Source organism: Garra rufa, chromosome 18 (assembly GCF_049309525.1).
Source record: "Garra rufa chromosome 18, GarRuf1.0, whole genome shotgun sequence".
Taxonomy (NCBI): Eukaryota; Metazoa; Chordata; class Actinopteri; order Cypriniformes; family Cyprinidae; genus Garra; species Garra rufa.
In genome coordinates, this window is record NC_133378.1 from 26,045,510 (window position 1) to 26,189,688 (window position 144,179).

General features: G+C 35.8%; 5 protein-coding genes across 10 annotated transcripts; 2 read left to right on the plus strand and 3 right to left on the minus strand.

Annotated features, from left to right (window-relative positions):
* Window positions 1–3,691: 3,691 nt before the first annotated feature.
* On the minus strand, window positions 3,692–12,358 carry dtx3 (deltex E3 ubiquitin ligase 3). 4 transcript variants are annotated; one of them, XM_073823583.1, is made up of 5 exons: window positions 11,985–12,358; window positions 11,697–11,744; window positions 9,123–9,925; window positions 8,779–8,996; window positions 3,692–5,703 (listed from the first exon to the last, which is right to left on the minus strand). In XM_073823583.1, the coding sequence occupies exons 2-5, from the start codon at window positions 11,707–11,709 to the stop codon at window positions 5,628–5,630; spliced, it is 1,110 nt and encodes a 369-aa protein (XP_073679684.1). In that variant the 5' UTR covers window positions 11,710–11,744; window positions 11,985–12,358; the 3' UTR covers window positions 3,692–5,627. The 4 variants fall into 4 exon arrangements, with proteins under 4 accessions (XP_073679684.1, XP_073679683.1, XP_073679682.1 ...); XM_073823582.1 differs by having other exon boundaries at window positions 11,938–12,358; XM_073823581.1 differs by lacking the exon at window positions 11,697–11,744.
* Window positions 12,359–15,083: 2,725 nt separating this feature from the next.
* On the plus strand, window positions 15,084–21,125 carry ptges3a (prostaglandin E synthase 3a (cytosolic)). Its single transcript, XM_073823041.1, has 8 exons — window positions 15,084–15,340; window positions 17,441–17,554; window positions 17,754–17,823; window positions 17,926–18,024; window positions 18,664–18,753; window positions 18,846–18,902; window positions 19,018–19,045; window positions 20,073–21,125. Coding segments are annotated over exons 1-8 (480 nt in total). The 5' UTR covers window positions 15,084–15,338; the 3' UTR covers window positions 20,093–21,125.
* Window positions 21,126–27,241: 6,116 nt separating this feature from the next.
* Window positions 27,242–31,540, plus strand: mipa (major intrinsic protein of lens fiber a). Its single transcript, XM_073823036.1, has 4 exons — window positions 27,242–27,971; window positions 28,172–28,336; window positions 30,578–30,658; window positions 30,746–31,540. The coding sequence occupies exons 1-4, from the start codon at window positions 27,612–27,614 to the stop codon at window positions 30,929–30,931; spliced, it is 792 nt and encodes a 263-aa protein (XP_073679137.1). The 5' UTR covers window positions 27,242–27,611; the 3' UTR covers window positions 30,932–31,540.
* Window positions 31,541–39,818: 8,278 nt separating this feature from the next.
* Window positions 39,819–72,968, minus strand: stat6 (signal transducer and activator of transcription 6, interleukin-4 induced). 3 transcript variants are annotated; one of them, XM_073823066.1, is made up of 21 exons: window positions 72,841–72,968; window positions 61,852–61,994; window positions 57,737–57,881; window positions 57,427–57,504; window positions 57,083–57,290; window positions 51,230–51,321; window positions 50,991–51,139; window positions 49,669–49,803; window positions 49,341–49,517; window positions 47,918–48,005; window positions 47,661–47,783; window positions 45,458–45,550; window positions 45,146–45,349; window positions 44,953–45,047; window positions 44,710–44,843; window positions 44,274–44,423; window positions 44,046–44,106; window positions 43,710–43,802; window positions 43,599–43,619; window positions 41,445–41,516; window positions 39,819–41,311 (listed from the first exon to the last, which is right to left on the minus strand). In XM_073823066.1, the coding sequence occupies exons 2-21, from the start codon at window positions 61,980–61,982 to the stop codon at window positions 41,218–41,220; spliced, it is 2,343 nt and encodes a 780-aa protein (XP_073679167.1). In that variant the 5' UTR covers window positions 61,983–61,994; window positions 72,841–72,968; the 3' UTR covers window positions 39,819–41,217. The 3 variants fall into 3 exon arrangements, with proteins under 3 accessions (XP_073679167.1, XP_073679169.1, XP_073679168.1); XM_073823068.1 differs by having other exon boundaries at window positions 41,429–41,516; XM_073823067.1 differs by having other exon boundaries at window positions 41,406–41,516.
* A 9,510-nt stretch (window positions 72,969–82,478) lies between these two features.
* On the minus strand, window positions 82,479–100,241 carry fignl2 (fidgetin like 2). The gene is made up of 3 exons (XM_073823250.1): window positions 100,113–100,241; window positions 98,115–98,257; window positions 82,479–86,899 (listed from the first exon to the last, which is right to left on the minus strand). The coding sequence occupies exons 2-3, from the start codon at window positions 98,137–98,139 to the stop codon at window positions 84,840–84,842; spliced, it is 2,085 nt and encodes a 694-aa protein (XP_073679351.1). The 5' UTR covers window positions 98,140–98,257; window positions 100,113–100,241; the 3' UTR covers window positions 82,479–84,839.
* Window positions 100,242–144,179: the final 43,938 nt, after the last annotated feature.

Here is a 144,179-nt window from a genome sequence, read left to right on the forward strand (position 1 = left end):
TTCATTTCATATATAACATTTATTTATTTAGTGACATAAAAGGCCATAGATGGAGAGAACAGAAAGAGTAAGGCAGACAAAGAGTGCTCCTGGCATGAGAAGCAACAATTTTTGGTGGAGAGGAAAGCCTGGCTGAGCCAGATGGGCCGGGCCGTGATATGGAAGAGCAGCAGATGTCCAAAAAAGCTTCGGCATGGCGCTCATACCACTGCAAAGCCTCATGGTCCAGCCGGCACATGGGCATCACACACCTGAGCCACTCCAGATCTCTCCCATAATGACATTAATGGGAATACAAAGCTCTCGTTCGGTTTGAGTATTACTGTTAGAGATTATAAACTAAGCCAAGATTATTAAAGGTCCGGAAAAGTATGATACTATTTCTTTATAGGCATTCCTGACATTAAAATATAGATGGTTAACATTATAAGGCAAGAGGGACAAATACCTTATCCATTCATATGTCACATATGTTAATGGAAAATATTAAAACTAGTATTTTCCTCTAAATTTAACAGTGTATATTTCATTCTTTGTGGATTTATTCATATATAATTCATATATCATTTTGTATTGAAATTTGAAAATGCTGGGGATATATAAATAACCAATTATATTACATTTCAACAGTTCAAAACTTAAAAAAATACAATAAATCACCTCCCTTAGCAGAAACAGGAGTACTTGGTTACCCGTGCCAAGTGTTATTTCCATACTCTTATCTAAGACGCAGATGCAGAGAGGGGTCATGGCACTATTGTACTGTTGTAGACCCTTGAGCAGATGGGAATTCAGTGCATTGCTCAAGGGCTCACTGGCATAATCAGAGGAAATGCCCTGAGTCACATTTCAACACAGGTTTTCCAATTTACAGCACTGTGCTTTTCTCATTGCACCACCCGTCACTGCATTCCTGCCAAAATCCCCCTCGAGTATTACAAATATTGGATGCCAGAAGATTTAATGTGTTAATCTTAAAACTGATAGCCTACAATAAATAAAATAGCTTATTGTAGAATGGAAAATACTTGCCATGTCTTTTTTGTTGTCTTTTGACGTCAAAGACTGTGTCCAATTAATCTGCATACTGGCATACATTCATAGAAGGGTAGCCAAATTAGAGAGATTCCAACATGGACAGGTTGCATGACATCCCCTCTTTCTCAGAAAGCATGAACAAAACAATGCAAGGTGAAAGATAATATGACCTAGACTGCATACATGTTCACCAAAGTTTTGTTTGTTTGTGGGTCTGGCCTCATCCGTGACCAGTTATTTTTATCTGTACAAAACAGCTAGTTTTACCTCTTAATATTGCAAATTGGTTTTCCTTACCATATTATTTTAATGTATTATGTTAACTATGAACACTACAGTTTTACCGTTTACTGCACGTTGTTATTCTTCTCGTGAACCGGAAGTTTCACGCTTAGGCTTCCGCGATAAAGAAAAAGGTGGATAGTGTGATGTGGTGTGGTGTGGTATGTTTACAACATACTTTTTGCCGTTCTGAGTGTCATTTCAGATGATAGAAGCACACATGTCTGTCCCTGATGCCTGCGACGGAAATGGACCTTTGTTTGAAATCTGGCTACGCTTGCTGGTAGGAAGGCAGAACTGCTGCTCCTGTTGAATATTGAATAGCTTTACCAGAGTTGAGGTTAATATGCTATCATAATAATGATATTAAAATATTAATTTTCAGAATGAGAAGTCATGATAAAATACACAACGCGTTTACACTTTAATGTATCAAGAACAATTGTTTGAGTTTATAAAGGTGGCGAATTAGCGCCCTCTGTTGAGCACCTCAGAGCGGCGCACCAAACAGTTTTTAGATGCAGTACCGTTTCTGCTCAAGATTTCTATTCATAAATGTACATTAAAAGAATCTGTTCATGAACATACCTAATAAATTTAACTTTTACACCATTATTACCCAGGGAAACATTTTGACCTTGTAATAATATGCAACAACAATATTGGGGCATGTTGTCACAAAGCTATCAGAAGGGCTTTGCAGACAAATTTAATGAAGAAAAAATATGAAACAGAATATACAAAGATATCAACCCTTGCAAAATAAATTGTACTGAATAAACCACTAAAATTTGTATTGATCTTCTGATTTATCAGAGATAGTATATGCTTGGTGACAAGATGTGCTACTAATGTTAAAGATACTGAAGAAATTGTACAAAAACAACACATTGAATTAAACCTGAATTTTTTTTTTCTAATAACACTGAAATTGTATTTTGTTGTAAAACATGTTCAAATCATAATTTTACAGTGTACTACCAGTCAAACGTTTTTACGTTTTTTTTTATAGAAGTCTCTTTTACTCACCAATCCTGCATTTATTTGATTCAAAGTACAGCAACAAAAAACAACAACAAAAAAAACACAGTTAAATATTGAAATATTGTTACTCTTTAAAAACTGTTTTCTTTTTAAATATGTTTTTAAATGTAATTTATTCCTGTGATTTCACAGCTGAATTTTTAGCATTTTTACTCAGTCACGTGATCCTTCAGAAATCATTTTATTATTCTGATTTGCTGCTCAAAAACATTGATTATTATGTTGAAAACTGCTGAGTAGAATTTTTTCAGCTTTCTCAGAAATTAAAATCTCTTGTAACATTATGAATGTCTTTATCATCACTTTTGATCAATTTAAAGCATCCTTACTTCCTAACATCCTTGGTTTTAAAGGTTGTATCAGCGATTTCTAGCCTAAAACATAAAGTGTCAATTTCAGCTGACCTTTCTTCACGATCCGCTCGCTGCTTGCCCCATAAATTGTCTGTGAAAAAAGCGCGTCTCTCTGGTCTGCCTAGGGTCCGAGATATGCCAAAAAAACAATTGGCACTACCAACCTTTCCACACATAAACAAACAGTGTTCCAACCAATCAGCGTCAGGGGTTTGGTGTTGTGGACTTTCCTACTGGTGCAGGGATGTGAGGGAGGCGGAGCGAAAGTCCACAACACCAAACCCCTGACGCTGATTGGTTGGAACACTGTTTGTTTATCTGTGGAAAGGTTGGTAGTGCCGATTGTTTTTTTTGGCATATCTCGGACCCTAGGCTGACCAGAGAGACGCGGTTTTTTCACAGACAATTTATGGGGCAGGCAGCGAGCGGATCGTGAAGAAAGCTCAGCTGAATTTGACACTTTATGTTTCAGGCTAGAAATCGCTGATACAACCTTTAAATGGCATAGTGTATAATGTTACAAAAGTTTTTTATTTCAGATAAATGCTGATATTTGGATCTTTCTATTCATCAAAGAATCTTAAACAAAATTACTCAACTGTTTTAAATATTGATAATAATAATACTAAAAAAATGTTTTTGAACAGCAAATCAGCATATTAGAATAATATCTGAAGAATCATGTGACACTGAAGACTGGAGTAATGAAGCTGAAAATGTAGCTTTGATCACAGGAATACATTACATTTTAAAATATATTCAAATAGAAAGCAGTTATTTTAAATGGTACAAATATTTCACAATAGAACTCCTTTTGCTGTATTTCAGATCAGAGCAGAAGAGAATTCTTTAAAAAAAACATTAAAAATCTTACTGTTCAAAAACTTTTGACTGGTAGTGTATCTCATTCTGAGAAAAACCGACAGCTTAATATATCAGCCATTTACACATAAACCTGATAAAAAACAGCATAGTTTAACAGAACAGAATCCTTTTATTCAAGTATGAAAATGTAAAGCACATTTTAATTGTAGCATACAATTCAATCATGTAATACAAATCAACACAACTACAAAGGCAAATTATTTAATTTGAACAATCAGTCATCTGAAGAGGTCTATTTTATAAATCTGATTTTGAAGTGCATAGAGTTTTGCATGACAGTAACACTTAAGTCCTACAAATCCTGACTGAATTGGTCCTTCATAACACAAAGGTGAGAGTAAGAGAATATGGTATCAAAACAAAACTCAAATCTGACACTGTCTTCTGTTTAGTGATACTGTAAAACATAAGCAACCTCTAACAACACAAAAAAACCTTAACACAAAGTAAATGTTTTGGTTTGCAAAACAATTCAAGACCTTTCTAAATTATGATGCATTTCGCTTAAAGCCGAAAGACCGCTAAAAGGTTAATGCTTCATATTTATCAGAACACATTTGAACCAATACAAACAAGTAATGAGTACCATTAGCTAAAACAGGCTGTGACCTTTAGCAGAAGGCACAATAACATTTCAATGAGAGAAATACAAAACAAATTTGATAAATCTGCTTCAACAGCAGTCTAGTATATTTTTAAGATATTTGGATGACTCTCACAAAACCTGGATCACATCTCACATTGGAATCAAAAGATTGTGTGTTTTGCATGGTGTTAATTATTATAAATGCAATTTAAAAATTCAATTTTAGCTATTTAAAATAAAATTAAACTTTGTGCTAAAAAATAAAAGTGCATTACTGTTTTACTGTAGCAATGTGTTGATCAGAAAATAATGATATATTTAAAAAAAATCTTAATGGTGCTCAAATAATGTAAATGCAAAATATAATATTTGTTTCTTTTGATTTCAGGGTTAAATGTGACCTGGATGTATTTTTGTGAGAGTCACTCACTGTGTTACAGAATTATTTTCTACTTCAGCAAATTTGCTGATTCTTCAAAATAAACTGAGTGCTAGGCTTTGCTCCAAGTCTGAGGCATAAACACAATGGTTACAGCAAAGTTGAACTATTATGTTTTAGTTTGGTTTAAGTGGTTTAAACGCCCTTTCGTTTTGACATCATTTTATATATATACGTGACAGACTTAAACATCCAAAACGGATGAACTCAAAAATCCGTAAACAGCCTAAAAATACAAACTAGGGAAAACTGAACCTAACAAACATAAGCAAAAAATATTGAAATGAAACACAAACGGATGTTACGAATGTTCTAAACTTGCATCTCTTTTACTAGGACCTTATAATTAGAAAGGCCCACAAATAACCTCTCTAGATCCTGCACTCTGGAAGATCAGGCAGAATCCACTTTAAATTCTCATAATAAAAAGATTACCTCCATTGCAAAGTGCCTCTTAGTGCTGATTACGAGAAAAAAAAAAAGGTTGTGTGGGATTGTCCCAGCTGTACCCATTTAACTGTGCTATGCCATTTGTCCCTCATTTCTCTTTTTCATCCAGATGTTACCATCAGCTGAAAGTGTGGATGGAAGAAACTGAGTTATAAGAGGAAGGCCGGCAGCCTAGAGATTCTAACCTGAAAGAGGGAAGAGGAAGTACTCTAGATGAGGAGTCGTGTACACCTTCGTGACATTCACATTTTAGCAGTCCAGTGGGTCTCTTAAACTCAGCTGAGTATATTGAACAATCTGTCTCAGTAAAGTGCACCCCAGGTTTGTACCAAAGAAAATAGTGTATGTGAAACACGCTGCCTTCACTCAGGTAAACTAAAGAACGAAGCTAAACATAAAGACTGAAATGAAACCTTGTTGAAACAGCGTCCTGACCAAATCAATGCTGCAGCAGATGACTGTGGCTTCCGCACAGTGTGTTTGTGAAGAGACTGTGGTCAAGCGCACACGTTTGCCATCCTTTTGAAACTTCTCAAGTGCTTGACATAAATCAATCAGCTGTTATTCCTTTCTCCCGCAGTTCCTCTGTCACCCGCACAAGGTATGTAGGATCTGGATAACCAAAGCTGAAAAAAAGCAATATTACGTTAAATTCTGTCATTAATTGCTCACCCTCATGTCTTTCCAAACCTGGAAGATCTTTGTTCATCTTCAGAACACAAATTAAGATATTTCTGATGAAATCCGAGAGTATTCTGACACTACAATGTGTTCGAGGCTCAGAAAAAGTAGTAAGGACATTGTTAAAATAGTCCATGTGACATCAGTAGTTCAACTTTAATTTTATGAAGCTACAAGAATACTTTTTGTACACAAAGAACACAAAAATAAAACTTTAAAAATCATTTCTTCTCTTCAGTGTTAGTCACAAGAGTACCACGACACATGGAGCTGCTGTTCTGACGTAGAATTTGTTTGCGCTTCACCTTGTTGCGCTTCACCAAGCGCCAGGATCGTCTCCTAAAGAGGATTCAGCTGCGGGATCGGAGTGCCACCAGTGCAGAGCTTGCTCAGGAATGGCAGCAGGCAGGTGTGAGCGCATCTGCACGCACAGTGAGGCCAAGACTTTTGGAAGATGGCCTGGTGTCAAGAAGGGCAGCAAAGAAGCCACTTCTCTCCAAAAAAAAAAAAAAAAAAAACATCAGGGACAGATTAATCTTCTGCAAAAAGTATGGCGAATGGACTGCTGAGGACTGGGGCAAAGTCATATTCTCCGATGAAGCCTCTTTGCGATTGTTTGGGACATCTGGAAAAAGGCTTGTCCGGAGAAGAAAAGGTGAGCGCTACCATCAGTCCTGTGTCATGCCAACAGTAAAGCATCCTGAGACCATTCATGTGTGGGGTTGCTTCTCATCCAAGAGAGTGGGCTCACTCACAATTTTGCCCAAAAACACAGCCATGAATAAAGAATTGGTACCAAAACACCCTCCAACAGCAACTTCTTCCAACAATCCAACAACAGTTTGGTGAAGAACAATGCATTTTCCAGCACGATGGAGCACCTTGCCATAAGGCAAAAGTGATAACTAAGTGGCTCGGGGACCAAAACGTTGAAATTTTGGGTCCATGGCCTGGAAACTCCCCAGATCTTAATCCAATTGAGAACTTGTGGTCAATCCTCAAGAGGCGGGTGGACAAACAAAAACCCACTAATTCTGACAAACTCCAAGAAGTGATTATGAAAGAATGGGTTGCTATCAGTCAGGATTTGGCCCAGAAGTTGATTGAGAGCATGCCCAGTCGAATTGCAGAGGTCCTGAAAAAGAAGGGCCAACACTGCAAATACTGACTCTTTGCATAAATGTTATGTAATTGTCGATAAAAGCCTTTGAAACGTATGAAGTGCTTGTAATTATATTTCAGGACTTCACAGAAACAACTGAAACAAAGATCTAAAAGCAGTTTAGCAGCAAACTTTGTGAAAACTAATATTTGTGTCATTCTCAAAACTTTTGGCCACGACTGTACATAAAACAGTCTTTGTAAACGTGTCTGAAGATTTCGCCAGAGAGGAGGAATTTTTATGCCCAGCCTTACTTTAAAACAGAATATATGGAGAATGAACTACGAGAGATTAAAAGAAGAAAAGAAACTGTTAAATAAAGTTATTTTTATTTTCTTTATGTACAAATACGTAAGTATTTTCTTAATTTTAATTATAAAATTAAGGTTAAACCACTGATGTCCCATGCTGTCTATGCAGGGTCAGAAAGCTCTTGGATTTATATATAAAAAAAAAATCTTAATTTGTGTTCTGAAGATGAACGGAGGTCTCACGGGTTTGGAGCGACATGAGGATGAGAATTTCCCCTCTATCCCTTTAAATTGATCAAAAGTGACCATAAAGACATTCTTTTTTCAAGAGATTTCTATTTCATATAAATGCTGTTCTTTTTAACTTTTTATTCAGCAATAATTTCAATAGATTCCACAAAAATGTTAAACAAGACAATCATTTTAATTTCTTGAGCAGCAAAACAGCATATTAGAATGATTTCTGGAGGATCATGTGACATATTTTCTTTCGCAGTAATAAATTACATGTTAGAATATACAGTGGTGGCCAAAATTGTTAGAACACTAGTATTTTCACTATCTGAAAAGCTTTTGCTGTAGTGTGACAGTAGGAAATATCAGTTTACGTTTCTAAATATTCATTTTGCCATTAATTGTGACCCTGGACCACAAAACCAGTCATAAGGGTCAATTTACTTAAATTGACAATCATACATCATGAATGTCAATTTCAAAAAATTGACCCTCATGACTGGTTTTGTGGTCTCGGGTCACAATTGTAATAATCCAGTGAGATTTTTGTTTGCACAACAACCAGTGCTCCACACAGAGATCTGATCTCATCAACATCCAGTCTGTCTGGAATGACATAAAGAAACAGAACAAACTGAGACAGACTAAATCCAGAAGAACTGTGGCAACGTCTCCAAGAGGCTTCAAGAAACCTACCTGCAAAGCTACCTGAAAAACTAGGTGCAAGTGCACCTAGGGTAAAAGCTGCTTTAAATGCAAAGGATGGTCACACCAAATGCTGATTTAATTTAGTTAATAGAAGTTAATTGATAAAGAAAATCTATTTATGACGTGACATTTATGACATTTTACAGCATTTTTACACAAGTGCCTAACGCTTTTAACAGTACTGTAGCTTTGCAGGTAGGTTTCTTGAAGCATCTTAGAAACGTTGCCACAGTTCTTCTGGATTTAGTCTGTCTCAGTTTGTTCTGTTTCTTCCAAATGGACTGGATGATGATGAGATCTGTGTGGAGCACTGGCAAAAATTAATGGCAAAATAATTGTTTGGAAATGCAAACTGATATTTCCTACTGACACAATACAGCAAAAGATAGAAATAACTTACTTAAAACCATTTTTAGCTGGTGAAAATACTAGCGTTTTAATCATTTTGGCCACCATGATTGTAATAATATTTCACAATATTACTGTTTTTACTCTATTTTTGATCAATTAAACACAATGTAATTTTAAAAATGTAATGGGATAACTTAGACTCCAAATTTTGACTCTCAGTTTTATGTTCAAGTCAAAAAGCAACTCCAAAGAAAACATTCCTGTGGTATCACTGATTCCCCAGATATAATTTAGCAAGCAACTAAACTGCATACCATCGTGGGCCACCCCATATGGAGGTCTTGTGGTGGATATCATTCCAGGTAATGACATTATGCATGCCGGTGGTCATGGAGGTGCCTATGGTGAAGATGAGGCGCTGCTCGAAGGCACGCCGCAGCATGCGTAGGACACGGTTTCCCTCAGGGCTGTCTGGCAGGTATGCTACCCGGTCTGTGCCTGGATACCTCACTCCAGGGTTTGGATGCTCTTGCTGAAAGAATTTTAAAACATAACTGTGTCTGATTACAGTTTCCGTGTGGAATTAATGAAATCTGTTCTGTGGTTATCTTAATGCAAAACACGTTGCTGTTATAATCTGCCTGTAAGCAGTACTTACCGCTTGCAAACCAGGAGGGAAACTGTAAATAATGCATATGCAGCCGCAACCTTCATGTCCAGGCAATTCCAGGTCCGGGTCTCTTTCAACCATCATGGTCCCATTGGCCGGTTGGTTCCCGATAAGTTGTCCATACACCAGCCTGCACACAGGACAAGCCTTTTTGACTTGAAAAGCCTGTTCTAAGCAGGACCGACAGAACGAGTGGCCGCACTTGTCTAGAGTTGTCTTTTCCACTATTTCACCCATGCAGATAGAGCAAACGGTGCTCTCTTCTTCATGAGTGATGGTTAATTCGGCGCCGGTCCTTGCTGCAGGCTCATGTTGCATGGGTAAAACCACACAGGTGTCCATATCTGCATTTTTCCTGTATTTCTGCTGTTGCCTCTGTGAGCGTCGTGGTTGAGGGGGAGGCGGAGGTAACAAGCTCCCTTCCCCGTCGGGTTCCATTGCCGTCACGCATGGTAACAGAGAACGTTTTCTTTTAGGAGCCGCTTCTTGTTTAGTCATCTCTTTCCGGGCACAGCGGCATAGGTCTATGAAAGCTTTTCGTGTAACAGGAGAAACCGGCCCCTCCATCATGCCAGATCTGGCCCTGCTGCTGCCTTCCACCGGGGAGAGCCGCACGGCACAGCAGCCGCCACGCTCCCCACGCCGGATGATGTCTGCGCTCAGTCCCTGCTTGTCCTCGAAGTCGACCAACCAGGGACGTCCAGCGGCTGCAAGGTAATCCCACACCGCCTGCGACACTAGCACCTCGTCACTGCCCTGCCCCGCTCGCACGCTCATCTCATCAGATGAAACTGTGAGGAAAAGAGATCGGTTTGCAAGAGTCAACATGAAGCCACTAAAATGTATTCAGACACCTTCAACATTTTGCACATTATCACAGCTATTCGCTATAGTTTAGAAAATGGTAATAAAGTATGACAAGAACTCAGAGTTAAACTGTCAGAACAAAGTCAACTGCATGAAGAATTTTGGGGGTATAATATGTCCCAGTTTATTTTATTTTAATATTTTTTCCCTCGCTTACATAAATGAACTATAGTGTCCTGCACCCACTAGCAAAAAAATATTAAAAAAAAGTGATATTTGGTGTCTGAATAATTTTCTATTTTGACTCTATCTATCTAAAAGAAAAGTGTATAATTTCCTTTTCCTTTTTATTTAATTAAATTTTTAAAAAATGTTTTAAATAGTTTTATGTAATCTTAAAAACAACATAATTATATGAAGAATATAATTCAGAAGAAGAATTATCTATATTATATATAGCTAAATATATCATTAAAATAATAATCATATATATTATAAATATTGTAAAAAAATATAAACAACTTTAACTTAAAAATTAAATATCTATTTATCTAGCATTTTAAAGAAAAGGTGACTCTTTGTACAGATTTTCTTTATTTTAAATAACCATAAAAAAATTTAACTTTTAAAATAGTTTTATTTATTCTTAAGAACAGCTTTATAATTATACAAAGACAATTATGATAATTATATATTATAGCTAAATATATCATTATATCAGCTTTCAAAAAATAGTTTTATGTAATCTTAAGAACATCAATCATATATAATTACAAATATAGTATAAAAATACAAACATCTTTTGTTTAAAAAAAATCTATCTATTATTTATATAAAAAAGTGTATATTTTTAGAGTGTCTATTTCCTTAGATTTTTTTTAATTTTAAATAACCATTTAGCTGTTTTTAATAGCTTTATGTAGTCTTAAGAACAACGTAATTCTACAACGAAAATTATGAGAAGTATAATAAAAAAATAATCATATATAATTATAAATATAGTTAAAAAAACTACTTTTTTATTTTAAAAGTAAAATGTTTGTCGTATCTGTCTATTTGTTTTATTTCCATTTATTCAATAATTCCATCAATGTAAGGTCTTAAGAACAGGGTAATAATACAAAATATAATTTAAAATGCGAATTAAACTAGTTTTACATGACAAATAGCATGTCACACTACAGAATACTGATGTGACGTATTGATTTCATATCAACTAACTAATTACAGTAATAATCCACCTTTTACCCTTTTTACAATTTTTGAAGTTAAATATTAGCTTGCGCTTGTTATCAGTTCACCCTTTTCTTGTCAGGAGAAACATATGATGAATAATATACGTGTAATGAGTCAACCCTGCATAAATTCACAATACTTCACACCTGACAAGAGCTGCAGGGTAGCATGCAAATTCATCTCAGCCAGATCTTACAAGCTCCTTGTGCTTAATCTCTTATAAAAAGGATTACATTACTAGGTTTAATCATCATAATATCATTTACCCTTTTACAGTCCTATCGATTTGTGGCTGTGCAGCAGAAGGGTGGAATATTCTAGACAATGAAGTTTCTTGCATGAATAGGCTGTGCTGAGTATTGCTCATTGAACACCAACAGGCAGCTGTGCAGAATCACATCAGCTGCTCTGAAATGTGTTCACTGTATAAACAAAGGACCGTTCTGTGTTGCTCTACCTGCTCCTGCTCATGAATGTCACTTGATGCTTGCAGTGGTTACATTATTGAAACTAAATTACCTTGTGATCCCATAAATTCTCGTTAATTGCAGTAACAGGCCTATTTCCCTGTTTTAGAGAAAATAAATATACAAGTTAGATCAAGACATTGTTTATTTTGCGGCTTGTCCAGCAACCTGACAGATGAAGAAGAAAAAGGATGGCAGTTGCCTTAACCTAAGCATTTCCTAAATAATAATGACAATAATGTAAAAACACATTGGGATAAAGCCTATTGTGTTCATGTAATAGATGAATTCACCTTCTGTAGTGACTTTGCCGGAAGAGATGAATGTAAAGGGAACCTACTGCAACTGGAGAATGCCTGCTTCCACTCGACGAAGAAGTCAACAGACGACCGCTGCATTGAACGTGCCGTTAAACTATGACAATCCTGGCGAATTAATGCTTGGGATATCCTATTCAAGTTCGGATGACACTTCGCTCGATCAACACACCAGCTCAGTCTCTTTGTGGTTTTCCAATTCCCCGTCCTTGGCCACAGGAAGACAACATGCATACAAAGAGCATCGTTGACTGTCACGACGAAACTGTTTAGCCTTTAGCTCGTTCGCGACACTAACTCTCTATGTCATATTTCGTAATCGCGTACTTCCCTCTTAGTAATTACATTGAAAATCCCCTGAATACAAGATAATGTAGGCAGGAAGTTCGTCACTCTCTAGTCCGTTGGCTGAGCCGGATTAGACATTATGGGATGTGGCCACTGTGTGGCGCTCTTTAAGACCACACCATCAATCGTCTTGTTACTTTACTGTCTGACCTTTACGTTTTTATTGTTAACCCTTTCTGTATATATTAACGGGACTGATAGATATTTTATATTAATAATACTTTGCAGTTATCACTTTATTAACATTATTATTGCTTTTGTTATGTGATATTATTAGTATTATTATTGAATTATTTGTATTTATTTAGTTTAATGACACTTGTTTGAGTATTGATGCTTTGTATGCAAATCATGATTTGACTATTTTTATAAATATATATGATTATTATTGTTATATATGTAGGTATGTCTAATATATAGTTCTTCTTATATAGTTGTCTTTGTATAATTATTATGCTGTTCTTAAGATTACATGAAACTCTTTAAAAAGTAAAAAAAAACTAAATGGTTATTTAAAATAAAAATAGGAAAAATAGGAAATAGTCATCTAAAATGTAGACTTTCTTGAAAAAATATAGATAGATAGATAGTAAAAAAATAGTAAAAATCATTTATATTAATTTTCTAACAATATGAATAATTATATAAATATATTTAGCTATATATATAAAATATAATTATCATTATTTTCTTTATATAATTATTATGCTGGTCTAAAGAATACATAAAACTATTTTGAAGGTATAAAAAGCTAAATGGTTATTTAAAATAATAAAAATATGAGGAAATAGTCACTCAGATAGATAGATAGATAGATAGATAGATAGATAGATAGATAGATTTTTTAAAGTAAAAGTTGTTTATATTTACTTTTTAACAATATTAATAATTATATAAATATAAATAAATATATTTAGCTATATATAAAATATAATTCGAATTATTTTCTTTATATAATTATGCTGTTCTTAAAAATACATTTATTTACAAGAATACTTTTTGGAAAGTTTTTTTTTAATCTGAGGAAATAGTCACTCACCTAAAATATACACTTTTTAAAAAATGATAGATAGATAGATAGATAGATAGATAGATAGATAGATAGATAGATAGATAGATAGATAGATAGATAGATAGATAGATAGATAGATAGATAGATAGATAGATAGATAGATTATTAAATTGAATTAACAAAATTAAATTAACATTGCTGCTATTTATTTATTTATTTACTTTGCTGACACTGTTGCTTTGTTTGCTTTTGCAATATTGTATGTAAATCATCATCATAAAGTAGATAGATAGATACATTTGCAATTATCACTTTATTAGAATTACTTCTATTTATTTTTTTCCTTTTGTCTTCAATTATTCGTTTATTTATTCGCGTTTTCCTTATTTATTTTCAGTACTACGCTTTGCCTGTATTGTAATTGTTGAGAATCTTGACCATACATTTTAGTTCTGACTCTAGATAAAAGAAAAGTAACGAAAAGAAAAGATAATAAAAAAAATGTTGCTACATATCACATTATTATAAATACGTATGATTTATGGTCTTGCATCAGCTGACCAGAGCCATATAAAAAGAGAGTTGCGACACGCTTTGATCTCGCCGCCGCACGGTCACGTGGTTCATGGAGCTCTCAATAGTTCCAAACAGCTCCGCGCTGTCAATGTGTTTGAATGGAGTTAAATAGGATAGACAGCAGTTTTACTATATTTGCAGCAATTTCGAGTAATTATTAACACATAATGTGCAATGATTGTGTATTGATAACTTCTCTGAATACGCTTTACAATCGCATTTTATTCTGGGGAGTGATAAAGAGACATAATTAATATGTTCTCATACTCTTTGGCACTCAAATGTGACCAAACACCTTAAGTGTAACTTTTATTCAATTAAATAACTGTAATATATATAGTTAAGTTCTATTTAGTAAATATTTTGAGGAGATTTTTTTGTTCTTAATATGTGCAATAATGATCCTGACCATTTAAAAGACAACATTTTCTAATATAGTATTTAGATTACAGTTAGTGTAATATTTAAGGTTAAATACATCTGCATGTGTATTTGGACATGATCAAACACTCTTTTTTTATACAGTATGTTTCGATTTAACGATTTAATGTTAAATAAAAAAAAGTAATTTACTCTTGTTTTATGATATTCAAATATACAACATAAGTGAATATTATAAAAGGCAAGCAAAAATGGCATTTAACATAATAGAAAAGATGAAAATAATGTTTAAAAAAACACAAGGCAACGAATTGCATTCAGCATACATTTTTATCGTGTTTCTTGAATGCAGTCTTTACTGAAACTCATTCAACCTCCTACAGTGAGAGAAAGATTGCAGAAAGATTAAAAACATAAAAATATGACAACTAGTATCTGGTTATGGTCGCTATTACGGTGTTTCTCACGTTATCCAGCTGCATTTACAGTTTAACTGTTTATTTTTTAACGATAAACATTAACTATAACACGCTTCATAAAATACCACTATTGGCCAGTTTTTCGAGAGGTCAACTGATGCGTTAAAATGTAAAGAAATGCAGTAATTTCTTCAATATACTTGCGACTGTGCTTGAGAAGCGCTGAAATGAATGGGCTTCAATGGAGGAGCTATTGGTCCATGACACGCTTTACTTCCGCATTCCTCAGTTCCTATGGAAGCCTATGGGAGTGTCGCAACTCTCTTTTTATATGGCTCTGGTCGCAGTGTGAGGCGGAGCGAAGTCTGCGTTACTATGGAGACGCATTTGCTCAGGGTGCGCGCCTGGCGCGGGGCGCGCAGCAGAAGTCGCTAGAAACGTTGAGATGATGCGTCACTGCGCGCCAGTGAGTAGACACGCGCGGATCTTGTGCAGTTTGACAGAGCGGCGCATAAACAGCTAGCTTCCGTCTTTATGCATTCGCTTTGAATTGACAGCAGAAATTCAAAACACTACCACAGGCGAGAGCACGCGAGTGACCACGCAGATTTTGGAAAGAAGTACTGAAAGAAGATATCGACATGTGAGTTTTACCGGCAGTGTTAAGGATGCACTAACTTATTAGCTAGTTAGCAAGTGTGTTCATAACCTCTGTCAGGGAAACATGACATTTTCTCACAGACGGCTGTTAGTAGATATAGACATTTAAGGGAATACTAGTAATTCTCGGGAAGACTGCATAGAAAAACGTCTATTCGTAATCGGTGGTGAAAATAGCGCACATTGTTCCCACATCAGAGCTTAGCTAGCTCTTTAGCAGCTAGATAGTTTAGGCCTGTAGTTAACATACTGCACAGCTAACATAAGAGCTGCTGATCAGATTACCATTACATTATTCCTTTTCATTTAAGATTTCATCTGCATTACTGTAGAACGTACTAGCAATATTTACGACCTTATGCAGATCAAGGCTTGCAGGGTGTTCCCTGCAGGAAAAAAAAGATCATGCTTAATCCAGCCTAAATTGGTTTGCTGGTTTAAGGTGGTTTTAAAACCTAGCTAGTACGCTAGCTGATACTCAGTTGGGTGGCAAGTAGGTCAGCTAAAGGGTATGTTGGATGGTTTTAAAAGGGTTTCGATTACTGTTCATTATAATGGGTGACCACACAGCCTTCAAGCTAAAACACCTGAGCATCATGTTGGCTAGGAAGAGAGACCGCCTTAGTCCAACCAGACCCTGGACCACAAAACCAACCATAAGGGTCATTTTAAAAAATATATAATATATATATTAATACAATAATAATAATAATAATTGATGTATGGTTTGTTAGTACAGGACAATATTTGGCGAAGATACAACTATTTGAAAATCTGGAATCAGAGGGTGCAAAAAAATTAAAATATTGCCTTTAAAGTTTTCCAAATGACAAATGAAAGTTCTTAGCAATGCATATTACTAATCAAAAATTAAGTTTTTATATATTTACAGTAGGACATTTACAAAATATCATAACATTTACTTAATATCCTAATGATTTTTTGGCATAAAAGAGAAATCGATAATTTTACAATGGATTGTTTGCTATTGCTACAAATATACCTGTGCTACTTATGACTGGTTTTGTGGTCCAGGCTCACAAATTTGCTGATCTAACTTGGTTTAAGTTTCCAGCAGGAATTAATCATGTTTAGAATTTTTAAAATTGTTAGTAATACAGCAAGTAAAGTGCATTGCGACATTAACCACCATTTAACCCTGAGTACAATAAATAAATAAAGTCTCTTTATTCAGCAAGAGTCACTGATGGAGTATATAGATCAGTGGCAAGAATGCATTAAATATTTTTTTCAATATTTATTTCAAATAATTTGAAATTTGTATTCATTAAAGAATCCTGCATAAAAATGCAGCTCAACAGCAGTTTTCAACATTGACAATAATGTTTCTTAAGCACCAAATCAGAATATTAGGATGATTTATGAAGGATCATGTGACACTGAAGACTGGAATAATGATGCTGAAAATTCAGTGTTGCATCACAGCAATAAGTTACATTTTAAAATCCATTCAAAAACTAGTAATAATATTTCACAATATTACTATATTTTTGATTAAATAAGTAATAGCGTTGGTGAGCGTAAGATCTAAAGTTTTGAAAGGTAGAGTATGTCTAAGGTGTGACAAGTATTAGTAGTCAACTATGTACAGTAAGGGCATGTGACTATTGCTAGGCTATCGCTGCAATCCTTAGCCAGCAGTCATGCATTTAAAATACAGTACAAGATTAAATATTAATTATTAGAATTATTCAATCACTTCCTTATTGCTAGTGCTCGGTTCTGCCATTGTGTTTATTATAGTGGTGAAGCCCAAAGTCGATTGCTAAGAGGCCATGCATGAACCTGCCAATCGATACAAACTGGTTGCCATGGAAACGTCATTGTTGCTCCACCTCCGCCAAGGCCTCCTGTTCGCACATCTTAATTTAGAGCTGTGCTTTTAGTGTGGACTTCTGGAGTTTGCCTTTTAACAAATGCACTTAGCTAGTTGCTCAGTTCACCATGTACCCCCATTAGAACTAAATGTCTTTATTTAATGTTTGTAGCGTAGTATGACCTTTGAAGTTCTGCGTTTCAATTCCAGATATTTTCTAATATCTTAATTCCATTCACTTTACAGGCAGCCAGCAACTGCCAAGTGGTATGACAGACGGGAGGCCGTCTTCATTGAATTTTGTATAGAAGACAGCAAAGATGTCCAAGTTAAATTTGACAAATCAAAACTTGATTTCAGGTACATTTTTATACCGGTCATTGTTAAAAGTGTTTATACTGTGCTGAAATATTCTGTTATAACATTGTCATTACAAAATATGATAATTCAGAGTACTGCCATGAACCGTTTAATATGTTTGTTAATGTGCCTCTTAAAATGCAATGTAGTACTATAGTAGTTCATTGTGAATTGTAATATGCTATATTTTTTGCTTTAGTTGTCTTGGAGGAACAGATAACATGAAACACCATAATGAAGTAGAACTATTTGAGTCCATTGACCCAAATGTGAGTACACCACCTGATGGTTTCTGTTCTAATTCAGGTTGTACAAGGTCAATCTGCATGGCTCATGTGTTATTGCGTGTTACATGAAACTTTTTTTTGCAGGATTCTAAACACAAACGCACAGACAGGTCTGTGTTTTGCTGTCTACGAAAAGCAGAACCTGGCAAGTCTTGGCCAAGGTTAACAAAAGAAAAAACGAAGGTCAGAATTTGGTCTATTTGAACTGTTAAAGGATTAATTCAGTTCCAGAATGAAAATTTCCTGAAAATATACTAACCCCCATGTCATCTAAGATGTTCATGTCTTTCTTTCTTCAGTCGAAAAGAAATTACAATTTTTCTCCATATAGTGGTTAACGGGTTGAAGGTCCTAACTGCAGTTTCAATGCGGATTCAAATGGCTCTACACGATCCCAGCTGATCAGTCATTTTGTAAGAAAAATACAGATTTATGAACTTTTTACCACTAGCTCGACCTCACGTATTGCGTAGTCATGCACGAGTGATGTAGGCGAAAGTACCGACCCAGTGTTTACAAAGCGAACGTGCAAAGAAAGCTAGTGCAAGATGAGCATTTGTGGTTAAAAGTATATAAATTTGCATTTTTTAAAAGAAAATGACAATGTTTTGCTAGATAAGACCCTTATTCCTTGACTGGGATCGTGTAGAGCCCTTTGAAGCTGCATTGACACTACAGTTTGGACCTTCAACCCATTGGCCACCATTGACCATTCTTTGCGACTGAAGAAAGAAAGACATGAACATCTTGGATGACATGGGGGTGGGTAAGTTATCATAGTAATAAGATCACATATGTTAATTAATGTTTCTTATTGTGCAGCTTAATTGGCTTAGTGTTGACTTCAATAACTGGAAGGACTGGGAGGATGACTCAGATGAAGAATTGTCCAGTTTTGACCGTTTTTCAGAGGTTTGTGTCTGTATATGTTACTATTAGTGATATAAATATTCTTTGAATTATATAAAGGGAAAATTAATAATACTTTTTTTTTTTTTTTTAAGATGATGAACAACATGGGTGGGGAAGATGACCTACCAGATGTGGATGGTGCAGATGATGTAAGAGAATTATTCAGGCCATAAATTTGTTAAATTGGCCAGAAGAAAAAAAAATGTTTCCTATAGTATTATCATTTAAATTATTTTTGACTGTTTTCTTTTTTTTTAATTCCAGGAAGAGTCTGCAGATAGTGATGACGAAAGTAAGTTTTCTTAGTTTATCTGTTCTCCTGTATTTGACTTTTGTGTGTTCATTGTATTATTTTGAAAATCAATACATACAGTTGCAGTCAAAACACATACACCTTGCAGAATCCGCAAAATGTTATTGATTTATTATTTTTTCCAAAATAAGAGGCATTATACAAAATGCATGTTATTTATTTAGTACAGACCTGAAAAAGATATTTCACATAAAAGATGTTTACATATAGTCCACAAGAGAAAATAATGAAATTGAAAAAAATTACCCTCGTTTATCTGTTGTTATCTGAATGATCACCAGCTGTGTTTTTTTGTTTAGTGATAGTCGTTCATGAGTCCCTTGTTTTGTCCTGAACAGTTAAACTGCCTGCTGTCCTTCAGAAAAATCATTCAGGTCCCACAAATTCTTTGGTTTGTCAGCATTTTTGTGGATTTGAACCCTTTCCAACAATGATTGTATGATTTTGAGATCCATCTTTTCACACTGCAACTATTACAGAAGGTTCAAATGTTTACTGATCTTCCGTCATTGTGGAAAGGGTTCAAATTCAAATTTTTGGGACCTGTAGGTTTTTTCTGAAGAATAGCGGGCAGTTTAACTGTTCAAGACAAACAAGGGACTCATGAACGACTATCACTAAACAAAAAAAAAAACACAGTTGTGGATGATTCATGTAACAACACCGTATTAAGAATCAGTTGTGTGTAAACTTTTGAATGGGGTCATTTTTTATAAATTCAACTATTCAGCCTTTCATGTAAAATATCTTATTCAGGTCGGTACTAAATAAAAAATAACATGTATTTCGTATGGTTGCTCTTATTTTGGTAAAATAGTTACCATTTTGCAGATTCTGTAAACTTTTGACCTCAACTGTATGAGCAGTATAGATAGCTGTTATAACTTTATATAGTATTAATGAACGGTATTCTTAAAATAACAGACAACCCTTGACCTGTTTATTGTTTAAAAATAAATATTTAAAATATAAAAACTTTTTTTTTTCTTTAACTTTTTTTTCCCAGAAATGCCAGACCTTGAGTAAAGGAAAAGCGTCCTGCAGAAGAAAGCAAGAATTTTCACTTAACAAATGAAGAGAGAGACTAAGTTTGAGTTGGTAGCCATTAAAAAAAAACTGCATCGTTTTTGAAACTGTTTTTCCAAGGTCTTTCTGCAGAAAGTCACAAGGGATGAATTTTTACTGTTGTGTTGATGGCAACGTCAGCCCCTCAACAATACACTCTTTACTTTTCTGTTCTGCATGGACAATTACGAGCTCTCGATGATGTATTGTGGACACCATTTATGGTCAGTTTACTCAATGGCTTTTACAGTCTTGGGCTTTTTCCCTCAATGTGAGTGGGGTTATTGCATCATGTAACGTATACATTGTAATTTGTAGTAATGGAAAAAGGACATGAATGACTTTATGAACATATTCTGCCTTCTCCCGCTCATTCAAACTGTAAATTTTATTTAATTCTTATTTTTTTGTTTGTATGTGTTGAGGCTCTGATTTCCTCGCGTGTGAGCAAAGCAAGCATTGTCTTTGGGCACTTCTTCGTTGCAAATGCCAGCCAAGACACTTGATTTTTGCTGCATTTCAAATCAGAATGGCATATTCAAAGCCCGTGCACTGATTCACTGATAAACCCCCTGTTTTATGTGTTTTAGCTGCAGTTTCGCCCCTCCGATAGGTTTACGTGTTAATCCAACATGTTCAAAGTACATAGTCCTGTCTGTACACGCTGCTTTTTGAAATCATTTCAGGTTGGCAGTTAGTATTTGTTGTTTTGTATCACACTTAGACGTGTAGCAGGCAATTGTACACTGGTTTCTTCCATATATGTAAAGAGAAGTGATTAAAAAAAGCATATGCCTCACCGCTGTACAGAACAAAGGGTAATTTATCAATAGATGACCAATTTGTGTTTGCACTCTTAATATCAATGCAGGTGTGACTAAAAGATGAAAACAATGTTGTGACCTGTCAATTCAGGTTTATAAATTTCAGTTTGTTAAACGCAGTGAGGTTTTTGTCTACATATTTCTAATAAACTGTCTCTAAACTATTTAAATTCTTTGTCCTGTGTTTGTACATCAAGGATCATTCGCAGTGGCGCGGTATTTCAAACAATATTTATGTAATATTTATTAATTTTGTAAGCAGATTTTTTTTTTATCTTTTTTTTGTATTTTTTTAATGTAAGCCATTTCAATTGGTTAAAATTAAATTATAATTAGAATATTTTGATGCCTGATTTCAAATAAAGTATGTACAATTAAATTCTAGATATGAGATTTATCGTGAACACTGTTAAAGCTGATTTTACAGTATGAAATGTATTTTTTTTTTTTATCAAATCGATGACAGGACAACACGTTGGTGCATCCCTAAAAAACAGGCTGCAGAAGATCCGGAACATTGTGTCCTTGCTCATGTAAAAAGAATAATTGTGTTGTCGCCACAAGATGACGCTACAGTTCCATTTCTGCTAAACAAGCCTGGCGGGAATGAATTTGCACATGTGTTTAAAAGCTAACAGTCAGTTAAACGCCTCCTTGGAAACTACAGAATAATTATTGAGCTAAGTACCAACTTTAGCACTATACATCATATGCAAAATAAAGGTTTGTGATATCTGAAGATGACTAGATTTCTGAAATGAAGATCAGGGACCTTTCCTAGTTCAGCGATCAAAATATCATTGAAATCTCACTTGTTTATCCACAAATTTTAAAAGGAGACAATATATTTGTGTATAGTTTTGTTTTTATTCATTGTGGTTTCCATATATTAATATAATTAATCATTACAATGATGTTTGAGGAAACGTCGTCTTACTTGATAGGCCTAACAATTCACCAAAAACCACACTATCAAAAGTAAATACTATTGCGCATAGCAGACATATCAAAGTAGGATTATAAGAAAATTAAAGGATTTGTTCACTTCCAGAACAAAAATGTACAGATAATTTGCTTACCGCCATGTCATCCAAGATGTTCTTGTCTTTCTTTCTTCAGTCATAAAGAAATTGTTTGTTTGTTTTTTGAGGAAAACATTTCAAATTTCTCTCCATATAGTGGACTTCAATGGTGCCCATGAGTTTGAACTTCCAAAATGCAGTTTCAGTGCAGCTTTAAAGGACTCTAAACGATCCCAGCCCAGAAAGAAGGGTCTTATTTAGCGAAACGATCAGTCATTTTCTAAAAGAAATGACAATTTATATACTTTTTAACCTCAAATGCTTGTCTTGTCTAGCTCTGTGTCAACTCTGTGTATTCCGGTTCAAGACAGTTAGGGTAGGTCGAAAAACTCCCATCTCATTTTCTCCTACATAGCTGTTTTACCTTTACCTGCTTTGTAAACACTGGGTCTGTACTTCTACAGCGATGTAGGAGGATTTTTAAGTTGGAGGAGAAAATGAGATGGGAGTTTTCCGACCTAATCTAACTGTATTGAACCCCGATACTAAACGGCACAAAAATTTGTTAAGTCACATTTCACCCCATAGAGTTCTTTGAGGTTTTGCTCACACATTGAAAACATTCACTATTAAACTTTCACCACAAATTCAATATTCATCTCAGAATGAAAGAACTTACTTTTTCATAACCAAATATACGCTTTTGTTCTTTCACATAGGTGTAAAGAGTCCAGGGATTCCAGCACCAATCTCCTGATCATCCTGATGGTTTGAGGTCAGGGGTTTGATTGACAGGTGATCTGACCAATCATAATGCCAAGTCTGCCATTTTTGTCAGATAGGAGGATAGTCAATTAACGGTGGAATTGAACTTGAAAATGGTGTGTATTGATGTCTTTCTACGACTGAAACAATCTGATGTTCATTCATGCTTATTTCATGCTATAACTAGTAAGAAGAGATGATTGGTTCACATGTTCCTGGAACTGAGGTGCTACAGCGATCTGTCACGACACATTAAAGAGCCACAAAACGGTATTTATTGCTTGAATTTCTTTAAAAAATGTTAAATTTAGAAGTTGTCTTGTCTTGTTTTGTGTTTGTGTTGTCAGAACTTTCCTTCTTTGCTCCGCAATGTTTTTTCACAGAGAGCGCCATGGCTTGTTGGACATAGTGACAGTAACAAAGAGGGGTGGGTCTTTGTGAATTGTCAATTGTAATGCAGAAAGGTATAGGGTTCCACTGAGTACTTAGTTTTCAGCTCTGAGGTTCTGGAGTTTAGAAAAAATGGGCTCCTCAATAAGCTTTACAAGTTCCTCAGATAACTGCCCTTTTTGAAATCAGTTTTTTTGGTTTTCCAGAGGTGTCTATATATATTTTTTTTAATGTATATTCACCTTATTTTTCCCATAAGAGCAGGTCTGGCTTCTGGTCTCATCCACGTCCAGGTATTCTTAGCTGTACGAAACAGCTTGTTTTGCTGCTTGATATGGCAAATTGGTGTGTCTTACCATATTATTTTAATGTATTATCCTAATTATTAACACACTGGTTTGTAGTGCAGACAGTTTTACCATTTACTGCACTTCATTATTCTTCTCAGTATTTCTCTTCTGTGGCTAACGAAACTGTAGTCTTGCTCATGACCCGAAAACAGGTTACTTCCGCATTGAAAAATAAGGTGGATAGTTTTGTTTATATATCTCTGTAAAACAGGTTCTGCTTAGTACAGCAGGTGGAGTTGTAAGGATGAATGAATAGCATCTGGAGACACTGTATGTTTCGATCAACAGTTGATCTGTAAGGCCTGGAATATTTTAGGGGGGTTGAGTTTCCTGAGCTAGCATTCTGTTTAAGACAGTGGTGGTATGGGAGATCAGGGAGGGTTGTGTTGGAGTCAGCAGTCTGTGCTAGAGGTAATAGAAAAATCCTTACGCAAGCAGTTTTAAGCTGTCTCTCCTGTGCGACAAAAGGCGGCTTATGGACACATGAGCAGGCAGTGGTGTGGAGTAATCCTGCACACAATGGATGTACACAAAGTTGGTTACTCTGAGCCGGCCTTGCAGAACTACCATGACTCGTAGCTCAACTAGAAACACCTGCTTCCAAAACCAATGCATCTGGCCTGGTTGGTTATCTTGCCAAAAATGATACCGAAGTGAGCCGATGACAGATATTTGATACCTAGTTTACTTAGGAGGTGCTTCACCTTAAATGACCTTAAGGCAAAGTATAATTTTATAAAAGATTATTACCTACTTGCAATTCGATGTTGTTATTATCTGGGATTGTTTTTATGTCTAGAATTAGTATAGAAATTCTTGACTAAACAAAGTTCAAGTGCGTTTCACAGGGTTTATCTTTCAGACTAGTTATCAATCTGCTGTTTTGCAAAGGAGCACTTATGCTGTAGTGCTATTTGCATATAAAAGCTCCTATCATTTGAGACAACGGCCCAACCGCACCATAAAAATTTTAATCAAAGAAGGCAACAGAAACTGTTGCTGCCAGCACTTTGGTTCATCCCAAATGAAAGAGCAAAAAACACTAGCGAAGCAGTATCCTTTCATTGGTCTATAGCTCACCGTGATTGCCCAGAGAAGAGGCTCAGTGTTGCCCCCACCCCACTATCACCTCCTGCCTCCAAACATGGATTTTCCAGAGCTTTATTGGGCCTCAGGCCAGAAGTCCTGCCAGCACACACAATGTAAAACTCTGCCTAATCAGTTCTGTGCAGAACCAACTGGCTCTGGCCTGACAAGGGTATGGGGTGCTATGGCAAAACCCTCATTGTGTGCTGTGGAAAAATCACTCTTTCATGCAAATACAGTGAAAATGGTTTTATAAGCATGTGGTTTGTGTGGGATGCTAGATGTGTTGACAAGACAAATATTACAGATCACAAGCAAAGTGATATAGCTGCACAATGTGTACACAATAATGTATCTAACCTATCTAACATATCTAAATCCAAACAACTGACAACACTGTAAATATTAGATAACACCAATTATATTATATTTACATTTATACATTTGACAGATGTTTTTTACCAAAGCAGTTTCCGTTGCATTCTGTATATTAAATGGATTGGATGGAATCATCTGCCATATTGTATATTATATTATAGCCAATATATTATAAATATATAAATATATTTATATTATATTATAAATGTATGCATTCTGCATGTGTATGTGTATATTTAATGGATTAAATATTATTTATATATATATATATATATATATATATATATATATATATATTTATATAACTTATATAAGCATTTATATAAAAATGTATATAATTATAAAAATATAATTATTTATCTGTATTAAATTTAATGTATTTTGCTTTGGATAAAGTATCTGCCTACTATTATATTAATAATTCTTATAATTATAATTATATAATAATAATAATAATAAGCACTTTACATTGCATTCTATGTTTTCAATTTAATGTATTTTGCTTTGGAAAAAAGCATCTGCCTGCTATTATATAATATCATATTATATCATATTGTATTATAATTATTTGCATTGTGTGTGTGTGTGTGTGTGTGTGTGTGTGTGTGTGTGTGTGTGTGTGTGTGTGTGTGTGTGTGTGTGTGTGTGTAATAAATTAAATATTATTTATATATTTAGTCATTTTAAGTTATAAATATGTAGTATTTATGTAAAAAATATTATTATTATTATTAGAAGCACTTTACATTGCATTCTATTTTTTAAATATAATGAATTTTGCTTTGGATTAAAGCATCTGCCTTCTATTATTATATTATATTATATTATATTTGCATTGTGCGTATGTGTATAATAAATTTAATATTATTTATATATTTAGTAATTTTTAATTTATAAATATGTTGTATTGATATAAAAATTAAATTATATAATTATAAAAATATAATAATTATAATAATAATAATTATTATTATTATAAGCACTTTACATTGCATTCTTTGTTTTAAATGTATTTTGCTTTGGATAAAAGCATCTGCCTACTATTATATTATATTAAATACAAATATATAAAAAAAATTGCATCTGCTTACTATTCTATTCTATTATGCATTGTGCATGTGTATATGTGTATGTATAAATAATAGATTAAATATTATTTATATATTTAGTAATAATAAATTATAAATATGTAGTATTTATATAAAATATATAAAAAATTATATAATTATAAAATATAATAGTAACAATAAAACTTAAAAATTACATTGCATTCTATGTTTTAAATTTAATGTATTTTGCTTCATATAAAAACACTTGCTACTATTATTATATAATAGTATATTATATTATATATTAGGCTATATTATGCACGCGTATATGTGTGTTTATATAAAATAGGTTAAATATTATCTATTTATATATATATATATTTATATATATATATATATATATATATATATATATAGTAATAATAAATTATAAATATGTGTTATTAATATAAAAACAAAAAGGATAGCATACATTTTTTTTACATTGCATTCTGTTTGAAATTTACAGTAGATTGCTATGGATAAAAGCATCTCCCTATTATTATAATATATTATATTTTATTTGATTACAAGTAATTCATGGATTGTTCATGAACACACATATATCATGTATTTATTTTATTCTATTTTTTATGTTGTTACTAAATACCAAAATACTTTCCTGTCCTGTGCATGTAGAGTGTCAATTATGATATGTTACATCCGTGTGAGGCCTCCTTCTGTTGTATGAGAGGTATTGTTCCTTTGTGTCAGCACTTAATCCACACTGTGAAGGGTACTAGACCCTTTTAGGGGCCCTGGTGTTGTAGCCAGGGCCAGAAAAGAGGCAGTTCCTAAACACTTTTCCCTAATGTGAGCTGGGATAGGACAGTTGTCTTCAGGGGCTGTTCTTAAAATGTCGTCATGTTCCCACATCTGATTAATACACTATTTCCCTTTTGCCTTTCTATAACCATTCCCCTCCAGTTTGAGACAACATATTTTTGTTTTTAGTTTCATAATTCTAAAAACTAGATATGTTTAACATTTCAACATTACTCAAATGCACATTTGCGGCCAGTGTTTTAAGCTTCAGAGTGATGACCATAAGCTAAAAGGAAAAGCAGGACAGAAAAGGGTTAAGATTTTTTTTCTTTAATTTGATTTGTTGTATTGTTCGCAGCCCCCTCCCACAATTCTGCCAAAGGATTATAGTGTCACTGAGGGTCACAGTCATTATAAATACCCCTCTGGCCCCTCGCTGTCCCATCAGAGAGGTTGAATGTCTGCAGGACATGCTCATCATTTGTCTATCCGTGTTCTTTAATTAACATCATCTAGAACTTTCACATCGATGCAGAGCTCACCTGTCACTTTCACACTTGAGGTTTTATGACAAAAACCACAGGTTAGAAATCAACGGGACAGATGATTTCAGACTTGTGAAGAAGTGCTGCTCTTCACAAACTCTGCAGGTTGTAGAAGCATTTATGCTTCATTTTCCATAGTTTCTACGCCTTTGTTTTTTGTGTCTATCCACAAAAAAATCAAAGGGAACACATCCAGAAGCTATTTTTGGTTCCTTCCCTCCCTCTTATCCCTCCATTTTTTGGCGTCGCCTCTGAGTTATCGCAACCATGTGGGAGTTCCGGTCCATGTCTTTTTGGCGGGCTGTGTTTGCCGAGTTCTATGGCACCATGTTCTTTGTGTTTTTCGGGCTGGGATCAGCTCTGCGTTGGACCACCGGACCACACAATGTGCTCCAAGTTGCCTTCTGCTTCGGTCTGGCAGCTGCCACACTCATCCAGTCCATCGGCCACATCAGCGGTGGCCACATCAACCCGGCTGTCACGTTCGCCTACCTGATCGGCTCCCAGATGTCACTGTTTCGTGCTTTCTTCTACATCTGTGCTCAATGCTTGGGAGCGGTAGCTGGAGCCGGTGTGCTGTATGGGGTCACGCCAAGCAATATAAGAGGCAATCTTGGCCTGAACACGGTAAGAGGGTGTATTTGATTTAGTGAGCTGATTTGTTGAAATAATGGCTTGGTTACAATCTGAATCATCAGTGTTTGAAACCATCGAGATGTCAAAACATCTTTAGGGACCTGTTAATGGAAGACATTTTCAGATAAATCAATTTTTTAATGTCAGTGTTGATAGTTCTTTGTAAAGTGTATGTGTATGTGTGCTTTCAGCTTCAGCCAGGCATCAGTTTGGGAATGGCTACCACCATCGAGATATTCCTGACTCTGCAACTTGTGGTTGTGGTCTTTGCTGTGACCGATGAGAGGCGAAATGGACGACTGGGATCTGCTGCTCTGTCCATTGGCTTCTCTGTGCTTGTGGGACACCTGCTGGGGGTAAGCTAACTGAGGTTTAGTCTTAAAATCAGTGGTTCCCTATTGGTTTTGCCCTGGTGGTCAAATAGTCTTCTAGTAATTAGCTGTTTTAAAGAGATAAAAGAAAATCTCTCATGATTTATTCACCATTATGGTGTTGACTTACTTAATTCTGTGTAACAAAGAGGAGATATTTAGAAAAAATTGTTTTTTTGTTTTTAACAATGAAATGGACAAAAAAAAGTGAAAATTAGTGGGGTATGGTGTTTTTTTGTTATTTCATTGTATGGACAAAAATTACTAAACACTCTAAAACAACACATTTACAACATTCATTGGTCACTTGAAGAGATAATTCACCCAAAAATGTAATTCTGTCATCATATATTCACCAACATGTCATTCCAAACCTGTATGACTTAACATATTAAACTTAAAATATAGACAAACCCAACCGTTGGGTTAAAAATGTGATGTAAAATTTAACCCAATGGCTGGGTTTGTCCATATTTAACCCAAGTTTGGGTTAAAACAATCCAGGATATTTAAGAGTGAAAATTCTTCAAAATATTTCCTTTTGTGTTATACGGAAGAAAGAAAGTCATACAGGTTTAGAATGAAATGTTGGTGAATATATGATGACAGAATTACATTTTTGGGTGAATTATCTCTTCAAGTGACCAATGAATGTTGTAAATTTGTTGAATGAATCTTTGAAGATTTTCACCCTTGTAAAAGTCAATAAGCCTATTTAATTGAGCATAATTTTATCAGTCTGATTTTTGGATCAAAACCCATCAGTTAAAGATCACTGACACTACCGGATATGAAAATCCTTACATATATTAAAAAATGTATTTAGTGATTGTTTATTGCAAAATATTATTTCATGGTTCTTTACATAAATTTGGATATATTTGTATGTCCAACTTTATCTGTATATATACATATTTTTCAACATGGAAGTAAGCCGTTTTCTGGTTCATTGGCTGCTGTAGGGAAATAATGAGAAGAACAACAAAGTGCAGTAAATGGTAAAACTGTTTGCATTACAAACCAGTGTGTTCATAATTAAGATACTGTATTAAAATAATATAGTAAGACACACCAATTTGCAATATCAAGCATCAAAACTAGCTGTTTTGATGTTATAAAAACATCTAAAAACAGCTGGAAGCGAACAACCGGAAGCCAGTCCCATTCAATTTTCAAATGACCACTTGTATCTTGCATCTACCACTATTTTATCACAGGCAGAATGCAAAATGTTCAATAAAAGCATTTCAGTCAAATGTAATTTATGCAATATTTCAAACCTTTAACCCACGGGAGAAAATCAACCCACCGCAACAGTTTAAAATCAGCCCAATTCTGTGTAAAAAATGCAGATTTGGCGAACACGAAGTGCAAAGCGATTTAAATACTCCACGACTTGATAGCGACCCCCTAATGCGCGAAAATTAAATTCAGTATTACAAGGTGTGCGCGAGCGGGATTAAGAAAACAGTCCGGTGCAAGGCTTTAATTCAAAAACGCACACAATGAATTGCGACTGTAGAAAGCAAAAGCCAAATTCCGGACATTTTGGGCGATTTAGAAACCCTGGCTGGACACACTTTTTAGGTCAAAAAAGAGGGTATGTCCGGGGAAAAGAGGACGTATGGTCACCCTTTGTAAACATTGAAATAATGATTATCTGTAAAGCTACTTTACATTACATTGAAACAATGTGTATTGTAAAGTGTTATCCAACTTATTCTTCAGTGTGTAAGTAATATAGGGAAATAACGAGAAGAATAGCAACCTGCAGTAAACACTACTAAACTGTTTGCACTACAAACCAGTGTTCATGATTAAGATAATACAATAAAATATGGTAAGACACACCAATTTGCTAGCCTGGGTGTCCCCATGCTGCCTTCCGCACAGCGCGATTTTATTCACGCTGGAAGGCAGCATGGAAACCATAGACCAAATTTTCACCTCAGATTCGTAAACCACGCCTCAAATACGAGAAAATGAACATGTGGTTCCCAGACCACGAATCATGACGAAGTCATAACGTGGTCTGGCGTTAGCCAGGCTACCAATTTGCAATATCAAGCAGCAAAACAAGCTGCTTGGTATAGATTAAAAAAAGCTGGAGTGGATGATACCGGAAGCCAGACACATGAAATGTACAAATGGCAGTGTCCGCTCTTACAGGATAAATAAGGTGGATACAAATACATTTGACTTGACCTGACATGAATCTCATTGCAGATGTATTACACTGGAGCTGGAATGAACCCTGCCAGGTCTTTTGCCCCTGCTGTGCTTTTTAGGAACTTTATTAACCATTGGGTAAGGCATATTTCCATTGTATTCAGATGAAGGAACATTTTTGCTAACTAATTCATGAGTGTAATAACTTTCTATCTGTTCTGGTAGGTGTACTGGGTGGGCCCTATGATCGGCGGTGCTATGGGTGCTCTGCTCTACGACTTTATGCTCTTTCCCCGGATGCGCGGTCTGTCCGAACGGCTGGCTGTGCTCAAGGGTAACCGACCTCCTGAGGCCGAAGCCCAGCAGGAGACCCGAGGAGAGCCAATTGAGCTCAAAACGCAAGCCTTATAAACACTGCCAGGAAACTTTGGATCCCTGACGCGACACAATCATTTCACACACCTCATCCTCACACACCTCCTACATACCAACCGAGACACCCCTTTCCAAAGACTATGAATGAGGGTAAGAAGAGGACTTCCTGTTGAGGACTGCGCTCTGTACCGCCAGGTACAGGGAGCGAGATCAGGTGGCTAACGCCGCTCAGGGGCACCTCTGTCGTTTTTAGTCTACTAAGAGTGAACTACGCTAGAAGTGGACTTCTGCATGCTTTCCAGTTTCACAGGGTTTAAATCTCACACATTCATTTCAGTTTATTTTTCTTTGATTTTTTCAGAGATGTGACACGTGTATTATATTATTAGCATTTTGCAACCGATTTCTTTACATTCTGCTTACAGTCGACATTATTCAGTTGTGCGTGGTGTGTGTGCGTGTGTGTTTTCCGAGAGTTTACAGTTTGGCTCATTCATTTCCACCATTCGCCATGTGTTTGTATTAATGCAATGTTCTTTTTTTCTATCTCCCAAAATGAAGGAAGCATTTCTTTGAACCTTGCTTTATCTGGATGTTTATTCACGACTAAAAGCTTTATAAATCCTTCGGGAATTTGGATCCCTCTTTGAGTCTGCTTCAAACTGTTGTATTGTTTATCTGTGTTTAACATGTGTTTCTTTAAAAGAAACAGTCACACCATCATTCATATAAAATAAACACACAAAACACAACTAGTCTGTTATACCCTAACTTTTAGCTTTTACCTGACAGAAGAACTTCATTGATAGCACACATACATCACTGAGACGTCTATTTGATGTCTGCATTTACATCTGCAAGACGCCTATAGAACTTTTCCTATTGGATATCAAATAGACGTATATTAGATGTCTTTAAGATGTTTATGATTTAGAATGTATGTAAAACTGATATCTGAAAGACATCTGTCAGACATTTGTACATAGCAGATGCTTTCCAGATCAAGATATCTTTAACAGACATCTTGCAGACGTTCATGTGCTATCTGGGTTTATTTTCTTCCAGTCGTGTCATTTTAGTATTTTCAAAGTACTACATTCTTATTGAGTCATACCGCTCTTGCCATTTTCATTGATCTTTTTCTGCCATAAATCTGCATTCATAGATGTCCTGTTTAGAGTAGTGGGTTTGGCATTATTTTGTGTGTAAATAGCTAAACTAGACAAAAAGCACTGATATTTTGTCTCAGGCAAGAGAATATTTCTGTAATTCATTGTAAAAATAAATTTAAACCTCACTAATGTGAGCAGAACTGGTTTCAAACATCATGGATGCATTATGATACATAGAATGATTTGTGGAGGTAATTCAGTCAGCTTTAGAGCAACTGAGATTTAAATGCACATTTATGTTCATGTAGCATTTGGATTGAAAGTAATGAAAAGCTATCGCTACATCCAGGTGTTCTGTCACTCTTTGCCTTTCTGCACTCTTTCCACTAGTGTCTTGTTATCCAAGATCTGACTGAAGAGAGACCAGAGGTGCCTGAAAGATCTTCAAACCTCACCATAGGTGTAAGCACGATCTTTATACATATATACGTCAATGTTTACATGAAAAGTGCTCAAAGTCCTGTGTAAAGATTTATTTATTTTTTTTTCAAATGGCTGTTAAAGTTTATCTGAGTATAATCGTTACAAGTAAACGTCTCTTCTTTGGTAGTTCGATGAGCACTCTAGAGTCTGAAATAATGCCAGAGTTCTTGAATCTTACTAACAATTGACCGGTGTTCTGAAATATTTGGTGTCTGAGATTTTCTGTGACACTGGGCGGAGCTAACATGAATATTCATGAGTTTCCTGTTTATGAGTTTCGTCTTAAAGTTGCACTCAAATATTAGTGCTCCTGATAAAAAAATACAGCTTTCTGTAACGTAATTTAATTTTAGTTTCGAGCTAATATATATACATATTTATTGTGCACAGACATTTATTAATTACATAAGAAATCCAGTTTATTGTTAGAATATGAGATTTTCTGTGACACTGGGCGGAGCTAACATGAATATTCATGAGTTTCCCGTTTATGAGTTTCGTCTTAAAGTTGCACTCAAATATTAGTGCTCCTGATAAAAAAATACAGCTTTCTGTAACGTAATTTAATTTCAGTTTCGAGCTAATATATATACATATTTATTGTGCACAGACATTTATTAATTACATAAGAAATCCAGTTTATTGTTAGAATATGCATCATATAGGCTAATCAAGCCAACAACTCTCGTCTTTTTGTCATTTACCCTACTTCGGTTTTACATTTGAGTGCGTTTTAAATGGCTTTATTTGATTTGAGTTGTACAGAATATACTTATGCATTTGATTTGGCATAATAAAGTTTGATTTGTGATCATGTACAACATTCCTTATTATTGCTGGTTCAGCTGTTAAATAAATTAAGATATTTTACTTGCTGATTTTTACTTTATTCACAGAGGAAAATTAACTAAAATGTTGCATGGGCTATATTAATTTGCACTTTAAAAAGTTGGCATTTAATACAATCAAGAAAGCAAATGATTATCATCCTCCATATATATATATATATATATATATATATATATATATATATATATATATATGTGTGTGTGTGTGTGTGTGTGTGTGTGTGTGAAGTTACTTTGAAGTAACGTAAGCTTTTACTGTAGAATAGGACTAAAACAATGTGAAATAAAAGCATGGATTCTGACTTCACCATTAATCAATTCATGAAAAAGAGAAACATAGAACCATTAATTTAATATTAAAGTCTGGTTGAAGTTATGTATGCTACCAACTAAGCCAAAAATAAGGAACGACAGAAATATCACAGCAGAAACTTTATTTTGCCATCAAAGATGCATTTTCCAGTTATCAACAGTTTTACAGACTCTCAAAGTAAAACATCAGCACAAAACAAAATGACTTAAATATACCACAGCGTTTTTTACGATGGCGTTTTAGTGCCACGTAAAAAAAAAAAAATTAATTTAATTAATATGTCGATAATATAGTCGAAATATTATGAGAATAAAGACGAAATATCACGATAATAATGTCAAAATATTACAAGAATAAAGTCAAAATATTATTTAATTTAAAAATTGTGGGGAATAAAAGATTGGACGCCACGGACATTTTTGCAGAGCAGGTGGAGGAATTTTCACAAAGAATTTTGATAAGAATTTTCAAGGATTTTGAAAGATGAGACTTTATATTAGAAATGTTTTATATTACAAACAACGAATGCGATCGAAGACATTAAATATTATGTCCCAGCATACTGTCCCCGTGAGTATGACACAAGGTATTATTTCTTTTAATAAGCCCACTTACACTGCAAAAAAATGTTTTTCTTACTTTTTTTGTGTCTTATTTATTTGCTTACCCCAATGGCAGATTATTTTGCTTTTTCTAAGCAAAAACTCACTTAATTTCGACTTGTTCTTACTAAAAACAAGACAATTTTTTTACTAGAATATCCTTCTTGATTTAAAAATTGTTAGAGATTTTGGCTGAAAACAAGACAAAAAGTCTAAGTAAGAAAAGCATTTTTTGTATTGTATATATTTGTAGTGTATTAAAAATAGTCAAATAAGAGAGCTAGCGCCCCCCCAAAGGAATGTCCATTGGGTGTATGAGCTGAATAAAAAGTTGGTCCTGTTCAGTCTGTTAATAAATATCATATATTTTTGATATTAAGCTGTTTTCGCAAGTCAGTAAAACTGGCTCTTCCTCATCCCAGTAAAACGATGCGGCCGCTCAGAGGCATCGATCCGGGCCTTTTGCATGCGCAAAATAGGCTTTACTCTCAATTTATTATAACTTTAATTTCTACGATTTAATTTCTCGAAACATTTCAACTTTGTTCTCGTAATATTCCGGCTTTATTATCGTAATATTTTGACTTTATTTTTGTAGTATTTAGACTTTATTCTCGTAGTATTTGGACTTTATTCTCGTAGTACTTTGTCTTTATTCTCGAAATATTATGACTTCATTATCTTAGATTTTTTTTACATGGCACAAAAACGCTGTCCTATACATAGATATATATACGTATATATATCTATGGTCCTATAGACGTTTTTTCTGAACACGGAAGTAAGTCCGACTCTTAACTGAAAGAATGCTTTGCATAATGCTTTTGCATAAACTAATGTTAAACCCAGAGCCATATAAAAAGAGAGTTGCGACACTCCCATAGGCTTCCATAGGAACTGAGGAATGCGGAAGTAAAGCGTGTCTTGGAGCGGTCAATAGGCTTTATGCCGAACGTCACATGACCAACCCCGGAAAACAGGTCTCATTGCTTCCGCTTGTCGAAGAACGTGTTAATAGCCGTAATAAATAATGGCGATATCGACGGACTTTTAAGGTAATCAGTTAAACAAGCCAGCTGTTTATTGTGGACGTTTAATTCGATATTTATATATAAATGTTAGTGAAAAGAATAAAAATTTAAAACTTTTATATATCAATCCACATATGTGATGGACATTGGTTATGATCATTTTTAGTGTCTACTTTGAATGAATCTTGAGTAAATCATGTTCATATTTAAAGAGGGATATGCAAAACGCGTGAACCGGAAGCAACGAGACCTGTTTAGCAGAAAACGGAAGCCTGTTGGGCATAACCCCTATAGTTCCAAACAACCAATAGCTCCTCCATTGAAGCCCATTCATTTCAGCGCTTCTCAAGCACAGTCGCAAGTATATTGAAGAAATTACTGCATTTCTTTACATTTTAACGCATCAGTTGACCTCTCGAAAAACTGGCCAATAGTGGTGTTTTATGAAGCGTGTTATAGTTAATGTTTATCGTTAAAAAATAAACAGTTAAACTGTAAATGCAGCTGGATAACGTGAGAAACACCGTAATAGCGAACATAACCAGATACTAGTTGTCATATTTTTATGTTTTTAGTCTTTCTGCAATCTTTCTCTCACTGTAGGAGGTTGAATGAGTTTCAGTAAAGACTGCATTCAAGAAACACGATAAAAATGTATGCTGAATGCAATTCGTTGCCTTGTGTTTTTTTAAACATTATTTTCATCTTTTCTATTATGTTAAATGCCATTTTTGCTTGCCTTTTATAATATTCACTTATGTTGTATATTTGAATATCATAAAACAAGAGTAAATTACTTTTTTTTAAATTTAACATTAAATCGTTAAATCGAAACATACTGTATAAAAAAGAGTGTTTGATCATGTCCAAATACACATGCAGATGTATTTAACCTTACACTAACTGTAATCTAAATACTATATTAGAAAATGTTATCTTTTAAATGGTCAGGATCATTATTGCACATATTAAGTACAAAAAAACCTCCTCAAAATATTTACTAAATAGAACTTAACTATATATATTACAGTTATTTAATTGAATAAAAGTTACACTTGTTGGTGTTTGGTCACATTTGACTGCCAAAGAGTATGAGAACATATTAATTATGTCTCTTTATCACTCCCCAGAATAAAATGCGATTGTAAAGCGTATTCAGAGAAGTTATCAATACACAATCAATGCACATTATGTGTTAATAATTACTCGAAATTGCTGCAAATATAGTAAAACTGCTGTCTACTCTATTTAACTCCATTCAAACACATTGACAGCGCAGAGCTGTTTGGAACTATTGAGAGCTCCATGAACCACGTGACCGTGCGGCGGCGGCGAGATCAAAGCGTGTCGCAACCAGTGGTCGCAACTCTCTTTTTATATGGCTCTGGTTAAACCTATTAAAATGTTTTTAAAAAGCACAGGACCAATCGTTGATTAGTAAAGTCAGCGCGTCACTGCAGCTGCCGTTAGAAGTCCCGGTTGCTATAGAAACGATCGGCGCTCTAAGACGTGCGCTCAGTACTGCGCATGCGCACTGGCTCATTTAGCCGGAAAAATAAGCGTATTTTAACGCTATTGGAGCACAAGGAACCATATTTGTGAGGTAGTTCTTGTTGGATTTCTTTGTAGATTTAAAATATGAAATTTAATCCTAAACTTGGTGAACAGTTTTGGAGAATTTGATGTTTCCCCATTCAAAGAGATAGGAGCTGCACTTGCCTGCCCGAGTAGCGTTTCAAAGATGGCCGCCGAGTGACATGACTTGACATGAAGGGACTTTGGTTTGGCACGGGTTTCGAACACGCACTAAAAATAGTCACTCTATGAAGCGACAGTAACGAACTCACTGCGCTACAGAGCTGCTTTAATTCAGCCGCGGATTTTTGGATACAAATCAGGATTTTACTCTCCCGTCATATGCAGCTGGCTGAATCGAAGAAATGTGCCCGTGTTAACTTGTGACCTGTGTTTACCTGTTATGAAAATGAATATTATATTAAAAGTATATTACAATTTATGGTTTGTGATGTTAAAGTACATTTCATGGAGTCCCAGATAACTGTAAATTTGAGGCTACTGTGGTTCAATTACAAACGCTATCGTTAAACTATTTACTATAGTAAAAACATGGTACATTTTCTTCAGAGACTAGCTAATGTCTCGTTTGATAAATTAATAAAAAATGACGTTTTTTACACGTTTTTTACGTTTTTCTTGTATAAATACTTTGGAAAGTGACTTAAATAGACATGATTTTGTTATAATCAAATGAGATTTTCTAGTGACAAGTAATATTTGTAAGCAGCTTTTTAACTGGAAATAACTTCAATTTATTGCAACAGTAAAATTATGCTGCCTTCATGTGCTATCGTAATTATGGTAAATACCAAAATCCGACATCGAAATTTCACATGAACACCCACTCAGTTGTAATTTCCACTGGAAAGCTCGAAATTTTTTATGAAACCCGAGCTGCCGAGATGTGATAAACTTTGACCTTTCAACATGGCGGACAGCAACGAAACTATACTGAATGGTAAGCATTGCATGATGTTAAAAGTTCTCTGCTGTTTAGTTGGTTAGTTAGTTGGTTAGTTTGTAGCCCCCATAGGGGAGAGTGGGATGATTCGTGCCAGTGGGGAAGTTGTGCCACCCCTTGTTTCTAGGAAACCATAGAAGAAATTGGTCATGTGACCACATACTTTTGAAGAGCCATCCAATTTACCTATCCCTCAAAGTAGAGAGACACATGACATGAGGGCTAAGCACATTTTTGCCTTTCAAAGTAAAATTTATATGATCACGGTTTTTTGATTGTTGCGTCTGAACAATTATAGACACGTTTGAAAATATTTCACACATGTTTTAGTGCTTTAGTAGGCTACACAGTGAGTCTATACAGTTAGCATAATGTTAGCTCTAAACTGCGGGATCATGCTAGTCTTTCAAAATTGTTGGTCTGGGGTAATTTGTGCCAAAGGGGGAGAGTTAAGTTGTGCCAGTGGGATGTTAAGTAATAGTCCGGATCTAGACCATCTAGACCAGGGCTGACCAACCCTGTTCCTGGAGATCTACCTACATGCAGACTTTATGCCGCGTTCCAGGCAACCCGTAACTCGTGTTTTTCCGACCTTCTACCAGTGAAAGTGCACTGGAACGGCAGTCAAACCCGTGACTTCCCACTCATGAACTCAGTACAGTTGTCCGGGACTCCATGAAATGTACTTTATCATCATACACCATAAATTGTAATATACTTTTACTACATTCATTTTCATAACAGTAAACACAGGTCACAAGTTAACACGGGCACATTTCTTCGATTCAGCCAGCTGCATATCACGCCGAGAATAAAATTCTGACTTGAATCCAAAAATCCGTGATTGAATTAAAACAGCTCTGTAGCGTAGTGCGTTCATTGCTGTCACTTCACAACGCGACTATTTTTAGCGCGTGTTCGAAACCGTGCCAAACAGATATATTTGTTTATTTTTTGTATTTCAGCCGCTACGGGCAATCATGCCAATAATTTGTCATCTTTACTAGAATATCAAAAACATGTAATGAGCAAGTGTGTGTTTATTAGACAGTTTAACATCACGTCAGTTTGTGCTTTCAAAATCGGCGAATCTGCAGCGTTCGGTCCATCACATCTGGCGCGGAGTACCTGAATCATGAAGTTGGTCACCAGATAACACGGTAACACCGGCACTGAACGTAAACAATGCCACTGAACCAAACAAAACTCGGATGTTTGGCTGATTATTGCTGCTGAAAATGGTTTATTATTGTCATGTTTTGGACTGTTCTAATCTGGAAAAACATTTGGAGTACTATAGACTGCCAGAAGTTATAACAAATCAATGAGAAGAGTGCAAAACTGTCTGAGGACCAAAAGATGTTTGCGGTTTACCAATAAAGCTGGATTTCCAGAGCAAGAATCTTGACAACTTTTGTGTACGTTCTTATCATTTCCAGTCAGGTAGGAGAAATATTAGGCTAATATCTTAATTAATACTGCATGTATGTAACTTTAGTTGGTCAAAATATTGTGCCCTTTCCTGCTTACTAAGTTTTCCTCTATATGATTTAGTGGCTTTCACACGTTTTTTACATGGTTTAGACAAAATAAATTAGCAGAACAATGTATTCAGTAGTACATTAACCGTCAATCCATGTTGTTGTTGACATCCGAGTATCGCCAATATAGCTGCACATCCGGGTAACTGACCAAAACGTGACGTTAATGCAGCTCTGTCCACCTTTTTCCAGAAGATATCTTATTTTATCCGTGGAAAGACGTCAATACACACAATTTAGCAAGTTCAAGCCCACCAACCTTAATTCACTCCTGTCTGGCAGATTCTGCGTTATAATTGGTCAGATCGCCTGTCGATCAAACTCCTGGCGAAGGGACATATAAATTAACACTAAGATTCGTTCATTTTCAAATGACATTTTTTTAATCTTATGAAATGTGAGAAACATTTATTCTGGACAAATCCTTTAATATTTAGTACTCAGACAAGAGACATTGTCTCATATGGATTTTGGCTTTATTTATCAGATTTGGAACATGGAAATATGAACATTTCTTAAAAAAAATCTTATATACCAGCTTTACAAATTTGGTCATATGTATTAAAAAAGAAGATGGCAACTTAAACTTTTTTCGTTGACAAATGCGTAAGTGCTTTAAGCTCCTCTCCAGACGGTAACAGGAATATGACAAGATCTTCGGGTATCAATCAGGCAGGTGCACATCTAGCACATTTATCAGTTAGTGCTACAGAATAACATCTGAATAGACAACAGAAACAAAAATGTGTGGTACTCTTCTACTAGACTAAACACATACAGACAGTTACTGACGGCACCTTTGAAATACATCCCACTTGATATTTCATATTCAAAGCACTATATTTTACAAGATATAGAACAGTATTGTTGGACAGCAAAAATCACAGTTCATGGAAGAGAAACTATGTATATTACATTTCAATTAGAGTGGTGCACACTGAACACTGTAGATTACGCAGAGACAGAATTATGTCTACATCTGACATAAAACCTTACTGTTATTTTGTGCACATGATATATATTTTACATGATATATTCCCATCAATAATGCAAAGAGAGGTTTGCAGGGCTGAAACGATCAAATTGAGCTATAGATCATTTTGTGAAACTGGAGGAACAAATAATACATGACAGAGTAAAGCTATTTCATAAACTTTAAATTTACTGGCCAAACCTGACTGTAGACTCATGCGAATACTGAATATTGAATACTCGGTCACACACAAGTCATGCAAATGAAACAACCACATAAAAAAAACTGTCTATATGGCACAAAACTAATATTTGCATAGAGTTTAATAAAAACCTATCACTATTAGAAGGTCTAAAAGAATCTACTCTGGTCACATATCAACACGGGAATGTTTTTCTGCATCAAATTTAGGAAGAAAAAAAAATCTACTGGCAGACATAAATGTGTATTATGTTAATCTGTTTGGTCTCTTTTGATAAAACCACCTGATAGCAAAACATTTCCTGTTTCACTTGTCAGTTTTAATGCTACTTTCAAAAGTAGTCATAAGACCGAAACAGGGAACGACTTGTGAGTTCAGGAACTACACGCTAATAAGACCTGCTACCAATAGAAATTTATAAAAAGTTGCTATACTGATTAAGTGAGGACACACTATTCCTTTAAACTGCACATTTAGTGTGTTTATGCAAGCGAGTGTGACGCTGAGTTGTATAAAATCCATGTGATTAAGATCCACCTTCAATGATTCATGTATATGGATTTAAGAATACAGATACACTTGTTTTAGGTACAAATGGGTAATGTGTCCTTTGGGATGTCCTTAGATCACCAAGCCATCCGATAGCCTTTGTCCAACAAGAACAGAGGGCTTATACCTCTAATTCATATCTTTATTATTATTTTGACAAATTGATGACAAAATTCCCTCCAGTGCTTCCATATCTATTTCTTCACTTGAGGAAGCTGCTGGCCTGTTGAAAAATAAACAAAGATGAAAATGTTAAATGTTAAAGAACGGACATGTGAGTGAGTCAGCAGAAGGTGAAGCTGAAACATTAAATTTACTTGGGATTCTCAGGAAACCTTACTGTGGCCGTGACTCACATGGGTGATGGGTAGAGTGGTCCCTGAACAGGTATTTGCTCTGGCATATATGGGGGTGTAGCTTGAGGAAGTCTGGGATAGGGCAACAGAATCACAACAGTCAATGGTTAAACAGTCATTACAGCCAAATTTACTTGACAGCATCTTTTTGGCACTTATAAGATAGCTAACTTCAACTGTTATCACATGTGCCTTCAGTGGTTAAGCCACTTCCAGGATGCACTGCATAAGCTCAGTGAAAATCATCATTCAAGGTGGCAGACAGAGCCAAGAAAAATGTTAATTATAAGACACAACAAGGTTTTGGGTCAGTAAGATTATTTAAAAAGAAATTAATACTTTTATTTAGCAAGGATGCATTAAATTGATCAAAAGTAGCAGTAAAGACAATAATTTTACTATTTTTTATTGTATTTAATACTGAAGCCCAATTCAGCCAATTAACAAAAAAAAAAAATAAGAAAGGTAATTGTGACTTTATCTCACAATTCTGGCTTTTTTTGACTTGTTAACTTGACTTGTGAAGTTAACTTGAATTGTGTGATGATAAACTAACAATTACAAGTTATAAAGTCAGAATTGTGAGATAAAAAGTCGCAATTGTGAGAAATTAAGTCAGAAATGAGATATAAACTTTTTTCTCGCAATTGCAAGTTTATATCTCAATTCTAACTTCTCTCAGAATTGTAAGATATAAACTTGCAATTCCAAGTTATAAAGTCAAATTCTGTGGAGAAAAATAGACTGATATGTGACCCTGGACCAGAAAACCAGTCACAAGTCGCACGGGTATATTTATTTATGGGTATATATAGCAATAGTCAAAAATACATTGTATGGGGCAAAATTATCGCTTTTCTTTTATTACAAAAGACATTAGGATATTAAGTAAAAAATTATGTTCCATGAAGATATTTTGTAAATTTCCTACCATAAATGTGTAAAAACTTAATTTTTGATTAGTAATATACATTGCTAAGAACTTCATTTGGACAAATTTAAAGGTGATTTTCTCAATATTTTGATTTTTTTTTACACCCTCAGAATTCAGATTTTCAAGAATTGTTGTATCTCGGCCAAATATTGTCCAATCCTAACAAACCATACATCAATGGAAAGCTTATTTATAAATCTCAAATTTATCCTTATTACTGGTTTTGTGGTCCAGGGTCACATATGTTACCAGTTTATATATAAACTTAGATATAAACTCAGTTTATATCTCACAGTTCTGATTTAATAACTTGCAAAAGATAAAAAGTGGCAATTACCTTCTCTTTTTTTGTATTCAGCGGCAAAAATGTGCTACCATATTGTATTAATCAAATAATGAAAAAAAATGTATCATGGTTTCTACAAAATCATTCAGCAGTTTTCAAAAATGTTAGCAAATCAGCATTAGAATGATTTCTGGATAAACATGTGACACTAAAGACTGGAGCAATGATTGTTAATATTCAGCTTTGCCATAGCAGGAATAAATTCTATTTGAAAACATATCAAAAGTAATTGTAATTTTAATAATTAATAAGCTCTTTTAAATTGTAATAACATTTCATGATATTACTGATTTAAAGGATTTAAAGTCCACTTCAAGAATGAAAATTTTCTGATAATTTACTCACCCACATGTCATCCAAGATGCTCTTGTCTTTCTTTCTTCAGTCAAAAAGAAATTACATTTTTGGTTACAAAAATTACAAATTTTTTGGTTTATTAAGCTGAATTGAAAATGCAGTTTGGACCTTTAACCCGTTGGCCACCATTGAAGTCCAATATATGGAGAAAAATCCTGGAATGTTTTCCTCAAAAACCTTAATTTCTTTTTGACTGAAGAAGGAAAGACATGAACATCTTGAATGACATGGGGATGAGTAAATGATCAGGGAAGTTTATTCTTGATGTGAACTCCTTTGAGTGTATTTGTGATTGTAAAGGATTGTCTTGTGCACTTGATGTGCCAGTTAACAGTGTTTCAAGACATTTTGGTTAGGGCGCTGTCTCAAAAGCTGTCGATAGCTCAGTTTACAATAAAGCCTTTAGATTAAGAAATATAATCAGCATAGTGCCTCTCCTGTCATACTTGTTCCATATGAGCAAGACAGATGTGAACGTGAATGAACTTTACCAAAACCAGAGTATAATTATACTTACGGGGAGAACATGCCTGGATTCCTGTGGGGGGAAAAGAGGTATTTTATACATCACAAAATAAAGACTACAACAGTGTGGTTTTAACAACTATTTGATTAATCCAATACGCACATGTTTGGCCCATAGACATTGTTCATAGGTGGCCCGTACATATCCATAGGGGTATCGGCTGGAATGCTAGGGGTGGAGGTACATGGGTCTCCTCTGAACATGAACAAAAAAATACAGTGCATTACAATACCAGTTAAATGACATGAATTAATTTAACTGTCATACTTCATACAGAAACAGTTCTTTTTCTATACCCAGAGTTGTTTTAACATGAAAACGGCTCTGTGTCCATAAAATTATGCTTCAGTTTTTAATATTTTCAAAGCTTCTTTATTAATACCCAAGGGTAAAATCTTGAAATGTGATATTAATTTACAGCAAAATAATTGTACTTACGGGTTGACTACTGTTGTTAGTTTGAATGGTAGGTATCCATCAGGATTAGGGGGAGAAGGCACTGTTTCAGGACACAAAAGATCAGACGCATGATTTTGTATATCTTTCCCTTATATTTAACACAAAACATAGCATTTTTTAAATAAATAATAAAATATAAAACATTTTTAAAACCCTCAGTGAAACCTCAGTATACAGGCATTGTCTTGGAAAGATCTGGTTACACACCTGTGAAGAATTTCTTAAATACTTCATTCTTTGGTAAGTCTGGATACACATAAGTGATGCAGTTAATGTCTCGTATGCGGTCGCCAAGACCAGCTGAGTCCAGATCCTTCTTGGTGAAGGGTTGGATATTCTGGACTTTTCTGCCTCCATCTGAGCAGAAGAAAACAGTGACAAAGAGCACAAGTTACACAAAGTAACTTGTTGCACTCAAAAATGGAGGAAGATAAACATAAAATGATCCTAAAATCTGCCATTTTCACCGGAAAGACTGGGAAGTACAAGTAGACGAATTATCATTTCAAGCCAAATTTAAACTGTAATAATGTTTCACACTATAACTTCACTACAGACTTTATACAAAAACATAAAACTTGCCAATTCCAAACTTTTGAACAACAGTGCATCATATACAGTAGTATAAATATTTGAGACTTACTATCGCTGGGACCCACATAGGCGATGGTGATGCCACCCATCTCTGAGTCGCTAAAGCGCAAAAGAAAGGTGCCATTGGGTTGGTTTTGCAGGATGACATGGAGATGCTGTTTTCCAATAAAGCCAAAGATCAATCTGCAGGGGCAATGAGAGGCAGACATCTAGTTCTCTTCATTTCTTTAGTTAACTAGTCTTATGCAGTTCTCTGTAAGGTGAAAAACAAACTGTGGAACTGTAACTGTACCCTTCACTCCAATAGTCTCTCAGGCATTTCTTTGTGAGATCCATCACGCCTTCAAACCACTGCCAAAAGGTGAAGTTTCGACCAGGCAGAACTTCCTGTGTTAAAACAGTCACAGAAATAACCATTTACACCAATTCGCCAGTCTGTTAATGTTACCTATTAATGCACATAAACAAATGCATGTTAGTGGCACCTTGTTGAACTGAGCCCAAGACACTGGCATATTGCTGAAATCTTCATTGATGTCTGGTTGGTCAAAGATCTTCTGGGCGAGAAAGTGAAGGTTGTATCTGTCGAAGCACCGCTGCGTCTGCACTTCAGACATGAACTTACTGCTAAGAGCTTCACACATCTGCTTCCAGGGCACACGCTCCGGCACGACGAACGGTATCCTGTTCTGAAATCGTCACAGCACAGAGAACATATTGTCAATTTGCTTACAAAACACTGAAAATGTTCGACAACAGGGAAAAGATGTGTGATGGGATTGTTCCATGTTACTCACAGGCTCAGAGAAGGCACAGTCCCATATGATGGTGGCCATAGCGTTGATTTCCTGACTACCATGTACAATTACAACCACAGGAAGAGAGATTGCCTGTAAGATGAATAAGGAAGTAAGTTACTGTAGTTACCTCACTTATGCACACTAACATGCATCATCTTTCATGCACCAGTCTCTTCAGGATTTTGCAATTGAAGAATTTAGCGCAAACTCTGCATTATTTGTGGCGTGAACAATATGTTACTTTAGACGGAGTTAGCTCATCAAAATCCATAATTTAGAGCCCAATAATTCAGAGCCGAATAAATCAATACGTTAATTGCAATTAATTACATCTAAAATAAGTTTGTGTTTACATAATGCATGTGTGTGTGTACACAAATACTAAGTAAAATCAATTAATCATGATTAATCAAATCCAAAATAAAAGCTTGTGTTACATATTAAATAATCATGAGTTAATATGTTACATAATTAATTACATCTAAAATAAGTCTGTTTACGTCTTGAATTTGTGTGTACACACATACAAAGTCAAATTGATTAATCATGATTAATCACATCCAAAATAAAAGCTTGTTACATAATATGTGTGTACACACAAACTAAGTTAAATGGTTAAATCGCGATGAATCGCATCCAAAATAAATGTTTGTGTTTACGTAATATATGTGCACACACACTAAGTCAAATCGATTAATCGCATTTTAAATATAAGTTTGTTTACATAATGTATGTGTGCACACATACTATGTCAAATCGATTAATCGCATCCAAAACAACTTTGTTTACATCATGTACGTATGTGTACTTACTCTAATCGATTAATCGTGATTAATCACATCCAAAATAAGTTTGTTTACATAATATGTGTGTGTACACACATACTAAGTCAAATTGAATAACTGCGATTAATCACATCCTAAATAAAAGTTTGTTTACATAATGTATGTGTACGCGCACACACACACACACACACACACACACACACACACACACACACACACACACACACACACACACACACACACACTAAATCATATCGATTAATCGTGATTAATCGCATCCAAAATAAAAGCTTGTGTTACATAATGTGTACACACATACTAAGTCAAATGGTTTAATTGCAATTAATCGCATCCAAAATAAAAGTCTGTGTTTATATAATGTATGTGCACACATACTAAGTCAAATCGATTAATCGCATCCTAAATAAAACTTTATTTACACAAGGTATGTGTACACACATACTAAGTCAAATCGATTAATCATGATTAATCACATCCCAAATAAGTTTTTTATATAATATATGTGTGTACACACATACTAATACAAATTGATTAACTGCAATTAATCACACCCTAATTAAAAGTTTGTTTACATAATGTATGTGTGTGCACACATTAATTCAAATTGATTAATCGTGATTAACCGCATCCAAAATAAAAGTTTGTTTACATGATGTGTGTACACACATACTAATCCAAATCAATTAATCGCTTTCAAAATAAAAGTTTGTTTATATAATAGATACATAATATTTTAGATGTGATTAATCGTGATTAATTGATTTGACACACAGTACACACACATATATTATGTAAACACAAACTTTTATTTTGGATGAAATGTATCGCAATTAATCGATTTGACAGCCCTAGTTACAATATATATTTAAGTGATTTCTTTTTTAATCATTCATTGCATCATCAGGTTTTTATAAACAAATATTTAAAAAGAAATAAAGTTCCAAAATAAGTGACAGAGATGGTAATATTACATATTTTCCAGTGAATTCTCTAAATGATTGATTTATGCCCTTGTTTATTGTCTTTCCAACCTGTTCACTTTCTTGTTTATATTTATGTTTTAAATGTGTAAAATGTCTAGAGATTTACAGTGGGCTTATATCAAAAAATAGAATTTTAATAATTAATATAATGTATATCAGCATTCATAATGCTTGATTTTACAAGCTACTGTGTCTAAAACAATTCTATATTTTAACACAAATTTTGACAGCAACAAATACTACTTTAGGGGGCAAAAATCTTAAAAAGTCCTCTAAAAACCCAGTGGGATTGATAAATGAATCTAATATTTTCAATATAAAAACATTTAATTAGTTTCCTGATGACTAAATTATGAACTGAAACAAACCCTTGCATTGCCACAAATTAGTAAAAGAAGAGGGGCAACCAACCTGAATGCTATAAGGGCTCTCACAGCCCGTAATGGTTATATCTGTGGTAAACAACAAAGCAAACTTTTCTTCCGTCACTGATTCAGAGCCTTTCCTGTCAGCTCGTTTGATCTTCCTTATGGACTGAAGAGGAACAAAACATAACTTATTAAAGTGGTAGTATTTGGACACCAATAAGTTAAAATGACAATATTACTATTACACTGAGATGAATTAAAAATCAACCCTTTCAAAGAACTGTTTGTGACAAGACCCACCATGTTTCTAAAGGTAGCACATGTGCTCTTGCTTGAAGTGTTGTGCTCTAAGATGGCCGTGCTGTTGATAAGTTCTCCAACATTTTCACTAAGTGCAGAAAAAGAGAGAGAACGATCATTAAAAAACATTTGCATATTTTATAAGTGTTGGATGTCTAAAACTGTTTGGTATCAGCTCAACTGAAACCCTGATTCTGTTTGCTTATCTTGTTGTGCCTCCACTTCCTCTTTATGTCTGAGAACAGCAACAAAGGCTGTCAAATGTATGACATGTACAACAGCTTGTACAAGCAGATTTCAACATATGACAAAGGCACAAAGGTGACATTACAACATAACGACACTTAAGTCATAGATCAGAGATGATATTGCACACATGCAAAAATCTTCAGCATTTCATCTTCTGCTCACCTCAAAATACAAAAATTCAATTTTTCATCACCTTTAAAAAGTTAATAAGAAGTGAAAAATAATTTGCAGTTGTTTAGCATCTGTGAATGATAGGCTATAAAACTGTCTATATATACGATCTTGTTATATAATAATATGCTAGCACTTTACAATAAGTTGCAATTCTTTAACATTATTTTATGCATAAGGCATCATGAAATAATGAATTATACTTTTACCTCATTTATTCATTTATATTAATTTTAATTTACAAATACACTATTGTTTATTTTAAATGTGCGTTTGCTCACAATACATTCATTTCTATTTATATCTTGAAATTTAAAAAATGTATTAGTATACACTACCGTTTAATAGTTTGATTAAAAATACAGAATTATTGTGAAATATTATAACACTTTTAAACCACTCTTTATTATTTTAATTCATTGTACAAAGTAATTTATTCCTGTGATGCAAAGCTGAATTTTAGCAGGTCTTCAGTGTCACGTGTTGAAAACAATAGCACTGCTAAATATATAATAGTGGAAAATGTGATATATTTTTTCAGGATTAGTTCATGAATAGAAAGTTCTAAAGAACAGCATTAATTTAAAATAGATCTTTTGTAACATTCTAAATGTCTTTATTTTGATCAATTTAATGCCTCCTTGTTGAATGCAGTAGTGTATGTAAAAATTAGCATGTATTATAATTTATTTCTATTAATAAATACAGTAAAAGTACTGCTCATGAATTAAAGATACTTAATGCATTTTGCAAAACATTTTTTTTACCGTTTTAAACCTTATTATCAATGTTATTTATTTATTTTTTTACAAAAATATTTTATAATAAATGATAAAATAATCAAAATTAATTAAAAAATAAATAAATAAAAATACAGTAAAACAATAATTTATCAATTTAAACTAGATAAATAAATAACACACATATAAAATTTAAATAAAATAAATTTAAAAATATTCTCTGTAAACATGCTTGTGTGTATTTAAAAAGACAGCATGCTTACTTGGGTATAGCACCTTGTTGGCCCAGGTTTCTTGCTTGAGCCTCAGTAATAATCTGAGCCTTCAACATGACGGGTTTTCCCGGGGCCATCTTCTCTCCCAGCAGATAGCGTACAGTGGTGGAAAACTTAGATTGGGTTTTGATGACCTGGGGAGGCTGCTTATCTATTACCAATAAACTGAGTTGCAAAGACAAAGAAGTACAATATCAAAAGCTAGAAGAAAAAGCACTGACATTTTTCACGATTGCATAATCATCGGTTGTGATTGCATGATGACGAAGTAATGTTGCAATCTTATCTTTCTCAGATCTGAAAGAGGCCCGTATACCTTTGTATGAGAGTCTTGAGCAGATGTGCCAGGTTTTCCTCCAACGTGAGAAACTGCTCAGCCCCTCCGTGGTCTCTCTTCACCAACATGAGCTCCTGCCTCAGTTTATCATTTACTCCAAGCACCTGCTCACACCTGCTGGTGAAAAAAAAAGAAAAGAGAAGACATTTAGGCCAAATAAGGCAGATTCCAAAAGGTTGCGTGACATGCGTGACATCAAATATGTGAATAAAACCAGACAAAGAAGAAGAAAATATGATCCAGTGTACATTAAGTACAAGTACACTTGCTAGTGCCATAATGTACACAATGTGTATTGTGTGCTGAATTACTGTCTGTCGATCTGCTGAAATTCAAGAGGTACAAACCAAACAATGAAACCATGACAAGCTGGTTGAGTTGAGAAAAAAAAGCAACAGGATCTGATCACAACATATTTTAACTTTTGCGACTTTTGTGCTAGGGGCCCACATTGGTTTCTATGCAATTAGCCAAGAGTCTTAGCCCAGCTCTTAATGTGTTTGAACCTTCTGTAATAGTTGCATATGAGTCCCCCAGTTGTCCTCAGTGTGAAAACATTGATCTCAAAATCATAAAGTCATTGTTGGAAAGAGTTCAAATTCACAAAAATGCTGAAAAAGCCTGTGAGACCTGAAGATTTTTTTCTGAAGAACAGCCGGCAGTTTAACTATTCAGGACCAACAAGTATCACTAAAAAAATACAGGTACAGGTAACAACACAGTATTAAGAATCAAGTGTATGTAAACTTTTGAATGGGGTCATTTTTATAAATTATATATTTTCTCTTGTGGACTGTATGTAAACATCTTTTATGTAAAATATATCTTACTGGGTTAAGTACTAAATACAAAAATAACTTGCGGTTTGTATGATCCCTCCTATTTTGATAAAATAATTAACAATTAGCAGATTAGCAGAAAACATTTGTGTTTACTTTTGTATGATAAACCGTTTTGGCAATGTCTTGGCTTAAGCACTGGTCTTTAGGTTTTCTATTAGATAAAATTCTTTTCATGTTTCACATTTCAAAAATAATTTCATAATAATAATTAAAAAAAAAAAGGTTTAATAAAACATAAGTAGAAAGTGGTTCAATTGGTAGATAACATTCAAGAAGAGACATCAAAAGAAGCAGTAACATAAATACTGTTGCCATAAAGAAACTGTTTTGCACTGAGCCCACTGTTTCAAAAAGGCAGAAGAGACAAAAGCAAATAAACAACTGAAGGGAAATCAAGTTAAGAGGAATGATGCAGCTGATAACATGCATGCAGTAATACAACTGAAACAAAAACATCACCATGTCTGAAGAGGCCCAAGGTTGTCATCGAATTGCACGCCAATGGTTGCTCGGTGCTGTTCCCACCTCCAGGTTTTAATTCTGAGAATAAGACAAGACTGGCACTGCTCCAGAGCACACACAGCATCACGAATGAGCTGTACACGCTTCTATAAACACACACAGACATACACAAACCATGAAAAACAGCTCCACTGCAACTGCTTCTTCTTCAGTTCTTTTCCATGTGATGAGTTTACCTCTGCACAGACTGAATAATTATACTCAATTTGCTGTATGCGAGCTTGTTTAGCAACTTGATCTGAATTTGGTGGATCCAACTCATTTTGGCCTGTAGAGACAAGAAAAGGTGTCATTAGATATACTGATATGTGTTTGTCTGTGTGCTTTAGGAAAACTGTATCCTTTACAAAGTTAGTGTCCTTTACATAACACCCTGATTATAATAACTCAGTTCAGTGGTTACGAACAGTTCACTTGTGTTGTGGTTCTTTCATGATGTTCTTTTTATGTTCACAAATTTATGTAAATCAATCATCTATGGTTATAACTTACTACAGAGTAGTTTAAAACAAGTGCTGTTTGCTGCTCACTATATGTGACCCTAGGCCACAAAACCAGTCTTAAGTAGGACGGGTATATTTGTAGCAATAGCCAAAAATACATTGTATGGGGCAAAATTATCGATTGTTCTTTTATGCCAAAAATTAGGATATTAAGTAAAGATCATTGTCACGATTCAGGCAGGAATACACAAACAACGACGTAGTAAAAATAAAGTATTTAATAAATCCAATGGGAGACAGGTAGACACAGGAACACGGAGTGGTAACATTACCTCCCCCTCCCGGAAGCCGCGTCCTCACGCCGACAGACAGAAAAAAAAACAGTACAAAGTCTTAGGAGGGGGCTTTGGTGGAGGACGGACTCCCAGGAGGAGGGCACAAGATGGAGTCCAGGGTGGTGATGAAATAGTCCATGGAGGTGATGACGGAGGGAGGAGCCAAGGAGGTGACAGGAGGGGGCTGGAGCAGGAGAAGCCAGGTGGGACCCAGAACTCAGCCATGATAGAATCCCACGGTGGAGCCGATGGAGGGAGGAGCCATGGTGGAGGAAGGGCTGACGACTCCATGGGGCCGACCGACGGAGGCAGAGCAGGTGGTGGGAGAGCCCGAGGCGGAGACGGAAAGCCGATGATCTTGGGCGACACTGCAGATCCGGAGGGCCAAGGCAGAACCCAAGGCTCTGGCGACCAAGGCGGAGATGGAGATCCGGAGGTCCGTGGCGGAGCCGGAGCGACAGAGGGCCGAGGCTGTGCCCGCGGGAGGGAGGAGGTCCACAGAGCCGGTGGGACGGAGCAACGAGGCACAGCCGGAGGAGTAGAGTCCAGAGGCGAAGGTGGGGCGACGACTGACCGGGGCGGAGCCGGAGGGACGATGGAGCCCGGTGGAGCTGGTGGACCGACGGGCGACAGCGGAGACGAGGGAGCAGAGAGCCGGGGTGGAGCCGCAGGGTCGGAGGGCTGAGGCGGAGTCCAGGACTCTGAGGCTGGAGGCGATGGTGAGGGATCCTCCAGCCATGACACCGATGGAGACTGGCAGACCCGCGGCGAACCCACCGCACAGATGGTGGGCTGAGGGTGAGCAAGGGGACAGACAGAAGACAGCGGGGATTCTGGAAGGCTGGGCGGAACCAGCGGAGATTCAGGCATCGACAGAAGAGGGAGGGTGGGTGGGAAATCCAGGCAGACAGGTATATCCGTGACAAAGTCTATTAAGTCCCCAGAGTTGTGCTCATGCTCACCCCCAGTGGTGGTGCAGTGGGCAGAGCTCTCTACCGCCCTCTCTTGCTCCACGAAGCACTCCACCGTCGCAGATGTAGTGGCCGGCTCTCGCACCTGGTTGGAAGTTATGACCCCGTCGGCGCTCCATACAACTGTCGCTCCGGGCTTGGGCTTCCCGTCAACAAAGGGCTCGTAATCCGCGGGTCGGGGTGGCTGGTTGGGCTCTGGGTCTGGAGTGGCACTGTTTGGGTCTCTGTTTCTCGCCAGTGTCCACTCCACAAACGCGGCAAAATCTGCTCGAGGGCTGTCCTCGGACGACGACGCTCTGCATGACGCGTTGAGACTTATGTCATAGAACGCACAGAGCGCGTCGTCCGGATAGCTGGTGGTTTGAGCTACAAGTTGAAACATTAACGTGTATCCCTCGAGCGGTAATTCCCCCTGCTTCAGCCGTAGCAGGAAGAACTCTGGACGTAGAAAGGAATCCATGGGGAAACACAACAGAAACAAAAAGGACTGGAAAAAACGAACGGGAAACAAAACGTAGGTGAACACGCAAAACAACTGTATCGGTCGGTCTTTCTGTCAGGATTCAGGCAGGAATACACGAACAACGACGTAGTAAAAATAAAGTATTTAATAAATCCAATGGGAGACAGGTAGACACAGGAACACGGAGTGGTAACAATCATGAAGTAAAGATCCATGAAGCTAGTTTGTGAATTTCCTACCATAAATATATCAAAACTTAATTTTTGATTAGTAACATGCATCGCTAAGAACTTCATTTGGACAACTTTAAAGGCAATTTTCATGCACCCACATATTTCAGACTTTCAAATAGTTGTATCTCGGCCAAATATTGCCCTATCCTAACAAAAAGTTTATTTATTCAGCACTATTTATAAATCTCAATAAAAAAACCTCTTATGACTGGTTTTGAACAATTTGTATGAATTTGCAAGGTATATGAAAAAGAATCAACAGATTGCATTTGGGTCTGTCAGTACAGGTCATCAGGATGCCTGAATCATGTCTGAAACTGTCTAGATTTACAGTGTTTGAAAGACAGTGAATTATCCTTTCATCCTTTCATTAGTTTGATGACTACTGGATTAAGTCTAAGGGATATTCTGAACATCTGGAGGTGTTTAAGCGATGTTAAAAAGAGACACTAAATTAGACATGGCCACTGTTTTCACTGTTACACCGCGGCTTTGGTGTAACCATGGAATTTTGTCTGTATTAAGATCGGCATCTGTGCTTGAAGACATGAAGTCCTCTGAAACTCCCAGTGCACCCCAATTTGCTTTTTGCTTCCTTTTCCTTTTATGATGATTGACAGGCAGAAAGTGCAAAAAGCCGTCTGACTGTCCAATCAAAAAGCCACTTCTCATTTTACTGTTTGCAGAAACTTTTGAAATATGAAATTCAGAAATATGTTGTGATATCTCAGGACAGATTTTTCAGTAATATCTCTTAATGATTATGATTATTTTCTTCATACAATTTAGTAAAAAGTGCTCACTAAAATGTTAATAGTGGACAAGTATAAGTTTCAAATGTAATAAAATATAAATTAAATCAGTAATTGAGTACTCAAATATCTCCATTGTATCAATTCACATTAATAAACAATAAACAACTAAATTTCATGACACAAATTCTAACAGTGAGCTTTAACACAACGTGCTCATGTCAAAAGCAGACATTACACAAAATCTGGAGCACTAGCATGTTGTATGGATAGCAAAATTCTCTTTCTTTCATCCATTGCCCATATGAATGATGAATGTTACATTTTTGGTACCTATAGGCACATTATGAGGAAAAGCACACACACACAAATTAACAATTTACATAAATATTTTAAGGGTGGGTGATACCGGTAGACACGGTTAACCACTAAAAATGTCTCAGCCGGTAGAGATTTTGGCCCGTCTCTAGCACGTTGATGTGCTACATGATCATGAAAGCTTATCGTTTGCACACATTTTTAAGCATTGCAGTTTAAACACAACTGATTTTAAGCCATTGAAACACAATCAGCAGCAAAATATAACTCATTTCACTATAAGATGGTGCTCATAGAGCCCAGGAGTATTGAACCAAGATATTTTTGCTGTTCATATTCATAGACCTTTAACGGTTAAATACACACACTTGTATGTGTCAAAATACCTGTCTTTGCAAGTATCCTTGTAAACGCAGTAATTTAGGTCTTGAGTGAAACAAACAGCTGAGAAAGAAAACACATGTGTAACAGTATATTGGATCAGTATATTGTGGTTTATATTGTTACCGTGATATAAATTTACTCATATCGCTCACCTCTGTTACATATAATAGTATTTTACTACAGACTTTCAGTTTTGGCATGTCACAATCTTGATCATTTAATAAGCATAGACAAACATTGGCTATTGTGAATCATTATTAATAAATATTAAATGAATGAATAAATGAATGGATGAATACTCAGGTTAATCTAAAAATATGTATGACATTTTTAAGAGTTGCAAGAGCTGTATAATGGACTGTAAATATTTGCAAATACTGCTGGCTTTCAAAAGAATTGCAGTTTTTCCAGTACAGAGAATTTCACATATATGCACATTCAATGCGTTTTATACAAAGACTACTACACAAAGACAGAAAAGTTAAACTGACCATTCATATAAATTAAAATTTAACTAAGTTTTAGGGGTGTAACAGTACACATATTTGGTACAGGTCTTTCTGTTCGGTACACATTCGGTACACATTTATCTCAGGCAAGTCATCAGTGTCCACAGCTTGTTACAGAAGAGCATTTTGTAAAATATTAGACTACCCTTATGAAAATTAGCCATGGTTTTACTACAAATCAAAAAAAAAAAAACATGGTTAAAATAGTTAAACCATGGGTACCACAATCTAACTATAGTTTTGCTACACTAACCAAAGTTTAACTATGGTATTTGCAGTTTAACCATGATATTTGTAGTAAAACTGTGGTTATACAAATGGTAGTCGATATGCCAAAAAAAAAAAAAAAACATTGTTACTACAATTTTACTTTAATGAAACCATGGTTAATTTTCATAAGGGTATATTCTCTTTATATGTCACTTTACCTGTTAGTGATCTCTTAATTATTTATTGTATATTTAAATTAATCAGTTATGAAACAAGTTATGACACCCACTGTGTAACTGAATATATTTCAACAATAAATAAAAAATTGGATTAAACTGCTAATTTAATTACATTTATCTGTTAATTTCTCCATGCAATTTACATGTTTGCATGCCATTTTTTTAAAGTTAAGTGTTGATTATTATATCTAAAAATACATGGTAATTAAATTTAAGTTTGGGCTTTTCAGTAAACCACTGTTTAATTAGAAAAATAAAAATTTCCCCCTGCTGTACCGAAATCATACCGAACCGTGACAAAACCAAGATACAGCATCAAACCATCATGTTTGTGCACCGTTGCACACCTACTAAGTTTTGAGCCTATGCTTTATAATGTATTTTGCATTAATGTGCTGTGACGTCAAATACTCTTCCAAACTTCAAATCAAGGCTAGACTTATTGGAGCCCACATGACGGAAACAACTATTTACACATCTGCTGCTCTAGGGCTTGTCTTATTGCATTTCTCCCTCTGGCATTATTGCATAGCTTAAAGTTAAGCATGCCAAAGCAGCTAAGAAGACAGAACCATTGCATGGACTGTGCCAAGTGTGCAACAGCACAGAGCCTTATGTCTGGCACAGGGCCTTGCATCCCCACAACAGACCTGCATGCAATGTGCACGTGCATGTGCAGGAGTTCTTGCCTAAGATTGTCAGAGAAAACATGTTCCACAAGACTACATGTTTACACTAGTTTACATTCTGCCCCAAAACTTTGCAGATAGTTTACATTCTCCCCTAGAATCCTTCTCTAGTGTCATCAATATGAAACTTGCTAAGTGAGAGCATTAACTTTTCTTTTTAAAAGTGCTTTGGAATAATATGCATTGTCAAAAGCACAATACAAAATGAATACTGCTTGAATGTAATACGCTTTGGCAGAAGGAACCAATGATACAGGAAAACATTCAAACAACATGTTAAAAACTCAATAGAGTTTTATACATACGTAATTAATGACCGAGCAGAACTTCCTCCTCTGTTTTCTTTTAAACAAAAACTTTTTTTAGCTGTGTGGGTTTGAAAATGTTTTTGACAAATGTCAAGACTTGTTTGACAAAGACAGTTAATTCAGTCCAATGTGAACCACCAGTCTGATTGATATTAAAAAAATGTAGATCTCTTACTTTGAATCGGCTCCATTTCCTGTTTTTCCCAGTTCAAATCCTCTTGAAACTGATGGAGTGTTTGGCGGCAGTTCTGAATTTCCAAAACTTTGAGCACAAGATTGTCCACATCAGCCTTACCATCCTCCCTTGCAGGTTGTGGGGTGCCATTGGTAGCTGGAGGCCCCTGAGGCATTTGCTGGAAGGGTGGGAAGTTAGGGTGCATACCCTACATACAAGCACACAAACACCAAAAGCAGTGACATACTGGATATTACATTATGCATAACTTTTTTAAAATTAAGATTGCTGTTCCATTTTCCCACCAAATTCAAAATAATCCAGAAAAGGGGTTTTGTGCTTACCGCCTGTGCTAATAAGAGTCTTTCTTTCCTTAGAATGTCTCGAACTGTCCTCACAAGTTGCATGGGCTGGTACACACTCTGAGAAGCAGTTACATGAGGTTGCATAGTAAATAGCATAGAAATACAAACAGTGTGCTTTGTCACAACATGAGTCAACATGGCAAACTGCCAAGAGTGAGAAATTGAGAAATCTAAAAGTAAGAAAGAATGATAGCATATATGTTTACAATGTAAAAGAAAAGTAACTCAAGATGTTACAAGAGGTTACATAAAATGAATCTTAATTGAAAGGAATATTTGTTGTGCACACCAAGTTCCTGCTAAAATGTTGTAGTTTGACCCTCTCCACCACGTTAGGGTTGTGTTGCGCCACCTCCTGCAGTAAAACCACCATCTGTTCCAACAGCCTTCGGGCCTGAGGCTCCTGCTCTATGCTGTCCACATCAAAGTTCTCCCTAAATCAAAACACAGACATTTTATTTTTACAGCACTGTTGCATAGAGTCATCTCTGGTAACTGTGCTGTTTTTCAATCATCATCCCAATTCTCATTATAAAAATGATTCACCTCCCTGCCACATAAAGGAAATTCCTAAGCAGTGACACTAAATAGCATGCAACAGACTATTTACATTTGGGCTTAAAGAGAAACCTCTACGCCTTCTCTGTGGATCTCACCTTCTCACATGCAACGATTGGTCGATGATATACAATGCCTGCATGCTATTGGTCAAACTACTTTCCAGTCATTACTTTCAGCAAGTACACTTAATGCTTCTCACTTCTCTAATTTTAGACACTTGCTTTATGGAATAAATTAATGATGGCTAGCTGTGAATAAAGCTTTTTTACACTGCCATGTGTGATTTTGTATTCACACTACTATTGTAGGTGTCAGTTCAGCAGAACATACAGCAGAAATACTGTTAACCTTAAAGGGGTCATATGTGGCAATTTCATGTTTTCCTTTGTCTTTGGAGAGTTACAAGCTGTTTGTGCATATATAAGATCTGTAAAGTCGCAAACCCAAAAGATAGCAAAACTGTCTTGATATTATCATGGTCACGTGACGGTATAAAACGATATAGTTTTTCAAGGCAAAAAGTGTAGATTTTTTAAATATTCTAACATAAAAAGTTTTTAAAGTTGTGTTTTGGGAATAGAATATAAAGTCGGCAACACCTAAGCTCCAAAAGTATCAAAAATATTTATTATTAAAACGACTTTCGCATAGCGTGTGTTACGTTTCGAGCACGCAGGCTCTTCATCAGACAAATTGACTACTCATGTGCATCCCTTTATATCTCCAGGTGATCATAATTACGTCAAAACTCCATGTGACTAACAAATAAATCGACTACAATAAATTTACATGCAAAGATATATAAAGCTATGCAAAATACAACAATTAATGTACACTTCAATAAACACTTTTCTTAATTTTATACCTGCAAGTATACATCCGAATAATGACATTAATCACACCAAAACCTTTTGATATATTCAATACATAAAAAAACCATCTGTATTACCATAACACTTCAGAGAAATGGGCGAATATCAAAATCTTCATTAAGTCCTCTAGGAGACAACGTATCTAATGTGAAAATCCAAAAAGCCTCACGTTGTAAAAGCAATTTGTTAATATCACCTCCACGACGTGGATACTTAACTACCTCGATGCCTATATATTGAAGAGTGGAAACTGAATGTCTAAAAACTGCAAAATGCTGAGCAACTGGACTTTTAGGATCGTGATGTCTAATTGCACATCGATGTTCAGAAATACGATTTTTCAAAGGTCTACTAGTCTTATGCTTCGTTGCCCTTGTGGCTTATGCTACATTGGTAAGACTAGTAGACCTTTGAAAAATCGTATTTCTGAACATCGATGTGCAATTAGACATCACGATCCTAAAAGTCCAGTTGCTCAGCATTTTGCAGTTTTTAGACATATGGTAGTTACATAGCCCCTAGACCTCAGTTATCATGAAAAAAGCCAGGAAATTTCGATTTTGACAATATGGGACCTTTAACTGTTCAGAACAAACAAGGGATTCGTGAACAACCATCACAAAGCAAGATCGTAGATCATCCAGGTAACCACACACAGTATTAAGAACCAAGGGTTGCCAAACGTTTGAAAGGGGTTACTTTAATAATTTCAGCATTTTTTTTTTGCTTGTGGAATCTTTTATGTAAAATATCTGACTCAGGACTGTACTAAATAAAAGTACCATGCATTTTGTATTATCTCTCTTATTTTGTTAAAATGATTTACATTTTCACAGATTCTACAAGGGGTTCCCAAACTTTTGCATGTCACTGTACTAGACTGGAGTGGGGCAACAGAATGACATCAAAGGAAGAAATGAAAAATAACTTTATTTAACTATATTTATGCTAAAGTCTTTCACTTCACCCAGTGTTTTTAAAATAATTTATTAATAGATTGTGTACCCTCCCAGATATTTTCCCTAATAAATGCTCAACTGTCATGCTTTGTTCATCAGTTTGTGCCTTTAACTCTGCCCTGTATCAGTTATATGTGACCCTGGACCACAAAACCAGTCATAAGGTTAAATTTTACAAAACTGAGATGTATACATCATATGAATACTCAATAAATAAGCTTTATATTGACGTATGGTTTGTTATGATAGGACAATATTTGGTCGAGATACATCTATTTGAAAATCAGGAATCTGAGGGTGCAAAAAAATCAAAATACTGAGAAAATCACCTTTAAAGTTGTCCAAATTAGGTTCTTAACAATGCATATTACTAATCAAAAATTACATTTTGATATATTTACAGTAGGAATTTTACAAAGAATCATCATGGAACATGATCTTTACTTAATTTCCTAATGATTTTTGGCATAAAATAAAAATAAAAAATTTTGACCCATGCAATGTATTTTTGGCTATTGCTACAAATATACCCCAGCGACTTAAGACTGGTTTTGTGGTCCAGGGTCACATATCCCAATATTCCTGCCACATTTTGAGTGAGTGCTCCTTTATGATGGTTTTGACCTCTGTTCTACTTAATGGTATTTGTATTTCTACTATTTCATGCTTTATAGAGTTTATAGTGAAAAAAGAGATGACCATCTCCCAATTATGGAGTGTGAGAAGTAGATGCAATATTTGATAACTGACATCTTATCTACATGACGTTTTCCCAGACTGAATGCTTGATAACGCTGATAAACTGTCTGAAGCTATAACAATACTTTGGTTCTGATTATTTTATTCCACCCACTGTAATGCCATTAAGACTGCTACTAATTCCACAGTGAATACTGACAGGTAGTCTGTTTTTTTGACTACTACTTCATAACGAGGAATGAAAAAAGCTGCACCAGTGCGGCCTGTTTCCAGCTGTTTTGATCCATCTGTAAGTATGAATAATTCACCTTGATACTGCAACATAGTTTTGAACTATTACCCACCGTGGCATAATTTTTTAATTTTCTTTTAATATTTGTCGTAAGCTTGTTTTTACAGATGGCTTTGTAAATTTCCAGGGTGGTATTATTGATACTGCGACAGTGGAAATTATTAGCAAATGATTGAGACCTGCAATTTGGGCCTTTGCATTCCTCACCCATCTGAAGATCTTAAACATCATAATACGCAACAGCATCTCTCCTGCCTCTACCTGTGATGCAGTTATTAGAGCTGTTTTAAATGCCTCTGGTACAAATCTGGAGTGCCTGGGCCTGTTCGACATCAAGCTTTTAAGGTTAGATTCTGACGCTTACATATGTATCCCTGGACCACAAAACCAGTCATAAGTGGTTTACCTTAAAGCTAAATAAATAAGCTTTCCACTCATGCATGGTTTGACTGAGATACAACTATTTTAAAATCTGGAATCCGAGGGTGCAAAAAAATATAAATATTGAGAAACATCACCTGCTCCAGATACAAGAGGTACTACTTTATGGTGCTTAGAAAAGTGTTTAAGTTTTTGAGATTGAAAATTTAGATCTCCATTCACACGGCCATTGTTTAACTTTTTCTACTGCAATCTGCATCTTCTTTCTTAAATATTCTACATTTCGACCCCTAACCCAGAGTGTCCTATCATCTGCATAAAGTGACTTACCTATATTTTAAATAGACAACAGTTATTTTAAATAGTAAAATATTTTACATTTTTATTGTTTTTGCTGTACATTGTATCAAATAAATGCAGGCTTGTTGTGTAGAGAAGACTTCTTTAAAAAAAACAGAAATGTTACTGTCCAAAAACATTTCACTGGAAGTGTATGTGGAAAATAATGTGTTTTTTGAACCTTAAAACGCATAAACATTGCATTACACCAAATACACAAAATAATGTTCTTTTTAGCAACAACATATGACCCTTTTAAAACAACAAAGCATGAATTTACTTTGTGACTGTGATGTCATACCATCTCTGTTCCTCTATCCAGCTGGCCAGATAGTGCCTGACATCCAGAGGGAATGTGTCCGGGTAGAGTTCATTCAGCGTCTGAGTTGGCAGGTACTGTAACTGCGGGGTCATTTGCGCCCACAGCGCCATAGTGTGCACGCACTGCAACCACACACACACACACACACACAAAATCACGACATTACCACTGCACTGGAAAAACTGCATTTTCAGTTCTTTGGAAGTGTAACTCTTCAGGAATTGTTCACTGAAACAGATTACTAAGTCATGTGATGTTCTAAACAATCACAGTACATAGAGACCATATCAGTCAAGCTTCAAGAAAGACATCAAAAAGCACCTTTATATTCCACGTCATGTAAACAAAGAATCGTTTTAGCTCAATTTGTGAACAAATCATTTTACTTGTACTTACAAGACTTGTAATACAAGAAGTCATATAGACAAGTTTTGTGTTGGTCCTTTTTGACGCATGACAGATGTAGTCTGATGTAGTCAGATGTAGACTACATGGAAAAATTATATTAAAATTCTTTAATAAAAACATTTTGTGTTTATGTTTCATAACTCATGGGCGAGAAAACAATTACAAAATTTCTATTTTTGGGTGACATATCCCCAAATTTAATCCTGAAGTAGGACAGGACAGAGGGCTGTTATTTATTATTATTTATGTTTTTACACACATATATGACACTCTTTATTCTTCACTATATATATATATATATATATATATATATATATATATATATAGTGAACACACATATATATACATACATAGACACAAACACACACACACACACACACACACACACACACACACACACACACACACACACACACACACACACACACACACATATATATATATATATAATTCAAAAAACAGTAATCGAGTAATCTATCGATTATTCTTACGATTAATCAAGTAATCTGATAATTATAATTTTTTGTATTAATAAAAATAGACCTAAGTGAACAATAGCCTTTAAAATTACTTTAAAAAAATCATATATAATAGCAAAGAGGTAATGACAATTAGTTCAAATAAAGTGTCAAAAGCAAGTAATCATATGGTATTACTGAACAAAACATACATAATATATTAAAAACAATAGAATTAGCGTACATTACGCATTATAACAAATGACAGCGCAGCGGAGGGCGCCAAAGGCATGAGGATTGTTTTGACATTTTACTGCACGATCTAATCCATCTTTAATATATTGACTAAACAACATTTAATTTAAATGTCCAATTAATATTTACTATTTGGACATTTCTTTATGATAGAAAGCTACAGCCACTGTATTTTTTTTAATATGTGGACATCAAAACCATAGACTGTAAAACGTGTAAACTCGGAGTGAGGGTTTAAACTTTTATTTTGAAGTTGCGATGAACAGCTAGCATAATTGAGAAATATAATGATGTATTCTCCGGTGTTTGCAAAGGGTTATAAATGATTTACCTTACAAATCTGATGAAATAGCGCATGTTGCGTTCCCAGACGAACGTTATTATAAACCCAAACTCACAACAACAGGCAGAGATTGAGTTTAAGACGCTCCACAGAGTAGCTCTGAGATGCACGTAGGTAAGCTAGAACTATGTAAATAATTAAACCTGTATCGCATACATTTATTTATTTTAATCGTAGCGTAGCAATAGCATTGCTTTATTATGCTTTTTAAATGGGTTTAACATGTGGAATGCGCCACTTCCGGTATTTTAACGATTACTTGACACAGGCAAAATACAAAATGGAGGATTTTTTTTTTTTTTTTCGAGGAATCGTTACAGCCCTAACTGAAACTCTAAATTTTCTGTGCAAAATGAATTTTTAGAAGCTCATTCATAAATAGCATCTGACAGCTAGATAAAATAAGCGGGGGGGGGGAAAACAACCTTTTATACCACGCTGTATTTCAGGCTTAATAGAGGCTATATTTTTTTATTGTTTGGTGCAAAGAGCACAGACCAACACGTTGTTATTAATACTCTGTGACTTTTGTTTGGACACGGGAGAAAAGACTGTCTTATCTCTCACCAACATAAGGGCACATAAGAGCGTGTACCACAACACGCTTGACAAAACAGCCCAGCAAGCCAACCATTACCAATATAACAAGTTTACACACACATGTCATTTTAGCACATAATTTAAATAAATAATAAAATCAAATCCACTTTAGATACAAATACCAACAGCACAAATGAGATCTCACTGTTATGATTGACTCATGGTAGTTTCTAGTTCTGTCTAGTACAGTGGCCTACAAGCATGGTGTGTTAGATTAAGGCACTGAAACTGAACTGTGCACCAAGGCATGAAAGCATGCTGGATCATGTCTTCCATAACTATTGTGCCACTTCTCACTTCTTTGTGAAAGAGGTGATTTGTCTTGAACTTTAGCATGCTATAAGCCTTTATGTACATTAAACCATTAGGAAAATCAGTCTTAAGCTGTGTGTATGAATGGTATTTGTAAGCAATAAAAACATGTCTGTTCTGCAGTTTTTTAGAAGAAATTTTTTTTAATTTTAACTGGAAGACACTAAAAACTTAAAGAGACAGTTCATACATAAATGAAAAATCTCAAATGAAATACTATTTTGAAGAACACTGGGGTCTAAACAACTTTGGATGTCCATTAAATGTACAAAAAAAACCTTCTTTAGTAAATTCTAAGGGAGTCAAGCTCTAAATAAATAATTTGTACTTTGTTAAACCTTTTTTTAATCAAATCAAATATCAATTTTGCCAACCAATCAGTTTACCAACAAATAACTACATTTTATAAATAGAAATACTACATAGCAAAAAAAGCAAAAACAGGATGTTTCTCAATAGGAACTGCACTTGAACCAGAACAACTGAAGTGTAATCCCATGCCATTCTAGTCAAGATTTTTAAGAAACCACTTACACTCAACAGACTCTCTAAGACCTGTCATAAGGTTCATTTGTTAGCGTTAAAACATGTAGTTTAGCCAGTACACCGTGCGATAAATAAGTAGGCATGGGTTTCTGTTGTAAACTGCAACACAAAAATCCCTAGATTACTCATTAGTTTCAATCTACACATATACCGTAAAAAGATAAGACATTGGCTTATAAAGCTCTTTTAATTGACTACTAGATAACTAGTTACTTTAACCTCTTTGGATTTTTTCTACACTTTTAAGAGTTGTTTATGAATAAGTGTAAACACGAACCCGAAAACTAAAGCTCATGACTAATTCTGTATTTGGGAATCCCTCTGTTCAAAATGATATTTCCTCAGTTCCTCATTTTTTTCTGGCTAATCTGCTCCATGCTTACTAATAGACTTGTAAAGGTAACTGTACTAATGTTTGACAAAGGGATTGGTGCAGCGTAGGTGAAAAAGACCACACCTATGTGCAGACATAACATCAGAAGATAAACCATTCAAGGGAAATACATCATGTTATACTAGGTTCCAGTCAAACAGGTCAACCATGGAAATTCAAGACCATGCTTAAAAGTATTCATTCATGAGATGTATTAGATAAGTCACGAGAGTCCGTTAAACTTGACCACTGTGTTGATCAGGTGTGTTAGATTGCTATTGTGTGAACACCAGAAGCTGTTCAGGAAAAACAGGTCTGGTAAAACAAATAAAATAAAAAAATAAAAACCAGTGCTAATTTAAGTAGCACGCACACTGAACAAAAAGTAAAATATTGATTGTGACCCTGGACCACAAAACAAGTCTTAAGTATATATTTGTAGCAATAGCCAAAAATACATTGTATAGGTCAAAATGATTGATTTTTCTATTATGCCAAAAATCATGTTCCATTATGATATTTTGTAAATTTCCTACCAATAATATATCAATACGTAATTTTTGATTAATAATATGCTTTGCTAAGAACTTAATTTGGACAACTGTAAAGGCGATTTTCTCTTTTTTTTTTTTTTGCCAGATTTTCAAATAGATGTATCTCAACCAAATATTGTCCCATTCTAACAAACCATACATCAATGGAAAGCTTATTTAAGAAAGTAACCATTATGTGTAAAAAAGTAACCATAAAGTGATTATTAAAAGTATTAAAAGTGAAGTATTTTGGTTGTTTATTACATTTACATTTTACACTGCCTGTGTCATATGTATCCTTATGTTTCTTGTCTTTTGCCTTTGTGTTTGCATTACTCTGATTTGGTTTCACCCTCTGTCTTCCCCCGTCTGTTTGTAATCATTTGGTTTAGCCCTTGTTTAGTCATTATCTGTATCACCTGTGTTTCTTGATTAGTTTGCTTTATAAGTCTGTCTTTGAGTTCAGTCTATTGTCGGTCATTTATTCAGTGTTACGTATGTGGATGTGTCCAGCTATTTGTCCTGAAGTCTACTATTAAAAGTATTTGTTTTTTGAAGATTCCCTCTCGTCTCATCTCGTCTTACCAGCACGGATTCTCTAACAGCCTGTTATTACATAAAATCTTTTTTTCAGCACAGCACTAATCCTTAAGCGCAGTTGTGATTCAACAGATCACATAACTCAGATCATATTACAGCCACAAATCGGATTGTATTTCAGACCATCAAGAAAAAAAATATTTCATTGTAACTTTGCTTTCCATTTATTACTTCATGCTAGGGCTGTGCAATATGGACAAAATAATCATATTACGATTTTTGAACGAAGATTGCGATTTTGACAACTGTTTTTGCTTTTTCAAACAAGCTACATACATACATTCTAAATGTATTCAGTGCACAAGAAGTGCATAACAAAACATTTCACAATGAAATAACATAGTATTAAGTTTAATAAACAAAACTGTTGTAAAATTGTCTTTAAAACAGACAACATAAAATAAATTAGCCATGTTACTTTTTTCCCGGTACTTTATCCTACTTTGTATAATAACGAAAACATTCATTTCAGTGGAAAAATATGTCCAAAACTCTCTATTTTAACATTTTGAGGGCTCTACAATCTTTTTTTTTTTTTTTGAAATTCTTATGTGTTTTAATTTTTCTGATAATCAAAAAGCATTAACATTTATTTATTTTTAATCAAATGAAAAATAAACCCTTTTAATTTTTGGCAAACGAACAGAAGTTTACTGTTAAAATCAATACATGGAAGAAAAATTATATTCAGTTTAAAACGTTTAAATAATAATTGTAGTATTTTTATACAATTAAGTGGTTAATTTTGTTGTAATATTTATTTTTTATCATATATATTGTTTTATGTATGTTTTGTACATTATACTGTACAAAAGTAATACAAGACTAATATTGTTCTGTTACATGTTACTTTTATTTTGACAGGTTGCCGTGAAGTTTCTGTGTGTATAGTATGATGTAATGCTAGTTTTCTCAAATGAAACGGTAAAAGTGACACTCACAGCAGCTTTGGAGATAGAGTTTATCTGTTCATGTGAGATGCAAATGCCAAAAATTAGCGGGAGCGTCACGAGTGCTTCAATATGCGTGTAGTAAAAAAAAAAAAACTTCATACATAACAGAAGCAAACGGAACATGCAGGATTCATATTGAAACGGTCTTTTTGCATTTCAGTTTTCACAGACACTAGTCCATATCACGATTTGAATTAAGCGACAGACCAACTTTTGATTTATTCATTCAAAAATCAACGAATTCCGTGGCATTCCGCACTATAGTAAATTCGGTTTTTATGAATGGAGTTCGCGATCCGTCCGTGTTTTCGCGGAGGAGACATTGTAAACACGCGACCATGTAGAGACAGAAATGACATGCCTTCGTGTAAATAAGATAAATAACATAAGGCTATTTAGTTTGTTTAATAAAAGAACAATGTATAGACCTGTTCTATAGGAAAGATACCCTTAAATGACTTCTATTGTGATCTGGCGCTATATCGAAAATAAAATGAACTTGACGTTCAAGGGGGTGCCGTTGAGGGGGATAGATAAAATCGCAGCCTTATGCGGTTTAGAAATCGCATGTGCTTAAATTGCGATTTTTTTGCGATTGCGATTAATTGCACAGCCCTACTTCATGCTAAGTACTTCTTTGATACCACAGCAAAAACTAGGTCACTAGCCTAACTGTAAAGTTCATGACAAGAAATATGATTAAAGATAAGTGAATTTTTATATGCATTTTATCATATAGCATTTTACAGGCTGCTGCCCTTTAAGACCTGATGCATGGATCACCTATATTCTTTCAGTTAAAGTCCCCATGAAATCCAAATAGAAGTTTCATGGCTTAATGGTTTTATGAATATGTTAGTCTCAGCCTCAGACGTCACGCCCACGGAACGTTGGCTAAACGTCTGATGCATATGGTACACTTAACTGGAAACACTTCAGGAATGTCGAAGTCGTGATCTGATTAGTTGAATTTGATCGGATATCCGGAACACGCGAGTGTCGCGTTTATTTTCGGTCCGCCGGGAAACAAAGCGCAGACTGATTTACTTGCGTTTTGCTAAAAGGTGCTTATGCAGACGCCGTTGTTGTTATACACATTTGCGACGTTCGCGAACAATTTACTGACTTACTGCTTGTTCTCTCTCTTCTTCATTAACTTTCAATGCTGGTTATTTCAATGACTGACTTGTTGCATGCCAGTCTGTTGTTGTGGGGGCATTTCTACACCCCGAAACGTGACGCTGAACGAAACGAACTGTGATTGGTTGTTTGACATGTCGGTCAAACCGCCTTATGAGCGGGCCTTGGCCAATTAAAGCTGCCATGAATTCCAGACCTTCAGCCATCAGTCTGAAGGTCTGGCTACGCGAGACTATGAATATGTTAGCCTTAACAAAAACGTACAGATAATTAACTCACCCCTTGTCATCCAAGATGTTAATGGCTTTCTTTCTTTCTTCAGTCGTAAAACTCCCATCTCATTTTCTCCTCCAACTTCAAAATCACCCTACATCACTGCAGAAGGACTGACCCAGTGTTTACAAAGTGATGTAGGATGATTTTGAAGAAGTTGACGAAGAAAATGAGATGGGAGTTTTTCAATACACCCTAACTGTCTTGAACCGGAGTGCACAGAGTATGCATGCACATCGCAGAGCTAGGCAGAGCTGGTTTAAAAGTGCATAAATTGTTATTTTTTTTTTAGAAAATAACTGACCGTTTCGCTAGATAAGACCCTTCTTCTTCAGCATCCTTTAGAGCCCTTTGAATCTGCATTTAAACTGTGCTTTGGAAGTTCAAACTTGCGGGCACCACAGAAGTTCAATATATGGAGAAAATTCCTGAAATGTTTTCCTCAAATAAAAAAAAAACATAATTTCTTCACAACTGAAGAAAGAAAGGCATGAATATCTTGGATGACAAAGGGGTGAGTAAATGATCTGTACATTTTGGTTCTGGAAATAAACTAATCCTTTAAGATTATCTATAGTGCACCAAAACAATGGCAAAATTCAAATTTAGAAGATATAAGCATTCAAACCTTACAGCCTTTAACTTCCACCAACATGGATTGACGATTTTGATGACATCACCCTGTACTTCAGCTTCTTATCAAATTTCCAATATCCAATCAAATGTTCTCTAATATCCGACACGTCCCACCCCTTGCACTATAAATAGCTGAACAGCTGAAATCGGTCACTTGTTCACAGAGTTAGTACTTTTCATGTACGGCAAAAGGCACATAGCTGTGATATAACGAAAAGATATTGGCTATTTTTTTTAAAGGGGGCGGGGCTGCTTGATATGTCCTGCCCTGCTTTCCTGCTTCTGTTGAAATTAAGTCAACACATAGAATAACGATGCAAAGCACTTCAGTGGACCTTTTTAGGACATAACCGACTGCATTTACCAGAATGATTATTAACATGTATGTGTCTGTTGTTCAAACGCAAGGAGATGCAAAAGAGCATTCAGTTCGGTGTTCCCACACTTCGGAAATGTGCCTTTCTCCCTCAAATCCTCACGTCTCTTTCCAGGTTTGTTTTTACAGGTAAATGCAATTAATTGTCTGTCATAATAATGGAAATCACTTTGAAATAGTATCACGCAATGAGGAAGTTAATTAACTTTTTTATTAAGAAGTTATTATATAATACAGATATATTTTACTATAATTATATTTCACCTGTCTCTTACTGCTGTGGAAATAATCACGCTTTTGGGGTTATTCAGGGTCTGTTGAAAGTACCTTGTTTATGCTTTTACACTGCTTTGAAACGTCATTTTAATGCTTGATGGTTGAAAGGTGAGTAGAATAATGTCATCTCATTGTGCAGAGTTAAAAAAAACAAAAACATATTATTGCGTTCATAGAGCGAACCTTTCACTGATTGTTCACAACTTAAAGGAAGTTACATCCATAAGTTGCACAAAGCATCATGGGGTGTATAAAGTGAATAGAAAATACAACCTAGAATGGTTTAAATTCGCTTGAGTGTGTAAATGCATACAAATAGTAAACTTTCACTCTGTTATGGCTAAATTTGGCAATTAATCGATCACATGTGAGCCGAACATTGGGGACTGGTCTGTTCAACCCCTCAGGCTGCAAAGCAAGGTCATATTCTTATTTAAAGACCCCCTGTGTTGAAAATTAAGTTTTTAATGTTTAAATGGTATCTGGTGTTTTTAATACGCTTAAAGACAGTGTGTCAACACCACTTCTGAGCATTTTCTCCTTAAAACGTCAGTGTCTCAAAAATGTGGTTTGAATCAGCCGATTTTCTACCTTCACAAACATTTACCCAATACTGTCAACTTGCAAAATGGGGCATCTCATATCATTAGCTGTCTCAGATGGAGAACAGGAACATGGTTTGTGTAACATTAGCAACGCATTATTAGCGTTATATATTACATGTTTGATAAGCCAAAGGCTAATGAGATCAATTAGTGCTGTGTTACCAATAAAATGTATTACCATTCTGATATATCAACTTGTAGGCAACTCTATATAATTCACTCTTCCTCTTCTTTTGGCTCAGACAAATATATGGCTAAAATAATCTGACATTGCCATTTGCCACGGTGTAGTTTTACTGCTTTGGTTAATCTATTGGTTTTAGTTAGTACAGAGTTATATTCAAGCCAGGAAAGAAGAAATGATTTTCATGGGAAACACTTTTAAATATGCCATTTTGATTATCAAAGTTGATTTCTAAGGGATAAAATCTGTGACTGCAAGGGGACTTAGATCTAAGCTCCAATTTATAATATTATAATTACATTTAAATATTTAATTTGATTTCAAACATTTTATCTCTAAAGGTCAATTCACACTGCATCGACGAACAGCAACAGACACTTTGTTGGGTTGTATCTGATCAGTCTGTATCCCCTGTCCTTGTATGTTAGTGTCTTTCTGAGCTTGTTTTCATCAACTGAAAGTTGTAAATTGATGTTTGTTGAATGTCTAAGGTGTGACGTACTGTAATGTAGTGATCATCTGCATTTGTCTGTGTCTGTCAGTGAAGTGTGAATTTGTCTTTATTACTGCAAAGACTGCTCTTTCATATTCCTGTTTTGTTAAGGTATCATCCTGGGTTTAGATGTCCTGAAATATATTAAAAGAAATAAAAATACAAAAAGGACAACTGTACAGTAAGCATCTAAAATTAATATGGAAGAGAAAGCTCTGATAATTTGGTTTCGGAGAAATCTGATGAGTAGGTTTTGCGTTTATATTGAAATCTTTTAAGTTTAATTAGCAGATTTCCTTTTTGATAAAGTTAATTCTCTGTAATAGAAAACAGAAAGCAATCTCTCAACATCAGATTCTCACAACTAAAACTTAGACAGCAGATGGTACCTGACCTGACACATCCACTTTACCATTCATCCACTTTATTTAATCTCTTTTCATTGAATGGACGACTGCAATCATAATGTCATATTGTACGGCGGAAATGAACAAACTCATAGTGTTTCACACTCATCTATTTACTGCTTATACTACTTGAAATACTGTGACTAATAACACAAAAGACGTAAGCAAACAACTTAAAAACTGATCATTCATTATTTCTTCAGACTACAATAGTGAATACTATCTTTTTTGTTTGACTGAATATTTGCAATTAATCATTGCATTGCACTCTTGATCATGTTCACATCCTTAAAAAAACTACCCATCAACAAATGGTATTAAACTCAAAAACTGAAAAAAATTGATAAATACATTGTGTTACTTCATCCAATCCACTTTGCACAGAAATAAACACTTCACTAAGCCTTTTTAGTTCATTTTAAAAGGACACAGCAAAGCCATCCATTAGTATTCATGTAATATTTATGAAAAATAACAGCATGGGGTGTTACATCACAAAGTCTGGAGCTGACACAAGCACTGTTACAACAACAGTGTGGAGGGTTTACAAAGAACAGACCACTCTCTAGTGCACAAAAAAGCGTAACACACCAATGCCACATACAGCCTATGGGGAACAGAAAGTAGGGCGTGAATTCGTGTAGGCGCTTGTGCTAAACACTTAAGTATTTTACACTATCAACCTAAAACAAAACGCGACATTTATCACAACAATATGGCAGTTCGCTACGTTTTAGCCATATAAGTAGGCCTTCCTCCCTTGTTATTTCCAGTAGAGTGAAATACAGGAAACTTGTTGAATATGTGAATTCACATGAAGGCAATGTCCCTCGCATATTTTGTCATGGAGTATCCAGACAAAAGTACGGTCATGTCATTTTAGTGTCGTTTAAGTAAACTTGTATACACAATGGCCTACCTAAACGCGACTTCACAATCATGCTGAGATTAAATTACTATAAAGTGAGATTTTTAATCGTAAAACGGCTTTTTAAAGGCTTTTTGTTCTGTTTTTGGTCGCTCGCTTCGCTCGACTGCGAATTTTCATGTAACGTTACAGTAGAGGAAAGAGGGCTATTACAAAACTTATGTTTCCTCCTTACAACAACATTAAGCGATAAACAAATTCAGTTCGCGATAAACTCACCGTCCGCAGTTTATACAGTAATCATACAATGCTGTTAAAACATAATTTACCTGATTTCGACGCCAGCTCTTTAACACACTTAAAGAGATATAAGTCTGCGCCTTCCGTGTGCGTTTGTTGTTTTTTTTCTTTCTATCCACCTACTTTCACTTTACACTGACACTAAGGCTGCTGCCTATTGGCCATCCTGATGCAGCTCTTCTACCAGGTGAATGAGAAACTTTATCCGGCTGGACGGTATTAGAAATATACATCTATTATATATATATATAATCGTTTTTATATCCAGTTTTATTTGTGCCAGAAAGTGCTTAGTTATTTTAGTATATTTCAGCTTTTATCTTCATACAAAAGAAAGTAGGCTATCTTCATACTTTTGTAAGTATTTTTTAAACGTCTTTATACTTTATTATCTTCCTACTTTAGCATTCTCCTTACATCTTACTTTTGTGAGCTTCATATTTGATTAAATGTATACTCCTTAGCCTATTCATTAGTTGCACAACGTGTTCTTAGTCATTCATTTCTCGCTGAAAGTTCATTAGGATTCTTAATTTTTTTTTTTAATTTATCAACATTAATGGCACTTTATTTTTTTTATCGTACATAATATGCATTTCAACCCTCTCCCTTTCTTTCAATGTGTTGTGTATTTATTTTTTTAGAATTGCAAAACAATAATGCTAATAACCTAAGGAGAAAAATTAAAAAGAGAAAATCCACCTATAGGAATAAATTATTTACTTTATTTAAATGCACATTCACACTATAAATTCTAACCACGTATTTAAAGCAAATCAGGGGCCAGTTGCATAAACTGCTTAGACTGGTCTTAAAAAGTTAGTCATCTATTTTTTTTTTTTTTTTTTTTTTTCTTCAAGACTGGTCATTAACTTTTTGAACTAAGTTACAAAATGGTATATTGCTCTAATTTGAATCTGAAAAGTACGACTGATTACCTCTTGGTTAACCTCTAGTAGGGCAAACATAACACAACACAAAAAGGTTTATGCAACTGGACGCTGATTAAATAAAATTGTTGTACATCACATATTTCATGAACAACTCAAGGCTACTGAAACTGCTGAAAATCAGTGATCAACTAGAAGGACGAATTCATCTGTGGTAAAACCAATGACTTCAAAGCAGGCAAATATAGCTACACATTCTCAATGGTTGTGTATCAAAACCTAAAGAGCTAGCAAGACAACATTTTATGCATTCTGCTTGTTCAAAAAAAAAGGAAACTTTCTGTGTTTCAAGAGAAAACGTCACTTGTAGGCGGGGAAACAACGCCATTTCTGCTCGAGACGAGCTTGATTTCCAGTAAGGAGTTTCGAAAGAGGTTTCCGTTGTCTCAAATAAGCTCCATTTCTTTTGCGTTTTCATTATTTCTGGTTTCCTCTCTAAAATATAACGGAGGATATATTGTATCTTTAATTTACTAAAACAAAAAGCCGACAGTCCGACGTTTCACTACAAATAATTAAGAATCCAACGAACAATTATTCATTTTTTCTTTGAAAAAATAAATTAAATAAAATAAACAAACGTAATGTGTATGACTTCAAATCAGCCACATATACCTCATTCTGAATAATTCATGAACATTTGTATCTGGTAAGGTGAAGTGTTGCCTTGTCCGCGGTTTATAAGCTACTTTGTGTGTACAAGTTGCTTGTATTGTTTTTTTTTTTGTGCTACCTTCCAAAGAAACAGAAATAAACAAATTCGCGTATTCACGATTATTGTTTTGTGAAGAAAGTTGCTTGTTTTGGGCTTGTTTTATCAGGCCGGTGTGCTTGATTTGTAGTGGATCTGGCAGCACATCACCGTTTACATCAGGAAATGTTGAAGTCAGGAAACGGCATCGTCAACAGTACGACTAGCCTGTATATAATTATATCTAATCTTACACTCAAACGCAGAATAACATTTCTGTATTTGAGAAATGACTATAGAATAGTGTGTGAGTATACAACATATACAACATTAATAAAACAAGATTTTTGCTCTCTCTATTTGTAAAACTATTTGTGCTACCACCAGAGGGCAGTGGGTCACTGCCAGTGTAAAAAGCTAACTGATCTGTGTTGGTCCCGTTAAGTTTAAGCTTGCAATAAAACTAAACGGTCAAAAATGAAAAATAATAAATATAAGATAATTCTAAATGTACAAGTTTTAAAGATTTTGATTAAACCAATCTCATCCCATATGTTACTTTCATGCAGTTAAGGTTGAAGCTTAAGGCATTCCTCATATCAAAGTCCATTTCCTGACCGGTGGTGATACATTTGGCCTGTCTGAGGGCTGTTGAGATAGGTCAGCAGAATGCTGTATGAGCTTCAGGGGTTGTTTTCATGTCCAATCTTAACTTAAACAAAGTCAGAGCTGACTTGATCAATCTCCCGCTGATAGAGTTTGACAGGCTCAAAACGGAATTCTGAACTAACAAATGTTATCAATAAAAATTCCATAATAGTTGTGCAAAGTGTTTAATTTTCTGTCAAAACAAACTATTTGCAGCTGTTTTGAAAAGTAACAACTGTGAAAATAAACATTGAACAGAAAAAAAAAAAAAAAACTGAAAAGATAGGATTGGACATTATTTGGCCGAGATACAACTATTTAAAAATTTCGAATCTGAGGGCGCAAAAAAAATTATTCTTTTGAGAAAATCTCCTTTAAAGTTGTCCAAATGAAGTTTTTAGCAATGCACATTACTAACTAAAAATTAAGTTTTGATATATTTACGGAAGGAAATTTCAAAATATCTTAATGGAACATTATCTTAATTAATATCCTAATAATTTTGGGCATTAAAAAATCACTAATTTTGACCCATAATGTATTGTTGGCTATTTCTACAAATATACCTGTGCTACTTAAGACTGGTTTTGTGGTCCAGGGTCAGATATCAATGCATTAATCTGCATTACCATATTTTAGATACCTAAACTTAACAATCACCTTATTATTAATAAGCAGCAAATTGGGAGATTATTCAGGAAAAGTCATAGTTAATAAGGATTTAATAGTAAGAACTGATCCCAAAAGGGATTGATTCCTATTTTAAAAGCAAAGCAATAATCAGCAAATTGTTGGTGGATTGACCTTTTGTTTGTTTACTCAGCATTTTTTTTTTCTCCCCTCATTCACAGCTTGTCATTATTTCGGGGTCCTCTTAGGTAAAGGCCCAGCGCTGAGCAGCACTGATGGCAGCACATCTGGAATCAATACAGCCGAACCGGGTAACTAGAGGGTTTTGGGGGGAGTTAGGGCTAAGGGTTGGGCTAGTTACGGTTTTGGCCCTGGGGGTCCATGTGTCCCTGACTCCTAAATAGACTTGATTGCTACCAGCTGGCAGCCTTAACTCACCCTGTGTCAGGGATCTCCTCTGATGTCAACCTTGTCAGTATCAAGGCTAGACAGGACAAAGGAGAGTAAGACACGAGCAGTTATGAGCAGAGGTGCAGGCAGGGTCTGAGCTATGGGAAATCTTGCTGCACTGCATGTGAACCCTCTGGTTTGCGTCATGAATATTTCTAACTTAAAAGGACCTTAAAACATATGCTTTTGAAAGGCTAAAACTGAATCAAGTTTCAAATCCAAGATGTTCATGTCTTACTTTGTTCAGTAGCAAAGAAATTAAGGTTTTGGAGGAAAATATTCCAGGATTTTTCTCAATATAGTGACTGGACTTCAATGGTGGCCAAAGGGTCCAAACTGCAGTTTCAATGCAGCTTCAAAGGGCTCTACACAATCCCAGCTGAAGAATAAGGGTCTTATCTAGTGAAATGATTGGTCATTTTATTAAAACAATAAAAATGTATACTTTTTAACCTAAAATGCACTAGCTTGCCCTCATGCATTACGTAATGCTGTTGAAAAGGTTACGTGTTTACAAAGCGAACGTGCAAAGAAAGTCAAACTCCCTTTACAAAAGAAGGAAAAACAATGTCGGACAATTTTTAAGTTGTAGGAAAAAATGAGATGAAGTTTTTCTCCCTACCCTACCATTTTGAACCTAAGTACAGTGAGGAAAAAAATTATTTGATCCCCTGCTGATTTTGTACGTTTGCCCACTGACAAAGAAATTATCAGTCTATAGTTTTTATGGTAGGTTTATTTGAACAGTGAGAGGCAGAATAACATTTTAAAAAAAAGTTGAAGGTGAAATAAGTATTTGACCCCTTCGCAACACATGACTTAGCAAAACCCTTGTTGCAATCACAGAGGTCGGATGTTTCTTGTTGTTGGCCACAAGGTTTGCACACATCTCAGGAGGGATTTTGTCCCACTCCTCTTTGCAGATCCTCTCCAAGTCATTAAGGTTTCAAGGCTGACGTTTGCCAACTCGAACCCTCAGCTCCCTCCACAGATTTTCTATGGGATTAAGGTCTGAAAACTGGCTAGGCCACTCCAGGACCTTAATGTGCTTCTTCTTGAGCCACTCCTTTGTTGCCTTGGCCGTGTGTTTTGGGTCATACCCATCTATGACCCATTTTCAATGCCCTGGCTGGCTTCAATGCCCTGGCTCTGACGGTACATCCATCCATCGTCCCTTTGATGCAGTGCAGTTGTCCTGTCCCCTTAGCAGAAAAACACCCCAAAGCATAATGTTTCCACCTCCATGTTTGGCGGTGGGGATGGTGTTCTTGGGGTCATAGGCAGCATTCCTCCTCCTCCAAACACAGCGAGTTGAGTTGATGCCAAAGAGCTCGATTTTGGTCTCATCTGACCACAACACTTTGACCCAGTTCTCCTCTGAATCATTTAGATGTTCATTTGAAAACTTCAGATGGGGCTGTACATGTGTTTTCTTGAGCAGGGGGACCTTGCGGGTGCTACAGGATTTCAGTCTTTTACGGTGTAGTGTGTTACCAGTTGTTTTCTTGGTGACTATGGTCCCAGCTGCCTTGAGACCACTGACAAGATCCTCTCGTGTAGTTCTGGGTTGATTCCTCACCGTTTTCATGATCATTGAAACTCCACAAGGTGAGATCTTGCATTGAGCCCTAGACCGACAGAGATTGACAGTTATGTTGTGTTTCTTCCATCTGAGAATAATTGCACCAACTGTTGTGACCTTCTCATCAAGCTGCTTGGTGATGGTCTTGTAGCCCATTCCAGCCTTGTGTAGGTCTACAATCTTGACTGACATCCTTGGACAGCTCTTTGGTCTTGGCCATGGTGGAGAGTTTGGAATCTGATTGATTGATTGCTTATGTGGACAGGTGTCTTTTATACAGATAACAAACTAAGATTAGGAGCTCTAACTTTAAGAGAGTGCTTCTAATCTCAGCTGGTGATCTGTATAAAAAAGCCACCTGGGAACCAGAAATCTTGCTGATTGATAAGGAATCTAAAACTTATTTCACTCATTAAAATCAGTTTATAACTTTTTGAAATGCGTTTGTAAGGATTTTTTTGTTGTTATTCTGTCTCTCACTGTTAAAATAAACCAACCATTAAAATTATAGACTGATCATTGCTTTGTCAGTGGCAAACGTACAAAATCAGCAGGGGATCAAATTATTTTTTTTCCTCACTGCACACAGATGAACTAACCACGCGTGACCTTACATAATGCGTAAAGATGCTAATGTGCATCGCAGGGCTAGTGCAAGGCGAGCATTTGTGCTTAAAATGTATATAAATGTAAATTTTTTAAAGAAAATGGCCGATCGTTTTGCTAGATAAGATCCTTATTCCTCAACTGGCATCATGGGGCCCTTTGAAGCTGCATTGAAACTGCAATTTGGACCATCAACCCGTTGCCCACCATAGAAGTCCACTACATGGAGAAAAATCCTGAAATGTTTTCCTCAAAAACCTTAATTTCTTTGCGGCCAAAAAAGAAAGAAAGACATGAACATCTTGGATGACATGGGGGTGAGTAAATTATCAGGATTTTTTTTATTCTGGAATTGAACTTCTTTAAAAAAATACAGAATAAATTTAGTAATAATCTTGAATATCACGTAAGGAATAATTGACTTCGGTCCGTTAAATTCTATGAATATAATACACACCTGAGGTGGTGATGTGGCCGTTACACCTCAAGTGTGCATTATTTTAGCAGAATTAAACGGACCGAAGTCAATTATTCCGCTTATACTACGGTTACCACACTTCAAGACTTCGATCAGATGATATATTTCAAGACATTCGCCCGGTTTTTGTCCTTAAAACGCTATTGTGAGTAGGATTCATTTCTTATGCAGCTCATGCAATACATTCCTTACTACCGGTAATCCCAAAACGTATTTTAGACCTAGCAACGACAGTTGAGCGTTTGATAGCAAACTAATGCAGTTAATAAGAGAGAGGGAGAGAGATATAAAGCTAGTGAAAGACCTCTCTGAGTCTGTGCTTCTCTCAAAAGCGATCGGCAGCATTGTCTCTACTAATAGTGAAACTTTAAATTCATTTTCTTTGAGACCACGCCGTTGCGTGTGAGAACTGTCATGCAGTTTTTAAGTTGTTAATCGTCAGATCAGCGCTAACAACATTAGCGCGTATGCTAACGTGTGTGCAAACTGTATGTGTGTGCATTTGTGAGAGAGAGAGTGAAATTGAGTATGTGCTTTCCGTACATAACAAAACGTAATTTTGTGGCAAAAACATTGAAATAATCTGTCGTTTTTATCCTATTGTTTACTGTGTTTATTTCAAGGGGCAACCTTCCGGTCTCCCTCGTGAAACCAACACGGAAGTGACTGAAACTGCAATTCATCGACTGGCCGCTTGAGGCTGGCTGCAAAAGGGAGTCAATCCCATTGACACTCCATGTTAAAACGCCCAACTTTACAGCAGAAAAAAGTATGTTTACAGCCTGGTTCAAAAAATGGTTTTGGTCTATATAGCTAGTTTTGCACTTCATGTCAACTGTGAGGGGGGTGAATTTTTTTATAACTCATCGGTTTAAGTTATATTAAGCCTTAAAGTTCAGCATAATTAAGGGCGTGGCCACTTGAGTGACAGGGGGATTGCCGCTGCTGTCACCACTGTCGCTCTAGGCGGGCGTGGTTTCAGCAACCAGCTCCACCCACATCCCGCCTTTTTGCCCATTTTTGATTATCCGGGAGTGACGCGCGATGACGCGATTCCAAGATGGCGCGGCCGAATCCCGCCCACTATGAGCTTCAAATTAGCGCTTCAGAATCCTACGGGTGACGTCACGGATACTACGTCCATATTTTTTACAGTCTATGGTTTATTTGCTTGGCCAGTGTCATTCATTGTAGGTTTTGGTTATTTTGCTGTAAGGACCTTTGAAATAACTGAAATCATGTGGCGAAGTGATAGACATGTAATGCGGTCAAAAGCTGCCTGGAACTACGTTCGCTGTGCGTTCCCCTGAAAATAATCAAACAAGACATGTCACTCGTGTAGTTTTGAAAGGGGAAAAATGCAACGTTCATTATGGCCGCGAAGCCCCGCCTTCTTAGTGAAAGAGCCAATCGTTGATTAGTAAAGTAAGCGCGTCACTGCAGCTGCCGTTAGAAGTCCCGGTTGCTATAGAAACGATCGGCGCTCTAAGACGTGCGCTCAGTACTGCGCATGCGCACTGGCTCATTTAGCCGGAAAAATAAGCGTTTTTAAACGCTATTGGAACCATACACAAGGAACCATATTTATGAGGTAGATCTTGTTGTATTTCTTTGGAGATTTAAAATATGAAATTTAATCCTAAACTTGGTGAACAGTTTTGGAGAATTTGATGTTTCCCCATTCAAAGAGAAAGGAGCTGCACTTGCCTGCCCGAGTAGCGTTTCAAAGATGGCCGCCGAGTGACATGACTTGCCTTAAAGGGACTTTGAAATAATGCACACACACCATTAGAACGTTCCTCAGCCAATCAGATTCAAGCATTCAACGGCCCCGTAGTATAATTAAAAAATAATTTAACAGAGGTTTATGTACTTGCAGTTTTTACATTATATGCAGAAGTATTCGTATTAAGTATTTGTATAGTTTTTATAATACACATGTACCCTTTATGTTTTATAACCTTTTAGTTTATTTGCTATCTTAACAGTTTGTTACATGCTATAACCTTAACAGTAGTAATTTGTAGCTTTTCCTTGACGCTGAATCTGTACCCTTTATCATTCTGTAATTTAGATTCTGCTCTAGCTCTGGAGTCAGATAGGTCGAGTTCAAGCTGACCAGGTCACATCACTCAGTGCGCCAGCACGGATGGTTGCTATGGTGAAGGCTATGGTGGAAGAGATATGAGGATTGATGAGGAATCTTCGCTTGCTCAAGTACATTTTCCAATATTCTCAACAGGAAATAAAACACACTAGAAAAAAACACTCCTATCAACTTATGATTTTCATTTTGGTGATAATTAACATTGTGTAAACAACTATCTATGTAATTATAACTCATAACTCATTTTTTCTTGCCAGTTAACACTAAAACATTTCATTTAAAAGTAAAAGTAAATAAGCAATGTATTCAGAAACATAATGGACAGTCCAAAGAATAGGTCCACAGCTTAATTCACAGATGATTTATTTTCAGTGGAAAGGTAATTATTGACCTTCAAATTCATATTATTAACCCTTAGTGCCACCTCAAGGTGAGTGTGCTTCTGAGTGTACGAATTGAAGGATGTTACTTTGTTCTGCTGGCAGCTGGAGAACAATTACCCTTTAGATAGGGACTGGAGGGCAAGGACTGTGTATAACCCTGCAATATTCATCTTAATCAAAGACTTAATCATCAGCATCCATCAGCACTTTACATTAAATACCAGATTCATCTCCATACTAGAAAATGCATTGGACTTAATGAGGGTTATGTGGAGGGTCAGTGTTTTGATGTATATCCTATAGTTTAACACAACGGTTGCAATAACATATAAGTAATTAAGCCAATTCCCATCATATCTGTATGGACTATATTTCATCCAGCCATAAGATTAATTATCTAGCTTTTCAAATTGAACCCTTGACCACAGAGCACCTTTATTTGACACTCCACCCTGAAGGCACACCTGATCATTAAACACAAACTGAAATTAAGCAACATAGTACTAAACTATGAAAAAAGGTCCCTTCCATTTATTGAATTGGCCAGCTCAAATTATCTCATATGCAAAAACTGCAAGCAAATATACACTTATTAAAATAATTATAATAATTTTAATGCCATTTGGTTTATGAAGTACAAAAGCTGTCACTGAGGCGGCACTTTTTCAGAAGGCTATATTGGTACCTAAAAGGTACAAAAGTGTACGTTTGAAAAAAAAATACACTCCTAAAAATAAAGATGCTTCACGATGCCATAGAACCTTTTTTGTCTAAATGGTTCCATAAAAAACCTTTAACAGCTGAAGAATTTTCTTTGTGGCGAAAGAAGGTTCTTCAGATAATAAAAAATGAGATGGTTCTTTAAAGAACCTTTGACTTAATGGTTCTTTCTGGAGCCAAAAATGGTTCTTCTATGGCATCACTGTGAAGAATCTTTTAAAGCACCTTTATTCTAAGAGTGTACTGTCCCTGTGACAGCTTTTGTACCTTTTTTTCTGTGAGTGTAGAATAGACATGACCTTCAATATCCCACAAATCTTTATAGAAATCATGTGCATGTAAAGTGAAGGCAATTCACCTTTACAATCTACTACTTGACATGTACTGTACGGAAAGATGAGTCATGGAAGATTTTCGACATATTCTCTTTAATATTATGTAATACCTTTTTTCTTAAAATACAGTCTTTTCTGAGGTAGACCATTACAGTTCAAGAACATTATCATTTTATAACAGACATCAAAAAAAGACATGAAATAAATATTTTCATGTACAATATGCTGCAAAAATGAGGTAGAAATGGTTACAGAAAATGTACAAGAACAAGATCCAAGAACAAAGTTACTGTACTAATAGATTCAAAACAGCTAATTAATGACAATTTTGTTGGACAAACTGTTAAATTGCTCTGTATCTATAATACTGAGTAATATCTGTATTTGCCTATGATATCTGATTAAAAACGGTGTATTTCAGTTTGAATTTACTGAAATCTGTGCTGAATTTTTCTACACAAGGTGATGTATTTGTGTGTGATGGATGTCCCTGAGTCTGCCAGGTTCTGTAGGTTCTTGCCTCTTCGGCACTGATCAATATGTGCTCCTGGGGTCATTCTGATTGACCTGTGTGGCATGAGTGAAGCCACCAGCTGTACTTGAAGAGCCGAACAGTGCTATAGGGTTACTAGATATCAGTCAGAATATGGCTTCTCCAAAAGGCTGTGTGTAAGATAGAGAAACGGGGGATGGGAAACCAGCTCACCACATGGCTGTACAGGGCCAGCAACCAAGGGGACAAACCATTGTGCTAAGAGCATGGGGTGTGCTGGGGGTAAAGCTGTTACATCACAGTCAATCAAAATTCAGCAATCCACAAAAGCCAATCTACAGACAATATAAATAAACTCAATAATCTCGGTTTCTTGCGCAGTGGTGATTTGAAGACATCTGATCACTCCATACAACTTTTATGTATATTTTAAACATTGGTAGAGGCTGCTCCATCTGGATTGTCTACATGATGAGCGTGTTAACAATTTGTATACATTATACATGATGGTGTGACACAATTTATGATTAGACATGATTAGCTGCCAATTATATATATATATAAACATTCTCATTCTGATCTTTGGGCTGTTTCTTTTTTGCTCCTGAAGTACTTCAATGACATATGCCTTGGTTTCTGAAAACAGTTTGTCCAACAAAATCCAAATCTGGTTTGCCATCTACAATAACACTTCATGAAGACAATCATCACTCCATCAAAATCTACATCAAAAATAAAGGGTAAGGATAAGGGAAAATGTTTTCATAGAGAGTTAAAAACATGGATTTATGGCATCAGATATTCTCTGAAATACCTGAATTACATTCATTGTTTGTCTTTGTAGCATTTTCAAGTTTCACCTAAGAGGTAACAGCACAGATGCAGTGTGTATACAGGTCTGTGTCAGGTCTGTTGCTCACCTCCAACCTCAATGCTTACTACTAAGACCCTAAGATTACATACATTCTTTATTTATCATTTCTGAGGTAAAGAAATTCTTCCTGAGTATTTCAAACAAGACTACATATACTAATAAAATAAACTGAGTAAAGCAGAAGAGAGAAAATAGTCATTCATGGACCCTTGCTTGCTTGTTTTTGTGTTTTTGAGGGTCCTGAGTAAAGGCTCTCACGAGATTGTGAGGAATGTGATGGGTTGTTTACATATTATTGTATTTGGGAAAATACAAGTGTTCTGAAAGAAGTGTACCAACAATAAAATCCTGTCTTTCTATTATCTGACTTTTTATGGATTAGCATTTTAATACTTTTTGGGTAGCAATGCATACTCTTTTGGTAAAATGACCATTTTGACAAAGTGCACAAGATATGACCGCGGCCTAAAACAATCAACTTTGTAAAATACTGTTGCTTTCTTCCCTAAGAGGTTGCATAACAGTAAATATATTTTGGTGAATGCTGTGACTTGGACATTATAATGTTGGTGAGCATTTTTGGTACAAATAAAGTAGTTTTGATATATCCTAAGCCCTTTAACACCAAATGATCTTTAAAGTAAATCAATGCAAATAATACAACGCCACTGGAGTGGACTGGCAATAAATAGGATCCTGAGAGTTGTAACTAACGGGGGTTTTTTTTTAGGAAAAGTCAAGTTATCTATAACCTCCAGGTTTAGTCCAGGATCAAGGCTAATTGGAATTCCAGTGAAATTCCAAAATATAATTCAGACTTTCTATCAGATATGCCAAGCAACTAATAAATGCCCCTTCAAGAAAGGCCTAATATTTCATTTCTTTGGGAAAAAATAAAGTATATGTATATTTATAGAAAAACAATACACCATGGCATGTTCCCTAGATTAAATGCATTCAATCCAAAATGCCTCCCCACCATAAACACTAATTTCAAGTCCCACTCTTTTGGCTGCAACAAGTAGTTTAAAAAAAGAAAGAAAAACATTTTGCAGTCCCCAACCAGTGGCTGACTAGGTACTCAGTGGCTATAAACCTTGCTCCACTCCATACAAGTGTCCAGTTCTTTGGGGGTGCTGTGAGGGCGTACCTTGCAGAAAGCATTTTCAAAGTCTTGGAGGGTAGGGGAAGAAAGGGATGAAGGGAGGCCGTGCAAGGGCACGGGTGCAGAGGCAGAAGCCGATGCCAGAGCCTGCTGGCAGAGCTGCAGCAGCTCCCAGACGGAGAAGCCTTCTGAGCGCTGCAGTACTGCTGACATCTCCCGTTCACCCAGACTGCAGCCTTGGGGCGCCAGCGCCTGCAGAAGCACATGCCTGCGTGTGTTTCCATCTGGCAGGCCTATGTGGTAACGCTTGGAGAAGCAGCGCAGAAGGGGATCTTTGATCAAATCAGGTCGTCTTGTGGTGCACACAACCAGAACCAGGCTGCTCTGACCATGTTGAATCTTCTCCAGCTGGGCCTGCAGTTGCTGTCTGAGACCTTCCTCCTCAACGGCCTCCACCTCGCTCAGCAGCACCACCGCAGGTTGTCGGGCCGTTGCCACCGAGAACAGAGTAACAAGAAGTTGCTCTGCTTCTCCTTTCAATTTAGAGGCCAAAGTTGCACAGCTCAGCCTATAGAATGTAGCACCCAGTTGAGACGCCATGGATCGTACCAGTGTGGTTTTGCCCCCTCCTTGAGGGCCAAACAGCAGGGCGGTTCTGGGTGGGCGGATGGCAGGGTTGGGCCGCAGGATAGGCCACAGCACATCCTCCTCTAGCGCTGCCTTGATGTGACAGTTCCCAGCCAGTTCACTCCAAAGCAAAGCTGGACTGCAATCTTGCAGCTCCTGGCTTACTAGCTCCAGCATTCGGGGCTCTATGCTTTTTACGGGATCAGAGCGCTTCTGTGAACGATGCTGGGAGAAGCCTTGCTCCGCACCTCCGTTCTCCCCAGTCATGGCTGCTGGTGGACTGTAGTCCCCTGCGGCTCCATATGTTGGTGAAACCATGGGCTTTAGCCCACTGTACTTCCCCACTTCATCTCCTTCCAGGCTCGACTGAGATGAAGGTTTACTAGGCTTAAAGGCTTGAGGATCTGTGTTGCCTGTTCCAAAGCCATTCCCACGGCACTCAGCTTTATCCGTGACTCCGTATGGAGAATCTCCCCCAGCTTTTATGGGGTCATAGCCGTATTTCCTATACCGTCCACTGTCTCCATCTTCCTCATCCAGGGTCATCTCAAATGCTTTTCTCTTCAGAGAGCCCCCAGGCTCTGAACCCCCTAGACTGCTGTTCTGATAGCCATAGCTGCCACCAACCACTGTGGGTCTTGATGGAAGTGGAGAGGGGGCGGCTATGCCCGAAGGGATGTAAGGGGCTGTTGGATGGGTGTAGCTAGGAGCAAGGCTAGTCTGGTGAGGGTAGGTGCTAGGGGGGTAGTTATACACAGGGGTAGAAGGTGTGTAACTGGGGAGAAGTGTGGGGCTAGGCTGAAGGGCATGTAACGAGGCTGGTGGAAGTGCTGAACTGGGTTGGGGACAGTACCCTGATGAGAGGTAGGTGCCATTGTAACTGGGCGGGTACTCATTGGAATGGGGCCCACTGCAGGAGCTGCTCCCGCTGTATCCCGAGTCCGAAAGGTTGCTATTAACTGCTGACACGTTGCCCGAGCCTGGTGGGCCTGCTGATGTGGGAACCACCTTTGGTCCCGACAGACCATCATGAGATGAAGGAGGCACCAAGGGGTTATACCCCCCGTCAGTGCTGTGCGTAAGAGGCCAAGGTTCCAGTTCGCTTTTCTGGCCTCCGTTAAGGGCCCCAAAGGCTCCAGGCTCAGGGTACGTGCCCACAGAAGGGCGTTCATATGGTGAGTCTAGCATGCCAGAGTACTTCTCAGCATAGCGCTTCAGCAGGTTGGAGGCAGTAAGGGCTGAGATGTCATCATTTGCCCAGGCGTAGCTGTAGGAGCCACGGCTGCGGCTGGGGTAGAGCTCAGACTTGTGGGCAGGGGATGAGGTGGTGGACGACACGTCCAAATGCTGCTCAGGCCACTGGCTCAGGGGCTGTGCATGCTCCGGGTTCCAGTGCATCTTCAATAGGCCTGCCGGAGAGAATGATTTGTCAGATTTGTGCAAGAACTTGATATATATATATATATATACACACAGCATGCGTTCATACCATTTACAAATCAGATTTTTTTTTAATTTATTATTATTTTTTATATAAAGACTAAAGTCACATTATGGCTGATTGTATAGTGTGTTTTTTTGCCTGGTGAGAGGACTCTTTCAGTATTGTGCATGCACGCAGAGGGAGCCTTTCTTTTTCTCCAGCATGTATAAAAGAGAAGGGCTGTGAATTTGCTCCTTTCAAGCCCACAGCCATGTAGCAGCCTTGTGTTGCCATCTGCAGTTCTCCCAGAGGAGAAACTGTTATCACCCTGTGCATGTTTCCCTCAATACATCCCCTCCCACCACCACAGTTCATCCACAAAGCAATTCTCCAAAAGGCCTCTGTGGCCAGCTTGACAGAGGGAGGGAAAGAGAGGGAAGAAGGAACAGAGGGGGAGAGGGAGGGGACGATTTCGGGGAAACAGGGGGGGTTGGGACTGGTGGATAAAATAGTTGTGCTATTCATCGGCCACTTCCCATGAAGCACTGGGAGTGTGGAATGCCCTTTCCTCTGGCTATCTCCAGCACCACTTTCCTGTGATTAATTATGCTGGCCTAATATAAAGGGGATCTTAATGCACAAGAGGAAAAATAAATCTGAATACAAAATAAAGTGTTTTTTCCCAGTCTCCGCCCTGTCCCTCCCCCCCCCCATAACACAAATTCCCTTCCTTCTGAGGTTTTCTGAGCTTCTAAAAGTGCAATACACTTGACAGCATTATTTCAAAGGCACTTTAAGAAAATAAATTCTAAAACGAACCATCACAATGCATCATAAAAGCATAACATTTTTAGCATAAAAGCATAAAAACAATATTTTTCAGTGGTATCTCAAACTGTTATAACTTGTTTTTTCTCTTGGTCTTGAGAATTTCATGGAGCAGAGAGTTGTTTTAAAACCAGCCATTTCATGAGGGTCTGCAACTGCTCCTTCCAGAGGCATTAGCTAAATTCCACACATAGCTTGGCATTATTGAACTGTCAGGAATCAGCCTGGGGTGAGGGCTAAAGGGGGAAATGAGGAGGTAAAAAGAATAAACTGCAAATCTTCATCATAGGCTGCAATCTGAGGAGAAAGCAATGATTCGTTATTCACACTTCTGTCAGAGTGTGCAAGCTGCTGCTTTACTGCCATTTAAATCAAGCTTCGGTTCTGTATGCTATGTTCCCCCTTACTCTTTTTCTCCCAAAAACTTGGCCCTCCCCCTTTGTGTGCTCTTTCTGTTTCTCGAACTCCTGCCCCTCCCGTTGCCAAACCTTCTCATGTGTGTCTTCAGATTACGCCCGCTATTTATTCCAAAAGATCACACCAACAGACCAGATGGCCATTGGATTACCATGTCCTTCATATTCATATATATAGCGTCCAACGTCCAAACCAGCACCTTAGTGCTGGTTTCTAATATAAAAACAAGATAAAATACAAAAACCTCAGAATTTGAACACAGGTAAAGCATTTGGTCATTGTCCAGTCGGTAGAAACAGTATATGTCCAGCAGGAAAATCCCATCTGCAGGCTGGTTTGTGAAGTGCTGTATGGAGCACAATAATGGGGCCAGTGTGTGACAGAGATGGATGGCAGCCCAGGGGAGCTCATAAAACCTGCAACGGGTAGAGGAGGAGGAGGAGGGGGAATGGACAGCAGGCACTCCGGCCACCGTGTGTGCGTGTGCATGCACGCGCATGAGTCTATCTGAGAGGATGGGGCTTGACATTAGGGAAGTCATTCAGGCGGCCAAACTGCTGTCCACTCCATCAATATACATGAGTGTGTGTGTGCACCTAAACACATGGGAAAGCCAAACCGGACATGGAAGTGCCATTTGGAGCAGGCTGCTTCAAGAAGAAGCAGCGTCTCACTACCAAATTAAAATGCTATCCATTAGCATGAAATAAACCACAGATGAGCTGGTCTGCAATTAGAGCTACGCCTCAACAGGGACTCTAATAATCTAGATGTGATTTAATCTGTGTTTCTATTTAAATCACCACAGCTGCTGAGATTAACTCATTCTGGGCATTTGAGAATAGATGGTCCAATTACACCAGCAGAAGTGCAAATGGCCACTGAAGGCTATTTATTTCTGTGAATAAATGTCAGAATCAAGACAAGGAATACTTTATGAAATATGCCAATAAGGAGTGAGATGATGGGTTTTGATATATGTGACCCTGGACCACAAAACCAGTCTTAAGTAGCATGTGTATATTTGTAGCAATAGCCAAAAATACATTGTATGGGTCAAAATTACAGATTTTTTTTTCTTTTATGGCAAAAATCATTAAGATATTAAGTAAAGATCATGTTCCATGATGATATTTTGTAAAGTTCCTACCGTAAACACATCAAAACACAATTTTTGATTAGTAATATGCATTGCCAAGAATCATTCATTTGGACAACTTTAAAGGCAATTTTCTCAATATTTAGTTTTTTTTTTTACACCCTTAGATTCCAGATTTTCAAACAGTATCTTGGCCACATATTGTCCTATCCTAATAAACCATACATCAATGGAAAGCTTATTTAATTCTCAATTTCAAAAAATCTACCCTTATGACTGGTTTTGTGGTTAAGGGTCACATTTAGATGTAGCCCCAGTCACATATATATATATATATACACATATACATACATATATATATACATTAGTGGTGGGCCGTTATCGGCGTTAACGTGCTGCGTTAACGTGAGACTCTTATCGGGCGATAAAAAAAATATCGCCGTTAATCTATTCTCAAAGTTGGGTTGGGAGCTGGGTCTAAACTACGCAAGATATGATGACTTTCACCTTGATATTTTAGCGCGGATGACGTATACCTAGTCGAATTGCACTGTAGGGGGCGAGAACGAGTCTTCAACTTCTGTGAAAATACCACATCAAATGAGACGTGCAAACATGGATGCAACTATGAAGCCGCTTCAGGGCAGCTGCGTTGCTAGACCCTTTTTACTGGGGCACGTGAGTTATATTTTACTTTGATAATCCCGAAATAAAGACATTAAACTATATGCAACAACTGAATTGACGCTTCTAAAAGCAACGCAGTTTAATGGAAGACTATGCACGCAGAAATCCATGCCCGTGCGCGTCTGTGTATTTAGCGGCAACGCGCACGTCGTGCAGCCTTTTGCGCAGAAGTACATGGTTACACAAGTTTGTATAGGTAATTATGCTGTAAATGCAATTGTCAAGCAGTTTGTGATGCATTTTGGAAACAGGAGATGAGCGCCTGATCTAATGCGCCACCTGGCCCGTTCTCGAAGACTTACTTTTAGTCATTATTTGGGTAGCACACATATTCTGAATGCCTTCAGCAGAATTCAAATTAGCCATTTTAATCTAGATTAATCTAGATTAATTCCAAGATTTAATCTAGATTATTCTAGATTAAAAAAATTAATCTATGCCCACCCCTAATATACATACATACATATATATATATATATACACACACACACACACACACACACACACACACACACACACACACTTTAAGGATTTAAATTTATTTTATACAAAGAAAGAAGCAATTATCAAATTTAATGGTGCACTGCACTTTGTATTTTTTTGCCGTGGCTAATATAGCAGTTGGCTAATACTTTATTAACTTTGTTTAAATTTTCAGTTACAGATAGTATTGTAAAAATGTTGCTAGTTGCAGTAAAACAAAACTAATGAATTCTTTTTAAACTTATAATGAGGGAAAAATTATCAAGTGCACCTTTAAACAAACATAAATGTGATTCTAGATCACAAAACCAGTCATAAGGATCACTTTTTTGGAGATTGAAATTGATTTACATCTGAAAATCTGAAATCTGAGGGTGCAAAAAAAATCTAAATATGGAGAAAATCGCCTTAAAAGTTGTCCAAATTAATATGCATACTACTAATCAGAAATTAAGTTTTGATATAATTACTTAATATCCTAATGATTTTTGGCATAAATTAAAAATCAATCATTTTGACCCATACAATGTATAGCTACAAATATAGTTGTGCTACTTAAGACCAGGGTCATAAATAATTAGAAATTAGAAAAACAGAAATTGCATTGAACAGGTAATTAAGATATAAGATATAAGAAAATATAATTTTTCACCTTGACATGGACACAACCAGACTCTCACACAAATATGCCTAAATTACGGCCACAGGACCAGTTCTAACCTCACGTCATTAACACGAGAGGCTGGAGTAAACAGAGGAGGGCTGTGTGGATTAAGAAACCAAGGGCCCTTTAAACAAAACTTCATTGTCCGCATGGGAGCTCCCGGCCGTTGCTTTGTGTGAACCGCGACGAGTGGTTTGCCGTGGTGGCTCTGTGCGGGTTCGAGGCTGGCAGGGAGACAGATGTTTCCACTGGTCGCCTTACTGTCTGTGTGTCCATTGTTACACAGCCCATCCAGCAGACATCCTCCTGGCCTGACAATCCTGTTGGTCCTGAGACAAAAGCTGAGGGATCCTATTGTCAGAGGCCTGCCTAATTATGGAAATCTTATTAATCTATTCAGCAGCAGCGTGCTGACAGCCTTTGTGCAGTCCTGGGATTTATTGAGGGAGATGTGCGCGTGTGTTTGTTTGTGTGCGCCAGCACAGATGCGAACTGAATAAAACAACGAATAAAGTTAGGATAACCAAAATATTAGTTATAATTATATGACTTGACCACTAGCAGGTTGCCGGAGCAGAAGGTTCTGCAATGTGAGAGCCGAACAAGCCAGGCTGCCGTAGGATGCTCAGCTTTTCACAGCTCCCCAGGGGTCCGTGTGCACTTTCAGGCCGCGTCACTTTTGTTTTCCTGCCCTGAGGAACAAAACCTACATGGATGCAACAAGCCTTCTGGGACATGGGGCCATTAAACCAGGCAGATTGCACAGGGGCCAGTTGTAAACAGGAGCAGCCTGAATCAATCCAATCAGGCATTATTGTGGGCACCCACTCCCTAAACCCCACACATAGATTTAAGTAGGTTTATCTACCACAAACACCCCCCTCATTGCATATTCAAATCTAAATCTACAAACACCGTTTGCATCTTCAACGAAACAGCACAAAGACGAGAGTATACTTGCGTTCAGCTACCCTGGGAATTTGCTGAATTACTATCCGTCCCTGTCAGTTAAACATCAAAACAACCTAAAAGAAGTAGTTGTACGGTTGAACAGTGAGCATCCTGTTAGGAATTATGTCCTGAAACTTCAGCCCACAGTGCTGGTATGTGTGGAAGTCCCTTTGAAGAACGCAGATGCCACAGAAGAAGGGCTCTTTCAAGAGAGAATAAAGATGAAGGAGAGAGAGAGAGAGAGGGAGAAAGAGTAGATCTGGTTGAAAAGAGTGCAGAGGGAGGATTGTGTTTACATGAATTAATCACCTCGGTGCAGATAAGATGGCACCCTGTGTTCTAATCATCAGCTGATTTGTATTCCGTGTACAGACGTCTCTAAATCAATGCTTTGGGCAGAGGGATTGCAAAATGTCGATGATAAAGCCTATCGGACACTTTAAAGTCATGCAGAGCCTTTATAGTAGTTATTCTAAATCAAATTCAGGTTATATTTTAAATTCATAAATAACAAATAACTAAAAAAATATGAAAAATGGCTTCGAATAAACCCTAGCAAATATCTAGTTCTCAAAATGTTTTGTTTTCCTTTGGCTAAAAAGCCTAGTGATGCACAACAAATAAGCATTAAAAAAAATCAAATAAGTGTGTAAGTGCGAGATCCACTCAAAAATCCTGACAACAGCTCTTTATAATTTACAAGGCATACATAATAGCCCATAACTATGACATTTTTCATAAATTGATGCATTAGTTACAGCAGTGTGGTTAACTTGATCTCTCTTTCTGTTGCTCTTTCTTTCTGCTCATCTGCTCCCTTTTCATGGGTCTAAAAAGATGTAATGGCAGAAGAGGCGGTGGGCCTTACGAGTTTTCACACCTGCTCCTCAGCGCACTGCCAGACGCCGTGGCTCTTTTCAGCTGGGCCCCGTGGGGTCCCTAGAGGAAGGAGCCTATCTGCTAGAGTGGCAGTGAAGGATCTGATTTTTTTTCATCTCTCAACCCTCTCTCTCTCTCTCTCTCTCACTAGTTCTCCATTTGAGCTGCAGTCCATAGCCTCTCAGCTTTGAAGGTGTTATTGCTTGGCCTTTTGGGACACTGTAAGCGTTGCAATCCGTTGGTTCTTGTTGATGACTACAGTAAATATTGAGTCAGTGTAGGAATAATGAAAAATCAGCAATGTGACAAGTGCATTACGTAATGTAAGCTATTACTAATGATAAAATTATCTGAATACATTTGTAGACATCTTTTTAAAGTTTGAAATAATGAAAGTGCATATCGTCAAGAGCAATATCTGTGATCTGTGGGTATAGTTAGTGGATGTTTCGGCTTGTTTTAGACTAAAAATGAGAGAAACTCACATCCTTGGTGGTTTGAATGAATGATTGGATGCTTATAATTTTAGAAATAGCATCCCCATCCCCCTGACTAAGCTAATTCTTGTCCACAAATAGCCAAATGCCTGGCACCCCTCCCTTTGAAGAAAAACAGGGTTCCTATTTTCTATGTCCGCAGGCCAGGTTTAGGTCATTGTGTCCACTAATATATCAAAGAACAGCTGTCCTAAGGCTGTGTGATGACCAATCACCCCCTTCCATCTGTCTCTCTTACCCAATCTCTCCTCCATCTCCCCCTGTTCTCCTCCATCCCCTTCTCTCAATCTCTCTTTTTCCCCCCTCTCCCTCCTTCCTTTCCACCCTGCCCCCTCATTGAGTTCCCGGACTGCGCTGCGGTACCCTATCTCGAATTCCCTGGCCGCTTTATTTAATGACCCTACAAGCGTGTTGGGATTTTCTGTGTGCGCTCTCACAGATATGACTTGGAATGGATCTGGTTTATTATCGTTAAACGCAACTGAAACTCTAATAATAATTCTTTGAAATAAATATTAACTGAAATAAAAAGGCAATTTTTCTTATTTTTGTTTAGTTTAAGCTGAAGTACTAAAACTTAATACAACTATATAGACATAATATGTGACAATGGACCACAAAACCAGTCATAAGTTTTTCATCATCTGAATAATCAACCTGAATAAATAAGCTTTCCATTCATGTATGGTTTGGTAGGATCGGACAATATTTGGCCGAGATACAACTATTTGAAAATCTAAATTCTGAGGGTGCAAAAAAATAAAAAAAAATATTGAAAAAATTGCCTTTAAAGTTGTCCAAATGAAGATCTCAGCAATGCATATTACTAATCAAATATTAAGTTTCAAATATATTTACGGTAGAAATTTACAAAGTATCTTTATAAACAAATATAGACAATAATATAGACAAAAACTAGTATAATTACAAAAAATTCAACTGAAAGCAAAATATAAAACAATAGTAATTCAAATTATTAACAAAAACTATAATAGTACATAAATTATACAAAACTAACACTGCACTGGATGCAACACATATATTATGTGATGTTACGCAAATGCCTGATTTGTAAAAACTCATTCCAGCTTATACAGATAGTTCCCCCGAAAATAAATATTTTCTCATATTGTTCTAAACCTGTAGGACTTTAACATTTAAATTTATTTACACTTATTTTGTCTTGCTTTTTTTCTTAATCAAATCCATCACCTTTGTGTTGCATTGCTAGCAAAATGCTCTACTGTTACGGAATAGCTTCTGTGAGAAATATGCTTTAAATATCTTTTGAAGATTATTTCAACTGTCTTGTTCATATAATGAAAGTCAATGGGGTCCAAAATCATCATGGAACACTGCAACATTTTACTTACTGTTTTGAAGTCATACAAGTTTGAAACAACATACAGTAAAGGTGATGACACAGTTTTCACTTCAGACTGAACTATATCTTAAATTAGAGAACCACGGACAAGTCCTTTGAGGGATACCTTGGAATATCTCGGAGCAGAGAAGCTTGGCGAACAATAACCCTCAGAAGTCCGGAACTTAATTGGAAGCGTAATTGTGGCAGCAACGGGCCTAATGAGCTGTCTTCAACGATGGTGAGATGATGAGCAGAGGCGGGGGGTCCCGGGCAGACTGTGTATCTCCAAGCCCCTTTTCCTACAGCCAGCATTTCTCTTCCATCTCACTGACTACACTGCGGGCTAATTAAAGTCCATTCACACCCGCAGCTAATGACCCCACGCTCATTCACACAAACACTTCAGCACCTTGCCTGTTTACTCAAGGGTCCGCATGCCCCTCCAGAGCTGCATTCACCCCGTCGCTCTCATTAGAATAGATGTGTTGGATGCTCGTCGTTAATCGCTTCTTCTGAGGCATCCAGCGCGCCCATTCCCATAGAACGAACTCAAAGCCTTAATGACTTAACAGATGCAATTAGAGTGCTTCTTCGGCTTGGGCCTTTAGTGTGGAGAAGAGAAGAAATGAGGTCATAGGAAAGCGAGAGAGAGCTAAGGCTGTGCTTGTTTCTCTTTAAACAAGGAATATGCTGGACAGCAGGGCCCCCGAGCAACAAGAGTTAGAGCACTCATGGGCTGCTGGCCTGGGACTGATTTAAGGGTGTGTTTGAAGTGCAGATTACAGATTCTTTGCACCAAATCCCTCCAGGAGTATCCATGGCCCCAGGAATCTCTCTCAGATTTCCTTTAGCTCTGAACGCTCTTAAGTTTGCGGTTTTTATGTGCTCATCAGAGCACCACTTATCATTGTGAATGCATTGAGATGCGTGTGACAGACATCAAACTAAATCCTCAAATGTGCATGTAGAGTACAAAAATGCCTGTCCTCTCGAGTCAAACATAAACACCGATGTCAGAAATGCTCAAAGAAAATTCCAGCATGGATGTGACACTATTCACATCTATACCACATAAGCTGCCCTACATTCACCTGACTCCAACACAGGCGACTTATGAGAAAAGGAAAGGAAATATCAGGACTGGGAACGGCCGTGAGAAAAAGGAATTTGCCTGGGTTTAATAGCTTAAAGAGTAAACAGGAGGGTTATCTAACACCTTTGTGTGCTGTCCTAATATCACACTAGACATTCAGGGAAACAGTCACACACATATGTACAGTCCACAAGCATCAAACTTTAGAAACAAGCGGACCAGTTTCTAAATTCAAATGCATGCTGCAGCGCTGGAAAATCTGGATCTGTGACATTAGCCATCTAAAATTAGGGGCTAATAGGTGTGTACACTAAACAACACATTAACAACTGTCCAAATCCTCAAAGAATTCAAAATATTCTGACAGGGCTTTGTGACATTTTTGTAAATAAAGTGTGCAAAGAGAACAACTAGACAGCAAACAAAAACGAGTATTAAAAAGCGTTTTTGCTTTGGATTTAAAAACTATTACTGATTCGTTATACTAGGACAAGGATAACTTTCATAACAAATTATAAATATAAATCAATACATCATTTATGTACACACTAAATTTGATTTTTAAAAGTTTTTGCACATAATTTATCTGAATTAGCAAATATTTTTGAACATTATAAATGTATTTACTGTCACTTTTGATCAATTTAATGCAATTGAATGATTAAAATTTAAAAAGTATCTTGACCCCAAACATTTGATTAATTTTTAAATCTAAAATTTTAAATATATATTGCAAATTTATATTAGATTTTAATGTGTGTGTTTTATTTTAAAGTTGTACATAATAAATAAAATAAAGGACTATGATAAAGGAAATATGTGACCCTGGACCACAAAACAAGTCATAAGTAGCACTGGTATATTTGTAGCAATAGCCATATACATTGTCAAAATGATAAATTTTTCTTTTATGCCAAAAATCATTAGCATATTAAGTAAAGATTAAGTAAAGAATGTTCCATGAAGATATTTTGTAAATTTCCTATAGTAAAAATTGATTTTCTCAATATTTAGATTTTTTTGCACCCTCAGATTCCAGATATTCAAACAGTACTCTGCCAAATATTGTCCTATCCTAACATTTAATCAGCTTTAATATGATGTATAAATCTCAATTTTAAAAAATTGACCCTTACGACTGGTTTTGTGGTCCAAAATCACATATAAGAAAGTAAACATAGATTGTTGACAGCTATTATGGTCATATCACTTCATCCAAAGCAAGAATGTGGCTTTTTAACAACTCATCTTCAAGAATTTGCAACAGAATAACTAAAATGGTACATCCAGACATAAACCATAATTTCTATTTGTTTTAAAATGTTTCTTTGTGTGCAATTTCTGAGGATCAACTTCTAAGGAAAAGTGGAATTATCATTAGTATTGATTTTGAAACCTTTTCCCTTCATCAATATACGTTTTCTTCAAAAAAAGAAAAAAGAAAAAAGGAATATCAAAACAATTGGAAAACATTTGACAAAAGTCCTCTGAATGCCTCGCTAAATGAAATTATAACACCATATTAGACGTCAATGGTAATCGGTTGATGCAACAACCTAGCAAAAGCCAGCTGAAAGGTATTCAAGCCGGCGACTCATTAATACATGATTACATCTTAAATTGAGGTGCCTTGGTCCTTTAGTTTGATTTCCCTCCCTCTTTTCATGTAACTGTCATGCCTATAAAGCACAGAGAAGAAGAGCTAAAGAGTGGAGAAAAAAGCATCTCTTCAGGCAGAACTGGGGGAAGAAACCCCATGCTGGCCTACAAACAATGCTGTTTTGGAGAGGGCCAGAGCGGAGCTCAAATGAAGCCTGGCAGGGGGGTTAGGAATGGGGGCTAAAACTGGACACGTCAGTTATTAGGTCAGTCGAGAACAGTGAGGAGGGGGAAGAGAAGAACAGAAAGAAAGATTCAGAAAAAAACAGAGATAGAGGAAGTAACTGTGCTAGTAAGCTGGACACTGGTGGTTAATCATGGTGAGATGACACTGGCAGAACCACAGGGTTTCTCCTGGTAGAGCCATCAGCTCACCCTCCACACCTGTCCTACCAACCATGACATATACTTCAGCTAAAAAAGTGGATTAAAACATTGTGAAGAGACACATTTTAAAAACATTTTGTTTTTAAAATGCACCATTGTTCAAACTGGTTTACCAACAAACTAAATACTTAAGTAGTGTTGACTGAGCTATTTATTGCATTTGGTTTGAATGTCAAATATGTTAAACTTACTATAGGGAACAATGGGACTCAGCATTCTGCGGATCTGGTCTCGATTACGGTAACAGTTCTGCGGTGAAACCCAGGTTAGCGTCTATACGGCTGTAGTCCATCGCTGGCCTGTACTCACATTGGGACTCTAAAAAATTGTGCTCCTGAAAAAAAAAGGAGGGGTGAATGGCCATCATATACACATACATTGCATTGCATAATTTTTTAAATGTAAACAAAGTTTCTAATGCATGAACATGAGGAATGTGCGACCAACAATCAAGACCTTCAAAGGCGTCATCTCAGTTTTAGACAAGAGTGAAACAGTCATGGACACAGGCACTCTCACTGTGGGCCGAACACACACGGGGTATTCATTAAGAGCCTGCACACAGGCATTAAGCTGATTGTATGGCTGTGTCCAGCTTCTAAAGAGGGCTTTCTAAATCTCCCTGACAAAAAGCACCATGCATACCATAGCCGTTCTCCTCGCCTCATAACAGCAGCAGAGAGCATGCTTTCACAAAATTAAGCTCATTTCATCCCTAGCCACACACTCTCCCACTTCAATTATCTCTCTTTTCTTGCTATGACAGATGCAAAATAAACAACTATATTGGGAACCACAAAAAGGATGAAAATTAAAATATGCAAACAACAATAATATATATTGTTTTTAATTTTACTATCATATTGGTATTGCAAATGATAATCTTGGAAATGAAAACGCTAAGACTTAATAATCTAAAAATAATAATAAATGTTTGAAAAATTCAACACTTTTTTTGGTGGGTCCCAAAGGAGAGCGTCATTCTTTCTCAAGTGAGCGTGCAGAAAAGCTCACACATGAATGAAAAATATTACATAATAACGCGAGTCAAACAGTGTGGCTTCTAGCTCTGCTTTCACGAAATGAAATGGCAACTGACATTCCATTCATTACAAAATTAAACATTAAATAATGATATACACCATGTTACATGAACAGAATTTATTTTTGGTAATGTTTAAATATTTTTTAAATCACACAAGCGTTTTAATGGTCAGTTTATTACTGAACCTGCACCTTTAAAAATAAAGGTTCTTTATTGGCATCGATGGTTCTATGAAGAACCTTGAACATCCATGGAACCTTTAAATGTAGAAACTAAAAAATGTTTTTCAAAAGGGTTATTTTAAGAACTGTTCACTGAAGGTTCTTTGGGGAAGTAAAAATGATTCTTCTATGGCATCACAGCAAAAAACTCATTTGGAGCCTTTATTGTTAAGAGTGTAAATTGGTAATAGTTTATTGTACTAGTAATATAGGATGTTTTATGTATATGTTCTCTTACAGTTCATGGAACTGCTGGTTTTACAACAAAAATTGAAAAACGAATAAAACTTCAGTTAATAATGCATATTTGTATGTAGATTTTCTCTTACAGTTTATGTAACTGCTGGCGTAATGACAAAATTAGAAATACTGATTTACTTAATATAGTATATTTTATGTAGATGTTCACTTACAGTTCATATAACTTCTGGTTTGATGATTAAAAATTAGAAACTGTGTAAAACTAACACTGTCATAAATCAGCTAAGAACAGAAAAACTCCAAAAACTTAATTCCAGGATGATGCTTTATAAAAATGTTCAAACTAAATCATGGATCCTTTTACATTTGCTCAGAGACCGAAAGATTATCCTAAACCAACAACCTCTAAACTTGCTGAGAATGAAGGCTGACACATCTATATACCCAACACATGCACACACATGCAGACGTGAAGAGCCGTACGCTTAAAATCCGACACCTGCATGCAGTGCGGGGAATGCAGAAGAGGCTGTTTCACATTAAAGGAGGGAGAATGCAATGAAACGGAGTCAAGCAGAAGACGAGCACAGGCTATCAGGAGAAGTAGAGGACAGTGCAATGCAATGCAGAGTTAAGACTTTCAATCATTTACAGCTTCAGCTTCAGAGTAGAACACTGGCAACAGCAGCAAAGTGTTCAGTTTAATATTAAAGTAGACTCACCTAATCATGCCTGCATTTTCCACATCAGATTTAAAATCAGTTAGATAATCCCTGGAGCAGACAGGCTCGTGTGTGCAGTACTATGCTTTTTTCCACATATGGGACACGACTCAACTCTGTCTCTGTCTGTCTCTCTCCCTCTCTCTTTCCCTCCCAACCAGTAACAACAGAGCACCCACACACACAATTACCCTCCCCCAGCTTTCCCCATCCCCCTCCCTCCCTCTCTCTCTCTCTCTCCCTCTCTCTCTCTCTCTTTCTCTCTCTCTATTTTTTGTTAAAACTATTTAAGCAGAGAGAGAGAATGAGAGGAGGACTATGGGGTGGGGGCAGCTGACCAATCATGCTTGGAGTGCAGGCTTGTATTCTTTTTCTGAGAGAGAAATACAGAGAGAGAAGGCTAGCTGTGGTGGAGGGAAAGGCAGAGGCTCAGCTCCCTGAGGGAATTAGCGTAAAGATGTTTATTTTGGTCGAAAATTGTGAAATTACCTACTGGTGATTTTCAAATACTGGGCAATGCTTTATATATGGTAAACATTATATTGTCAAACTACATCACATGTTTCAAATCAGTACTGGAACTTTAATTCAAACTTAAAGTGAATTCAACATGACATTTCCAGACAATTCTAGATCACAGACTTTCATTTGTATAGTTGTTAAACTGACTTTGACATTTTTTAAATGTTTTTAATATAAAAATAATCATTCTATTCAGCAAGGATGCATTGAACTCATTAAAAATGACAGTAAAGACATACAGTGTTAAAAAATATGTTTATTTCAAATATATGCTGCTGTTAACTTTGAACTTTCTGAACTTTAAACTTATTCATCAAAGATGAATCCTAAAAATCCACAAAATATTAAGCAGCATGACTGTTTTCAACATTCATAATATTATGAAATGTTTCTTGAGCAGAAAAACAGCATATTAGAATGATTTCCGAAGGATTATTTTCAATTTTTCCATTTAAGTATGTTTTAGTGGCATGACAATAATATCTAACAATATGACCAGGGATGGAAATTAGCACCCGCCACCAGCCAAATGCGGGTGATTTTGTGTTGTGGCGGGTAAACTCGCTTCACCCACCGGCCACCGTGGCGGGTAAATAAAAATAACATACTTCAACCGGACGGCTTGAGGCGGTAATGCACCTTAACGTTGGTTGCGAACTGCCGTTAAAATACACGAAGAAGAAGACGACGGTGGACACTTTCAGCGGAGGCACACCTTCAAAAAAAATGTGGCGATACATCACAGGCATTAAGAGGTCTGTTAAAATATCTTTACAGTCTGCTTTTGAAGAAATATATTGTATTTCGTGCTACAGAGCACATTCTGTCAGATGCAATTCATGGCGCGTCTTTCTCAATATACTGTACAATGCGGCATTCATTCACATCAGATGATAACTCAGCGGCAGAGTTCCACTCACACAGGGGCGTAATTTCCACTGGGGACACGCTTTTCAAAATCCCGTTGGTGTCCATCCAAATGGTTTTGTTCAGTAATCTCTTGTATTTTAGAATGCACGCTCTACGCTGCCGAGAGTTTCACGCTATAGTAAAAACCAAACCAAAAATAAAACGCGCACACGCATTCAAAAGCAACTTTAATACCCTGCGTTTAGAGAGCGACTCCCCAATGCGCGCAAATTAGGCTACATAAAATATCTAGGCTGTTATAGTATGTGGGCTATAAGTTGTGTAGTTGTGAAGATAGCTCTGTATCATGATAGAAAAATTCGGTGAAAATGTCAGTATTTTATTGAGACTTGAGATTAAATAAACTGCTCAAGTATAGACGTTTTTCCTGAACACGGAAGTAAGTCTGACTCTTAACTGAAAGAATGCTTTGCATTTCCGGTCTGCATTGTTTCTAGTCAAATTAGGGTATATTCTGAGCTAATAAACTAATGTTAAACCTATCAAAATGTTTTTAAAAAGCACATGGCTCCATAGCGGCATCACTTGGCAATGTGGCAATGACCGTCATTTGTCAGTGCCTCACTTTAATACGTGTGTAGATGACACGAAGCAGCGGACGTTAGCTACATTAAAAACAGATGGACGCTATTTGAACGGGTTCCTATGGAAACCGGAACAGAAAAGCATTCAATCTGATGTTAGAATTCGTAATGGCGGCGCTCATCGTTTACTCAGGAAAAAGGTCTATAGTAAATCTTGTGGTATTAATTTTCACATGCAGCTACACATTGTCGGTTAAAATCATAAAGTGGCTGGTAAAAACATTTAGTGGCTGGTAGATTTTGAAATCCACCAGCCACACTGGCCGGGGGACAAAAAAGTTAATTTCCATCCCTGAATATGACTTTTTAGTTTTTACTGTATTTTTGTTCAAATAATAAATATCAGACTGGGTAAGGATGAAAGTTAAAAAAAAAAGTAATGATTTACAATAAGGTTTGTTAGTTAACATGAACTAAGAATGAACAATACTCCTATAGCATTCATTAATCTTAGTTAATGTTATTTTCGGTGTTTACTAATGCATTATTAAAATCACAAGCATTAGTTAATGCACTGTGAACTAACGAACAAAAAATTAACAACTGTATTTTTTTAACTAACGTTAACAAAGATTGTGTAATAAATGCACTGTTCATTGTTCGTTCATGTTAGTTAATTCATCAACTAATGCTAAAAAATGACACACTATTGTAAAGTGTTATACTATATGATATTATATCATCAAAATGTCTAACTTGCACCTCAGATTAGAGAAAATATCTAAATTGTTTGATCAGTGACTGTTAACCTTGTAGTTGTTAATTGAACTTTCATAAATATAGATATATAAAGAATTGTATAATGAAAGTGAGTACCAAAACATTAATTGTAACTTAAAGTGAGTCCAAAAAGTAATTTCTAGACAATGCTAGATCACATACACTGCCAGTCAAAAGTTTTTGAACAGAAAGATTTGTAGTTTCTTCTGCTCACCAAGCCTCCATTTATTTGATCCAAAATACAGCAAAAACAGTACAATTTTACTATTTAAAATAATTGTTTTCCATTAGAATACATTTTAAAATGTAATTTATTTCTGTTATTTCAAAGCAAAATTTTTAGCATCAATACTCCAGTCACATGATCATTCAGAAATCATTTTAATATTCTGATTTGCTTTTAAAAACATGTATTATTATTATTAATATTTTTATTATGTTGAAAACAACTGAGTAGATTTCTTCAGGTTTCTCTGATGAATAGAAAGTTCAGAAGAACAGCATTAATCTCAAATAAAAATCTTTTGTAACATTATAAATGTCTTTATCATCACTTTTTGATCAAGTTAAAGCATCCTTGCTAAATAAAACTGTATAACACTACAAAAGCTTTTTATTTCAAATAAATGCTGATCTTTGGATCTTTCTATTCATCAAATAATCCTGAAAATGTCCTGAAAAATCAGCAAATCAGCATATTAAAATGATTTCTGAAAGATCATGTGACACTAAAGACAGGAGTAATGATGCAAATTTAGATTTGATCACAGGAATAAATTCCATTTTAAATTTAAATTTAGGTTTTATATTAAAATAGAAAGCAGTTATTTTAAATAGTAAAAATATTCACAATATTACTGCTTTATCTGTATTTTGAATCAAATAAATCGAGGCTTGGTAAACAGAAGAGACCATTTAAAAAAAAAAAAAAAAAAAAAAAAAAAAAAAACACTAAAAATCTTACTGACCAAAAACTTACTGGTAGTGTACTCTCATATTTGTAGTTCTTCTAAATTTTATATGGCAAATTTGTATTTCAAATAATGCCTCAGTTTGGTAGAAATTTCTAGGCAATCACTAACTCTCATTTCTGTAGCTGTTAACTGAACTTGCATCAGCAAAGGTCATGACCGCTATAGGAACACTTTATTGACACCAAAGTCCAGTTTGACATGCTCAAGTGATTTTGGTCTGCTTCTGTAACTATATCAACATAAGAAACTGCTGAACGACTGAATGATTCACTCAATACCATAATGAATTTGGTCTTATTTGGAATTTGGTTTAGCTTAAAGCTCAACGTGTCAAATGTTTTTGTGTGAACACATGATATGACTGCAGCTGCCACACTAACCATTTAGCATGTTAGCATAGGAGGGGACAGAAGTAATGGAACCTACATTCTATACGGACTCCCACATTTTCACAGGTGGACTGGAGAGTCCTGTGCCTTTATTTTTGGAGCTCATCAGCAATTTGTGAGGAGTGTAAAGAGTGTGTGAGGTTGTGTATGGAGCATTTCTGCACAGCTGACGGTCTGTTTTTAGAGCGCCGTGCGCACCCAAATCCGTCGCATCTAAATCTAACACGTCACATGGCACTGGTGGTGTAAAATCTCATTCGAAATACACCTAAAAACAAGAAAGCGTGCAGTGTTTAAAAACAGTGGGAATGTTTCCAAGCAAAAAAAGGTTGGAAACCCCCCTAAGGAAAAGAGCCCACCATGCAACCAGTAACCAAGTCAACTCTACACAGCAACTTGCTCCATCAGCATCTATAAAACTATCCTTTGTCCAACAAAGGTCTTTTATCCCAAACGCTGCCATTCAGCACCACCCCCGTTCAAAAGAAACTTCCTCACAAAAAGCCTTAACCAGTACTATTCTTAGTGGTGCTCCAGTGGAAATCACTGTAGCTCAGCACAAAGCGTGGGGTGAAATGGTAGCGGGCCATTTTCTTCCTTTTATTTAAACTCTTTGTAGCTTAAAAGTCGGTTTAAAAAGTGGAAATGCTAAACACAAGCATTCACAATACCATGCGTGCTGCGGAAGCACCGTTTAACTGTGCATCAGTCTCTATTAACGGTGCAGTTTTTCTTCCCAGGCTGACTATAATTGGGAGATGATAGTGGCTGTATGGGAACAGATTGGCAGGGCCTTGTGAGGATGCGGGCCCATCACTCTATCGCCCACAAGAAGAGAAAAAAATTAACCATTAATGCTGAGGCAAGCAGTCTGGCTACTGCAAGCCTGCTGAGTGCAGCACTAATGACCACAAAGCAGTCTTACTTCAGAGCTAGAAAGAGAGGGACAGAGAGTGGAAGAGTGAGTTTGACAGGTGTCACTCATAAAATCAACCTCAACTGTGTACAATTCACCACCCAGGACAACCTCAAACACCACATGTCCACTGACCCCATGATATCTTGAGCATATTAGATTATAAGCGCTAAAGAACCCAGCAGCTGAGCTTACTTAACACAGGTCTGCAAAACAAACACAAAGGATGAGAAACACAGCTAATGACTTTAAACGTTGAAAATCTCAATCTGACCTCATTGTTGGAGGTCATGCCAGTTTTTAGCAGCTTTGCCGTCTTCCGCCTTTACAGTGCAGGGGGTTCAGGTGCACAAATGACGGCCCTGTGATGAATCAGGGTAATAAGTGATTTAGTTGAATGAGAAGCTGCAAGGCTTGCAGTCGTCCCCTGCTGGTACTCATTAAGCGAGCAAAAGAGCAGGACTACTCCAGCACACCCCTTAATGAAGATGACATGCTTGTGATTTTCAGTTTTAAACATAAAATAAGCTGCACTCATCTGTTACAGGGATCCCACACCTTGTGATCAATAAATTTCATTCATATAACTTCTATCTGACAAATTAATTCATACTAAAGTTTGCGGTCAGTAGGATTTTTTTAAAAGAAATTAATGGTTTTATTCAGCAAGGATGGTTTAAATTAATCAGAAATGACAGTAAAGACATATAGGGCCAGATTTACTAAATTGAGCAAATTAGTGTTAGAGCACAAACCCATAAAAGCGTTGATGGGAGGAGAAAATTCTGTGTGTGATTAACTAACAATGTGCACATTAAAGAACACAGACGCATCCAGGTCATTTCCATAATGACTAGCGCAATCTACCAAGAGCAGCGCAAATTACCACCTGCTTTAAGATATGCTTTTTTGGGGGGCGTTAAATAATTGCGCAAATACCAGTAATTTGACAAGAGCAAATGTTATTAAATCACGTTGTGTGATTCATTTTAATTCTCGTCCCATAAATTTTGTGTCTGAAAGGGAAACTCCTACAAATGCATATTCAATAAGGTTCTATTCTATTTTATTCTATTTTAACGCCAAAAGACGGTTTGCACTGGTGCTTAGTGTTAAAGATTTCTATTTCAAATGAATCCTATATTTTAACATTCTATTCATTAAAGAGTACTGAAAAATGTATAATAGTTTTTCTACCCAATTTTTTCAAATTAAAAATCAGAGCTGGGTAGTAACTGATAACATGTAATCTGAAAAATTTCATCTTTTAAATGTTCCTTTCTATACTAGCCTACCGATTATATGCATTGTAAATATGGCTGCCAAGTGAAGAAACTTTTCTTGAAAGGGACTTTGTTTTAAAATGGTCTATCTGGCGGGACATAAGCTAGCATATATTTGCTGCACGTCTCATAAAAAGTTAAAAAATGTCAATATCTGGGAGTGAAAGAAGAGCAAACACATGGATACATTTGACGACACAAAAGAGAACTCAATTCAGTCAGGTTTTCTGAGCGCAGACACTGAAGCAGCGCCTCTCACACAGCACATGAGTACTTTTTCGCATCACATAAAAGGAGAAATACACACAAAATGATGTTGAATTGTCCATTTTGACAAGTATTCACGTAAACACACTCGGTTGCTCCTTAGGTAAACGCAAACAGTTGGGAGAATATCAGACGTTTATCAGTAGATTGCATCCGTGCGTTCGATTTTAAAGGGACAGCAGCCTAATTTAGTTGCACTGCAAAAAATACTTTTCTTTCTTAGATTTTTTGTCTTGATTCCAGCCAAAATATCTAAAACTTCTTGAATCAGGAAGGATTTTCTAGTTGTCTGCTTGAAATAAGACTTTTTTTCTTACCCCATTGGCAGATTATTTTGCTTGTTTTAAAGCAACACTAATGAGTTGTTTTTTACCTTAAAATAATTTTTCCGAACTCGTGTCAGTGGTTCATCAACTCATAACAGGGTGAAACGGCACTTTCGTATTCGCTTTGCGACCCTCTATCGGCCAGAACAGCACTATGTAAGTTTGGGTCGCCGGGTCGTGATTTTGTAGTTCAAATGTGACTACAAATGCGACTTGCTTTACGGAGAAAAAAAATAGCAAACTATGTCATTATTATGTTTTATTTCATTTTCATACTTTCATAAAGTCATGCAACATACTCTACCTTGTCACTGAACATCGTTATTTCCAAAGCCGATCCTGGATAGCCTCCAAACAAATAACGTGCATGTGATGCGACGGTAGGGTTCAATTATTTACGACAGCGGTAATGGACAATTCCGCTTCCAACCTGTAGAGGGAGCGAAGTTCTTTAGTGTTGCTTTAAGAAAAAGTTCACTTAATTTTAACTTATTTTAACTAAAAACAAGACAATATTTTTTACTTGTCTAGAAAATCCTTCCTGATTCAAGAATTTTTAGATATTTTGGCTGGAAACAAGACAAAAATTCTAAGTAAGAAAAGCATTTTTTGCAATGTGCTATTTTCTGTGGCATTGATCTTAAAGGATAACTATAGTCAAAATGCAACCTGGGCTGTTTTTTTTTTTTTTTTTTTTACTGTCAACGAGACAAACATATATCTAAAAGCATAATTACGACAAACGAGCCGTTTTTGAGATTGACCGTGATTTCGTTTTGTTTTCAATGGCCGGTGAATGGGAATCCTAGGGGCATAAATTTGAGCGCATCAAAATCGATATTTTTATAACACTAAGAAGGCTCGACACACCATGAAACTTTGCTCGAAGTATCGCCTGGGTCTCTACACATGAACTCGAGCATTGAGAACATTGTTTGTGTAAACAGAGTTTACTAAAAAGAAAGGTTTTGAACAACTCACTTTCACTGTTTGGGTTTCCGCTCGCAGCCGTCTTGCCAGTCAAGAGGTGTCGATCTCCGAATGTGAATGAATGGACTCCATAGGACGAAATATTAGGCTTATATGAGGCTCTTTTTACAACTAGAAGGTTAATATTGTTTTTCACTTGTGACAAAACAACGAATTAGCTGTGCATTTATATGGAAATATGCTTTAGGAGCTATCCATCCTCGCATTCGGAGATCGACACCTCTTGACTGGCCAGACGGCCGCAAGCGGAAACACAAACAGTGAAAGTGAGTCGCTCAAAAACTTTCTTTTTAGTAAACTCTGTGTACACAAACAATGTTCTCAATGCTCGAGTTCATGTGTAGAGACCCAGGCGATACTTCGAGCAAAGTTTCATGGTGTGTCGAGCCACCTTAGTGTTGTAAAAATATCGATTTTGATGCGCTCAAATTTATGCCCCTAGGATTCCCATTCACCGACCATTGAAAACAAAACAAAATCATGGTCAATCTCAAAAATGGCTCGTTTGTCGTAATTATGCTTTTAGATATGTTTGTCTCGTTTACAGTAAAAAAAAAAACAGCCCAGGTTGCATTTTGGCAATAGTTCTCCTTTAATCAAGCAACAACAACAAAAGACAGAAAATCACTCATTGCTCTTGACTAAATCACTTCAGTAGCACTGGTAAAGATTAATCTAAATTTATTTATATAAATAAATATGTCTACTTGAAAGAATGCAGAGTGTGTTATAAAGAATGCATAATTAGCCTATATAGCCATTGGTATTTCATTGAAAAGATGTTCTTGTTTCTTTCTTATTTAGTCGACTAAAACTAGACTATAACTAAAACAATTCAGATTACTAAAATATGACTAAAACTAAAACAATTCAGATGACTAAAATATGGCTAAAACTAAATACCATTTTTGTCAAAAGGCTAAGACTAAATCAAAATTTGCTGTCAAAATTAACACTGGAATAAAGTCATTATTTTCGTTTTCTTTGCACAAAAATTATTCTCGTTGCTTCATAAAATTACAGTTGAATCACTGATGTCACATGGACTATTTTAACAATGTCCTACTACATTTCTGGGCCTTCAATGTGTCAGCGTTGCTGTATTTGATGTGTCAGAAATCTCTTGGATATCAACAAAAATATCTTAATTTGTGTTCTGAAGATGAACAAAAGTCTTACGGTTTTGGAACGACACGAGGGTGAGTAATTAATGACAGAATTTTCATTTTTGGGTGAACTATCCCTTTAAGATAGAAAACAGTGATTTTACATTCTAATAATATAACACAATATCACTGTTTTATTGTACTTTTTGATCAAATAAATGCTCCTGTGTAAGCATAAGCCCCAAGCTGTTGAAAATGCGTGAGTGTGTTTCTGCCATTGCTGCACTGTTCTGTTTAATGAGCTAATTTTCAGGTCTCATTTTAGGTGACAGCTGTACACTGCTGAGTGGTACACATAGCTGACAGAGAAAATATTGTCAAGCTTTTTTCCAGCATCCACCTAAAATAAAATGAGCCTATAATTAGACAGTGCCATTCTAGAGCCAGAGAGAATGGCACTCCTGACGACATGTGTTCATTCTCTACCATAGCTGAACAAATATAAATTAAAGCTGCAAGCAGCGATGAACGGGCCCTCGCACCCGGGCTCACCGCCGACCGATGACTTTAGGAAAACAGCAAACGGTGGGCAGTATGCTTTTAATACACTAAATGTAGGAAAAATAGATCAAAGTCACTTAAATGTGCCAAACTTCCTGCTGCCAGCTGGTGGCGCTATGCCTATAACTGATTATTGGCATGTAGATGTGTTCAGGCCAGCACTTTCATCAAACATATGAAGTTTGGTGCAGATTGACCTTGGTATGTTTGAGTTAGTGAAAGATATGATATATCCTACTGCCAACAGGTGGCGCTATGATAATATCTGAATATTGGCCTTTAGATGTCTTCAGGCCAGGACTTTTACCAAACATGTGAAGTTTGAGGCAGATCGGACATTTTATGGCTGAGTTATAACAACTTCTATGTTCATGGCGAAACATCAAACTTTGTCAGGCCACCAAGGACACGCCCTTTGACGAAAACTCAAGATCTTCACAATTTAATATCTCTAAGGCCTCTAGATCAGACTGACCAAATATAATGTTGATATCATTAAATCTCTAGGAGGAGTTTGATACAAGTAATTTCCTGTTGCCAACAGGTGGCGCTGTGATTATAATAGAATATTGGCCTTCATATTGGTTCAGGCCAGGACTCTTATCAAACATGTGAAGTTTGAGGCAAATCGGACATTTTATGGCTGAGTTATAACAAGTTTTAGATCCATGGCGAGACCTCAAAATTTGTTAGGCCGCCACGGACACGCCCTTCAATGAAAACTCAAGATCTTCGCAATTTAACATCGCTAAAGCCTTTTTATTAGACTGACCGATTTTGGTGTTGATCTGATTAAATCTCTTGGAGGAGTTTGTTGCAGAGTACAGAATGACACTTCCTGTTGCCAGCAGGTGGCGCTATGAGTAAAACTGAATATGGGCATGTAGATGTCATCAGGTCAGGAGTGTTATCACACATGTGAAGATTGGGACAGATCGGACATTGTATGCCTCAGTTATAGCAACTTCCTTTTTCATGGCGAAACATCGAAATTTACAAGGCCGCCACGGACACGCCCTCCGATGAAAACTCTAGATCTTCACAATTTAATGTCAAAAAGGGCTTTAGATTAGGCTCAGCAAATTTGGCTTTGATCCGAATAAATCTGTAGGAGGAGTTCGTTCAAGTACGACGCCTGAAAATGGCAAAAATGACACAAATTTTGTTGAGAATATTAATATTAACCGACTTCCTGTTGGGTTCCGGATTTTGCTCCAAGAGGCTTTTTTGTAGGTTTTGGTGTGTTACATGTGTGTACCGATTTCCGTGCATGTACGTGAATCACAGCTGAAAGCGCACACCGCTGAAAATCTAAAGGTGGCGCTGTCGAGCCATTTTGCCACACCCACTTCTGAAACCCATATCAGACGTAAATTTTCGCCAGGTTTGATGTGTGTGCAAAGTTTTGTGAGTTTTCGGGCATGTTTAGGTCCTCTAAAATGCGATTCATTTTGGAGAATAATAATAATAATAATAATAATTAAAGCTGCAAGCAGCGATGAACGGGCCCTCGCACACGGGCTCACCGCCGACCGGTGGCTTTAGGAACACAGCAAATGGTTGGTAGTATGCTTTTAATACAGTAAAAATATGAGAAATATGTCAAAGTCACTTAAATGTGCCAAATTTCCTGCTGCCAGCTGGTGGCGCTATGCCTATAACTGATTATTGGCATGTAGATGTGATCAGGCCACCACTTTCATCAAACATATGAAGTTTGGTGCAGATTGAACATGGTATGTTTGAGTTAGTGAAAGATATGATATATCCTGCTGCCAACAGGTGGCGCTATGATAATATCTGAATATTGGCCTCTAGGTGTCTTCAGGCCAGGACTCTCACCAAACCTGTGAAGTTTGAGGCAGATCGGACATTTTATGGCTGAGTTATAACAACTTCTATGTCCATGGCGAAACATCAAATTTTGTCACGCCGCCACAGACACGCCCTTTAACGAAAACTCAAGATCTTCGCAATTTAACATCTCTAAGGCCTCTAGATCAGACTGACCAAATATAATGTTGATATCATTAAATCTCTAGGAGGAGTTTGATACAAGTCATTTCCTGTTGCCAACAGGTGGCGCTGTGATTATAATAGAACATTGGCCTTCAGATGTGTTCAGGCCAGGACTCTTATCGAATATGTGAAGTTTGAGGCAAATCGGACATTTTATGGCTGAGTTATAACAAGTTTTATATCCATGGCGAGACCTCGAAATTTGTCAGGCCGCCACGGACACGCCCTTTACCGAAAACTCAAGATCTTCACAATTTAACATCGCTAAGGCCTTTATATTAGACTGACCGATTTTGGTGTTGATCTGTATAAATCTCTAGGAGGAGTTGGTTGTAGAGTACAGCATGACACTTCCTGTTGCCTGCAGGTGGCGCTATGACTATAACTGAATATGGGCATGTAGATGTCATCAGGTCAGGAGTGTTATCACACATGTGAAGTTTGGGACAGATCGGACATTTTATGCCTAAGTTATAGCAACTTCCTTTTTCATGGCGAAACATCGAAATTTGCGAGGCCGCCACGGACACGCCCTCCGATGAAAACTCTAGATCTTCACAATTTAACGTCACAAAGGGCTTTAGATTAGATTCACCAAATTTGGTGTTGATCGGACTAAATCTCTAGGAGGAGTTCGTTCAAGTATGACACCTGAAAATGGCAAAAATTACACAAATTTTGCTGAGAAAATTAATAATAACCGACTTCCTGTTGGGTTTCGGATTTTATCTCAAGAGGCTTTTTTGTAGGTATTGGTGTGCTACATGTGTGTACCGATTTTTGTGCATGTACGATAATCACAGCTGAATGCGCACACCGCGGAACGTGTAAAGGTGGCGCTATTGAGCCATTTTGCCACACCCACTTCTGCAACCCATATCAGACGTCCATTTTCGCCAGGTCTGATGTGTGTGCGAAGTTTCGTTAGTTTTCGGGTATGTCTAGGCCCTCAAAAATGCGATTCATTCCGGATAAGAAGAATAATAATAATAATAATAATAATAAACGGAGCAGATTCAATAGGGTCCTCACACCATCGGTGCTCGGGCCCTAAATATGTCAATCATCTAAAAAAAGGTAAAAGCCTTTCAAGGTAAGATTGGAAAAATGTCAAGCACGTACAGAGTGTATTCAGCTTGATAAGTGTAATCAATAGCGTGTCTAGTCTACAGACTTTGAAAAACCTACTGGATATGACACCCTGCGTTACTTTGAATTCCACATAGAGATAAATATCAATTAAAAATATTCAATACATTTGAACTGAATGATGTTAGAAAACATATTGTTGCATACAAAAATGCTATCAAATTTTACATACGCAATGTCACAGTTCAAAGTGCGTGTGAGAGAAATTTTTGGGGGGTGTGCTCATGAATGTGGTGATAATCAGTCCCAGGCTGCTCAAGTTTGGTGATATGGTTTCATTAGCCAGCCAGGCGAGCGCTGAGTCTTTGGCAGAGATTAGGAAGGACTGAAACTCTAGCCTGGCCTCAGTGTCCATACAGAGGAGGGGAGCAGGGTCAGATGGATTATTACTGGGTGTTTCAGATGTTTATTATTCCTTTTCTATCTCTAACAGCTGAAAATTGGAGAATTAAGCAGCAGCCTGGGGGATCAGTGCGGAGGGGTTAAATCCAGCACTTTGGCTCCACAGAAAAGACATTTCTCAGCTATTTATGCTCTGTGCTTCCACACAGTTGGAGTCAATGGAGGAAGATAGAAAGCAAGATGGACAGAAAGACACTTGCTGAATGGGATTTTTTGTTTACTCCTGCCTTTCATTGCTGCTCTTCTATCAATAAAATAGAGGAACTATAACTCTTTAGTATCTTAATTTCTATTCAGTATTTCAAAGAAAGCAATAGGATTAAATAGAGGCTCCTGATTTGCATGCTTCTCCTCAGAAAAGGCCTTGAAATCTCACTAAAAGTTCCAGAAGTGAGCTCAACTGTCAAGATTTCAGTATGAACTCAAACAAAATCTCCTACTAAATCTCCAAAATATAAAAGACCAACCAATGAGCAATAACAGAGCAATGGCAATGTTGCATCAACTCTACATGATTGAAGCTTCTGCAATACCAGGGGTAGAATTAATTTTGGTCTGAAGCAGCAGAAGCAACTGGGGTCCATTTTTATGCCTTCCTTTCCCACAGACGCCCAGTCACGTCCATGCAAGGCTGCTAATCTGGCTGGGAACATGTGACACAGCCCACGGAGAAACATGAACGTTTAGGGCAGCGCAAGCAGGCCGCTGTGCATACAAAAGGTCACCTATGATGAATTTAGATTTTAATGCCATTCCAAACACAATATATGCATGCTCAGTCTAGTTTAGACTAGCTGGTATGGCCTAGGGAAAGATTCCCTGTGAAAAACATATGAAAAAGAAGAAGAAAAATAATAAAAGTGAGTTCCAAGAGTTGTGTTGAAACTAGCTTATAGAAATATTGCAAACTATACCTGGAAAGACTTCAGGGGAAGTGTGTGGTTTTAAATTTCTTTGATTGGAGTACCAATGCTGTTCTGAGGCTGAAAGAGGAGTCAGATGAGAGTGCTTTAGAGCTCTAATTAAAGACAGAGGTGGGCTAATCCACTAGCTGCAGGGGCGAACTCTGGTTACTGTGGCTAACCACTCGCATTGTTGCCATTCATGTGTCGCGGAACAAGACCGCAATTGTGTGTGTATTAAATATAACTCATTTTGTGTTTGTTCACATAATTACATGTCAAAGCTTTTTAGACTCACCTTTAAATCACCCAGCAATTTAAATGTCATACAGAAAAAAGTTATTTGGAGTTAAGTTATAAGTTATTATAGGCAGGTTATTATGGTTAACTAAAATAAAATAAAATGAAAGTAAAATGAAATAAAGTTCTCATTTTGATTTGCTTTACTACGTGAACTACAATAAATAAAACTAAAAGAAAAATTGATGCAGACATATTAATTTTTTTTTTTTTTCCTTTATTTTACCAGGAAAGTCCCATTGAGATACAAAATCTCTTCTTCCAGGGAGTCCTGGCCAAGTATGGCAGCACAAAAAGTTTCACAATAAAACAATTTCAACAACATAAACACAAACAAAATCATTTGCCCTATATCCAGATAATTACAAATATGTCATTTACTTATAGCAAGTACATGTTTCCTTCAGAGTAGACCATAAAAGGTTTTTCAAGATATTTACAGAAGGAAGTGTTTCCAGCATAGTAATACTCTGCAGCTCGTTCCATAACGAAGGAGCAAAAAAAGAGAAAGCAGTTTTGCCTAACTCAGAAGAATGTACTCGTGGAACATTTAAAAGAAGTTTAGCAGAGGATCTAGTACTGTAATTACAAGTGTAAAAAGATAAAAGACAGCAAATATAAGTAGGTAATTTTCCCAACAATGCCTTAACAATAAACAGCAACATGTGCACTTTCCTTCTTTGAAACAAAGAGGACCATCCCACCAGTTCATACAATATACAATGATGGGTGCGTGAGGAGGCACTCGTCACAAAACGTAAAGCAGCATGATATACATAATCCAACTTTTTAAGTGAAGATAAACTTGCATGCATATAGATCACACCGCCATAATCTAATACTGAAAGGAAACAACTCTGTATAATTCTTTTTCTTGCTTTAAAAGGAAAACATTTCTTTAAACGAAAAAGAAAACCCAACTTTAATCTAAGCTTTTTTAAAAGTTTTTCGATATGTATCTGAAATCCTAATATGTCACCCAACCATATGTGACCCTGGACCACAAAACCAGTCTTAAGTCGCTGGGGTATATTTGTAGCAATAGCCAAAAATACATTGCATGGGTCAAAATTATTTATTTTTCTTTTATGCCAAAAATCATTAAGAAATTAAGTAAAGATCATGTTCCATGAAGATTTTTTGTAAAACTCCTACTGTAAACATATCAAAATGTAATTTTTCATTTGTAATATGCATTGTTAAGAACCTAATTTGGACAACTTTAAAGGTGATTTTCTCAGTCTTTTTGATTTTTTTGCATCCTCAGATTTCTGATTTCAAATAGATGTATCTCAGTCAAATATTGTCCTATCCTAACAAACCATACATCAATAGAAATCTTATTTATTGAGCTTTCATATGATGTATAAATCTCAGTTTTGTCAAATTTAACCTTATGACTGGTTTTGTGGTCCAGGGTCACATATACCCAAGTATTTATAACAATTTACTCTTTCAATAGTTTCTCCTAATAAAGTTAAAACAGGACGAACTGTTTCAGTGCGACGAGTGAAAAGCATGTATTTTGTTTTCTTTGAGTTTAAAACCAGTTTTAAGTTGGATAATGATAATTGCAATAACTGAAAAGATTCTTGCAAAAGCTCAATGGCTTGATTCGCCGAATGTGCTACTGTATATATAATTGTGTCATCAGCATATAAATGAATTCTAGCTGAGGTTATCCCACAACCAAGGTCATTAATATAAATAGAAAATAAAACTGGGGCTAAAATCGAACCCTGTGGAACACCTTTTATTATTTTTAATTCATTTGAAGTAAAGTTTTCGACCGAGACACATTGAGTTCTTTCTGTTAGATAATTACTGAACCAATTTAGAGTCATTTCACTAAAACCTATACAACTTAATCTCTGTAATAAAAGTTTATGATCTACAGAGTCAAATGCTTTAGAAAGATCTACAAATAATGCTGCACAATATTTTTTACTATCTAGAAATTTAACAATATCATTTGTAACCAGCATAGCTGCTTTAATAGTACTATGACCTGATCTAAAGCCTGACTGAAATTCATTTAATATTTTATTTTCGGTTAAAAACAATTTCACTTGATCATTGACAAAAGATTCAAATACTTTTGCCAACACGGATAACCTACTAATTGGCCGATAATTATCCAAAACTGATGGATCACCAGCTTTTAACAAAGGTAAGACTGACGCGGATTTCCATGCACGAGGAATAACATTTGAGGATAAACTCAAGTTAAAAAGAGATGTAATGGGCTCTGTTATAAGATGTGCAGAAATGTAAAAAAAATAAGGTTCTATTTTATCAGGCCCTGCTGATTTTTTTTATATCCAAATTAGATAGAACTTTATAAACTTGAATAGGAATAAAATTATACTGCTGGCTCTGAGTAATATAACTTGAAGTAGCTTCCACATTTTCTTGTTTCCTTAAATTACTACAATTGTGGGTCTCTCCCCCCGAAATAAAATGTTTATTAAAAGCATTTACAATATTCTCTTTATCCTTAATTATATTCTCATTTAATTTTAAATAATCAGGTAGACTGGTAAAAGTTTTTTGACCAGAAAAAAAAATACAAACAAACACAACAAAATTACAAAAACTTTAAAATGAAAATGGAAAATACAAAAACACCAATGGCCATTAGGCATAATAGAAATGCTGAAATAAAATGAAAACTTATTTTATTTAAACTTAGAAAAAACTTATAGAACTAAAGCTGAAAGAAAAAAAAAGAAAAAAAAACTATGTAGACATAAATAAAAAAAAAACTAAAATTGAAATTAAAACTTTAAAATAAAAAATGAAAACGGAAAATACAAAAATAGACATTTATTAAATTTAAAGAAATTAAATTAAATTAAACTATTAATAAAACTAAAACTGAAAGAAAAACTAATAAAAAAAATATGTAGACTAGATTGAAATTGAAAAAAAAAACATCACAATTTCTAACATTTTGTAATTAAAATGGAGATACAAAAATAAATGGTCAAAATAAAATAAAATAAAAACTTATTTTATTTAAACATTTCTCATTTTGATTTACTTTAACTTGAACTACAACAAATAGAACTAAAAATGAAAGAAACATTTTAAAAAATTATGTAGACATTAAAACAAACAAACAAACAAACAAACAACAAAATTACTAAAATTGAATTTTAAACTTTAAAATTAAAATTAAAATGGAAAACACAAAAATACTACTGGCATAATAGTAAAGTATAAACTTTGAAGAAATTAAATTAAATTAAACTAAATAATAAATCTAATATGTAGACTAGATTAAAATTTAAAAACAAAAACAAACACATCAAAATTTCTAACATTTTAAAATGGAAATGGAGATACAAAAATACCACTGGTCAGAAAAAATAAAATAAAATAAAATAAACACAGCTTCTTTTACTTTAAAATTTCTCAACTTGATTAAGTACAATAACTAAAACTAAAAGAAAAATTAATAAACATTATGTAAACAACATTAAACAACAAAATACTGAAACTTTAAAATTAAAATTAAAATGGAATATACAAAAATACCACTAGTCATTAGGCATAACAGAAATTTTGTAAAATTAAATAAAAAGAAATAAAATAAAATAATAAAATAAAAAAAATTAATGGCCTAAAGACTTCTTTCATAACATTCCTAATGTTACGAAAACTGATTCTAAATAAAATTTAAATGTGACAACCTAAATGTGAAATATTTCACACACACACACACACACACACACACACACACACACACACACACACATGTTGGGTTTACATGTTTTATGGGGACATTCCATAGGCGTAATGGTTTTTATACTGTACAAACCGTACTTTTTATCGCCCTACACCTACCCTACACCTAAACCTAGCCCTCACAGGAGATTGTGCATACTTTTACTTCATCAAAAAAAACTCATTGTGCATGATTTATAAGCCTGTTTCCTCATGGGGACCTGAGAAATGTCCCCACAAGGTCAAAATCTACTGGTATTCCTATCCTTGTGGGGACATTTGGTCCCCACAACGTGATGAATACCAGGTACACACACACACACACACACACACACACACACACACACACACACACACACACACACACACACACACACACACACACAAGTCAACATATAAGTGGTTCCAAAAAGTTCAAAGTTATCTTAAGACAAGAACGGATATTGTTTTGGTTTTAGGACAACACTGATGATGGTTTTGATCCACTACAAAGGTTGCCGACCATATCTGAAATAATCACAAACGTCAAATCTTAACAGAACATGAGGTATAAACATTCCAGTGTTTTTTTTTTGTTTTTTTCCTAGGCAACATGTGAACAATAACTTTCGGTCTGCAACTCTCTGTCACTTGAGCTCCTCTGTCTATTCAAACCTCGACTGGCCCGTTGTGTCAGGATAACGTTTCCACCAGCTCTTCCCTCAACAGTGCCTGATGTCAGGAACTCTAAATATAGCTGCAGCTCTGAGTTGGCACGGATGAGTCACGGACAGAGAGATGGACGCATTCCAGCTCGCATACACACACCGGCCCGTTCTCACTTGCATGATTCATGAAGTTCACAGTTGCCACTCATCCGATCAATGTCATTGCACTTGGCAAATCACAAAGCGACTGTTTAACCATTCAAGGTGTTTACATTGACTTTAAAAGGCAGAAAGGCAGCGTTATCTAGCACTGTTGATTTCCTTTCTGCTTCTCTGTGATTGATAGTTTCGGAGCAGCGACTCGACCGACTATTGATCAGAGATGATTCGGTTTGCAGAAAAAAAATACAAATTCATCAGTCAAGTGGTTTATCAGATGTGCAGCATTAAGCAGCGGTGATCAATGGTTAGACCATGTGAGGCTGAAAATTTTGATTGACATGAGTACAATATATCTATGGATGAAGGTTTGGTGCTCTAACAGAGAGCCTTAAGCTGCAATAAATTGAACAGGCTGAAACACCGGGGGGGCCGATGGAGCCAGAATGGCGTCTGGACGGAGAGACGGAGACAGTGTGATACAACCCACCCACACTGCATGGAAAACTGTGGTGGTGAGCCATACTGCTGGTGCCTGTTTGCCCAAGGCTGTCAGTAAAGCTGACATCAGCGTGTTCTTTATAGTCTATCAATAAATGTGTATATGTATCAGAGCAGTATGCCATATTGACTACACCATCTAGCCAAAGAACAAGCAAGCTCAGGAAGGTCTCAGAATATTCCAGAAAACACAGCCGAGCAGCAACAAAAGCCACCTCTTGTCCAGCTATGTCAGTACCTCCAACGACAATGAAAGCCACAAACAGGTGTCCTCATTCAGGGTTTTGTTTGCAATTTAAACAATGGCAAATCAACAAAAGTATATAGAGAGGGTTTGCACTTACGTCAGAATTTGGTCAGTTATCCGGATGCGCGGCCATATTGGCGATACGCGGATGTAAACAACAGCATGGATTGCATGGTTAATGTACTACTGAATTCGTTGTTCTGCTAATTTATGCTGTCTAAACCACGAAAAATGGTGTGGAAGCTGCTCATATCATATAGAGAAGGACTTAGTAAGCAGGAAAGGGTGCAATATTTTGACAAACTAAAGTTAATACGTGGTAAAGACACATTTGAGCTGTATTAATTAAGATATTAACCTTATATATATATATAATATTAATATTAACCTACATGACCAGAAATGATAAGAACGAACACACATGCTGTCAAGACTCTTGCCCTGGCAATCTTGGTCCAGTTTGGACAACCACAAAAGCCTTTTCCTCAGACAGTTTTTTGCACTCTTTTTTGCAGTCTATAGTACTTCAAATGTTTTTCCCGGTCCAACCAATTAGTACAGCCCCAAACATGACAATAATTGACCATTTTAAGCAGCAATAATCAGTAAAATATGTGAGTTTTTTTTTGGTTCAGGTGGCATTGTTTATGTTCACTGCCACCAATATGGCCAGTTGATGACGTGTTGTAAAAACATTCTCTTGGGCTCTATGATTTCCACAATGCGGAAAACACATACAGAATTGAGGAATGCAGTCATAAAAATTTAATTTACTGCATAATCCAGAGTGTCACAGAATTTTACAAATTTTAGATGAATAAATTAAAAGTACACCTAAATCAAAACACAATATGGACTTGTGTCTGTGAATATTAAGCAGCAAAAATATGTTCATGTTTAAAAATATGTTTTGTTTACTACACGCACTGTTTTGCAGATGTTTGCAGTGTTTTCAGCTTCTGCCGCTTCAACATATCAGTATATAAAAACTTAATCTCTAGAACTGCTCTGAAAGTCACTTTATGAGCATTTCACCATTTATTTTAGGAAAAACTATCACCATATATACACAAACAGAAACTTAAGGGTCTTCACAGCAACCCGTCAAAACAAAAGTTTGGTCTTGAAGAAAATTGAAGAAACTGTGACACAAAGATATGACCTAATGTAATGATAATACTCCTAAAAAAAAAAAAATTATTTTTAAACATTATTTTTAAGGAATATTTAGTAAAAAAAATTATTTACCAGAATTTATTTACCTAAAAATGAAAATACACAGAGTATTTCTAAAACATTAATAAATAAATAAAATAATACATATTTTTAAATAAAATCAATTAATTAGAGATGGTTTTGATTATAAAATTCAGAGAAGTAATGGAAAACACAGAATTTGGCTAAAAATAAAATTTAATTTGATGGGGGGGGGGGGAAGTATTTCATAGGGCCTTAAAACCTAATTATTGTAAAACCTGCTGTTGAATTGTGTACGTTTCATGACTTAAATTATTTAGACATGCCTTTGATTAATGTAATTAAATTATTAAAGTAGAGTCTAGAAAAAATAAAACAGAATTTGGTAAAAAATAAAAATAAAACATATTTAATAGGGCCTTAAAAAGTAATTTGTGTTAAACTTTTAATAAATTGCTATGTACGTTTCATGATTTCAATAAATTAGACTTTTTTTTCTTTTTGATTAATAAAGTGTAATCTAGAAAAAATGTTTAAAAAAATGGAATCTAGAACAATGGAATCTAGAAATCTAATGGATTTCATAGGGCCAGTCAAGTATAATTTAAGTGAGGATAAATGGGGTGTAGGTGTAAATAAATTATATATTTTATTATATAAATATAAATATTATAATGCTTGCAGTTTTCATATGTTTTATTTAATATATATACATTTTTATGTATTTTAAAAACACCACAAACCATTATTTAGTAATTATTTAATTTAAAAAAACGTTTAAAATGCTTGATGATAAAAAAAAAGGTTACAATTTCTGGCACAATTCTGGTACAATTTTTCATTGTACAAAAAACGTTTACTTTCATTTTTTTTTAAATTTAATTTAAGTTAGTTTAAAAATGTACTTTTACTATATATTAGAGAATAAATACAATTTAAAATGTTCAAATGCACTAGTATATATAGAAAATAACATTAACCAAGACTAATAAATGCTATAAAGTATTGTGAATTGTTATCTCATGTTACTTTTTGCTCCTTCTTACTATATAAATTTTCACCCAAATTCTCAATTACAAAGGCAATAGTTCACGTTTTATGTGAACTGTTCAAATACAAATGGATTTCTGAGCATGTTTGCAGAAAAAGGGATACAGCCTTAGAAAAAAAAGTGTCTGATGACTGAAGCAAATTGATCTGTTCAATAAAGGTGTTTCTTCGTATCAGCAAGCTTTTTCTTCCAGTTTTTTTCTCCTTTCAATTGCTGACCAGCAGAAAAAGATAAATGCACCCAATTCAGCCTCTAGCTCTCTATCCGGAGCTCACATTAACTTTGTAATAGCTTCTTTCCTTGGGAGGCAAGATTCCAATTCAACGAATCATGTTATATGAATGAGATTCCTATAAATGGCAATATTTATGCACATATATTTCCAGCCCACGTCTGTCTCATTGTTGCTCCTATTGAAGCTCAGATGGAAGCAGCTGCAACAGACATATTCAACAGATGTGTCAAGGTCTGTGCACATAAATGTGTGTAAACACATCCATAGATGTATACGGCAGCTCTGTATTAACACACCCAAACATTAATGCATCTGAAAACCGGCGTCTCTGATTATATCCTTCCATGCAGTCCATTCAGAGCAATTGTGCTTTAAAATATGGGAACAAGCATATATGAAAACTTTTGGTTGGTAATCCATATCCTTCATTTAATCCAACAAATTTCCTAATAACAAAGAAACTGAGTGCTGGAAGGAACATAAGAGGTGGGCCAAAATGGCTGGAGGCATGTGGGATCCCCATGTGGTCTTGGAAGGAGGGCTAAGTCTGAAGGACACTTTCTCTGTGTGCGAGGGTGCTAATTCAATCAGGCCGTCAGTCTCCTGGTGTCCGCCTTCCTCAGTAATCTGCCTGTAATTGAGTTCCCGATCAGCTATCCATCAATAATTTATTTGATCCACAAATACAGTGACAACACAGCGGCCTGGGAGGAGACCGGATCCATTTTGGCACGGTGCAGAATCTATTAGTGCTCCCAGAACTGTTCGTCAGCTCCCTTAAGTGCCATCACTGGGTTACTGTCCAGTTCTTCAAACCTACTGTCCCAAGCTCAGACAACTGGGAAAAATATCTCGGTCATTAACTACCATTGGCTCTGTTTAGAAAAATGACTCATAGCCATGTTAGCTGGAAGTAAGCAATGAATTGATTGCTCAAAATCTTTAGTAAATGCCTTGAAGTACTAATATGTTTGTTTGACAGTGATTTTATTGATTTAAAAAAACTGACAATAAACAGAAAGTGATATAATGTAAAAATAAATATTTAAGAGTAAAATCAAACACTCAAATCCTGAAATAAAATAAATATATGAAAATAAATTTGGGAAAAAAATACAATATTTTATTTACATATACTGTATAATTTATGTATAATTTTACAATAAAAAAAGAACAAAAATAAAGAGTATAATCAAATACTATATAATTTTAAAATTCATTTTCAGTAAAATAAAGAGTAAAAGCATAATTTAGTTGTAAAATCAAATACTAAAAAAAATCAAATTTCATTTAAAATAAAATACAAAAATAAATAAATATACAATAAAATTAAATATTTGTATGTATATGCCAAGTATATAAAATAAATTACTACAACATTTAAAACAAAATAAAATAAAATAAAATAATATAAATAATATAATTCATTTAGATTTTTAGTAAATCAAATACTAAAAAATTCTGAATTCAGTTAAAATAAAATGTATAATTAATTTATGATATATAAGAAAAATAAAAGCAAAATTTAAGAGTAAAATCAAATAAAATTCTGATTGTATATAAAATTAAATAAACATAAGAGCAAGAGCAAAATATTTGAGTAAAATCAAATTTAGTATTCACATATAATGTATAATTCATTTATAATAAACAAAATAAACAAAAATAAAAATAAGCAAAATGTAAGAGTAAAATCAAAGACTACAACATTTTAAATTTTTAAATAAAATAAAGAGTAAATACATAAATTAGTAATAAAATCAAATACAAAAAAAAAAAACTAAATTCATTTAAAATAAATATACAAATATTAATATTTTAAGTATATCCCAAGTATAAATATATTTAAGAATAAAATGAAATACTAATTTGGGAATAAAATCAAATATTACAAACTTTTTATATTCAAATATAATGCATACTTTATTTCTCATTTAAAAAAAAAACAAATAAAAATAAGAGTAAGAGCAAAATTAAAGAGTAAAATCAATTCCTACAACATTCTGAATTTATATAATATAAAATAAAATAAATAAAACAATACATGAGTAAGAGCAAAATTTAAGTGTGAAATCAAATGCTTCATTTTAACATTTATTTTCAATAAAATCAGGAGTAAAAGCATAATTTAGTAGTAAAATCAAAGACTAAAAAATTAAAAAAAATCTACAACAAAACTAAGTATAACCTTTATAAATATACTAAGAAAAAAAATATAAAACATAAAAAAAAAATCATCATTTAAAATAAATATATAGCGGCCTCAGTTTGTTTTTCACTCCACTCTATACATTTCTATAGATTCCGTACATTACATCTAAGCAAATATTATGCCAAGGTCATCTACACCAGTAGGACATCAATGCAAAGCTTTGGTGAGCAGACAAGAAATCTACTGTGAGGCCTTGTGAGTCCAGAATTATGAGACAGGCTGATACATTGTCAAATTATCTACAGTCAATATTGCGATCCCTCAAGCAAATGCATTACTCACAAATGGCATGTTAGCTCATATAAAAAGACCAGTCTTATACCACAAGACTGACACACATCTCCCACACTTTTTTCAGCAACCAGGCACCAATTACTGCCGTTTTCTTGCACATGACAATGCTGTTTCAAGGTTAAACTGCACAACTGACTGAATGATTTTCAATTACGCAGAGCAAAATCTCCTCCCCCATCTAGACACAAAATTTTGTATCATCCGTCACTATTCTGTGCTTACCAATGCGTGCATACAATGCAACACAGATTGATAGCTGGACTCATATGTATTTACAATGCATTTGCATGAGGAACATGATTAAATCCTGCAGCAGTCCACCTGTAGCACTGTTCAACATAAGGACTTGTTATGATCTACAGCCGTTTGCTTCGTCCCTTTATCCTTCAGCCGCGTGAATTAATAGTTCATTTAAGCCTCCATTACATGAGCGACTCAATGGCTCATATGTGCTACACTGCAAACATTAGAAGAGCCATTACAGAAACATTAATTAAACTCTGAAAGTGACTTTAGGTCAGGTATAGAGAATGAAATAAGGTTAAGGACAGACTACAGAACAGTCAGAGGATGGGACAAGGTTCTTTTCGTAAAAGTATACATTTAGCTATACTGAATATGACAGTGAAGAGAAAATGTTCATTGATTTCTTTGCCAATGTTGAGGTGCAAATTCATTAACACTGGATTCGGGGGACACGGTGGGTCCTGGCATCGGCCTTGTCTCAAATAATATCACGGTAATTGCTTTTTGAAGTGAATGAAAGTTTACAGAACTTGAGAGATACTGGGAAAATACTGTTTACATGTGGTGAAGCTCAAACAGACAGCATTTCCTGATTTTTTTAACCCATATTCACCCCATAATTCTGTGCCCTATTCCTTTCTGTCCTAAGCAATAAGTTGATTGTTCAAACTCTTCAGTAAATGTCTAGTAGTACTAACATGGTTGTTTGATAACGATTGTCTAGGGTTTTAAATGGGATCCGGAAGTTTAAAACCATATGGATAATCTGAGTTGATAATAGACAGATAATAGACAGAAAGTGATATAATGTAAAAATAAATATTCAGTTGAAATTCAGTTGAAATAAAATAAATAAAAATATATAATAATTAAAATTTTTATGATCTAATGTAAAAATAAAAACTTAAGAATTAAATACAATTCTGAAATTGTTCTAAAAAATAGTAAATTCTGAATTCACATACAATGTACAATTCAAATTATAATTTTACAATAAAAAATTAAAAATAAGAGAAACATTTAAAAGTAAAATCAAATATTACAAAATTTTGAATTCATTTGCAAAAATAAAATAAATTTGGTAAAAAAAATGGTAAAAGAGCTTAAACATAATAGAATATTCAAATAAAAAAATCTAATGTAAAAATAAATATTTAGGAATCAAATAAATAAAAAAAGAGTAAAATTTAAATTTTACAAAATTCTGAATTCACATATAATGTATAATTCATTTATAAATAAATAAATAAAAAATAAGAGTAATCAATCCTCCAACATTCAGATTTTATATAAAATAAATAAGAGCAACATTTAAGAGTAAAATCAAATACTACAAAGTATTAAATTTCATTTTCAATAAAATAAAATAAAAAGTAAAAGCTAAATTTCGTAGTAAAATCAAATACTACAAAATTCTAAATTGATATAAAATAAAATAAAAATAAGTAAGAGGCTAACAATTATGGAATATTCAAATTAAAAAAAAAACTAATCGAACATCTCATGCTAGAAAAAAGTTAAGTCAGATGTAAATTTTAATGTAATTTTTTTTATGTACATTTTGGCTTACTCATGATATTCCAAATAATTCCAAATAATTAATAATAAGAAATCAATTTTGTTCTTTTTACTTCATTTATTAAGCAATTCTGAAAAAAAAGATCACGGTTTCCACAAAAACATTCAACACTGATAATAATAAGAAATGTTTCTTGAGCACCAAATCAGCATATTAGCATGATTTCTGAAGGATCATGTGACACTAAAGTTCTGCCATCACACAACATTTTAAAATATATTAAATAGAAAATAGTTATTTAAAATTGTAACAACATTTATTCATGTTTTTGATGAAATAACACAGCATTATAAAACAATTATACATCTTACCAACCCCAAGCTTTTAAATGGTACTGAATAAAAAACTAATTGGAAATTGGTCTGTAAAATTAAAATTCTTACAATTGGAATGAAGCTCTATAGCACTGAAGAGCTAAAATAAAACCTTTTTGTGTTTTTTTTTTCACAGCCAAAGGCATAATTAACTATTGTTAAATAGCAGGAGCTACATAAAAATTGTTAAAACATGTCTAATTTTGTGTATCCCAGAAAAAAAAGTAGCACACAGGTTTAGAATGGCATGAGGGTTAGTAAATGATGACAGCATTTTAATTTTAGTCCAAACTGTCCCTTTATTTTAAAGTAAAGATGTCAGATATTTCACAACACAGATATACATGAAAAAGGCAAGAGTGAGAGAGAAAGAAAATTAGATGTAGCTCAGCTCTAGACAGCTCTATATCATCCCTCACACCCCAGACAGGCAGCGGTGCTGCAGCAGGATAATTCAATCTCTAAACTGCTCATTCTTTAGCTGCTGTCAGGGTCGTGTCTGCCCTGACATTGTAAGGCTGCTGTAATTGCATTTGCGCTGGAACCCAGAACCGCAGCATCTTCAGGCTCTATATCAGTCAGAGGAATGTGCCTCGCTCTGGTCAGACTGGTCCAGGAAAACCAGAAACAAGCTGATCAGACAAACAGATGGCTGCGCGGCCACCCCCACGGCACAATGAGTGCTACACATTTGCTTTAGAGCAAACACTCATTGTTCATGGGGACAAAGATGTCATTAGTCTATTTCAAAAACATCTATAGGCCCATATAACATTTGTATGTATATTTTTTGTATGTATATGCTCGCTATGTTTTTTTTTTAAATTTGCAAAAATCTCTTTTGAACAATCTATTGCATCCTGCTGAATAAAAGAATTAAAGGATTTGTTCACTTCCAAAATGAGCATTTTCTGATAATTTTCCCTGTCATCTAAGATGTTCATGTCTTTCTTTCTTCAGTCAAGAATTATGTTTTTTTAAGGAAAACATTACAGGATTTTTCTCCATATAGTTGACTTCAACGGGGTTCAACAGGGTTTAACAGGGATCAATGGGTTGAAAGTCCAAACTGCAGTTTCAATGTAGCTTCACAGGGATTTACACGATCCCAGCTGAGGAATAAGGGTCTTATCTAACAAAACAATCAACCATTTTCTTAAAAAAATATATAAATTTATATACTTTTTAACCACAAATGCTCATCTTGCACTAGCTCTGTGATGCACATGCGTATATTCACGCATTACATATACATCTGTGTACTTTGGTTCAAAAAGGTAGGTTAGGATGAAAAACATAATCGCATTTTCTCCTCCAACTTTAAAATTGTTCTTAAAAATCATTGTTTTATCATTGTTTGACTTTCTTTGCACGTCATGTGTGTGTGATTACGTATAATGGGTAAAGTCGAGCTAGTGTTGCTAAAAAATATATCAATTTAAATTCTTTTTAGAAAATGAGGAACCCTTTTTCCTCAGCTGGGACCGTGTAATGCATTTTGAAGCTGCATTGAAGCTGCTATTAGGACCTTCAACCCGTTGATCCCCATTGAAGTCCACTATATGGAGAATGTTTTTCTCAAAAACCTTATTATTTACTGACTAAATAAAGAAAGACATGAACATCTTGGATGACACAGGGGTGAGCAAAGGTATGACCCCAAGGTTTTTAATGTTGGTGTGTGCATATACTTTATAAATACTTCTAATAATGGTACTTAGCATATTTTCAAACAGTAACAACATCCTCAGATTTAAAGGATGGCCTTGAACTCTCAGTGACTTGAACACAGAGTTTTGCATATTATCTAGAGAATATTACACTCATAATGTACTAAATCCATTGTGCCTGACCTACAATTTGAAGCGCCTTGAGGCTCTATTTTTGGATCTGGCAACACAGGTTCTGACAAGCTTTGGGCCTGCGGTGAGGGGCGCTTGCAATTTTCACTGTCACGAATTGTGTAATAGATCCATCTTCTTTAAAACAGGGACGTCTGTGGGAGATTTTCACCACACAGTCCTGATCTACTTTTGGACTAAAGGCTTTGACAAATTAGACTCTGGCACCAGTGTCAAGCAAAATACCTTTCTTATGTACCATCCTTGTCCAGTCAAACTGATAGCATTTTAGCTATTCCTATAGAGCATATTATGGAATCCAACTTCCACCACTGAATAGAAAAATAAAGGTAATTACGACTTTTAATCTAACAACTTTTTTACCTCGCAATTGCGAGTTTACATCTCGCATCTCTGACTTTTTTTTCTCGCAGTTGCGAGTTATAAAGTCATAATTGCTAGCTATAAACTCGCAATTCAGACTTGCATGATATAAACTCACAATTGCGAGGTATAAAGTCAGAATTGCGAGAAAAAGTCTCAATTCTAAGACAAAGTTGCAATTCTTTATAACACACAATTGCAAGTTATTTAGTCAGAATTGAGAGATGTAAACTCACATTTGCGAGAAAAGTCTAAATTGCGAATTTTTATTTTGCAATTATGGCTTTATTTCTCACAATTGTGAATTTATACCACACTATTCTAAGAAAAGTCAGAATTGTGAGTTTATATCTCGCAATTCTGAGAAAAATTCAGAAAAAAGTCCAAATTGCACGACATAAACAAAAAAAAACTGAACTGCAAATTTTTACCTCACAATTATCACTTTATTTCCCACAATTCTGAGTTTATATCACACAATTCTGTCTTTAGAACTCGCAATTGCAAGTTTATATCTATCAATTCTGAAAAAAAAAAAAAACAGAATTGCAAGAAAAAAGTCCAAATTGTAAGATAAAATCTTGCATTTGCAAGAAAAAAATCTGAATTGCGAATTTTTATCTCACATTCATGGCTTTACTTCTCACAATTGTGAGTTTATATCACACAATTCTAAATTTACAACTCAATTCTAAGAAAAATTTCAGAATTGCGAGAAAAAGTCCAAATTGCGAGATACAAACGCATTTGCAAGAACAAAAGTCACAATTATGGCTTTATTCTGGCGCAATTCTGTGAACAAAAACTCAGAACTGTGAGATAAAAAGTCACAATAAGCTTTTTTTCTTTTTTATTCAGTGGCGGAAACAGGTTTCCATATCATACAGTCTAAAATAACATACAAAGAACCAAAAATAATCCTATTGCGCTTTCATTTAATGGTTATTTCAGATAGATGTAATCATTTCAAATTCATTATATACAAATAGTAATCTATTCCTTGACTATAACTTACACGACCATCACACTATTACTAACGTAGCTCAGGCAGCTCAGTTATTGGCCCTGAATGATCGTAAACGCACCAAAACCCTTTGCTTACTCTCTTACGTTCACGTGTGCTGCTCTTGTACTTGTTCACTGTGCGCTATTGATCAAGCCACTGTAAAACTTGTGACTAAAGCTTAGCCTGTGCCTCCTGAATAAATCACACTATTGACCACGCACTTATCAATAAGGGTAATGACAAACATCTGTCCCCATTTTTAATGAAATCGACAAGACTTTACTGGCACTCCACCAGCAGCGGCCATTCCCAGATTGACAATCTTTTAGAGCAAAGCAGTGAAATAAACCGATGCTGTAAATCGAGAGGTGTAGATTTACTTCAATTGAATAAGAGTTGAGCTTGAAAAGAATGTTTCGCTTTAAGATCATCAACAATCTAATGATCTGTAAGACAAATGAAATAAATATAAAATGGTAAAACGAGGACGCTTCTCGCTGACAGTTTCCTGTCCAGACAGCAGGCTCATGTTCCACTGGCTGTCTGTAACAATACCAGCCAGCTGACGATACGCTTCACCGGAGATGAGATCCAAGCTTTGAGAGGAACTATAATACCAGTGAGATCAATAGACAGGCCGCTTTTCTGCATATCGTTCTAATGAAGAGCTTGTTGCAGTACGTCAGCGCAGTGGCCCGTGAGACAGCATTTGCATGTATCGCTCTGTAAAACAAGAAAAACGACATGCCTGTCTGCGATGATAGTCGATACCTCGTCACATCTGAGTCTGAGGACAAATGCTGTCCTTTAATGATCATCTTCCACTATTTAACTCTAATATCAGCAGAAGAATATGCATATGGAAGGGGAACAATCACCTTTCCATCAGGTGACAAAGAGAAGCTCTTTCTATAATAAGCATTGATCTCTAAGCACATATGAAGTCCCTTCATCACGAACAATTGGCTGAAAAGGTTTTCTCAGATAAAATAATGCAATATAAACACAGCTAGAGGCAGTAGGAAAATGCCGATATTACACATTACTTTAATAACTCTGTCCATAGAGCCTGCATATCGGAACAATGGACATATCAGATTGCATTGTGGGTCAGAGAGGCCGAAACACAAAAGTGCAATCACCAACACTGCACAAAATGATACAGTCTCTGAATAAAAGGTCTTTTTTCATCAGAAAAAGCCAGTGAGATGTGCACTCTTTATAATCCAGTAGGATTTATAGTCCATATCTCACTCCAGTGATTTCATAACCTCACCTGATTTGGTTCAAGCTTTTTCAAGCTTTTCAAGCTAGGATTTTAAGATGCAAAACCTTTGTTTATATCTCACAATTCTGTGAAAAAATTTAGAATTGCGTGAAAAAAGTCAAATTGTGAGATATAAACTTGCAAGACAAAAGGTTGCGAATTTTTATCTTGCAATTATTGCTTTATTTCTCACTATTGAGTTTATATCAAACAATTTTCAGAAAAAAAGGCAGAATTGTGAGTTCATAAATAATTCTGAGAAAAAAATTCAGCATAAATTATTATTTTTTTTTTAAATCTTTTATCTTGCAATTACGGCTTTATTTCTCACAACTGAGAGTTTATATCTCACAATTCTGACTTTATAACTTGCAATTACAAGTTCATATCTCACAATTTTGAAAAAATCTGAATTGCAAGAAAAAAGTCAAAACTGCAAGATACAAACTCGAATTTGCGGAAAAAACAATCTGAATTCCGAATTTTTATTTTGCAATTATAGCTTTATTGCTCACAATTGCAAGTTTATATCTCACAATTCTGAGAAAAAAATCTGAATTGTGAGGGGGAAAAAAAATTCCAAATTGCGAGATACAAACTTGCATTTGCGAGAAAAAGAAATCCGAATTTTCTAGCAATTATGGCTTAATTTCTCACAATTGAGAGTTTATATCTCGCAATTCTAAATGTATAACTTGTAATTGCAAGTTTCTATCTCACAATTCTGAGAAAAAAATCTGAGTATTGAGAAAAAAATCCAAAATTGCATTTGCGAGGAAAAAAACAAACATGGCTTTATTTCTCACAACTGTGAGTTTATATCTGGCAATTCTGACTTCATAACTCACAATTGCAAATTTATATCTCACAATTGTGTAAAAAAAATTCAGAATGATTGAATGAAAGATACAAATTTGCATTTGCAAGAAAAAAAATCTGAAATACAAATTTTTGTAATTATGGCTTTATTTCTCACAACTGTGAGTTTGTATCACACAATTCTGAGAAAAAAAGTCAAGTTCAAGCTTTTTCAAGCTTTTCAAGCTAAGATTTTAAGACGCAAAACCTTTTAATTTTCATAGATTTGTAAAGTTGACAGACTGACAGATTTAAGATGCTCCTTTAGGACTCGAATATAAGTCTAATGTGAAATTTTGCCATAAAGCTATAAAGCTCACCCAAGCATCTTCAGGGTTTCATTGTCACTCGCAACTGGGTTTTCAATTCATTTAGCCCCACACACAATGAAAAACTCATAAAACACAGCTCCTCCTCAAATATATCCACACAGGAGAAACCTGAAGGCTTTAAAAGTACAATTTCATTATAGCAAGCTTTAGGACCTTATGTGCCTCCACTGGAATCGATTTGTTTTTATCTCAAACAGGAGCATCAATTTGTTTTTACCTCAAACCGGAGTCTTAACACGCACATGCACAATTACAAACCTGTATAGCAACCAAAACCACCCAAGCACAACCATCGGCACATTTGAGCCTGCACTGCCTCCAACCAAATAGTTCAGATAACTGCATGACTCTGGAATGTATATGGTCCAGATATGTGTGCAGTAAGGTTTGCCACACCTAACCCATCACAGGGAGCACTGCACAGCGTCTTATCGCAGTGCGAATAATGCAGAGTCCAAACGTGAAAGCCCTCAAACCAATTCCCTCACAAAAGGCTTTGCAACAAACACTCCATGATCAAAGAACGGCAACAAAGACGGCTTACTGTCAATGATGCATCACGTCGGTGAGCCAGCAAGTATGGCTGCATAATGGTCTGAACACAGATAACTCAATAACATGACTGAATAGAATAATATTTTAAAAAACAATGAAAGGCTGTACTCAGTACTCAGAAATTTAAGGATTTTATTAAATCTTACCCAGGGGATAAATAAGTCAACAGATGTTTTAGATTACAGACTTCTTAAAGGGTTAGTTCACCCAAAAGTTAAATTCTGTCATTCTTGTCATTAATTACTTACCCTCATGTCGTTTCAAAACCGTAAGACCTTTGTTTATCTTCGGAACAAAAATGAGGATATTTTTGATGAAATCCAAGAGCTTTCTAACCCTCCATAGACAGCAATGTAACGGAAATGTTCCAAGGACCAGAAACATTACATTACAAAAGCTCTCGGATTTCATCAAAAACATCTTAATTTGTGTTCTGAAGATGAATGAAGGTCTTACGGGTTTGAAACGACATGAGGGTGAGTAATAATGACAGAATTTTCATTTATGGGTGAACTATCCCTAGTGCTTTTAAGAAACTGTATTCAGTATTATCAGGCGTTTATAATTAAATTATGAAGGACATTTTTTAAAGTGCAGACCGTCATTGTTTTTTGAAAACAGACAATCTGGCCTTGGCATCTAAATCAGCTGTGAGAGTACACTTTTTGAACAGAAAAATATGAAATTTACCAAGTAAAGAAGTTAGTTTTGCAGTCCCCCATGTAGGAACAGTAGAGAACCGACACATCACAACAAAACACTTAGGATCAGGTGTGGAATCACGAAACTCTTGTAAACTTTATTTTTCCATTTACGGGGCAAAGCAGATGAATAGTCTTCACTCCCCGGCAATCCTGTTACCACAGGGATTTGTTCTGGCAGCCCTGTAAAAGATTAGTCCTCTAGGAGAGTGAATGGACTTGATTAGCTAGACAGCATTTTAATGGGATTGTCAGAGAGGCAACAATAAATCAGCTTTTGTGATTAAATGGGCGCTCCAGTAAAAGTTGTATGTCCACAGATCAATAATTATTGAATGTTGCTCTCGCTCACACTATGGAGGCGGTGAAACAAACCCAAAATTTCGGGGAGATAATGATCGCGGCAGACGCCAGCACGCGGATTCCAATCACGCTGTTGTGGATGCATATATGCATGAGTGCATATGTGGGTGTCAAAGAAAAAGGCACCATGTACCATGAAGATAATACATTGGGCAGTACTTGGCTGATGATATGAAGGAATAAAGGAGTGCTTACTCATAAGTAAACATAATAAGAAAAGCAAGTACTGCACATATGAGAAGAACAAGAGGCAAAGAAGCCATTTAAACAGCAGGTCATATGGGTTTTCGAAAAAAATATTTGCAGTTTGTAACGTAGCTATCCTTCAATGTAAACAGTCTGCAAAGTTGTTAATCAAAAAAGTGCATGATAAATAAAATAATTGCCTCTTAAAAGAGTCGACTCTGAGTAGTTCACTTCCAGAACAAAAATTTACAGATAAAGTACTCACCCCCTCGTCATCCAAGATGTTCATGTCTTTCTTTCTTCAGTCGTAAAGAAATCATGTTTTTTGAGAAAAACATTTCAGTATTTCTCTTCATATAATGGACTTCTATGGTGCCCCTAAATTTGAACTTTCAAAATGCAGTTTAAATGGGCTCTAAATGATCTAAATGATCCTAGCTGAGGGAGAAGGGTTTTATCTAGCAAAACTAACAGATATTTTCTAAAAAACAAATTACAATGTTACTTTTTAACATCAAATGCTTGTCTTGTCTAGCTACTAGAGGGTTAAAAAGTATATAAATTGTCAAGTTGTTTAGAAAATAACCGATTGTTTTGCTAGATAAGACCCTTAATCCTGGGCTAGGATCGTTTAGAGCCCTTTGAAGCTGCATTTAAACTGCATTTTGGAAGTTCAAATTTTGGGGCACCATAGAAGTCCATTATATGGAGAGAAATCTTGAAATGTTTTCCTCAAAAAACATAATTTCTTTACGACTGAAGAAAGAAAGACATAAACATCTTGGATGACAAGGGAGTGAGTACATTATCTGTAAATTTTTGTTCTGGAAGTGAACTACTCCTTTAACGAGTCATCATATTTTCGAATCTTCTGCCTGTGACTGATCTAGCACTAACACAGATTGGAGCACTATATTATTGTTTTATGTGAAGGTGCATGCTTTGCCAATGGTAGTGCTCACTAACTTGCTCAAGTACTCCTCTCTGTGCCAATCACAACAGGCTTGGCCAGCTGACCAATCAGAGCAGAGTAGGCTTATGAAAGGGAAGGGTTTACTCAGAACTGCTTGAAAGTAATCGTTTTGAAATTATTGACAAATGACTAATATTAAATGTATAGTCTGAGAAAATTACAATGTTTTCTGACCTTAGATGCATTTAAACCTGTTGTAGGGGACTTCAACACAATATTAAGACACTTACACATAAACATGACCTGCTCTTTAAAAAAGACAAGTAGAAAAATGGAGAGGAATAGTTTAAATGAAAAGGAAAATTTTTCTTTTTTTACTCATCCTTATGTTGTTCCCAAGCAGCGTAAATTTATTTGCCAACAGAAAGCAAAGAAATGAAAGTGAATAGCTTTGAAACTTGAGAACAATGACAAGTACAATAAAATAATCATAAAAGTGGTCCATACGACTTAAGATCTCAATTAACCTCTTCAAAGTAATTGTTCAGTCACATCCCGAAAGAGCAAAATCCTTGCAGTTTACCATTTTCTCTCAAGGACATTTTGTCCTTATATGGAGAGCAGTTCAGATGAATTTATTACGAGGTTATACTGGCCTTTGTGTCTTATGTATTGTTATTTTGGTGCAGCACATCAAAAAAATCTTTAAAAAAATAAAATCTTTATCAAACTAAAGTAAAGGGTGAGTAATTGATGACAGATCATCCACTTTAAAGAGATGGTTCACCCAAAAATGAAAATTCTGTCATTAATTACTCAAGATTGATCCCAACCAGTAAGAAAGTCATTAATCTTTGGGAACACAAATTAGGATATTTTTGATGAAATCCGAGAGCTTTCGGACCCTCTGTAGACAGCAACGTAACTGAAATGTTCAAGTCCTAGGAAGGTAGTAAGGACACATTGTGGTACTCTTGTGAACGTGCTGCAAAGACTGACACAGAAGAAAAGAAATTCTTGAATAAAGTCGTTATTTTTGTTTTCTTTGTGCACAAAAAATATTCTCATAGCTTCATAACACTACGGTTGAACCACTGATGTCACATGGCCTATTTTAACAATGCTTTACTACCTTTCTGGGCCTTAAAGGTGTCTGTTGCATTGCTGTCTATACAGGGTCAGAAAGCTTCATTAAAAATATCTTAATTTGTATTCCGAAGATGAACGAAGCTCTTATGGGTTTGGAACGACGTGAGGAGATCAAATTGATCTCCATGTTATCTCTTTGCCATCTAAAAACTGTAATATTAAAGATCTTTCATTTCTGATGGGACAGTTTCCAGCAGTGTTGTCTAAACTGCCGTGTGGAGGTCATCGTATGGAGAGTGTCTCTCTGTCTCTGGTCTGTTGGTTGTAATTAGGTGTTTAAAGGACAGACTGAACTCCAGACTGCATCAGTCTACTTCTGCATTCCTTCAGCTTTGATAGCACGCTTTCCCCACGTCTGCCCCTCATCATCCTATCACACGCCCCTCCCTCCGCCTGTCCTCCCTTCGGCACGCAGGAATCTTTCAGCTCTGGACAGTGTTTCATTTCCCCCAAGCCTTGTGCGTGATAGCTTAATGGCCTCGCATTGAAGAAAACATGCTGGGAAAGAATGACAGGGAAGTGAGTCAACATAGAAGTCATTTTCCATATTATTGTTCCCATTTAAAAGGGATCTGGTCTGTTTGGAGTACTGTCAGATGAAATTGCTAATGCAACAGAGAATTTGGAGGATTGTAGGAAGAAAGGGATGTGAATGTAATTGTCATATGAAAGCCTATGAGATGAAGCTGTTCGCACAAGGCCACATGAGAGTGGGGTTTGTCAAAAGATGGAAAGAAAAAAAAACACTTCAATTTCAGTTTGTATTTATTACTATATAGAGCTGGGCTTCATTGCCAACCATTCATTTAAAAAAATGCACACACAGGGCTAACAATGAACACAGGAAAACAATCAACACAGACTCAGCCAGACAAACACCGCAATGGAAAATTTGGTCACTTTCGTTCTTTCCAAGCCTGCTGTTTGTCAAAACGCAAGGCCTTTATTCAAACAGATTTGTTGTTTGTCTGTTTTTAGTTTTGCTTTGTTTTTCATTTCATTTAGATTATTGTTTGTTTTGTATTTTAGTTTATTGTTTGTTCTGTTTATTGTTTGGTTTCTTGTGTTATTGTTTTTATGTTTGTTTTGTCTTGTATGTTTGGTTTGTTTTCGTTTTGTTTTGCAAGCCTTGTTTTTTCTGGTTCTTTTATACCTTTTAAGAAAAATGGAGGACTAAAAACAAATTGAAGAATGCTTCACCGCAGCATAAAGCTGTTAAGCTTGTAAACTGTCAGCATGAAGTCGAACATCAACTTCCACAATGTTAAACATATCTAACAGCCACAAATTTTGTCAAACAAACAATACTAATTAGATAAGGAAATGCTATACAATACTTCCAAAAGAAAAAAAGAGCCCTCATTTCTGATGGCAATTGTTTATCAAGGGGACAAAAGGTAATTTTAACAGTAAGGGGGTAGTTGTGAATTTATTGCTGTTCAAATCCAAATTTATGTTTTTCTACTACCACCAAATTACATACTGTTTTTGGACAAACACCAAGGTCATCTGGTAATGTGTTTAAATCCACATCTCTGTGTTTATTCCTGAAATGCTGGAAACCATTTATAATGTCACAGTATTACTAATATTACTGTTAAGAAGAAAAAAAAGACGTAAACTTCTGAAATGGTCCATTATTATGGCAGCAACTAATGACTAGTTGACAAAGTTAGGGCCCCATGATTTCCACTATGTGGAAAACACGGATGGAATCACAGAATCTAGCCAAAAATATATCGTCATATCATATACAAACAGAAACTGTACTACTAATAATACATTATTATTAAAACATAATTTTTTAGGAATATTTGCCAGAAAATTATTTATCAGAATTTATTTACCAGAAAAATGTAAATACACAAACTATTTCTGAAAAAAAGAAGAAAAAAGGGATAAATTGTTTTTTTTTTTAAATAAAATGTATTATTTAGAAATGCTTTTGATTTTTAAATTTAATTAAACCATTAAAATCGAAAATTAATGGAAAACACAGAATTTGATCTAAATAAAACTAAATTCAAGAAGAAAAATTTATTTCATAAGGCCTTAAGAATGTAATTTTTGTTACACTTTTGATAAATTGCTGTTAAATATTGTAAATTTCATGATTTCAATTAATTAGACAAGCTTTTGATTATTAAAATATAATGAAACCATTAAAATGGAATCCAGAAAATTATTGGAAAAAACTGAATTTGGTAAAAATAGAACAAAATTTGAGAAGAAAAAATGTATTTCATAAGGCCTTAAGAATGTAATTTTTGTTAATCATTTAACAAATGGCTGTTAAATTGCGCAAGTTTGATGATTTCTATTAATTTTTTTTTTTGATTACTACAATTAAATGAAACCATTAAAATGGAATCCAGAAAAAAATAATGGAAAACACAGAATTTGGCAAAAAAAAATCAAACTAAATTTAAAAAAAAAATTTCATATGAAATTCTAATTTTTGTTAAACTTAAAAAAAAGATTGCTGTTAAATTGTGTAAGTTTTATGATTTCAACTAATTAGACATGCTTTTTATTATTAAAATGTAGAAAATGTAAAATCCAGAATATGAATGGAAAACACAGAATTTGGTAAAAATAAAACAAAATTTGAGAAGAAGAAAAAAGTATTTAGCCTTAAAAAGTCATTTTTAACTTTTAATAAATTGCTGTTAAATTGTGTAAGTTTCATGATTTCAATGAATTAGACATGCTTAATCATTAATAAAATTCTGAAAAGAAAAGGAAAAAATAAAATAAAATGGAATTTGGTAGTAGTTGGGTTAAATGTTTAACTAAGGTAAATAAGGTTTACATTACCTTATTACAGCTAATTTCCATGTTTTAAAAGACCTCCATCATGGAGAGAAAACCATAAATTAAAATGAACACACAAAAACATTATTTTGGAACAATAAAATAAAAATCATATATATGTTCTTCACAGGCAACTAGACTGAAAAAGCTCCCATAACCTAAGGCTTTTCAGCTTGACTCTTCATCTGATGACCAGTGGTCAGAATGGACTGCTGCGTTTATGAGATTTACTAACACAACTCTGAATACAGAGCTTGGATAGACTGACCCTGAACGGTGTCCACACAATTGAGCCTGTGGAACGAGCTGGAGGGGGAGGGACTAGAGGGTAATCACAGGTGTTGTGGGTATTTTTTATTATGAAGCTGGGGTTGTGCAGATGTTGTAAAGAGTAATTGCTTTTTGCTAACACAGCTGGGGCAGCTTCAACTGTTAACCACATCTCAACGCCTCGACTATCAAGGTTATGCATTTACTGCAATTCCTCCTATTGGGCCAACTATATAGCACCCTTCTCACATTCAACATTTGTTTACATACATGCATCAAGCAGTGCTATGATATCATGTAGAAAAACTGAAACAGTGACATGCTAAATTCACAGGTTGTGTTTGAATATTGAGGAAAGTCACCTGCTGATCTACAATTTCATTGGCTCCCATTCCAGTGCTCCAGTTCCTATTTAAACCCATACTCTGTACTGGATACGGACACCCAAGCCTGGACCGACTGCTCGTGTTGTCTTACTTTCTCTGGTTTCGGTTTTAGTTTCAGCTACAGTCAGCTTCATTCAAAGCCCTGCTCTGTCTAAACTGGAGCAACACAATGCACTGGGCCGCTGTGTCTGGAATGAGGTCATGTGCTTGTCTAAATGTAGAGTGGTACTCTAATATTTACTGTTATGTAATTTGGGTTTTGTAGTCAATCAATCAATGCGGATGTTTCTTATCTGACATCCATCAGCTGTAACACTGAATACAAAATGTAAAATTGACCTGGGGACAAACTATAAATGATACATAATTAATCCAAATAAGCGGTGCAAAGATAATGTCACTGATATGCACCATTATGTAAAACTAAACCACATGCCCATGCAAAACTCACTGCTATGATGCTACTGTAGGTGTTCTGCGTGATTGCTACAGTGTTCATGCTGATTACTAGACAGGTTACTTACTAGTTTTTGAGAAAAACATTACAGGATTTTTCTCCATATAGTGGACTTTAATGGGGATCAGCGGGTTGAAAGTCCAAATTGCAGTTTCAATGCTCTACACGGTCCCAGCCAAAGAATAAGGGTCTTATATCTAGCGAAACGATCGGGCATTTTCTAAAAAAAAAAAAAAAAAAATTAAAAATGAAAATGTATATACTTTTTAACCACAAATGCTCGTCTTGCACTAGCCTGAGGTCATAGATGTGCATCACAGAGCTAGTGAAAGACAAGCATTTGTAGTTAAAAAGTATATCATTTTATAATTTTTTTTTGAAAATGACGATCATTAAGCTCATGTAGAGCCCTTTGAAGCTCTATTAAAACTGCAATTTGGACCTTCAACACGTTGGTCCCCAATGAAGTCCACTATATGGAGAAAAATCCTGGAATATTTTCCTCAAAAACCTTAATTTCTTTTCGACTGAAGAAAGAAAGATATGAACATCTTGGGTGAGTAAATTATCAGAAAACTTTTTGGATTTGAAGATCAGGGGAAATTTAACTTATTTTGTCTTCTGGGGAACATGTAAGTATCTTCTGTAGCTTCTGAATGGCAGTACTAAATGGAAAAAATATGATATTTAGACCAAATGTAAAAAATGTACACATTACCATTCCGTTCAAAAGTTTTCACCCCTGTCTCTAAATGCATTGTTTTTCCTTCTGAAGCATCAGTGAGCATTTGAACCTTCTGTAATAGTTGCATATGAGTCCCTCAGTTGTCCTCAGTGTAAAAACATGGATCTCAAAATCATACAGTTATTGTTGGAAAGGGTTCAAATACACAAAAATGCTGAAAAACAAAATAATTTTTGGGACTTTTTCCGAAGAACAGCAGGCAGTTTAACTGTTCAGGACAAACAAGAGACTCATGAACAACTACCACTAAACAAAAAACATTAAGAATCATGTGTGTGTGAAGTTTTTTTGAAAATCATTTAACCCTAAGAACAAAAGTAATGGTTCCTCTGATGCAGTTATAAACAAACATGTATCTGTAAACATTTTTTACAGTTCTTCAGAGTTACAAGAACATGAACGTCTGGTAAAAACATTTCTGCCAACATTTCAGTCTGTGCTTCACTTTCACAGCTAATGGAGGCCACAGCCGTGTCAGGACACGCAACAGACGGGCTGTCTGATAGTCAACACTGGCCTAAAGCGAAGTATGAACCAGTCACACAAGTCTAAAATGTGAAATCTTTCTGTCACTCTCTCTCTCATTCTCTGTATCTCGTCTTTGTTTTTCTCTCCCCCTCTTTCTTCCTCTCCAACAATCCCTCTCTGCTACAAAGCCAACATTTCTCCACTCTTTCCCTCCATCCTGGAGAGAGATAAGACAGAGTGAAGTCTTGCTGACAGGCCCTGTTAAATATTTATCCTGGTGTGAAGAGAGAAGTGAGCAGAATGTCTTCTACATGTGCTTCTGTGAGTCTGCCTGTGTTCACTCAGGTCCTCTGGGCTGTTTCATCTTCTGTTTCAAAACAATTCTATACTCATGCTTGTATGTCACTTAAAAAAAGAGAAAGATTTATAAAGAAACACCATCAAAAACTGTATGCATGTACAGTTGAAGTCAAATGTTAAATATTTTACTAAAATAAAAGGGATTATACAAAATGCATGTTATTTTTTTATTTAGTACTGACCTGAATAATAAATTTCACATAAAAGACATACATATAGTCCACAAGAGAAAATGACCCTGTTTAAAAGTTTACATACACTTGTTTCTTAATACTATGTTGTTACTTGAATGATCCACAGCTGTGTTTATTTTTTGTTTAGTGACAGTTGTTCATGAGTCCCTTGTTTGTCCTGAACAGCTGCCCGCTGTTCTTCAGAAAAATCCTTCAGGTCCCACAAATTCTTTGGTTTTTCAGCATTTTTCTGTATTTGAGCCCTTTCCAACAATGACTATATGATTTTGAGATCCATCTTTTCACACTGAGGACAACTGAGGGACTCATAAGCAACTATTACAGAAGGTTCGAACACACACTGATGCTCCAGAAGGAAACACGATGCATTAAGACCCAGGGGTGTAAACTTGTGAACAGAAGAAGATGTGTAAGAAAAGCAACATGCAAAAATGCATAATGTAGAAACAATATCTCACAAATATTAAAAATTCTAAAATGTCATTTGAAAAAAAAAAAACAGAAACATTAAAATTTTTAAAAATGGCATTTGAAAATTTGAAACGCAGAATAAATGCTCTTATTTAAATATTTAAAATATTTAAGTATTTCAAAATATTAAAGACATTTATAATATTTACTACATTTGAATATTTTAAATATTTTAATCTTAAATACAAATTCCAGTTATTTATTTTAAAATGTCACTGAAAAGTTTTTTTTTTTTTTCATTTATACAAAAGATACTTGCATGTTTCTCAGAAAACAAAATAAGTAAAATTTACCCTGATCTTCAAATTCAAAAGGTTTTCACCCCCAGCTCTTAATGCATCATTGTTCCTTCTGAAGCATCAGTGAGCGTTTGAAGCTTCTGTAATAGTTGCATATGAGTCCTTCAGTTGTCCTCAGCACAAAAAAAGATGGATCTCAAAATCATACAGTCAAGGGTTCAAATACACAAAAATGCTGAGACCTGAAGGATTTTTCTGAAGAACAGCAGGCAACTCAAGGGACTCATGAACAACTATCACTAAGCAACAAAAAAAAAAACACACAGCTGTGGATCATTCAGGTAACAACACAATATTAAAAAATCAAGTGTATGTAAACTTTTGAACGGGTCATTTTTATAAATTCAACTATTATTTTCTCTTGTGGACTATATGTAAATGTCTTTTATGTGAAATATCTTATTCAGGACAGTACTAAATAAAAAACAACATGCATTTTGTATGATCCTTCTTATTTTGCAGATTTTGCAAGATGTATGTAAACTTTTGACTTCAACTTTTGCTGTATGTATATACATCACAAAGCTCTTCCATGAATGTATATAGATGACTCACAAAGCTCTTGCATGTCTGACCACTAAAGAAACACCACTTACACACCCTCCTTCACACCAGAAGCACCAGAGTTTGTCAGAATCACTTCATTTCTCTTCTTCGCTTGCTTTGTATTTTGCCTCTGAAACATGAACAACATGCACTCTGATTTAAACAAACACACACAGATGGGCCACTGTTGTTACAGTGTGTGTTAGCCCTGGGCCACATGAACCAGCAACGCTGTACACAGATGCCACCTTTCCTGTGATCCACATCTCATTAAAGGAAGTCAGGCTGGTGCCCCAATCAACAGATCACCTTTTCAAAAGTGTCTTTGTTCCCTGAGCCACAACAGCTGGGAACAATTAACTGCCAGTACACAGCAAAAAGGGTTGCCAGTAAGTGTATTATAGTGCCTGGCCAAGCATGGGAGCCTCAACTTCCATGCTAAAGCAGTAAATCAGTTCAGTTTACTCCAAACTTTTGCATTCTCCAAAAAGTATTAAATCATTAGCTGACCCACCCCTGTGTGGATCCCTTCAGACAACTTTTAACTCGAACTGTCTGTAAAAAACAAAGTTTCTGGGACTTTTCCCAAAGTCCTTGAGTTCGAACCCCAAAAGCCTTAATTGAAGTTTTCCCCTTGAAAAGCCTTCTGGTTGACAGCAATAAAGTATTGCAGTCTGACTTCAATCAATGGTGGACTGTCTTGAACCCCTTAAGTCCTTAAGAAAGGGAGGCAGGCTGAGAAATCAATTTG

What these genes read in the sequence shown, in the direction of transcription:
- ptges3a (XM_073823041.1), top strand. An exon ending in TTGAGTCCATTGACCCAAAT is followed by an intron (nt 17,824 to 17,925) that starts GTGAGTACACCA and finishes TTTTTTTTGCAG; the next exon opens with GATTCTAAACACAAACGCAC. An exon ending in TGCAGATAGTGATGACGAAA is followed by an intron (nt 19,046 to 20,072) that starts GTAAGTTTTCTT and finishes TTTTTTTCCCAG; the next exon opens with AAATGCCAGACCTTGAGTAA.
- stat6 (XM_073823066.1), bottom strand. Translation starts at nt 61,982, where the DNA reads ATGGCGCTGTGGGCGCAAATGACCCCGCAGTTACAGTACCTGCCAACT. An exon ending in AGAGCCCTTATAGCATTCAG is followed by an intron (nt 45,551 to 47,660) that starts GTTGGTTGCCCC and finishes TTCATCTTACAG; the next exon opens with GCAATCTCTCTTCCTGTGGT. An exon ending in CTTGGGCTCAGTTCAACAAG is followed by an intron (nt 45,048 to 45,145) that starts GTGCCACTAACA and finishes GTTTTAACACAG; the next exon opens with GAAGTTCTGCCTGGTCGAAA.
- fignl2 (XM_073823250.1), bottom strand. Translation starts at nt 98,139, where the DNA reads ATGCTGAGTCCCATTGTTCCCTATA. An exon ending in GAGTCCCATTGTTCCCTATA is followed by an intron (nt 86,900 to 98,114) that starts GTAAGTTTAACA and finishes TCTCTCCGGCAG; the next exon opens with GCCTATTGAAGATGCACTGG.
- mipa (XM_073823036.1), top strand. Translation starts at nt 27,612, where the DNA reads ATGTGGGAGTTCCGGTCCATGTCTTTTTGGCGGGCTGTGTTTGCCGAG. An exon ending in GCAATCTTGGCCTGAACACG is followed by an intron (nt 27,972 to 28,171) that starts GTAAGAGGGTGT and finishes GTGTGCTTTCAG; the next exon opens with CTTCAGCCAGGCATCAGTTT. An exon ending in GGAACTTTATTAACCATTGG is followed by an intron (nt 30,659 to 30,745) that starts GTAAGGCATATT and finishes CTGTTCTGGTAG; the next exon opens with GTGTACTGGGTGGGCCCTAT.
- dtx3 (XM_073823581.1), bottom strand. Translation starts at nt 12,195, where the DNA reads ATGCATGTTGTCTTCCTGTGGCCAAGGACGGGGAATTGGAAAACCACA. An exon ending in GCAGGCATTCTCCAGTTGCA is followed by an intron (nt 9,926 to 11,984) that starts GTAGGTTCCCTT and finishes TTTTCCTCACAG; the next exon opens with TTTCATCTGATGAGATGAGC. An exon ending in TCCCTCCTGGTTTGCAAGCG is followed by an intron (nt 8,997 to 9,122) that starts GTAAGTACTGCT and finishes AAATTCTTTCAG; the next exon opens with CAAGAGCATCCAAACCCTGG.